We start from the raw sequence: 104,202 nt of genomic DNA, 5'->3' as shown, positions 1-104,202 counted from the left end.
GGGGGAGGGGGGGGGATGGAGGATGAAAAATGATTTGCAATAAAGAAGTCGTCACCGGAGTGCGCTTTGGACATTTTTTATCGTGTTCTCTGTATTTCAAGAAGAAGAAGAAGAAAAAAAAGAGGAAGAGCGGTAACTGGGCCTCATTTTCAAGCTCTCGTCTGCAGCCCGGCGTTTCCGTGGAGATGTTCGACGTCGCTCCGTGTGTGTGCGTGCCCCCAAACCCCCACCCCCCACCCCCCCGCAGCTCCATCCCTGACATTGTGGTTCCTACGTTGCTTCTGTCGGGAGTTCACGTGCGTTGTGTGTGTGTGTGTGTGTTGCACCGATGGGATGATGATGGACACGGTCGAGACAGAAGCTTGTGAACCGTTTGACAGTGTTTTGGGTTTCTTCTATAGGGGTCCGGTTCTGATCTCTCCCCTCCCCTCCCCTCCACTGCTCCTCCCTTAAGATAACAACGCCTCTTTAGAAGGGCCGCTTCACAGAGTGTAAAACCTTGGATGAGAACATCCGCGTGTGCCGATATTAACGCAGTTTACTTTGTTGAAAAGGTGAGCGCTCCCCTAACGCTTGTCTTTTGGGGTTAAAGTCGATCCTGTCTAGTGACAAACCAAACAACACGCATGTCATTGCTGCTACACCTTATCAAACACACCATGCCTTGTCTATGTGCCACATGATGCACTCTCACGTGCACACACACACACACACACACACACACACACAAACACACACACCCTGCTGCTATTGTAGACAGCATTGTGATATCGCTAGGAGAAATGGATGCATTGGGAACACATTATCCAATCAGTAGTATTGACTTCCTGATAACAACCTCGAGATGGAAACAGAGCAGCATTTAACCGATTCAACATTTATCTGTGGGGTAATGTACTGGATTGACCCATACACTGTATTACACTCTCCAGACATACCCACGTGGGAACAGCTACTTGGAACAGCTGGTGTTTGTTAAACCACACACCAGGGGTCATGTCAGGTGGATATTCACAGAACTGTGTCCACTGTCTTTATAATGCAGTCATTCCTACTGTGACGTTTGAGTATTATAATTTGGTTGAGTTTTCTTAATTTCATGATGAAGAAGGAAACTTTGTACTGCAGAGGTTTATACACCCTTCCCCTGCACAGCGACCGTGGTTTGTATAAGAAGGAGTGTGAGGATTTAAATACGGTGATTAATTGACAGATCAGACAGACACTTACCCCGCGGCGAGTGCTCCATTGCCCTGGATAGCATCAGTTTAACCTCCTATCCTTTAAAGATATGGGACATAATCCCTGGACTGTTCGGGACAATGATGACTAATAACCACATACGGTCTAATTGGTTTATAGAAAGGAAATCTGTTTATCGCCACTACGAACACAAACATCGCTAGGGTTGAACCTTCAGTGCCAATGAAGTCCTCACCCTCTGTATATTGCCTCTCTGTTGATTCGTTTTTATTTGATACAATATGGTTACACAGTCAATAAATCACTACCCTTTCTCGACGCCATGGGTATCGCAAGCTAGGAAAAACAAAGTCAAGACTTCATCGTAGTCATGTATAGCTCCAACTTTTATGTATATATAAAAAAAGGCTTCCTCTTCCTTGTGAAGATGTCCACTGATAGGATGCCCCCTTCCCACAATGCATCACTGCGCCTCCATTAGTTTGACGACGTGTGTGTGTGTGTGCGTGTGCTTTTTTCTTAATGTTGTTTATTTTTATCGATGTATTAATGAGGAACACAGCACAGCACTCCACGGCGGGGTGTTGACGTTTCAAAATATGTTTTATATGCCATAAAAGATTTGTTAAAAGACACTCAATGTTTGTAAGATAAATGCAAGTTGGGTCTTACACGCTTCTAGTGTAAAAAAAAAAAAAAGAAGAAAATAATAAAAAACATACCAGTGTTTAATAATCTGTAGATTATAATGTTGTTTAAACCAGGTGCAATTGATTTTATTTGATCTCATTTTCATATTTTTGTATTCGTTTTTAAATTATTTTAAGATTTGCTGTTGGTATTAGAAGTGTTTGGGGATAAGCGACATTTTATTTTAATGCGTTTAATTTCAAGCGCTTTTTTGGGGGGACAAAATATATTTTAATACCAGAATCAAAGTGACAAAAATTAGTTTACCAGAACCCTCTGTTATCGCTTTTGTTATTGTTTACTTTATCCTAACGTCACTAGTTAAAAATGTTATGCAGAGTTTGAACAATGACATACAAAATCGATGGACAACGTGAAGGGGTTAATTTACGGAATTTAAAGCAAGAACTCAAATCAGTAAAAAAAACGACTTTTGAAAATGAAAACTTTCTTTTTCTAGCCAGTGTCCTGAGGGAAGTCATTCTGCTTTTGTAACTGAATAAAGGAATCAACTATTTACATTGGTTTGCTTTTTTTGTCACCCAAGAGGACGTCATACTTGCCTGCCTGGCCGATGGGAAATACTTTTAGAAATTTATCTAAAAAAATAGACTCTTAAGACAATTGCGTCCCTTGCTCTGAATGCTTCATGCTTCATTTGAGTAAATTATTCAGATTACTACGGAAGTAACCCAATTTCTTTCAGGGTCTCATAACACGCCACTGATATGGTAGTTCCCCAGCGCACACACACACACACACACACACACACACACACACACATATAAACACATAAATATAATATATACAATTTCTTCTCTGTTCATCAATACTGCATGGGGGAAGCATATCTGTGTCAGAGGAAAACATGTTTAATATCACGCAATGGCAGGGTGTCTGTGTCGCTCAGGGTTGTAGCGAGAGTGTGTATGGTGTGTGTGTGTGTGGGGGGGGGGGGGGGTATAATGCAGAGGCATAATGAAGGCCCACCATGATGTATTCAGTGCATCTCATCTGTTTGTCGTGGAAAGGTCACAGGATGTCACACACCTTATTGCACCCAGTGATTACTAGTGGAATCAGTGAGCTCACCACCACTGGTGAATATCTGTAAACAACGAGGCTTCATCTCAATCTCTGTCTCTCTCTTTCTTTTGCTTGAATCCTAAGTGCTGCTGGTTTCAGGCGGTGTTAATGATGTGTTTGCTATATGCTCACTAAAGCACAAGAAACGGCACCCAGTCATTGTTTGCGCAAAGGTACTTCAATGTTTTCAGCCACGCTTACCATCGTTTTTCTCGTTAATCAGGGCTTTTCGTCTTGATCCGTTTTTGACAGGAGCGGTTGTCTTGCAAAGTTTTTTATTCATTCCCTGTTTCTGTTTGCGTGTTTTCTTGCATTCGTGTTTGCGTAACGTGTGTGTGTGTGATTTTGCCATCACACTCCAGTTTCTCTCAGTGCACTGTGTCTCCACAGTGTATTTAGTGTAGAATACCATTGAATTAGTAATCTGCTTCATTCAGTATTAAACCTCATGGGAGGAATACAATGCCTCGCAAAAACAAATCTACCCAAACATAGGGAATGGAAAGTTTAGAAATACAAGAAATAAACATTTCCAGCCTGGAAATACAAAGTTAGGTGCTGATGTAGTGAAGGTTAGAATGTGCTGTTATTCCTAGTCTATAAAAATGGCTATAAAGTAAAGCTTATTATTTAATGTAACCTCCTTTTTATTGATTTCTAGATTTACGATCTGAATTATATTCTGTAGTTATATTCACTTCTAATAAAGTTACACCGATATAGGAAAAAATAGTGGTCTTCGTTGGAGTACTTAAGTCAAACCCTATATAGGCTACCCAAGATTGTACACAAAGAATGTGAGGGAGGAGAGCTATAAGAGGAGGTGTGGGCTTTGTTAATCAACACCGGTTAAAGGGACACAAGTGTTAATTTCCTGTTAAAACCGCTAATAACAACAGATAATAAACAGATCAGACCAACAGGCAGTTCCAGATCGTTAGTTTTATCAAAAAGATACAACTGCTTATCAGAATACAGTATTTATTTTTTGGGGAGATGGATATATATTAAAAACCTATTCTTAATAGATTGCAAATATTAAGATGAGATGGAATTAGCATACTGGTTGGAACTTAATAGTGGTTAAGCGCAAAGAAAACATTTTTTTTAAACATTTTTAATGTCGCGTTATTCTTGTTATCAGCTGAAATTATGTCACCTTAGAATAGACATGGACGGAAATAAACACGGTGATGATGACTGATGTCTTAATAATAACAGCTAGGTAATATCGCAGCACAGCCCAGAACTTGATAACACAAATGAGCCGTTATCTTAAATTGAAATTCTAGGGCCAAGCAATAACTCGAGGAGTTACTGTGGTCATCAAGTTGAGATGTGTATGAGTGTTTTTCTTAATTTGATCGATTATTCATTTGTTCATCTTTATCCAAATGGTATGTCTTTTGATCGCCTGCCTGTTTGTACGTCTCGTTATTAAAGTAATTAGCTAGGAGGCATGTGGCGGAGCTCACTGAGGAACCAGCAGAATGGTTTGTCAAAGAAGAACAAAGACGGAAAACACAGCGAGTGAAGAGAAGGGAAGAAAGCGAGAGCATCCTTGTGGTGAGCGCTCAGATGATTGAAAAGTGAGTCCTGGCTAATTGAGTCCAGGTGTGGCTCCTACCAGGGTCTGGGTGCTCGTTAGAGGAGAGCTGATGAGTAACAGCAAGTGGGCACTAATTAACGAACACACATACACATCTACACACACACACACAGACACACATTAATGCTTTCCCACACATACACATACAGGCACACAAGCATTTACACAAATATGCACATGCATAGACAAAAACAAATAGGCCTTGTGACCGTAAGTTAATGTAACAGGTGTTCATTAAGATACCGCCATGAACTAATGAATGAAGAGATATGGCAGAGAGAGAGAGAGACGAAGACAGAGATAGAATCAGCAGCAGAATCATCATCACATAGGAGGATTCCCTGTGGGTATCCCAAGATACCTACTGACATGTAACTGACTTCAATGTAAGCCTCTATGGATAAAACCATTGACAAAATAGAAATATAACGATGAGAATAGGTGACAAGCAATGTGATACTTTATATGTGAGCACGTTTGTTGCTAGGTTGTTGGAGCAGGTTTGTCTGTTGCTGAATATAATATTGGGATGTTGATTGTCTTTTCTTTTTGTCTTTTGTTTCTTGTATGGGAGGTGGGCACCCGTTGATTGGTGCATTGTTGAATTGTCAGTGCTTGTGATTGCACACACTGTACAATCGATCAGGGCAAAGCCAAGACGTCTCCAGGTAAGTTTGATGTTACTTATAATTAGCAGCATGTTTGTTCTATCAGGAAGAGTAGCCAACGTCTGTGTCGAGTATCGGGCGTCGAGATAGCAAAATTCGAAAATCAGTTTACACCAAGATGATTGGAATATAAGAACCACTAAATCAGGAACCAAGAGTGGGACTCCCTTTCATTGATTTTCCCTTGAGCTGTTCTTTTGTTTTATTTGTTTTAAAACTTCCATCCTAATCCCATTTTAGTGCAACTAATCCTCTGGTGCTTCTCGATTTCCCGTTGTTCCGAGGAGAGACAGACAGGTGTTTTACGCTGTCGGGAGACGTGCTTTTAAAACTGAGGATATAAAGGAAATCGATACAGAATGAGACACACCGCGGCCAGACGGAAATTGAGGGGACGGCACAAAGTCATGTAAGCGTTGAGAAGGAAATAGTTTGTCCTGCATCGAGAACCACTTGACTAAATTGCTTCATTGTTTTGAAGAAGGATGTAAGCATGCGCGCACTTACAGACACACACACAGACACATACCTATTGGTACATACACTCCCTCACTCTTTTTGTCTAATGTGTCTCTTATGAGTCAAATATCTCTCTCTCTCTCTCTCTCTCTCTCTCTCTCTCTCTCTCTCTCTCTCTCCCTCTCTCTCTCTCTCTCTCTCTCTCTCTCTCCCTCTCTCTCTTTCTCCCCCTCTCTCTCTCTCTCTCTCTCTCTCTCTCTCTCTCTCTCTCTCTCTCTCCCTCTCTCTCTTTATAGCTGTCTCTTCACTGTACACTGTACAGAAAAATCCTTCGATGGATTTTTGCCCCGACCGGCCCACCAAAATCTTTCAGGCCAGAATTGTCTTCTTCTCCAAACGTATGGAGGTTTTTGATTACTGAACTCGATTAATTTGACCTCCTCCATAGCGCACCTATCTAGGGAAGGAGGAGCGAGTTGAAATGACAGCTCTTTTAGAAAAGATAAACAGCAGCTGGCATTTAATTACTAATTCTGTGGTCACCCTATTCTCTTAAAAGTAAATAGCTAACCGAATATAATTTCCAAACCCAGAAATAAAGGTTCCGTCAGTCCAAGTAAGTAACACTGCCTTTTTCATCCTCGCATTTTCCCCGCTCCCTCCTTGTGTTCTGTCTCATCCATTTTTGCACTCCTTTTTGTGCTGTTAAGTGAAGGCAGTGAGCCAAAAGGGGGGTGAGATGACAATTGCTCATTGTCAAAGAACAAAAGGGAAGTTGGCTGAGCCGGAAAGTGCCCAGTCGGCGGGTCTGCTTTGGTTAGGAACGTTTTCATTCAAACATCATAGCCACCAGGCTATCCTGCTTCAATGGCTTGAGTGTGGGATTATTGTTTCAATACAACTCTTCAAACAACACACACACACACACACACACACCCACACACACACACACACACACACACACACACACACACACACACACACACACACACACACACACACACACACTAGCACTAGGTCAGGCCGCATAGCGCAGCCTCACATAATTTATTATATATATATATGTATATGTAATATATATTATTACACAATCATACTTACAGGCACACACACACACACACACACACACACAACCTCACACACATATGTAGACACACAAACATACCCATAGACTTCTATAGACATGCAAACACACCCACCCACACACACACATACCTACATAGATAAAGCCACACACCTATATAGACACACACAGACACACAGAGGGAATGGTGGTAATTAGGGCTATTGTGGTGGTCCTGCAGCCCCCCAAGGCCCAGGCTGTGGCACCAACCGCTGGACCCCTTTAGCACTTTAGCCCCCCAGATTCATCCCCTCTAATGTGGCTGCCCTGTTCTGTAAATTAAGCTCCATGAGTTTATGATGAGTTATTATACAGGGACTAGGGGCTTTATTGGCCCCTCCCACTGTTCTGTGATAGGCTGATAGGAGCGCAGCCAGGTTCTGCCGAAACAAAGCATTCAATCAAAGTATTAAGGGTGAGAGGGGAGAGGGGGAGGGAGAGAGAGAGAGAGCAACAGAGAGAGAGCAACAGAGAGAGAGCGAGAGAGAGAGAGAGAGAGAGAGAGAGAGAGAGAAAGAGAGAGAGAGAGAGAGACAGAGAGAGAGAGAGAGAGTGAGAGAGAGAGAGAGAGAGAGAGAGAGAGAGAGAGAGAGAGAGAGAGAGAGAGAGAGAGAGAGAGAGAGCGGTACCCAAAACACTAAACTCTTAACATTATCTATCACTGGTTGGGTGGAATTCCACTTCTGGAATTGGGTGGAATTCCACTTCCACTTGCTTGTCCTCTCCCTCCCTGCTCCGCTCATCTGTCTGTCTGGCTGGGTGAAGGGAGGGGAGTGCATGGGGGGTGGGGGGGAGATGGATGTAGGGGGGAGAACCAGGACTGAAGAGTTGGAATGCAAGCTTGGAAGGGAGAGGTGGGCTAGAGAGAGAGAGAGAGAGAGAGAGAGAGAGAGAGAGAGAGCGAGAGAGAGAGAGAAAGAGGGAGCGAGAGGGCAAGAAGGAGGGGTGGGCTAGAGGGAAAGACATAGTTGAAAAGAGGGGTGGTCGGAGAGAGAGAGAGAGAGAAAGGGGGGTGAGAGAGGAAGAGATAAATGGCGACACCCATTGCCTCAGACAGAATGACTGATGAGAGGATTATAGCGCAGGGCCGGTCACCATGGTAATCAATGTTAGGGTGGCCCGGGTGGCACTGCGCAGGTGACTCTCGGCCAATCGGGGCAGGTGAACAGGATGGCGACTCCCATAGACAGGAAATATGTGTGTGTGTGTCTGTGTTTCACCCAAACATTTCACTCAATGGGATGGGATAGCACGCCTGGGTTAGCTCCGCTGCTACCGGGAGATTGTTCAATTCACATTTTTTTCATTTGTTGCAGCGTGTGTGCGAGCAAGCACAGGCGCCCTGCCAGTTCACGCCAAGCCAGCAGCAGAAACCCAAGACAGATGCAGCAGAGTTTGAGCGCACCGCTTCTTCCCATTGTTCCTGTAATCCTTAATGTCAGCAGTTGAGGGAATAAGAAGTCCCCCATTACCACGGGGCCCGCCCTCTTCTGTCCACTGGCCTAATGAATATTTAGTATGCATACAAATCAAGCTGGCCAGGGAAGCGACATTAACTACAATACATTACTGCAGTAATATAGGGCGCTGCTTAAACCTTGTGAAGATGGCTGCGTAAATGTGGATGTCTGTGTGTGTGTGTGTGTGGCTACTGTCTGTGTGTGGGTGTTTTTGGGTGTTTTTGGGTGTGTTTGTGTGTGTGTTCGTGTGAGTGTGTGTGTGTGTGTGTGTGTGTGTTTATGTGTTTGTTTATGTTTGTGTGTTGATGATTTTGTTCATGTGCACTCGTATAGTCCCATGCATGAATTCCTCCATGCCTGGTGAACACATGATGTAAAGGCTGAAAAGTGCGGTGGTGACTAGTGATCACATGAAGTAAAGGCTGAATAGTGGGGTGGTGAACACATGAAGTAAAGGCTGAATAGTGCGGTGGTGAACACATGAAGTAAAGGCTGAATAGTGTGGTGGTGAACACATGAAATAAAGACTGAATAGTGCGCTGGTGACTGGTTAACACATGAAGTAAAGGCTGAATAGTGTGCTGGTGAACCCATGAAGTAAAGGCTGAATAGTGCGGTGGTGAACACATGAAGTAAAGGCTGAATAGTGTGCTGGTGAGCACATGAAGTAAAGGCTGAATCGTGCGGTGGTGAACACATGAAGTAAAGGCTGAATAGTGTGCTTGTGAACACATGAAGTAAAGGCTGAATAGTGCGGTGATGAACACATGAAGTAAAGGCTGAATAGTGTGCTGGTGAACACATGAAGTAAAGGTTAAATAGTGCGTTAGTGAACACATGAAGTAAAACCTGAATATTGTGCTGGTGAACACATGAAATAAAGGCTGAATAGTGTGCTGGGGAACCCATGAAGTTAAGGCTGAATAGTGTGCCAGTGAACACATGAAATAAAGGTTGAATAGTGCAATGGTGAACACATGAAATAAAGGCTGAATAGTGCGCTGGTGAAGACAGGAAGTAAAGGCTGAATAGTGCGGTAGTGAACACATGAAATAGAGGCTGAATAGTGCGCTGGTTTAGGCAGGAAGTAAAGGCTGAATAAGGGCCTGCTGAGATGAATCAGTGAACCCTGCGTTCCGCCCATTGAAGTTTAATAACATTCTGAATGTCAGGACGCATGACAGCGCCCAAACATAATCCCTCTCTCCCTGTAGAGCGGGATCTCTCTCCCCCCATCTCTTTACCTCTCTCTGTGGCGGCTGCTTTCCCTCTATCTGTCTCTGATTCATTCGTCAACATGGGTAATGCCTTTCAGATTAGCTGTTCCGATTCCAACAGTATGTTAAGTGAGATTAATTTAATACACTCCGTTTGAGAGTGGCGGTGAGACCGACAGAGCGCCACAGCTTTGCTGTAGCTTTCTCACTTAATGATCAGACGTTGTTGTATCATTGTACGATATTATACTACAGTTTTGGCTTGTTATGGCCTTTGGGCCATGGATCCAAAAGGACATAGAAAGCGACAACGGAAATATATGAAGATAGTAATATAGTGTAAGGGTATTTACTTAACCCTTTTGTCGCAAAAAAAAAAGCATGAGCATTTTTGATGTGACGTGTCCTCCGATACATACATCACTGGAAGTCGCTTTGTCTAAAAGTGTCTTCTAAAAGACAGAGAAGAAGAGTGAATAGTAAATATAGCTCTTGTTATATATTACAAAGGCCCTGTTGCCATGAAGAGCGTTGATATAAGACTGATATGAAGGCTGTGGATGACATCAGGTTCATTCCCAAGGTCTATCACAGACAGTGTAGTAGTGTAGACGTTGGAGGGGTAGAGATTGAAATGTATTGCCTTCTATTCCCATGATGCATTGCACCTTGAGCACATCAGATACAACACTACAGACACTTTACAACACTACAGACACTATACAACACTACAGACACTATACAACATACACTATACAACACTAGAGACACTATAAAATAGACACTAAACAACAATACAGATATGCAACAGACACTGAACAACACTAAAGACACTAAACAACACTACAGACACTGTCAGGGCTATTGCTGGCCAAACACAACAAACACATTGAGTAGAACATGCATGAAGAGCAGCATAAAGGGATAGTTCTTAAGTGGTGGTGCTTTACAGATCAGCATGGAACACATAAGCCGGCCTCTCTCCGTCTCTCTTTCTCTCTCTCCTGCTCTCTTTATCACTTTTCTTCCCCTGTACAAGCAAACCATATGCTCCCTCTCTCTCTCTCTCTCTCTCTCTCTCTCTCTCTCACTCTCTCTCTCTCTCTCTCTCTCTCTCTCTCTCTCTCTCTCTCTCTCTCTCTCTCTCTCCTTCCGTGGTATCCACAGCACTTCCACCCCCTCTACAGCTTCTCCTGCTTCCTGCCTCTCCTCCCTTTCTCCCTAGTCCTCTCTCTCTCTCTCTCTCTCTCTCTCTCTCTCTCTCTCTCTCTCTCTCTCTCTCTCTCTATCTCTCTCTTTCTCCTATATTTTTCCATTCCAATACAATGGCGAGACCACCACACTAGAATTTTAATTGACTCAGCGGCACAGGGGTGGAGAGAGGGAGGGAGAGAGAGATAGAGAGAGGGATGGAGAGGCCAGGAGGATTGAATGGAGGGATGGACAGAGGAAAAGAGTGACAGAAAGAGCAGCCTGTCCCCCATTATGTGTGTGTGTGTGTGTGTGTGTTTTTTAAAGACTTTTTTCTGATGATAATTCTAATCCCACCAAGGACCTCTCGGGCTGAACCGCCCGCTTTATCTTCCGTTTGCAGTCCGTCTCTCATTAAAACACAATCACAGGCCACCAACTCTAATTTACCTTGAACTCCAACCCATTTTAAAGAGAGAGAGGGGGGGAGAGAAAAATTCAAATTCTCTCTCTCTCTCTCTCTCTCTCTCTCTCTCTCTCTCTCTCTCTTTCTGTCTGTGACGGGAAATGGGGAACATCATTTTTTTCTCTAATCACTCTCAGAGCGAAGGGCTTTAAAAATCATTGGATTATTTTTTTTTTAACATAAATCCTTGATGAAAAAGGTCACTCTTCAGTAAAGGAGTATGGAGATTATGTTGGACCACACAAGCCCACCTTGATTGGTTGGAATTTCTGTTGAAGAAGCAGTGTCTTCCATTGTATGGTTTAATTAAAGGAATGTGTTGTAGAGGAGTATGTTCAAAGCCAATGACACTGATACTTGGAAATCGGGCCACCCCTTTTATTCAGAGTTCCAGTTTTTGTTTTGTATTTAATTAATCATGAGCTTTTGATTGTCCGCAACTCACAGTGACATCGGTTAGCCAGCCTCTGTATTTATGTGGAGTTATAATGACTATTCGACATGCCGGCCTTATTCGTCTCAGGATAATCAGAGTGGGAAACTTTCTGTTTTAAAGTTTAGAGTTGGGTGTGACATTTCTCAGTTAGGATTGGACTTGTACCGCGAAATAAGTGGTGTAAAAAGCATCATGCCTAGTGTTATGCTGACTCAGCTATTCCACCGGTCAACTAAAGTGGAAGTTTCCTTTTTCGTATACAACTGTAAGAGCTGATACCAGGGAAAAGAGCAAATTATTAAAACCCACTGGAGCGTGACAATGGAGAATTTACCTTGAAATTACAAAAATATAGATATTTGGTCTGTTTGTCAGATATTTCCAAGCTTCACTGGAACTGTTTTGTCACCCGTCCTTCATCCTCCTCCTCTTCCTCTCCTCTCACCCTGTGCCTGTCTGTATTGAAGTCTGACGTCAATAAAAGTCTGAGGTCCTATTCTTTTCAGCTTCCAAGCCAGCCTGTTACCGGGAGAAGGCCTTTGGTTTGACGACAAAAAGCAATGAAGGCACTTACCTGGGGACCAAAGATACAGCATGAATATGAATAAATACCGATATTTTGTATTAATGTATTCCTTCAATCATTTGAGGTCTGTTTTATATTGCATCCAAAAGAAGGCTGCACTGACACTAGGATAAAAGTCACATCATTTGTCACAGTTTGGATGCTTTAATCGCATGCCACCGACGCCATCAGTCTCATAAATCCTGTTCCCTTACCTGTCGCATCCTTACCTGATACATCCTTACCTGCTACATCCTTATCTGTGGTGTCCTTACATTGTTTCCTTGCTTGCTAAATCCTTACCTTGTTTCCTTACGTACTACATCCTTACATTGTTTCCTTGCCTGCTGCATCCTTACCTTGTTTCTTTACCAGCTACATCCTTACCTTGTTTCCTTACCAGCAACATCCTTGCCTTGCTTCCTTACCTTCTACAACCTTACCTTGTTTCCTTACCTGCTACATCCTTAACTTGTTTCCTCACCTGTGGTGTCCTCACCTTGTTTCCTTACCTCTTTTCCTTACCTGTGGTGTCATTACCTTGTTTCCTTACCTGCTACATCCTTACCTTGTTTCCAGGCAGCTACATATTTTTTTCCCTACCTGTTGCTTTTCCTTTACTTGTTTCCTTACAGTTGTCGTCGTCGTCCCCCTCCCTTCCAGAGAGGATAGAACCAGGGGGTCTAAGCTGCTGGGGCTCTGAGCTGCAGGGGGTCTGAGCTCCAGAGGGGGTCTATGTGGATTTGGATATTGTCTTCTACCCCCTCATGGCCTTGGATGTTTGCTGGAAGGCCCACGTGGGTCAGTAATGCAGCTGGTTAATGCGCTGTGCCCTTTTTACTGCCGGACCCACTGGGAGTAGTGTGCGGAGGAGGGGGGTAATAATATGTATGAGGAAGGCTGAGAGATATGCCAAAGTCAGAGCAGGCAGCTGTCATTAGACGTGATTCAGAGGTCCGTGAGCCTGCTCTTACTTTGTTCTTAAATTATTCATGCAATCTGTCAATGCTGCCATCGAAGCTTCTCTCCTCCGCATGGGCTCAATAATGACAGAAATCCCACTGCTCCCTTCTGCAAAATCCCTTACTACTCGCTATCACACAAACCCCAGTGTTGTCTGTTTGTGTGTGTGTGTGTGTGTGTGTGTGTGTGTGTGTGTGTGTGTGTGTGTGTGTGTGTGTGTGTGTGTGCGTGTGCATGCATGCATGCATGCATGATTTATGCTAACATGGACCTAATCCTATGCAGGGGTGCACAGTACCGGCATGCAGAACACGTTATGTGTACATCCAGAAGCATTCCAGGACGGGCTCCGTGCGGATGCTCTACTGGTGTTACGAACATCTTGTTTGCAGACTGGAACACCCCCTTCTTCTTCTTCGTCGCCTTTCTTGCTGAACTGTATTAAAATGTCAAAGTATACTGCTCTGACTCCTTAATCCGTAGTCCGACTCCGTAACTACGGAGACCCTTCACGCATTCAAAGTTCTCCGTCGGGATGTCGGATACACAATGCAATTCGCTGCTGAACGAAATGAACTTCCAAAGCTTTTCAAATCTTATTTGATGTTTTACTGGTCTTTAATGTGCAAAGTAAACAATTTACAAAGTAAACAAGGTGCAAAGTCAATTTGGAGGAGTGATTCCGGAAATGATTTTGTTAGAGGACCAATCACAGCGCTTTCCGTCTCCGTTGCGTCGACAAATAGTTTAAAAATATTGGATCCGCAGGTAAGCTACGGAGAGGGTCTCCGACAGGCTCTCCGGCTACAGCGAGGGCTCTCCGTGTCTACGCACAGCACTTTATGGAGGACTATAAACCGGCCTAACTTTCACCGTCAACACCGGCCCCCTTCTTCTTCGCACGGCTGTCAACATCCGGAACATTTGCTAGTCAGTTTTCTCAAACAGAAGTTTAAAAATAAGATCTAGTTGTAAGTACGGGTAGCATAGAACTAACGTTAGCCAAGGGAGGCTCCATGATTGCTGGATCTAATGAGAAAGGTAAAATTGCCATTAAGGAAGGAAAACATAGTATGCCTTGCGACTATGCTTCGCAGTATGCCTTACGAAAATCATTATGCCTTTCAAAACACTTCATGATTGGTCGATGAATCACTACCAGGAACGCCTAATTGGCATTCTTGTGTCATGACGGAAACGCCCAAGGCTGCAGCTGGACCCTTCTGGCCTCCACTGCTACCACCATCACCAACACCAGCTGCATCAGCACCAGCAACACCGCCTTCACCAGCACCACCCATCATCACCAACTCCACTACCACCACCACCCACCTCCACCTCCAACACAACCACTACCCCTACGCCCTCTTCTACCTTCAACACCACCTCGAATATAACCTCCTCCTCCATCACCACCGTTACCTCCACCACCTCTTCTACCTTCAACACCACCTCGAATATAACCTCCTCCTCCATCACCACCGTTACCTCCACCACCTCTTCTACCTTCAACACCACCTCGAATATAACCTCCTCCTCCATCACCACCGTTACCTCCACCACCTCTTCTACCTTCAACACCACCTCAAATATAACCTCCTCCTCCATCACCACCATTACCTCCACCACCTCTTCTACCTTCAACACCACCTCGAATATAACCTCCTCCTCCATCACCACCATTACCTCCACCACCTCTTCTACCCTCAACACCACCCCCTACTCCTCCACCAACACTACCCGCAATCCCCTCCGACAACCACAATCAGCACTACCTCAGTCACTCACTCACCCCGATAACCTCAACCATCACTATCTCCACCATCAGTGCAACCAACACCACCTCCTTTACCACCACCACAATTACCTCCTCCACCATCATCCCTATCAACAGCTCCACTAGCTCCACCTCCAGAACCTCCCCCTTCAATGCCACCACTATCACCAGCTCCACCAATACCACCAGCACCATTACCTCCACCCCAATCCCCCCCCCCACCTCCCACCCCACTGCTGCTGACAAATCTCTCGGATAGCAATTCCCCCAAACTACAAAGAGTAAACCTCCCAAAGATGTCTGAAGCGATGTATTATTCAGGATTTACCGTACACAGCCCTTCATGGTTTCCACATCTGCACGATAGAAAGCCAAACCGCTATCTTATGAAAGATTAAATTAGATAAAATAACCCTGTGATGAGTCGTTTCTACTCCAGTGAGTGCTGCTCCAAAGGCGGGTGATGTAGTGAATTTTTTTTCTTGCCTGACAACTTACATTTCCATTTCAACCATTTAGTTTTGATCCAGGCAACACTTTCAAATGATGCATATGTGAACAAATCTCAAAGTGAATACAGATCCTGGATCGTGCTATAAAGCATTTGATCGCTCATATCCACAGCCTCCCTGCGTAGGACCCCAGACCTGCTCCTAAATGATCAACACAAATAAATGCTGTGTCTTTGGATGAAGGTATCTGCTCAATGACGAAATAATAATTCATATATACAACATAATATGTGGTGTCCCACGAAGAAGCAGCCACGCAAATCTACATAGACGTACGCAATACTATAAACACATCCCGACTCGAAAATTAAACACACACACGCACATGCTCACACACGCACTCGTACACACACACACACACACACACACACACACACACACACACACAAACCTCCTCAGGAAGTTCTCTCTAAATAAACAAGAAGGCTGTATCCCACAGTGATATAATTAGGAAGCACCCGCCGAGCAGATTACCAACGCAACGGTAACCAGCGCTGACAGGTCCGTCTCTGTGACAGCACCGTAACGAGACCATATTTGAGGGGGAAAAAAACCCTCAGCTCTCACCCAGGAGACGAAGCGCTTAACCTGCTAACAGCCAGTCTCTCCCCCGACTCCCCGACGAAAGCCCTGCTCTGTCCCTCTCAGGTGGGGCTTACTAGCATGAGGCTGAAACTTTTGATTAACATTTGGGTTTTGTGTTGAGGGTCGTGGGTGTTGGTTTAGTTTTGGGCTCTATATGTATTCAGCGTGGCAATCTAACGTTTTTGTTGTGCTGTCTTCTTATCTCCCAGACACACTTTCTGCTTGAATCCCAATTTACACAGTAGTGGTGACACTGTCTTGTGTGGGCGTGTTTAGGAGCCATTATTATGGGGCTTCAAATTGGCCGCCCATTTGTTAATTGTGATTGTTTCTGTTATTCTTCTGAAACTGGTTGTTTATCTCATAACGTAGGCAGATTGAAATTTACATCATTCACAACAGTAACGTTAACTGTATTGTCTTTACAAAGACCACTCTTTTCAGAGATAAGTATAATGTTTCCGCCTTGTGATCTGCCTTGATTCCCTTCCAATATAAAAATCATACGTTGATATGTATACGCAAATACCTCATTGCACAAACAATGGATACAATAACTTCCGTTCATGTACACTATAACTTAATTTTCTGTTTGTGTTAGTGTCAATAATACAGCACAGACTTTAAATACATTCATTATTTTTAACCAAAATCTATATTCATAAGGTATTCATGAAATACAACTTTTTACTCTAATACATCAAATTTAAGGCTGGAACTGTCCACGTATGCTATACTTCCCCTTTCCCCTTCCGTTATGCCTGCCATTACTCAGAAGGTTATCACGACCTGTCTTTTTATTCAAATTTTGTCTCCCTCTACTTTTTGCAGAGTACAGCTAGTAAAGCTGAAACTTGACGGGTGACACACTCTGATCTGCAGTTGAGCTCTCGGGACCGTTCAAGGGCTCTCGTTAGCCGTGTTTCTCTCTCTCTCTCTCTCTCTCTCTCTCTCTCTCTTCTGTATCTCAAATGCAATGTGTGTTTAGCACCGTGACCTATCATTTTGGGCACATGCTGGTTACTTCCACTGCCACACACTCACAGTATGAAAACGTTCATAGAACCAGGTGTTGGTCCCAGCAAGGGATCACTCCAGAAATCCCCCCCCCCCCCCCCCCTTTTACCCCTGCCCTCCATCTCAAAAAGGGCTTCCAATTTGCTTCATTTGTTTATTATTCTCTTTCTGTGCCGACCAGGGGGTCGCATGGTTACGTGTGTGTGTGTTTTTCATTCTCCAGGTCCACATTGTCTGAGACACACTTCACCTGTTTTTTTTCTGCCATCACCGACTCACTTTTACTTCTTATCTTCAGGGACCAGGGATAAACCGTTTATCTGGTGCGACAGCTTCCACTGTCAAACATGCCAAATGAATATTTGTCTTTTCCCATGCCAGTTAATATTCAGACTCAGGATGATGGTGAGCTTTTAATTTGAAGACGTGTTTTCCTCTTGGCATTTATCAGAAAAGCTTACGAGGCCCGCCGGCTGGAGAGAGAGAAAGAGAGAGAGAGAGAGGGAGAGAGAGAATGAATGACAGAGAGACAGAGGGAGAGACATGAAAGAGAGGTGATGAATGAGAGAGAGAATACATTGGAGTCATTAACCGTGACACAGAACACCTTCCAGAGCCAGGGTTCATTATCTCAGCCACTCGCTGTGCTTTCGACTCCCTATCAGTGCTTCCTGGAAACCAGTATTTCTCGGTACGTTGAAGGGAAGCCAGGTAGCGGAGGGAAGGAGGGAAAGGTACTTAGGGGTTTACAATCACGCCAACACACTGAAGGGATTAGACAACAGCACACAAAAACACTAGCCAGCTTTATCTGCGCTAATGTCACAGGAATGAGCATTCACACAGCGCACACGCACACACTCTTCTCTCTCGCTCACAAACAGACGCACGCATGCACGCACAGATGCACACACATCATTTCTGAAAGAGAGAACAGTCTAATCCATTGCATTTTGAGTATCGTAGGAAAAACACAGATTTGACAATTCAAGCATATCTTGCCACTGACACCTCCTCCCCACCCACACAGCTTCGCCTGACTCCAATTCTCCACACTAATATCAACCCAAATGACTGTGTGTTGGTTTGAATGTGTGTTTGTCTTTCATGTTGTTTACGGTAATGGGTATCTTTAAAGACAAGTTTGCCAAGTTTCTAAATTTTCTAATGGACATCAGCAACTATTGGCATTGTGCTTTAGGCCAAGAACATCCTGTGCTCCTATATGCTGCTTGTTATCTTAAAGTCCTGTGATCCTATACGCTGCTTGTTATTTGAACATCCTAAGAAGAAAAAGCTGCGTCACGTTTTGACCTACACACCTTTCCCATCTAGTTTTGACTGTGTGTTTGGATTGTCGATGCCGTTAAAGTAGTAAACTATTATTAATGCCACTTTAACGGCACTGACAATCCAAAAACCCAGTCAAAACTAGATGGGAAAACTGTGTAGCTGTGATGGTAGAGGTTTACTTTAAGCTCAATTTATTTTTGATGTGCACGTGATGCAGCTTTTAATTATTCGCCAACCTCAGAGTTTGTTATGTACGATTATTCATAACCCAATGTTATTTCCCATAGACATTTGAACGAGGGAACCGGAGCCTCGGAGGTGGGACTTATTCTTCAGAGGTCTATACGGTGCTTGTCATTTTAACATCCTGTGCTCCTATACGCTGCTAGTTTTTTTTAACATCATGAGCTCCTAATTGCTTCTCATTATTTGAATAGTCCTGGTGCTCTTCAAATCGAAGTACTATCATTTTATGTTGGTTCTTCTAAAACTAATATTTTGCTGCGTGATATGTTCTGTTTTATGAATAAAGCAGAAGCTTGTGTTTTGCTGCTCTTCATAGTGAGGTCTCTCTTGAAAATTGGATTTTTAAATGGGACTAGCCTCAGTGGCCCTTTCAAATAAAGTTAACAAAACACAAAATACAACTTTTGAAAAACATCACCAAATGACTATTGGCACACTTTGGGTCTAAATGTGTTCCACCCTGTTAAACACAGTAAGATGTCGGATAAACAATCATGCAAAGATTCAAATATCCTTTCCAAATCAAGAAAGTAGGAAATGTATTGCAGCCTGTTTTGAATGATATGATGCAATACAACGTGATATAAACTGATGTGGCGTAGTTGATATCACAGTTTCAGGTCACACATGGGGCAATTTGTTCCTATGACAACGGTGTTGCACTCATCATCATGCTGTCTCTAGCTGAAATAAATTGTAGTTTATTTTTACCTCTTTGAGCTGATCTACCAAATCTTGTTATTAAGCATTAAAAGATGCATGCATGCAACCGTTCATGAATATTCAGTTAAATTTGTTGATTCATGTGAGCCTAGCCATAAGCCAATACTTGAAAACAAACGTAGCGTATGGTGAGCATTTGAAACACTCTGAAGACTGTAAAAGGGTGCTCATTACAATGACCGTCCCCTTATTCGGCATCCAGCAACCACATTTGCATGTGCAGGCCTGCTATGAGAGTGTCCATTAAGGACAAGAGAAAATAAACATAATATATCCAATATGTTATGCACCATGCACGCACAAGTACGCATACATCCACGACCGTGCATATGGATACAGAAAAACATGCATTCAGCCTACAGGCACAAGCACTCATGCATGCAGTTGCAGACACAAGCAAACACGTCAGACACACAAACACACATACACACACACACACACACACACACACACACACACACACACACACACACACACACACACACACACACACACAACACACCAAAACACCCCACACACATGAACACAATCACTCGCACACACACAGTGACAGCCGGTTCACCTTGTTTGATAACTCCTACAAAACGGCTGTCACCCTTAGTCAGTCATAGGCGAGCACGGACTCAGTGGAAGCTGATGGATCAATTTGCCACAGAAAGGCGGTGGCAGTCTTGAAATGTAATGGGCTTTGATGTAGACGCTGAGCTGCATTACACAGTCCAGCAGGAGCGACTGAAAACCCTTTCTGTCTGCCTGCTTCATATGCAGAGAACGTTGGCGGTGAAAAGCGTGGCCGTCGTGGTCCTGCCATGCACTCGGGCACGCGTGTGTGTGAGAGAGACACACATACATAAAAATATATGAATTTATACATTTTTACACATTGTATACATTTAGAGAGCGAGATGAAAGAGTTAACACTTACAGTTGTTTTCAATTGCTTGAACACTATAGACACATGCTTAGAGGCATGCAAAGTAACACAACTTGAAGTTTTTGTTACTATACCTTAAACACATGTAACCATTCCTTAAACAAAAGCGCTGCTTTGCACTTTAGTTGCTATTCTGCAACGCACTTGCTCCTTTCTGCAACACACTTGCTCCGGCACACTACACACTATTTCAAACATAAGACACTTAGTTCAAAAATGACATCTCAGTTTATCATTGGGAAATCACATCTATTCAAAATACTAAACACATTGGGTAATTGAAAATACTTAAATACACACCTCAATACACTTACTTACAAAACTGAACACCTAGCAGCCAGCTACAAAAAGGCCAAAGAGCAATTGTGCACGTCCCGAGGCAGCGCGGGGGAAATATATCATTGTGTGCCGCCATAAGCCTTCGAGGGTAACTGCACCATCATGCAAAAATAGGTCCCTACAATACCCAACATATCATCACACTTCTAGATGCACTTCATGATGCAGCTGAACAGGACAGATCAGAGAACCCCAGGTTTGATGTTGTCTGGAATAATGTTAATTTCCATCGGGCTGTTTTGGTCCGGAACTGGTACACCAACCATAAACAATTTGAAGTCGTATATTCACCATTTCTAAACCCTATAGAAGGTTTTTTTTCGGCTTCGGGATGTAGTTTATATGACCGCCAACCACATGCCATCATGCCTCTTCTGCAGGCAATGGAACAGGCCTACGGAGACATTAAGGTAAGGTCAATCCATGGATGGATTCGGTACACAAGGCACGGATCCATAAGCCCACCGACGCACAATTGCCATGTTTTTCTGTGTTTATGTACAGTACAGTTGTGTATTTTTGGTTAATTTTTGTTAAACTGAATTTACTGAACTGTAAAGTACTGTACTGCAATGTACAGTATTGAGTATTAAATTTTTTGGTTGTTGTGAAAACGTGCCTTCTGTGGAACAGAATAAAAACAGTGAATATGGAAGACTGCAGTGTTTTATATAAAGTAGACTAGTGTGTTTCTGCTGATCTGAAAATATATTCATATGATACAAGTGTGCATCATTTTGTCATCAGTGACATTTTGACAAAGGATTGTTAGGTTTCTATAGAAGAGTTTCAATTTGACATAGATGTGAATGGTATATGTCTTAGTGTTGTGTCTTATTTGCTTGTGTGTTGAGTTTTGACACAATGAGCCAAGTTTTGCAAAATGTGTTCAAGCAATTGAAAAAATTAAAATTAAAATTAAATTAAATATTTTCATTAAAATAAAATAATCCTTAGTAGCCGAATAATTCTTATCACATTCTGTAATATATATTATCATTGACCTGATATTTACATAGAGAAAAGTATTTACCACTTTTCCATTTTCTTCTGCATTTGGAGGACATACGATTAACACCAAGTCATCACATGGCTATGTGCTGACCCCTGGTGGCGGATGGCAAGTAGCATCTTCAGCGAACGTGAACCCGCGAGATCAGGATGGTCTCACGAGGCTATCCTGCATCCTCGAGCCGGACAGTACACCTTCCCACCTATTCCATGAGGCAGATGTATGTAGGCCTATCTGAAAACTACAGTCATGTACAATTACAGTCACATAACTATGCATCTTAATCTGTTAATATCCTACTTATTCTTTGTATTTGCTTTAGTTGTTTAATTTAAGGGCACACAACTAGGTGAACTTGACTATTTCTTCCTTCCTTTGGGCTCCCGAACTTCCCCTGTTGCTCGTGCTTCGTTGGTTTAGTCCAGTTAACCACCCAGCACGTTGCTTTATAGTCTGAAGTACTGTACTTGTATGTGTTTAAGAGGCTGGCATGAGGTCTTGCATTAATTGGAATGTCCTTCAAGACAGCGACAGGGATTCTCACAGGAGAAATGTCAAGGGCATGACGTGACGAGAAATTAACAACCTAAGTGTTGAACCATAGACCCATGGACCACATTTCAACACTCCCTCTCTGTACATCTTAAAGCCTTGGTGAGAATTTCTTTACCCCCTAGCTAGCGAGAGCGGAGTCCCTGTTCAGATTAAAAAGGGTCCTTGTTGGGATGTTTCCAAGCTGCTTTCTGATTTGAGGGGACCCATCTTCCAGGTCCAGTTGGCCTCTTACTCTGAAGTTCAGCCCGAGAAAGGCTTGCATCTTGAGGGTTGGAGTATACAAGAGTATTCAGAAGATCCTGCCCTTGGAAGACCTACCACCCCACCACTGGGTGGTCTTTCTGAACAGATAACCTTCTCCATGCTAAGGAGCAGTCACTCGGCGCTGTGCTGACCACTGTTGGCCAGGTTGGTAATATAATGCAATACCTTGCAGAGGTCAGTTATCTTACCTAATTATTTGAACTGTTAAGGAGGGTTGTGTGAGTGCTTCCAGCTAAGTTATAGTGAGCACTTTGAACGTCTCGTATAATATATTTATATCAATGGTATATCTTTGACAACCATATTATAGTGCACTTTTGCAGTAAGATACAATAACTAGAAAATGCATTTCCTGCAGAAAATGCGTTAGTGCAAAGTCAGGTTGAAAATATGTTTAAGAAAAGCCACATAGTTTAAGACGTAAAGAAATGTTAAATGTCCTAAATTTAAGGGATTGAACAGAGTCCAAATGGAGTAAACAATGTAAGCATGCACACCATTTAAAAAATGTTAAATGTCGAGAAACAAAGTGAAGAATTAAACAAATAGCTAATGTGATCAAGTTTGAATACATTTGAGATAAAAATATAGAATAGCTATACATCTACCCCATAAACATTTACCCTCGCATTACCAGTCTGAAATATAACACATAACAGCAAGAAAACACACAACAGCCACTATGGTCATCATTCTATACAGTTTTGTCGTTAATTTCTGACAGGACACCAACACCAAGCCTTGGGAGAAGGCTCAGGCCCTTTGTCTGCCTGGCTGCCTCCGACAACAGACAGGCCTACCAGCAGCTACCGCCCGGCCGGAAGAGGAGGAGGAGGAGGAGAAACCTTTGGATGACCCTTCAATGCGCAAACCCTTTGAACGCATGATGGCCTGGGCAGAACCCAAGGCCCTCATCGCGATCGACGCCCCCCTGAACATGATGACCAAACAAGCTTATCATCGAGGCTTGGGCTGGGCGATTAATCGAATTTCGATCTTGATTTCGATTTTAACGTCATTTAACGTGATCACAAAACTCATATTTTTCGATTTTCTAAGAGTTTTCAATTTTCTTTTTTTTTTTTGTATTTTTGTATTTTTTTTTATGTTTTATAGAAAATGCAGAACAGCTGGATACATATCTGTAAATTATTTTAGATTTGAACATTTTCTTTTTGACCATTTTGTGTACTTTTTTAAGCCGAAATTTCAAAGTTCTCAGTTACTAAGTGTTTTTGGGAGAGACATGCTGAATAAATGCATCATGTTTTCAAACTCAAAAATAATCGTTTGAATAATCGTGATTTCAATATTGACCAAAATAACCGTGATTGGGATTTTTTCCATAATCGAGCAGCCCTAATCGAGGCTAAACCTTCCTCAGGGGAAGGTTCGCCAAGTGGCTGAACGTTAGGGGGAAGGGGCGCCTTTCCAGAGTGGCTGCCCTGTTCCGGTGCGGGTCGGATGTACAGTTAAAAAAACTAAAAATAACCCAAAAAATAATAATTCAAAAAAACTAAAAGCTAAATAAATTGTATATGGCACCCATGTACAGACAAAGTATGTAGCCTACGTCAACCATCTGATGGGACCCAACCAATTCCACATCGATTTGACATCACGCAAGAGTGAAACCTCAGCTTTGTCCGAGCCCAGGTGAATTTAAACAAAGTAGTCAAGCATCTGATGGGACCCAAATAAGTCCTCATCGATGTGACTTCACCCTAAGTGAGTATGTGTGCAATGCTTTGTTTAAATTCACCTGCGCTGGGAGCAAGCTGGGGTTTCACACCAGTTTAATGTCACATCGATGTTTGACGGGCATACTTTGTTGCAATTCACCTGGGCCCAAATCGCAATTCATGGCAATCCAAAAATAAAAATAAAATCTGCTTAACTCATATTTTAACTACTGTGTGGTGACAGGGTTAGATACATGTTAGGGATAGTTACATATTTATATCATAAAACATGTTTTATCTTTATTAAATGTATACAAAATATTAGAGTAAGCATTGTTGATTTTATTCTAATAGACAATATGTAAGTAACATTTAGGGGATGGGGATAGGGGATTTTTTTTAATTGAACATACAATATCTCATTATTCCTATGCAAAATAAATCAACTCTAAAATGTTGACCTATAAGAGGCTAGTCAATAGTCCAAAGGGAAAGCCATTTTCTTTATATGTTTGTTGAATAGTTCATATTTCACATGAAATGTGCCCTTGTTCCTATTGACCAAGCTTGAACTATCCTGTTGACTTACCTTTTTTAAATAAAGCTTTGCTCATCTCTTTAGAACCAAATACTTTGGTGACTTGTTAAAGCTAAATACTCTGTCTACACCCATCAGAAGCTGGTGTCCCTGGAAATAAAATAATGAAAGCATTTCAAGCGATCAGCCTTTGTTTTATTTGATGATCAAGTGCAGTACAACTCACTCGTAAAATAAATGTTGCAAGTATGCAATGTCTTTATACGCATTTCTCAAAATGCATTGGATATCCACTGTCACACGCAATGACAATCTTTTTGGCAAAACTGGGGGGCAAAACCCGGTACTGGCAATTTGGCTGTCTGGGTCGGTTCTCTGGAAGACCACGGTAGTTGAGTTTACAGTCGACAAAAGTGAATGGGTTGTTACTAGTGGTTAAACCCCAAGCACCTGTACAGACTGCAAGGATTTGGTTGAGAGTAGTAGTGATGAAGGTGTTGGTCCATTTACAGAGACCGGTATACGTCTCTGAGATATTTCTGAGACGTATGACAGAATCACAGTCAGAAGCTCTCATCCCCGGGTTGTGATGTTGGTTTTTGAACTTGTTGTACCTCATCGATTGGCCAGGATTGAGCGCTGTGGTCGAGTAGACTATCAGCAGGAGAATACCCACATGAAGGCTCTTCATCATTCTTTGGTTGTGGAAGCTTAAGAACAAATTTGTGATCACATTTTTAAAACAGACAATTGTTTTTTTAAAACAGACAACAGTTTCCAGATTAAAAAATAAAAATAGTGTTAACAGATTAATAAATTCTGGTTTAAATAATATTCAGTTGCTGTTATCAGTGGTTATACCGCCTCTCTGTAAACTGCATGCACTTTTACAATGCAGACAAAAAAACAGCCAAAAAAAAAAAGGGATGGGGGGACAGGATAAATACCTTTTTGTTAAATGCTAAATAATCCTCTTGAGAAACCCACTGCTGAAAATGAAAGTTAGATAAAAACATTTAGTTTACATAAGACATTTATTTAGTTGTATTCATTGGAGGAATGTAATTACCTGTTCTGTGTGCAGTGCTGAGGAGAAACTAAAGATTGGCACTGTATCATCTTTATATTGAAGCTGTGAGTCAGAACTTTGATACCTTTTGAACTTTGATACCTACGTTTGTCTGGTAAACACGATGGGGAAAGGGAAAATGGCTGGTTGGCTAAGGGGGAAACCAGGAATTGTTGGAATACATTGATGATATCATGATTTGGACTGTTCTACTTGCGTCGAATTAACAGGATATGTATGTGAAGATTTATTTTAAGAAACACACATGGCAACAGACACAAATCAAGGGGAGGCAACATATTAGTTATGATCTCACAAAATATTTGTTTGTTTTATTTCTGCCACCAGGATTCCTGTAAATCATGCAAGTTTGTTTTTACTTACTTTAAGGTCCAGGTCACATTTCAAATCAAAGATTAACTACTTTATCAATATACATGGTGAATTGAATTGCCTATCATTTGTAAATTGCATTAACTGGTTTTACCAGACACTAGCAACAATGCAAGAAAGGACTATTGGTAATGAAACTATTGTTTTTAAAAAAATATTAAATATGTATTATGTTTGAACATAGATTTCTAATGATATTATGGCAAATATTTTCTTTGCATGAATAACAAAATGTTATATTCAGTTCTGGTGCTTATGTCACATTCAGCCATGACAAGAACTAAAAAAGGTATAAAAAAGAAAGTCAAACAACCAACAAAAAATATATACCAAATGATAGAACAAACACAACTACTCCTAAGATCAATACACAATTCACGTTATCTTCGCCATGCCCTTCCTACATACAAATCTGCCATAATTGATGTATGCTATGCTTTAATATCATATAATATCTTATTACATTATAAGCATATATTATAAGTGTACTGTTGAAACCAGTTTCAACAGCACACTCGATATATACTTTTAAATTGTGTCAAAGCATACTAATCTGTATAGCCAGGTTAATGGGGTTATAGGATTTAGGTTATTTGATGCAAACACTGATGCAAAAAGAATAATAGAAAACTCTAGCATGGGTACTTCCAGGGATTTGTTTCCCCGTCCTACAACAGATTACCAAACGTCTTAGAGTATCCAAATGACATGACATGGTCTGAAATCTTCATCATCTTGTGTTGGTTTATAGATGTATATGCATATCATCGTGTGCACACATAAACAACAGCAGATGGTGGAAGAAGTTCCAAAAATCCATACTAGGGTAAAAGTACAGATATCTTCCCAGAAAATAATCTGGCAATGCTGCTAGAACTTCCTCACACTAGCCTCACCACCGAATCTGGCAACACTGCTAGAATGTCCTCACACACACCAGCCTCAACGAGACCAACTGAAAAAATACGAAGCCGGTATGAAATAAAACTGTTAAACAGTGATTCTGAAAAAAATATATAAATGATATCGAAATTCTGTTCATATTATTGAAGATACAAGAGTTTTGATTGTTAAACGTTTGAACAAAGGTTTAACTTGGCCATTTTGAAATGGCCAAGTTACTAAGTCTGAAGTAGTTGAAATGTCAGAGAATGGGCGGACGGCTCCACTGTCCTCCCATTGACTTCCATTGTAAAAAATTATATTTTTAAAGTAGAATATCTTAAGTAAAAAAAAAAAAATCTGAAAGGATTCCAACCTAATCTGAACATTTTAAAGTTATGCAAACATTTTTGAAGGTGATAGGTCACAAATCTGTAGAGAATAATAAAGAAGAAAAAATAATACAACTTAAGAATAGTTGAGCGCTGCATGCAGCACTCAATTAATTACAATTCTAATTATAAAACATAAAAAATAAGATTCTCAATTATTATTATTTTTCTTTATTACATTCAAATTTTTGACATTGTACAGGGATAACAGATACAAAAAAAAGCAGCAACAAAATTAACAAATAAACAACTATTACAAATATCCACCTTATTTATCATTGTCATCTTAGGAAGGCTAAATATGACGAACATAGCTCAGTGGCTCAGAATGGCTCAGTCACACAGACTAATAAATGCAAGGGTTCCCCCTGTTGTGTCTGAATGACTTTGACTCCCTGTTCACTGACATGTGTTGGGAGTCCAACTTACTAAACCACAGCCAACAGACCGCCAGCACTTACACAAGAAATCCACCATGTGTTCCAATGCTGGACTCAATCTATTCTTCACTTTATTCCAAATACATTGATGTTTTTGCGTATCACCTTTGATTAGTCTCACATCCCTGACACCACACCAATTTGATGTTATTATATAATCTAGACGTTTGAAAGCTCAAAATTAGTAACACAAGTCGATATGGGTTCGCTTGGCTCACATTACACGGTAGGGATATGAGGGAAAATTATTTTAAGTAAGTATTTGGAAAGGTATTAAAAAGTTTAAATTTAAATAATGAACATAAATGTTTCTAGTAATATTTAGCATCAGCAAAACCCCTTACCATCTATGATTAAACTAGACACTGTTCAGTGGAAAAAACTCTTACTCTGTTTCACCTGCACACAGGACTGCAATTACTTTTTACCAAAAGTGATGTTTGCATTATTTGAAAGGGTTTGACTAAGAGAGTGACATATGGACAAGTCCATTTCAAAGCACAGAACAAGTACAAAAAGACAGTTACGTGAAAATTGCTTTTCACTGTGCAAAAATAGAGCTCTTCTGGAGAATGATTGAAGTCACCACAGCCATGAGAATATGTGCGTTTTATGGGCCCAAACTCCAAAGGCCTGTTCCCCGTCTTGAAGGGAGACCCCAAGTGAACCTGTGTTGACTATGTAAGAGCGTCAATCCCTTTTATGACTTGGGTTATATCCTTGCAATGGCAGCCAATGGTTACGTGACAAGTAATTCAAGCGGTTATATACGGTTGATAAAAGAGGGCTTTGGCTGTAATTGTTTAAAGTAAAAGATGCCTTCCATGGCTTCTCCATTGATCAATGAATAAAAGCAATACCATGTCCATCAGCCAACTCTGATGTTGGCTTTGAACTAAGACAATAGTGTGTTAGGTTTGCCAATGTTGAGTATTTACGATGCAGCTCCGACTACTATTTTGAATTGGAGCTGCGTGTACACACACACACACACACACACACACACACACACATATTTTGAACCAAACACTGTTACATGATAATGCTCATAAACAATATCATATAAATAGTTAGGTGAACATAAGGAATATATGGCACATATATTGTAAAAAAAAAAAGAAAAGGTTATCAAACACGAGTTGTTAGCCAGTCCCCACTGTTTTTCTTCAGACAGTGTCGGTTCACCACTCCATAATATAACCTAGCCAAAAGCTTGTCTAACACACTGCTTTAAGTAGCCGTACATAAGATAAATAATGAAAATAATCAAATAAGTAGCATGTCAATCTAAAGAAGCTCCCACCCATGTCTTTCAGCCGTCATTAGATTCAATTTGGTAGCCTAGATTTGGTTGACATAAAATATCAACCATAGTAAGCATATGCGTACACATTGGGTGTAAGTACATCATTCAGTGCCTTAAAATTCACAACATATAATAATGCATTTAGTCATCTCTTTGTCTTCAACCTGTTGCAGCACATGCACTGGTTTTACACGATTCACCTCGGATAGGCTGAAATATGTTTTAAAAAAACATTTCACCCAGTTCGCCATCAGGCATTTATATGAGATAGCATGAAAAGGGCTGAACTGGGACAAAAACAAAAACAAAAAAAAAAAAACAGCCCTGGCATCTGGCCTAGACCGGCCCAGCCCAAGGTAGACCGGTCCAGGCCAAATGCCAGGGCTGTTTTTTTCTTCCTCTGCACATGTTTTTTGATGCACCCGCAGAGCGTGCCTGGAGGATCCTGTCCCTGTTAAGTTCTTCAGCACTCGTGTCCCACTTTGCTGAAGTTTGCAGCAAACATATCAGTCAGTTTGGCAAATTTGGCAGCATCTGTCTGAAGAGCATGTCTTTTTTTGGCCAGCAATTACCCACACCCCTCTCACGTATGGTCTTATATCCAGGGCTGCCAGGAAACCTTGGAGTGAGCTTTAAGGGTAGTAGGGCAACCGTTGGGGTCGCAACAGAACGCTGAAGGAATTTATGTTTTCATTTCTGTACTTGAAGTAAAACATAATTATTTACAGCCGTTCCCAAGATTCTTAACCACTAATTCTTAACTCACCCCGACCATAAAAAAATGAACATAGAAATTAAGCAGTTTTTGGCCAACAGAGGGATGACCAACCTGGTGGATGATCAGCGCTCACCACTAGCCCTGGGACTTTTGGAGCTAGACCGAACCTGAACCGGCCACGGCCCCACAGAACAGTGTTGGCTTTGCAGTTGGTGATCCTTGATCAACTAAGATTTGAATCACTGCATGTGCTCTCGGACTCGGGAGATTCATGTTGATCGAAATAAAACACGATTTTACAAATGTTCTGGTTATGGATTCATCAATGAATCCATAAAAGTAGAATTTGACCAATATTTATTTCTTATATGTTTTTATCAGGCGGGGGGGGGGGGGGGGGCATAAATATCATAGCACTGTGCCCTTAATGACCTACTTACACCACAGTCAACCTGCCATGTCTTAAAATGAGGATGAAAAGCAACAGACCTGGTCCGCCTTATTTAGGCAGCGTCCAAAACGACTGTGGGCCGATGGGAGAACTAGGAGGGCTACGGCATGGCTGCGCTGTTACGTTGAGGCCGCTGCCGTGCTCCGTCTGCGTACGGCCATGGTAAAATCACAAAGCCTTCTCCAGCAAAGCCTGGCCCCGCTCGTTGTACGAAAAAAACAAAAAAAAAACATGATGTGACCCTTGGCCGGGTCGGCCTGTAATGGTGTTAAGGGGCCGTGTGGACAACAAAATATATTTAAAAAATGATACGTTTAAGTGCCCGGTATGCCCATTGGCCAGTCCAGCCCTGAGCGTGAATCATCATGAAATATAACACTTACAATTGTGCTTACTGTATTAAAAAAATATCAGGTTTTTGTTGTGCTCTTACTTTCCATCCACTCTTAATGATCGCAACAGGCACATTAGATCTACTTATTCATCCAGTTGTCATTGGGGGATGTGAAAGTTACTTATTTGATGACAAACTGTTAAAAGACAAAGAAGATGGGTAATAAAGGCAGTGTCCCTCATACTGCTCTGCACTTGGTCTGCATAAGAACTGTGTGATGGGGCGTAGTCTATTTGCCATCATATTATGGCTTTATGGAACAACGCCCCCTAGTGGCATTCCCAAACTATTGATTAAATGGAGCTAGTATCCATGAACATCCACTTTTTTACCATGAATGCCAGATGAAGCAAACATGTCTTTGGTCTATATATCAATATCTATTTGTTCAGGGCAACTACAATGGGCTGCTCTATTACAAAAAAAAAAGTGTGTCCTGTGCCAAAATTATAAATCAAACATTAAAATATATGTAGAATAGCGTTTTCTAAATATCTCAACTAAACAAAATGATCAAGCTAATCCTAAACCTTGACTCACCACATAAACAAACAAGTCCCTATATCCATGTTATTTTGCGTGTGAAAGTCCACAAATAAAAGTATCTGTAGCCCAGCATTGCACTGTGGTGCATCTAGCTAGCAAAATGCATCGGTGTGAGAATGTCCAAAAGAGTAATACTTCAAAAAATAAATGAGGAAATTAGCATATTTAACCTGGCATCTTATAGCTCTCCGACCATGTGGCGGCGGGCCCTGCTAGCTCTGGGAGAAGTACTCGAGTGCGCGGCGCAGATGTCCTAGGCGGTCTTTGAGGGCGGGGAGGGACAGGATGGTTGTCTGGTAGGCAGAGTCCAGCTGGAGCACCGACAGAACCCACCAGCACCAGGCCGGCCCGTCTGAAGACGTCTGGGTGGTAGGAGAGGAAAAGCAGACCTTTACATTTTTTGTCTTTCTCATTTATTTTGTGATCCTGTACTTTCTGCTGTGAGTCTGTTACCCCCTTTCCGCCTTGGATTAATTAACAACAAGTGAATAGTGGGGAAAAGCCCCCGAGACCGAAAGTCAAGGAGGCTATTCCTCACTATTCACGGAGCCTGAGGTGAATAATTGTTTTAGTATATACTACACTCCAAAAATAAACAAGATAACCCATTTTCCGGGATTTTTTATTTTTTTATTAGAGCAAAAGCGTGACATTTCATCAATGAAAAGAATATCTAGAGTTTGAGATCTCAATCATGGGATATTGCCCATTATCCCGAGATAGCGAACCAATCATATTGCGCCATCTTAGGAGGTTCACGTGTAGCATATACTAATCAAGTATATATCACCTTACCTTATCGTCTTTTTTCATAAATCGAAGGACGTTTGAACGGCATCCGAGTCACAATTACAACTGTACAACAATAATTTGTTTGTTTGCTATCCAGAGAGTTTTGGTATGTCCAAGACTTTAAGGGTTCTGATAAGTTTACACTTTTGATGGCATGAAAAAAATTCCGGTCCAGCAGTAAATTAATGTGGCTCTGTACTAAAATTATACAATTTGAAAAATGATATCAGTCAAAAGTTCCACATTTTGACTTCTTTACAACACTGCATAACCACACTATAAAAGGCTTTAATAAGCTCTCATTCCTTCCGGTGGAAGTACTCACTGACGTCTTATGGTACTTGTAATGTACTGATACTAGAAATAGTGAATTCTAAACACATATCGTCTGTATGACCGTCCTTAGGGACCGCTGTAAGGTCCTGACAGGTTAGTAAAAACATAAGGCTACACTGGCTCCCTCACCTGGATGTTGTCCTCCTTCTCGGGCATGGCCCCGTACTGCGCGTTGATGCGCTCCCGGATGTGTTCGCCGATGCCCTGGTACCACTTCAGGGCCTCCTGGTAAACGTCGTCATGGAGACCCTGCAGCAGATCCAGCTCGGGCCCTTCCACCTGGAGGTCAGGTGCCGACAGCAGGAGCAAAGGGGAAGGGAAGGGGGAGAAGGTTAGTACGACAGTACGGGTTAGCCTCGTCGCAACTTTAGTCCCGCCATTGTGTGGCTTTGTGATGCAGACATGCAGCCGGCACCAAACAGAAAGAGGGGGTTATGGATAGAGATCAAGAAAGTTAGAAGAGTGTACTTGGTCATGCAACGATCTTACATAACATTTGTTGCCCGATTAGGGATTGTATGCTTCGATTGTTCTCAGTCTTGCCTTTAAGTTCTTTGAATTAAAGCATCTGATAAATGACCAGCTTGTGAATTCAAAAATCATTTGGGTTTGCACACACACAAGGATAGCCAGCGAGTCTTGTATGACTCAATGCTCTCTTCAACAAGACATCTGCGCGCGACACTGTGTGTGTGTGTGTGTGTGTGTGTGTGTGTGTGTGTGTGTGTGTGTGTGTGTGTGTGTGTGTGTGTGTGTGTGTGTGTGTGTGTGTGTGTGTGTGTGTGTGTGTGCGTGCGTGTGTTTCCCAAAGTGAAGGCTGCAGCCTTGCTAGAACACTTCCTTGCTAGTCGCGTCCTATGGAGATGAGGCTAGGGTGCTGCCTAGTGTTTGTGTTAAATATTTTAATATTTTAATTGTTGAAATTGTTATTGGCGACAGTAGTTTGTTTTAACACCACCTACTTACATATTAAAACAAATCAATCAATCCAAAATATAGCCTATCATTACTTTTCAAAAACCTTTGAAAGGAATCGCACAGGTTATTTTTTTGCATTTACATGATCAATCTATAAAAAGCAATACGGCACAAAATATTTCTGAAGACGTTCAAATAGCTTCACTTGTGTAAAGCAATGTGTATTACTTTCTAAAAGCAATATTTAAATATCCCAAGCAGCGTGTGAACGCAAAGGATTGTGGCTATTTTGGCTTGTTGAGGATCCATCGATGCATCCTTGAAAAATCTCGGAATTCTCAAAAATAAAGGACGTGAAAATGGCGCGAATTTCCAAGTGTTCTCAACATTGGAACAGTGCTTGTCGGTGATATATGACGTAGCGTCCTTAAAAGGGCAGCTGTTCAGCATGCTCCCTTCACGTGTTACCTAATTACCAGCCGGTTATTATTAAGTGCGTAGAGATTTTTGATATAGGAGTGGCTGGAGTGCAAAGAGATGTCAAGGCACTGGCAGTAGAAATTTTGTTCTATCATTTCTCTCAAGTCAGTTCCTCTTTTCAAATTAATACACACAGATCAAAGGCAGCGAAAAAAGGAGTGTGACCAATTTGGTAGGGTGCCACCAAATGAAGAATGAAGTTAGTTAGTGTGTGTGTGTGTGTGTGTGTGTGTGTGTGTGTGTGTGTGTGTGTGTGTGTGTGTGTGTGTGTGTGTGTGTGTGTGTGTGTGTGTGTGTGTGTGTGTGTGTGTGTGTGTGTGTGTGTGTGTCTGTGTGTGTGTGTGTGTGTGTGTTTGTGTGTGTGTGTGTGTGTGTGTGGAGCCCGCGTAGTGTGTGGCTTGAGAGAGCTAGAGGGAGTGTGAGTGTGTCTCTGACCTTGACGTCCTCCAGGTACTCTATGTCGGCCGTCTGGTAGCCATCTCTCTGGCCCCTCTTCAGCACCGTGAAGCGGCTCACGCCCAGCGCGTCCACGAAAGAGCGGCCGTCAGGGAGCAGCTTCAGGGCATGGATCTCCAGGATGCAGCCGTGGTCCGCGAACCTGCAGCCGACACAGCACATGTTTGTACCTCAAAGACACAGTGCATGTCCTCCACCAACAACCTGATGGCAGTCAGTCAATGAGGCTGAAAATGTTTTCCATCTACACACACATTTCACTGTGTTCATTACACGTCAACACTCCCCTCCTTTGCATGTAACAGACAAATGTGACCTGCCAATCTAAGCACACCAATGCGAAAAACAAATATAATATAATCCACCAATATCTATAATCTATCTCTAAACTGATAACTGAAGGATAATATCCTTGACGGCTGTATATTTGTGAAGATTGTTATCTGCTATCTACATAATCTATCTATTAATTAAGGTATTATAAAAAGTGTGTAGAGATGTAGAGAGAGAGAGAGAGAGAGATGTAGAGAGAGAGAGAGAGAGACAGAGAAAGAGAAAGAGAAAGAGAAAGAGAAAGAGAGAGAGAGAATTACCCCTTGCTGTGGTCATAGCTGCACATGCCAAACTTCTTGGTGCCCGTCTCCATGCAGCGGCGCATCATCAGCCGGTAGCGCGGCTCGAAGATGTGCAGCGGGCAGCGCACGCCGGGGTAGGCCACCGTGCACACGAAGATGGGGATGTCCTTGGTGAGACTGGAGCGCACGAGAGAGATGGAGAGGAGGAGGGGGACAAAGGAGAAGGAGGAGAACAGAGTTATAAAACAGGAGGCAATGCAATATTGAATATTAATTTGTAGTTGTAATTTGATTCTTTGACCTTTTTGGTTGCATCGTCATTGTTGAATACGTTTGCTGTGAGTCACTTTGAATTAAGTGTCTGCTAAATAAATGTAATGTAATGTCGTATTGAATACGTCAATACATTTCTATCACTATTGAATACACCTTTTATACAGAAGCAAATTACCTTTGAGACCAATGATTATTTTATTGTATACTATAAAATCATGGGTGGATAAAATGCCCAATTTCAACTCATGCACAAATTAAAACAAATTGCCAAATGGAAATTGTCCTCCGAACAAAGTTATATTCACAGCTACCGGGAAAGCACGAGTTTAGGGTGAGCATTGTAGTTGATGGTGCGATGTTGTCTAATGAACATTTAACATTTACGAAACCACAACATTGCCACCTCACTTTTACCTGTGAGAGCAAACCCTCAATGTGTTCTGGTGGGGATATGACATGTGTTTGTATCAAAGGTCGGGGTGGGGTCCTACTTGGAAAGTTCAGCCAGTTCTGCGTCGTCGATGCGTTTCCTCTCAGCCAGCTGGGAGGGGAAGAGGTGCGTCATGATGTCCTGGAGCAGCACCGTGCTGCTGAACTTCCTCTCCTCAAAATACTGCAAACATTGGGAACGCACAGACGAGGTATGAGCTCTTCTAATGGAGACTGGGATCTGAATAATAAGTGAAGTATTGATAGAATGATTGAAATGTTGTATATAATATGATATGAGAATGGTGGGCCCCTCAAGAGGGACTTTTATGAAGTTATTAATATATAGTAGCCCTTTACATAAAAGGTGTGTGAAATCAATGTTTCACTGTCTTGAGCTTCATCTTAATTTTTAGGAGGTCCTCACTCACACCCCTTTTACATTTTGTACTAATCTCATAATATACTGTATTGATTATACTTAGCCAGTGTTGGGAACGTTACTTTAAAAAAGTAATTAGTTATAGTTGCTCACTACTTGTTCCAAAAAGTAACTGAGTTACTAACAGAATTACTCTATAATAAAAGTAACTAGTTACGAGGGAAAGTAACTATTTGCGTGTGTTAAATGTGTTAAATGGTTGAACTGCCCATTCAAGGCCCTAATATGCTTCCAACTGAGGCCCCGTCCACACTAACCCTAACGCCGTTATTTTAAACGGTGTTATTACCAACACTGTACTTAGCTGGGACTTGAAACACCTGCATATGATATAGGAGGATGAAAAAGAAGAACCAACAAGAGCATGAGGAGGGGTCACCTCTTGCAGGGGCTGCTTGCAGAGAGGACAGCGGAGGTTGTGGTCCAGACTCCTCTTCACACAGTTCTTGCAGAAGGTGTGGCCGCAGGGGGTAGTGACTGGCTCGTGGAACAGCCTGAAGACCACATCGAGTTAACCATGGCACAGACACAATCAGCAAAATGTATGGACTGCTGAATAAGGAATAATGTACAGCGAGCCAGTCGGTATTAGGGTTAGGAAAAAAGCCCTGACAGGTTGATGCAGAAAAAATATATTTTGTTGATTTAAAAAATGATTTTATGCTTCCACAACCAACAAAAGAAATCGGTTCGATTCTACAGTTGGAACTGCGTCCATAGCAACGCTCTGTTATTCCTAGAAGAAGACTGATGTTCAGAAATAACAGACAGTAGAGTTACATAATTGACCAATCAGAAAAAAGTATTAACAAAAGCCACTTCTAACCACGCGAGTGTGATCTAGTGTGACCTCTGGTGAACCGACCTGATGCAGAGAGGACACTCAAAGTCGCTCACGGAGAGCACAGAAAAGCTCTTCTCTCGCCCTTTACCACGACAACCTGCACGGACACAACCACAACACTGAGTTTGAATACACACAACACAACCCAAAAAATACAATAACATAATAATGGAAATATTTCGTAATAGAAATTAAGCATGATATTTTAGTTTAAGTATAGGATTTGTACTTACTTAATATAGTTAAGTAAATACAAATTCAATTTGCAAATATATTATATATACACTTAACATACGTATACTGTCTGCATTTATAGTGCAGTGTTATTAAGGCTAGATTTATTTGAGCCCAATAGTTATAGTGTGAGTCAATGTCACAATTGCTGAAATGCATTGTGATAACATAAGATGCCCATAACAAAGCAAAACATCATGTATGTAACTGATGATGATTATTCATAACTTTATTAAACTTTATTTGTGATCTCTGTTGTATTTGTCCGTTCTGCACGTTTGTCTTCCTTATGGCTGGTTCAGACTACACGACTCAGATATTCCTCCCCGATTTAACATGTCACACTATGCGATCACAAAGCCAGGAAAACCGGGCCTTGTCTCGTCAGAAGACTGGCCATACTACAAGATTTGAGGGTGCGATGCTCTAGAACAGAGGTCTTCAACAGGGGGTCCGCGACCCCTAGGGGGTCCGCAGAGGTACTGCAGGGGGGTCGCGAAAGTTTTGGTTGATTCAACATTTTTTTTATATTCCCCACACATTATTTTCGACTAATTGAAATGTCTATAATTACACATTAACATGAATCCAACACACTAGCCACGTTTACATGGACACTTTTGATCCGATTTCTAATCGGAATAGATCTATTACAATCATGCGATCCGAATGTACTATATATATGGCATTTACAAAAGTGTTAAGCGTACGTTCGTCTCTCGCGCACACTTGACACATCTGGACTGGCTGCGACATTTTTATGTATTTGATTTTAATGAAACCCCAGCAGGAGAGAGCTTTTCTCTGCCTGCTCCTTCAATTAAGAAGGACAGCACAGAGACGTCAGTTTCTCGTCCGGTCTTTATATCTACCCCCTCCTCCGCCGCAAACAATATGTATTTGGATGAGAGTGCGCAGCCAAGACTGTTGGGAGAGAGAGAGTGCTGATATGTAACGGATAATGTACAGAACACCGGCCATTATCGGGAAAATAAGCGATCAGCAGAGAAATAGTCCACCAAAGACGGTGACGTCGGTCAGCACCCGGACACGCTGGGGTTGATAAGTTACCGGACTACTTGCGGAGTGATAAGAAAGATACTAACAAACATCACAAATTTTCGTTTCCACATTTATGTTTTAAAAATGTCTATTTGAATAGCTTTTATGCATGTTTACATGCAATTGACAGACATTGTTGATCTTGGCAGGTATCAGTTTATTATGTTATGTTATGTTTATGAATGGCAGTGGCATGGCCACCCTACTCACTGTACCTTGCACATGTCTAAAATAAAAACATGAATATATGAACCTGTGTATTATTTGAATATCTTAGTATTGAATGCAAAATAACAAGGTTCATTTATGCATGGCACTATATCCAGTAGAACATAAAACACAATTTTATACAATATATAACTAGGGAGTCCCCCCTCCATCTCTCCATCAGTTTGGGGGTCCTTGGCCTGGAAAACGTTGAAGACCTCTGCTCTAGAATCTTTAGGCCCTGTCCACACTAACCCGGGTAAATATAAAAAACGAACATTCGCAATGAAAACAATCTCAGTCCACACTATCGTTTTCGTAATGTTTTGCATCCACGTTCCACACTGAAATGATTTTGATAAACAGTTGTAGTCATGGTTATTTGACTCCCATCATGCCTCTCTGTTTGCATCACAGGCGCGCGATCAGCTGTGATAGTTGCAGTTTATCAGCTGGCTAATCATTTTCACTGTTCACGATACACGCAGCATCAACGCAACAACAAAGTGTAAATAACAATGGATCCCGAGTTTCTATACTAGGCATTATGATGGCGGTCCTCTGCGAAGTGCAGTGAAGTCTAGCTAGTAGAGATGCGCGGATGAGCTGTAATGTCATCCCGATTTTGAGATGTGTGTTCCGCGTCCCGACCGGCTCGCTAAAATGTCCAACCACTATGAAATGTCCCCTGTTGTCAGCGAACATAGCCAACGTGGTCATTAACTAAAAGCCACATAGAAAGAATAAAGCATCCAGCATGATTTCAACAATGTGTGAGGGCATATGCAGCAGGGATGATCGCACAGTGGAATGCTTATGGAAAACCAGCGGACGAGTGCGGGGCGGAGATTTCAGAAGCAGGGAGATTATAGAAAAATATTATAATTTGTCAGTTTTCCATTTGTCTAGTCAATATGTTCACCTACTTATTATTTTTTATTTCAACCGCGACACGGCCGCAATTCCTCCAAGTATTACTTTTTTCCACGCAATCCACCCAACCCATAGATTCTCCACAGTGTCTGCGGGTATGACCGCCAACCATGCATCTCTACTAGTCTTTACTTTACTAGTTAGTTCTCTACTAGTTAGTAAACACTGCCTGTGAGCTTCAGCTGTTTGCGGGACTCCCTCCATGTCAACAATGCATACGTCATGCGATTCCTCCAAATTTCTGGCATGCCAAACTTTTGTAAAAATCGCAGATCGCAAGCTTGTCACATGACAAGACCTCGTCTCGTCCCCGACTTTTCAAAATCGTGTACGACTCGGAAATTTGTCTGCGATGAACGAATCGGGGCAAAATCGGGCTGAAATCATGTAGTCTGAACCAGCCAATTAGGATGAGGCATTGGAAGTGATTCAGGGATTTTCCTGGCGTATGTTGGCATTTTCAGTTTGAATGTTTCTACCTCTCCCCAGAGCATCGTCCTTCCTCATCATCATCATGGTGTCATCATCTTCATCAGGCGTTGGCAGGAAAGAGACAGCTTGGCAGAGACTAAGACAGCACTCTGTACCGCTGTCGGCCATCACCCTGGAACCCTGAGAACACACAAGGAGAAGCATTTCTTGAATAGGTTAAACCTTCACTAACATCATCTCCTTTCACTGTGGTCATCACTCATGTTCTAAAGCTGATTCTTTATATCCACAGACTTTGGAAAAATAGGATCCTACTTTTCGGTTTTGCTTATTTTCACTACAAAGTGTTTTTGTACTAGGTAGATGACCTTTGCCTTGTCATAAGAAGTTCACTGTACAGAATGAGCCATTAAATTGCACAATAAAACTTAAGGAAAATAACAACATTCACATTTCCCCTTTGACTTCCCTGTGCCGTTGGAGCCGTGTCTGGACTTGATTGATCAATAAAAAGTTATTCTTTGAGATTCAGAAAAACTTTTCGACAGAAGAAATGCCGTGTTCAGGACACACTGGTCGTACCACTAAGACCCTGGGGTGTATGTATCATATAAGCGCCACAACCCTCCTCATGCACCGTACCCGTGCCGTGGATCTCCTGTCGGTGCGCTGCCCGCGGCCCCCCGGCCCCCCATCCAAGTTCAGGGCCCCCTGGGAGCCTCCGGCTTCTTTCAGATACTCGGACAGAAAGGGCAGAATATGCTGCTGCTCTCCCGGCACCGTCACCCCCTCTGCTGTCAGTATCTGGGGGCGGAATGACATCATATAATTAATGACCACTGCAAATAATCCATCCTGAAGGATCTGTCCTGTTGTTTGTCACCCAGCCTTGAGGAAACATCCTGTGCAGGATGAATGTGACAACCCAATCCAAGCATAGCCATGTGAATGTTAAAATTGTAGGATGGTCTAAAATCAGGTGTCATGCTGTGAGTTGAGATAAGATACGTATATTTCTGAAAACAAGGACGTTTTCAGAAATATGCCATGTGAACCAGAGATGGATTTTTCCAGCACTATGTGGACATAGTCTTTGTTTGTGGATCTTATTGCAAAATAATTGTGCTACTCACTTTGTGGTTAATTGTGTTAAACCCGACATTCAACGATAGCGTTGTTTTAATCGTGTCAAGATGCAACGTCTAGACCTCAAGGATTGAATAACAAGTACGTTTGCCTAACACTATGGAACTCTTTTGGTGCCAAATGGAACTGGTGCCAGATGGAACTCCTTCCACCTCAGATGACCCGGCAATGAGCCTGTCAGTGCATAGTTATGTAACATTACTTGTTTTCTCACTCTGATACTGGTCACAGATGACACCCGCACCCACAGGGACAGACACACACACACACACACACACACACACACACACACACACACACACAGTGGGAAATGCACTCTTACAAATAGAACACACATTTGCAAGAGTCTTTCCATTTTGAAGGGACCATGTGGTGAGCTGGTGATCTCGGTTGGTTTGCTATATGGGTTCTCACCTTTCTAATCTGGCTCTTGGCGGGGCTAAAGTCAGCCCGGATCGTGAGGCAGTGGTGAAACTGGGCCAGAGCTTCAGTGGGATGGCCCATCTCCTGCAGTGTATTCCCTTTGAGAAAGAAGGCCTGGAGTATGTGGAAGAAAGCAGCATGAGACATAACAATTGATTTTGGAAATGAGTAATACATTCAATAAGAACCAAAATGAGTTCATATCTGTGTCGGTTAATGTTAAAACATAAATTCTAATCGTTTTTTTAGTTGTAGTCGCTAGTTCCACTGACCTGAGGTTAGCACATAAGTATTTTGTATGACTTTAGCAAAACAAACAATTATAAAGCTAGATCAAAGGCCGCGATACACACATAAAACAGGTTTGGATCAATTTATGCAACTGTGCGTCTCAGCTGGCAAATCATTAAGAGCAAATATTGAAGCATAACACTTTATTAAAAACAGTTTACCACATTATAAAAAGCATGCTAGGGAAGCTCAGATTCACACAGTCAGTACAATTCAGTACATGCACACATTTACATTGCCGCCATCATGATCAGTGTATTCAACAGAAGTTAGGTCAGTCAAAGAAATGACCAGTTTTATACTTATGATTTGATTTGCACCATTTAGAAAACTGGGGACAGACTTAATGCATACAAAGCAATGCCATGATGTGGTAAAAGTCTCTCACCTCAATCCAATTAGGGTGGAGGGAGCAGAGATCACTCAGGTCACTGAGAGCATCCGAGTAGCGTTTCAGCCCTGAATGTGCTTCTGCTCTGTACAGCTTGAAAGACAGATCTTCTGGAGCTAAAGTATTAGCTCCAGAGGGTGCATGCATAAGTTGCATGCACAGAGGAGACAAAGTTCATGTGAGCAGAGTGATTTTCAATGGTGTTTTGTAGGACACCCAACAATACGGTCACTGTGATAGCATGCCCTACAACTAAACCTAAGTTACCTAACCTAGGTTTGTGAGCAATCTTAAATGGTCTTTATTGTTTACTGGCTGAATTACTTATTGTTCTGTTGTTTGCCAAAGTTTTATATAACTTTACCTTTTCTATTGCAAGAGCTCAATTCTATGTTATCAAGACAGAGAGGGAGAAGTGTAGAGGAAAATATGAATGTTAGAAAGAAAACAACTGTTTGATCGCACACCTGATTCACTGTACATTGCTGCATCATCAGCAGGTCTATCTGTGCAATGTGCAATGTTTCCATTGCACAACAAAGAACCCCCCCATTGAACAATTGTGTTGACATTTCGTTCTGTTTATTTTTCCTAAAATATATATTCATGCTTGCTCATAAGGAGAGGCTATCACAGGCACGAGTTAATCATCAACAAAATCCAATTGCAATATTCAGCATCAGGAATTGGGTCTGCGTTACGTCTCCTCCCATTTGTCAACACCTGTCAATTATAGTTCATCCTGGGTTCTCCACGAGAGATCGCTGCCGTTGCTGTATCAGTAGTAGATTTTTTCAAATCCCAAGTGAAATTTCAACGTGTCTGCATTTGAAGAACCCAAGCAGTTGTATGTGGTACCACAAGTGGTATGCAGTATTTGCGGTTGCATTACGTGATTAGAGCAAGAACAGCGCGTTACACATTAATTGAGCCATCATCCCGTGTGTTACACAACATTTACCTGGATGTGCTTCCTTACCTAAATGCATAGCCTCGCCTGCGATCCTCAAAACCTCCGTGAATTCGTTGGCTCTAAGCTTCTCCTGGATGCAGCTCTTCATCCTCGTCTCTTGGGGGTAGCACTTTTCAACTACGCCGATCAACAACACGTTGTTTTTGGTGTTTTGTGTATCTCTTTGCTTAAGTCTGTCCTTGCATAAAGGGCATTTGGACGGGAGGTACCCGACGCATCTGCGACAAAGCGAGTGGCCGCAGGACAGGGTCGCAGGTTCACACAGGATCAGCTCACACACCGGGCAGTCCAGCAGGTCCATGGCTGTTTTAGATCACTCAACAAAAGCTCCGCCGCTTATATGAACTAATGCGTCAATGTGGGTTATAAGAAGGCAATGATTATTACAATGTAGTAGTCGACTTCGACATTGCACCGAGTCAAAACAAGTTATTTAACATAACACAGATGCAACTCATTATTAATATATATCCCATTGTCTGCCTAGCCTTCCGTTTGAGATACGCAGCTTTTTTGTTTACTAACCTCCACTCTTAGGTCCTGGCGCCCGAAAACTGGCCTTTGCCTTTTAGTCTAACTTTGGCTTTACTTGCAGATAAATGCATCGACGATATCCATTCCTGATCACACGGTGAGTCTCTGGTTATGTATGCGTTACAGCTGCCTCCACTGAGCAGAGTATAAAAACCCGAGCTCTCCTCCCCCCCACCTCGTTGTTCCGATCCACATGCACTCCACAAAGCACAAATGACAAAATACAGCTTAAGATTTGCTCTGTTAAATGGAAAGTCTGTTTGTTTATAGTACGCTAGAAATCTACCGACAACCCCAGGACTAGGTTAGATACTCTGTAACCATTACGTTACGTAAATAAAGGTCATGTGACACTAGAGTAGACGCTCTGATTGGACGAGTGCTCGGCGTACCACCCTGTTGTGAAACCAAAGACGGCAAGTTTCATAACTTCTTGTCTGGCCCTTATATATGCTGCATATACTGGCAAATGTAGAATAATGTGTGAATTAATAGCTGATTATATTGAAGATTAATATTATTTTTAAATTATCTAAAATTACTAAGTAGTCCTGCTGTCTTAGACATCCTAAAAAAAGGGATGTAAAAAAACTCACCAAATACAAATATTTAAATGGTGATCAGTGTCCTGGACGCTGGGAAAAATAACTCGAGTGTAATATTTTTTACAATTGTAGGTCACTAATATCAAAAACTGCTATGGGTTGTAATAATTGTGTTAACCTTTGTACCTGGTGTGTTAAAGTTTCTCTAAATAAACAGTTATTAAAGGGAATACATTTGTATATTTCAGCAATTTGTCTTGTTTAAATTGACAGGTCATGACTGCAGACCATGTCTCATTGTTTCAAGTCATTTGTCAAAGCATCATGTAATATGCCCTGCAATCCGAAAAAACAACTAAGCTGAACTGAGCCCTCTGGCCCCAAGCAAAATTCTCAAAACGCCTGCAGCTGACAATGAGAAAGCAAAAGGTTTGATAGGCAATATCTGGGAAAACACATAATGTGTAGGTCTTACATTGCACTTTATGACACAGGATTTAGAGCAGGCCAACCTTTGCAAACCATCATTAAGGATTCAATTAGATATTACATTGTTTCATTCCATGCTATTGTAGTCCGATAGGTGCATTAGATCAAGTTGTATTGAAGTTTTATGTTACAGAACAAAACTATGTTTTGAACCCCAAGGGGTATGAAGTGCAGCCCAACTAGTATAAACATTTTACTATGTGGCTGGTTTGCTTGTTATTCCGTATTGGAGGAAGAAAATCCTCCCAGTAGACCTATGACGGGACAATGCGTACAGTCGCCAATGTAAATGAAATGACACTGGTATACAACCACCCGCATTAGCTGGTTATATTTTAGGAGCTCTTTTATATTATCTGAAGGAGCTTGAACAGGAATGCCATCAATAAAAATCTGTTTAGCGTAAGTGTTCATTTACAAATGTACTTTTATTGGAGAGTTGCTGCCGGGACCTGGAACCACTTCACAGCCATAAAGAAATCTACTGAAATATCTCAAAATATTACAGTATGTTTTGGATGATAACTGGGTAACCGCTAATGTTATAAAAAGGAAAACACAGGAATAAAAACGGACAGGAAACAAATAATCCAAAGACTTAAATTCTATATACAGACGCCAACAAACAAAGGAAACAGCATTGCTCACACACAGCCAATCAACACAAGATTCAAGCAATCTCATCTATGATACTGCACATAGCAGCGTCTTTGTCCCACACTTTGTCCACCCTACAGCCTGTCGTTCTCTTGTCAAGCTGACTAGCTGCCATAGAACTCGCCCCGGCCTCTTCTACGTCCATAGGTTCTGATGCAAGTCTGGGCGCCTGGCCCGAGCCACTGACTATGACGGCTCCAGACCCGTTCTTTGCTCTCTCACCTACCCCGTTTGGGCCCTCAATTTGGGGCAAGTCATCGGGTAGAGATGCCAGGCAACCCTGGATCATCTCCACCACCCTCTCGAGGTGTTTCTGGAACCGCTCGGCCGTCTCCAGCCGCTGCCTCTTCTGCACCTCCATCATCACTCTCAGAGTCTCCCTGGCCTGGTGTGGTCGGTACTCGTTGATGAGGTGGTGCATGTGAACAAACAGCAGCTTAATGTCCTCCAGCTTCTCCTCCCGCTTCAAGCTGCCGGGACTCTTGATGAGGATGTCAAGCAGGTCCAGGAAGTTCACCAGTATGGACATGTTGAGCTTCTTCAACTCCCGCTTGTGGTCGAACTGCATGGGGTGGAGCCGCTCGATGCCTTGGCTCTCCAAGGGCCGGATGATGAGGTCATCGCATTGGAACTGGTTGCCGAACATCATATAGCTGTCCCTGATGGGCGGAGGGGGTTTGGGGGCCAGACCTTTGCGAATGTTTTCATCCGTGTACTCCTTTATATACTGCACCGGTGGTGGAGGCAGGGCACTCACCTGCTGTGGTTCACCCATGATGGTGACCTAAAATAACAATGTTGAAGATGTAACAGCAGTTTTTGGTTTGGTATTTTTATATTTATATTCCACTTAGTATTTTGTCCAAATCAAGACATAGGCTTAGCAAGGGGTAGTTCCTTACTGCAACTTCATTTCATCATCGTTTGGGTCCTATTCAAAATATTATACTCGTTCTCTTGTATAAATTACTTAAGTTATAACGCAGTCATATTTCAAAACGTAAAACATGTTATTGACTGAGGTCCAGACGACATACTTAATTTGCGACCTTCTAGCCTAACGTTAACTCTACCTTATAGAAAGAGCTTTAATGTGTTGCATAGCCGCCGGTTAGCATTAACCGACTACAGTACTACATTTTTATAACACAAACCGTTTACCTACAATGGCAACATATTTAAAAATAAAAAGTAGTAAGATTAAGGTTACTTGGATAACATTAAAATAAAATAATAGGAATTTACGTGTTTAATTAGCATTGGCTAGGTAGCCCCAATGTATCATTAGCCAGTAAACCTTAGCTTACCTGGGGCTAAAGTTGAACCAATGAGCCACTTCTTAGATATACGCAATCGTTCTTCAGCGTATCAACACAATATTAAACGAAAGTTCAACTCACCAATGAAACGAACCTCTAACCCTTAATTATAGGTTTAATTAACAGTATCCACGATTATGATCAAGCATTAGCAAGCTAACGCTGATTGAACAACATATGTCTGACGGATCATCTTCTTCGTTAGTTCATTGAGGGATTGCAAACCAACGTCCAAGGGGCATAGCGCCACCTACTAAACAAGTGTGTAACACCGGATCTTTATAACTACGTATTCATGTATTTAATTTATGTTTATATTATCTATATCTATATCTATATATATATATATAGATATATATATACACGGCTATTAAACGTCAAATATATATAATATCCTATTTACTGTACCTCATTTATTGATAAAATGACATATTGATCCTCCATCCTCTCCTCACTCGTCAAATCTCCCTGACCATATTTCTAAATATTTAACCCTAACCCTCTTAATAAACAGGTTCTATGTTTTATGCTACATTACACTGTGTACACCTACCATTATCCCTATTCCAAGCCAAGGATAAAGAACCAAACTAAACTTGTAGGATCAACCCTTAATCTAGTTGTTTTAAATTATTATCCCGCCTACTTTTACCTTTACTATTTAAAGGTATTTTTTTTTTTTTTTTTACTAATTTAAACTGATCTTTGGATGCAATATAAACTCCTTCCTTTTCTATCTCTATGCCGTCTACTATGCCATATCTCTAACCCTTTCCTTTTAACTATATCCATTCTCCTCTGCCATATGTTACCGAAAGGCTAACCATTTCCTTATTAAAACAATTCTGGAATCCATTCAGGAATATGTATTCCAATTCCCACATTGTTGTTTTCCTCTTTGGAACCATCTGTATAAACACCCATATAGATATACAAATTGGTCTTCATATATAAACTTGAGAAGCACATCTCATTTGTTTCCCAGTCGTTGTTCTTCTATAAGTATTCATGTCTCAATGCTAAAAGGGGGAGATTGTGCAAAATTAATATAATTTAATCCATATCCTTCCACGAGTTTTTCAATCATACATACTCCAAACAATAATTTATTCTTGACTTGGGCCTCCCATCCCCACATTCTCACAGACAATTGATTTCCTCTCAGATCTTAGGGGGTTTCCCCTGTCCTTGCCCCTATCCATAGCCTTAAAGCTCTCCTTCAGTCTTAGTAAAGTTGTTGAGAAGCTGCTCCATAAACAGTTCCATTCCATAGTCCATATCACCTTCCCCCATCGATTTTTGTTTTCTTTCTACTTGAAATTTCAATGTCAAATATTCTTCAAACTATGTTCCCAGATATTTACGTACTTCTACTCTCCATAAACGATCCATGTAACTTTAATTTAAGATTACCTATACAATTTAATTCTTTGTAAAAAATCATATAGCATTACCTGCTACCAGAACATTTAAACCCCCAATCCTAGGACCATTGCTTCTCCTCTGAATAGTCTTTTGAATATTATCAATTACATATGTGTTATTCTGACCTCAAGGCCAAATCGCCCCATCATCTACATACAAGATGACCTTATATACTGTATCTGACCAAGTCCATAAATGTCGTTATTCATTATGTAAAATAGGATTGCACTTCCCTTTGGAATACCGTTCTGTATCCTAGCCTCATCGGACATTTCACCTTCGACCTTTACCTTCAACTAATCTGTTTGAAAATCTATGAACTAGTAATTTATCCTTACACTAATTCCTATAATTTACTGACTAATCAAGTAATTATTACTATTAATTGAACATTGTCTGTTGCCTGTAATACTGTCCCCTTATTGTTACAAAACGTTTCATCGCATTCATTGCCTTTCTATGAAGGTAAATATAACTTCTTATAAAGACGGTATGTGTGTGTGTGTGTGTGTGTGCATGTGTGTGTGTGTGTGTGTGTGTGCACGTGTGTGACGCGTGTGTGTGTGTGTGTGTGTGTGTGTGTGTGTGTGTGTGTGTGTGTGTGTTTGTGTGTGTGTGTTTATGAGTGAGAATGTATGCGTGATAACCCGTGCAAGTGGGGTTGAGTGTTTACTGCATCTCCAGGATGTGGTTTTGAGAATGTATGCCGGAAACACAGCATTTATCATTGATATCACTGTTGTTGCTTTCTCCTTCTCATACCCTGTTTCTAACCTGCCCTCATTTATGTGTTCTCTTTTCCTTTTCGTTAGTAAAATACCACTTTACAATGGATGCCACGCTTATTTTAAAAGGGACCATGATCAAAAAGTCCCAGCAAAGGAGAAGGACATCTCCATGCAACTATAAGGAGAGATTGTTTATCTTAGACACTCGGTCCTTGAGCTATTTGGAACGGCGTCCTGGGGTATGTATAAATTCATACATTTTGTTTTACATTTGATCTCTGTTCAAACTGGATCTCATTGGATCTCTGCTTCAAAAAGAGCATGCCTGTGATAAAAGTTACTCTTTATTGTTTTAGAAAAAGCCTATTCTGAAAGGTTGTATTCAGCTGTCGAATATAAGGTGTGCAGAGATTGTATGCAGCAGTATTCCTATACCATGCAGCAATAAGTATCCCTTTCAGGTAAGTTAGCCCCATTATAATTTCTCAGAATACCACAAAATCGGTGTTTATGCAACACGCAAACAAAAAAAAACATGATGGGGTTGTGATCCTTACATGCCTCCACAGGTCTTCCATGACAACCTATACCTCTACATTTTTGCTCCAGACAACTACTGTCGCCAGAGATGGGTCAGGGCCCTCAAAGAGGGTAAGCAACGTTTGAGCTTCAGGGATAAGATCGAAGCTAGACATGCTCAAACAATGACATATCATGCTGCTCTACTGTGCCGTGGCACTCCACTCAACTGGAATTCTGTGTTCCCTGATGTAGAGATAAAACTTAATAACTTGGTTGTAAAATACCATCCAAATTTCTGGATGTACGGAAGATGGCAATGCTGCCATCAGACAGAGAAACTGGCCGCAGGGTGCAAGGAGTACAGTCCAGAGCCTAATGGTTTGTAATTAGAATTGTACTCATTTTTTTACAGTTTTTTTACCAGCTCTAGCTTTGATGAAGACAGTACTTTGAAATCAATAATATGTTAAATGCTATTCTCTATTGTCTATTAAGTGCTATTTATTTTGCTGTTGCCATAATAAATTGTCCACTTAAACCCTGGTGCTCAATATTACAAGGATATTAAACCAACAAAGTCTGATTCGGTCTCATGTCACTCTACAGGTACAAAGCTGCTTCCTGAGATACCGGAGTCCAATAATACAGATCGTCTGGTACACACTGTAGTTCTAAACCAATTTCCATCTAAAATGTGCTTTTCCTTTGTTATGAAATGTACTTAAAATACATTTTCTTTCCTTTCTTTCTTTCCTTTTCCTCCCTTCCTCCCTCCTTCTCTTTCTGTTCCCATCCCTCCCTTGAAGGGGTCTCCTGATAATGAAGGACAGGGGCTCGTCGTGGCGCTCCAGGACTACAATCCCCAAGGACAGAGTGACTTGCCTCTTAAGGCAGACCAGGAGTACACCGTGATCGACAGCTCGCACCCCGAATGGTGGATCATACAAGATAACATGGGGTAACCACTGAAAAAACGAAATCCCCATGTCCCTCCATTCGAAGCCCATCTTAACTGAGTGTGTTGTTTTCCCTGTCTCTGATAAGGCATAAAGGCTTTGTTCCCTGCATCTACATTGCTGAAAAGTCTGGCAGAAACTTTGACAGATTTGAGTGAGTTGAAGGACTTTCATTTCATTCATCTCTCAAACTAAATGGGAGAAATGAACAGCTTTACTTTAACCTGAGCATTTTTCTCCTAGCTGGTACAACAAAGACGTGACCCGACTGCAAGCAGAGGAGCTCCTGATGACCGAGGTAAAATAATTGTTAAATTGCAGGTTAGCCCACTGGTCCAAATAAACTGTGCCACATACATTGTGAAGTGAGAAAGACGTAAGTTGTCACCTGCTATGCAAGTGTGGCCTCTTTTGCACAATGTATCCAAGAAACTTGTCAAAAGACGCAAAAGAACCACCATGTTGGCAATGTCAAACTTCCTGCCATAAGATCTTTTGTTCTATGGCATTTCAAATTCCAATATCAGTTGGTAATGTACGCAATTCCCTTCTTCATTTTTTCTTTCTTCTTCAGTAAGTTGATTGCCAATCGATCAGTCAATGACCATGTACAATAATAACTGTTGCTTGCTGCTGCAGTTGTGTTTTGAATTAAAACTCACGCCTCATGAATGTGTTGTTAAGGGGAGAGAAGGTGGGTTCATGGTGCGGGACTCAAGACACGCAGGCTTCTACACCGTTTCAGTGTTCACCAAAGCAGCCGGGTAATCACACATTACTGCCAATCAGGCTTTTAATGATCTATGCTCTATGAAATTGTGTTTTAAATAATGTGCATACTTATCTAACCAAGGTATACATGCTTTCTCTGGCCTTTTGAAAGACACAATGTACTTTATTAACCCCATATGTGGGTGTTACTGCAGAAGAACAGGGAAGTTATTATAAATGAACAATATTTTTTGGATTAGTAGATTCAAATTCAAAGTATACAATTTTGTATCCAGCCTGTAATTATTGTAAAATGTCATGTGTACTTCACGTTTAGATTGAATACAAATTACTTACTATAATTTGTTATTGCACTTATTCTCGAACAAATAGTACAACAAAAGTGTGTTTTTCTAATTGTTGTTCTTATGTTGGCCTTCAGGTCTAATGGATTGAAGAATCCCAGAGTGAAACACTATCAGATTAAAGTGATTGTGGCAGGAGGAGAGCAAAGTTTCTACTTGGCAGAGAAGCACCTATTCAACAACATTCCCCAGCTCATCACTTACCACAAACTAAACGCTGCAGGTACCACCGTTTAGTTAAACTACTACTTCTATTAAGAATCTTTATTGAATACTTTAAAATTAATTTCCTGTTCTAATGGTGATAAACAAGTGTTTCCTGTGTAGTATTGATAAGGTACCTCTCTGCAAAGCAATAACTGTATCAATGTGAATTTTCTCTTATTCTGACATAGTCAGTTTACAATAGTCATATTTCTTAACTAAATTCTAAATAAATTGTGTGATTTTATAACTTTGGTATTGTAAATACCGAAGTGTTTGTGGCTTTATTCTGAATATATATTGTGTGTGTGTGTGTGTGTGTGTGTGTGTGTGTGTGTGTGTGTGCATGTATTTGTATGGGTGCATATGTTTACGCTGTACGATGGAAATACGTGACTTTTGGAACATCACAGGTCTCATCACACGTCTAAGAAGGCCAATCACCCACAACAGTATATCAACCAACAGCCCTTTCAATCACAACGAAGGTCAGAGATTTTTCTAAGAAATGCTAACCAACCCTTTTTTATTATATAACATTGCATCTTACTTCAGTGTACTTACAAGTCATTTCAATCATGACCAAGTTAATTGTAACATACAATCATTTAAAATGTTCGAAAATAACAGCTTCGAAAATAATGGTTATTCTTCCATGTAGTTTGGATTGCACAATCCCCTAAAGGATAGCAACGGAGCAGACAGTCGCATCCTATTTGGATATGATCCGAACCAAGTGTTTCGAAACAACTGCACGGGACAAAGATCTGCTGCAGAAAGCATCTAGACGTATAATTAAGAAAGAGAGGGAGTGAGAATGATAAAGGCATCTACCTTACAGCTTTAGTTTAGTTTTATCAGTAGGTGATGTAACCAAAAACAATGTATAACCATGAACTATAACTTATGCAACAACAACAATAAAAAAAAAAAACAACCACTAAAAACTGATCCTGACAACGACTGACAATCTGAACCCAGTCGGACTCATTGATTCATTGAGCGCCCGATCCGGGAGTGCAGTCGCCCATACTTTCCCCCTGGCAATGCAGCCCAGTGGGAGGTGGACCCTGAGGAGCTGGTCCTGGGGGAGGAGCTGGGCAGCGGTCAGTTTGGCATGGTGCTGGAAGCCAGGTGGAGAGAGAAGAGGGTGGCAGTGAAGATGGTGAAGGAGGAAGCCATGTCGGAAGACGAGTTCATCGAGGAAGCCCAGGTTTTGACGTAAGAAGGCCGCGCGATCGTAGTTCTTATTGGTTCACTTTAGCACTGCAGCCTGTGGGTGTGTGTGAGTTAACTTCAATCTCACCGGTTATATTTTGTGTTCTTTAAACCTGGTCGTCCTTACAATGATGGTTGTTGCTTGAGTATTGAGTATATGTGTGCATTTGTGTGTGTGTGTGTTTCTGGATTTGTCTGTGTGTGTGTGTGTGTGTGTGTGTGTGTGTGTGTGTGCGTGCGCACGCGCAGGGGAGTATGTGTATGTTTGTGCATGTGTGTTTGTGTGTATGTGTCGGTGCATGTGTGTGTGTGTGTGTATGTATGTGTGTGCACACGCGGACAAGTGTGTGTATGCATGGGTATTTGTGTGTGTGTGTGTGTGTGTGTGTGTATGTGTGTGTGTGTGTGTGTGTGCGCGTACATCTTACATGCAGGTGTGTGTGTGTGTGTGTTAACAGGAAGCTGTCCCACTGTAAGCTGGTGAAGTTGTATGGGGTGTGCTCCCAGCGCAACCCGCCGTGTCTGGTGCTGGAGCTGATGGAGAACGGCTGCCTCTCAGACTACCTGAGGGCCAGGAAAGGTCAACTCTCCCCGGCAACCCTGCTGGTGATGTGTCTGGACGTCAGCGAGGCAATGGCCTATCTGGAGAGTTTAAAGATCATCCACAGAGATCTGGTAAACCAAAAGATAATTAAAAGGACCCCGCTTAACTACTAGGCAGGTGTGGTGTGGATGAGTCCTTTCAGCTCCTGTGGTGACATCCCACGTGGGAGTGTCCACCCACTAATGATGGATAGCTCAGCCCGCCAGTTGGAACAGTCCATCTATCTATCACACATCTTGGTGACAGTGTAGATTTGATTTTGGCTTTTGAAATGGCTTGTTATCTTACACCACACTTGTGGTAGTGTTGGTAAAGTAGAGGGGCTTTAACGATGTTATCAGTAAGATCTAAGAGCTACACTTTGAGCTTTTTTACAAATGCCATAGCCATCGACCTTCATTGAGTGAATAAAATGCTCTGTGCGAATATTTGTTTACAGTTGACCTGTGCCTGTCTGGGAATAGGATGATTTACATTATGGACATCAATCTCATTCACACACAATCACACAATCTTAGCGTTATCCTAGATCTAACTTACCCCAGCTTTGAGAACAATATAGCTGTCATGGTTGCCATGGTTGTCCGGGTTGTTGATTTGTAGTACGCCGTGTTCTTCTCCTCTGTAGGCTGCCAGGAACTGCCTGGTTTCAAAGAACAACGAGGTCAAGGTGTCCGACTTCGGCATGGCTAGGTGGGCTCCTAAAAGCAGACAGTCACCAACAATAGTGTGTTTCGTATGTGATATTCCTCAAAATGATCCTTCATTTATTTGTGTGTGTGTGTGTGTGTGTGTGTGTGTGTGTGTGTGTGTGTGTGTGTGTGTGTGTGTGTGTGTGTGTGTGTGTGTGTGTTTAAAAGGTATGTTCCGGATGACCTGTATACTTGCTCAATGGGCTCCAAGTTCCCCATTAAGTGGTCGGCACCGGAGGTCATCAAATACTCCAAGTTCAGCAGCAAGTCAGACATCTGGTCCTTTGGTACATCCGTCTATCTATCTTACATTGCATTTTCTAAAATGCTTTTTTAACTCTGCCTTTATTTTCTATATATCTTACAATTTTTTTGGCATATGTCTTATTTTATCTATTATTTTATTTTATTGTATGACAATTTTTACCGTGTGTGCTATATGCTATATAAATAAAGTTGCCTTGCCTATCTTATTATCTATCCATCTATCTATCCATCATCTATCTATCTGTTTGTCTGTCTGTCTGTCTGTGTGTCTGTCTGTCTGTCTGTCTGTCTGTCTGTCTGTCCGTCCGTCTGTCTGTCCTTCTGTCCGTCTGTTTATATATGTGTCAATATATTTGTCTATGTATCTGTTTATCTACTTAAAATGTGTGCCTGCATGCCTGTTTGTCCATCTATCTGTCTGTCTGTCTATCTGTCCGTCCATCTGTAATTCTGTCTGTGTGTCCGTCCGTCTATCTGTCTGTGCCTTCGTCCATCTGTCCGTGCATCCCGCCGCCGTACCAATCATCTGTCTGTCTGTGCATCCATGTATCTGTCTGTGTGTCTGTCCATCCACCTGGCTTTTCCTCCATCCATCTATCTGTCTGGCTGTCGGTCAGTCTATCCAATCAACCTGCCTGTGAATCGGTCCGTCCATCTGTCCGTGTTTCCGTCCCCGTAGGTGTGCTGATGTGGGAGGTGTTCAGCGAGGGCCGCATGCCGTATGAGCACAACACCAACACCGAGGTGGTGGAGGCCCTGGCCACGGGCCTGAGGTTACTGAAGCCCCGCCTGGCCCCTGCCACGCTCTACCTGCTGATGGACGGCTGCTGGAGGCAGGTAGGGAAGATGCAAGATGTTTGACCCATTTAGCACTGCATTTTTACATCCTTAGCCTCATAGCATAATTGCGCGTTTCATATTTTGGCCAAATATCTAACTTAACTCTACTCCCCTAGCCCTGCTGATTCACTGTGCCTCATTGGCTGTATCCTCAGTCAACCATAGTGTTTTTTTACATTCCATAATCACTATCTGCCAAAGTCACCTATTTGACTTAGGCATTTTTAACACTAAATACATTGGAGACATTGGACGTTGAACCCAGGAATTTTAGGCTGGGAATCACCCAAGCCGTTAGACTTGTCTGCCCTATGTAAAGCATCTATGCCATTGGGTGGGACACCTTTTCCAAAGTGCTTTAAAGTACTACAGATGCATGTAATCAGATGATCAAACCTCCAACCGTGGCAGTGTTCACACAAATTGAGCGAGACTGGACAACATTGAGCTAGACGGGACAATGTGAGAGAACACAAAGGTACCTGATAATAAAGATGAGTGATGTTCAGATATAGTAAATGGATTCTTGTGTGCCTTCTCATCTGCAGAAACCAGCAGATCGTCCATCCTTTGCTGTCCTGATGCATGAGTTGGCCTCTCTCTGAAACCTCAAAGAAATTATTTATGATGCATTTGTTATCATATAATGGACAAAAAATGTATGGTTCTTTATTTAAGTTATTTATTGATTTATTTACGTATTTTGTTGAATGCGATTTTAAACATGAACATATAATTATTTTGTAGTAGGGTTATGATATCTTGATGCTAAGCTATCAATATTCTGCCAATTGTATATTGTTTGACCACTAGAGGGCACGCACAAACACCTTCGAATGCTCAATTACTGCTCATCTTTGGAAGTAGTCTAAATACAGTGTCTCAAATTGCTGTCGCTTTCATTATTTTTTACCCATTGATGATAGTTCCACTACTATATGAATACAAATATGGATTCATTTTTATTTTCTTTATGAAATACACACTTAGGAACATACAGTTAATAAATTATGAATGAAAACGTTGATGGGTGTTTGTTAAAGAAGTAGGCTCCATCGCTAGTTGTTTTTTAACAACAATCTACGATTTGAAATAGCCCTCAAAAATAAGTAATACAACAATTAGAAATGTATTTGGCAAAAACGTTTAAGTGATTAAACGGAATACTCGAACAATGTATTTGATTGTTTATCAAATGCAAATGCACTCTGTTCACCCAATCACCCATAACAAATGCTCATTTATCCCCATATGTCCATTTTGATTTGCCTTTGATAGTCTAAGAAGAACTTCTAGATGAAACTAAACAGCTTTCATTATTAGGCAGTTAAAAGTGGTAAATCAACCGTTGTATAATAATAAAACATTATTATAATCCACCTGCACCATCCCCAGCATCACTAACTCAGTTATATACGGTGACTGTGTCTTTAAGAGAATGCACTTGCAGCCATTTTCTGCTCTTTGTGTGGGGTGGATTAGCTGATCTGCACCGCACGAAACCACAGCATCAATCGTACAAAAAAGGGCGAAAAGAAACCGTACTTAAACATTGGATCGCTGTGGTGAAGCACGACACTGTCCGCCTCATAGTTGGCTGGACGGACATGCATTAACAGGTAGGTTTACAATGAGCTGGATATGCCGTTTCCATCGTAATGATGTGCTTGGAGCGCTTGTCGACAGGGAGCGGAGATGTGAGCTGTATAGTGATGATGGCTGGGGACCAATCGTTCACTGCCGCTGTTTGCTCTAGTATTTTCCCTCTATCTCTGTCATCGCAGTGTATTATTATCGCATGCATTCTTCAATGGTGTTGATTATTTGGCTTTTCAACGCAAGTATCGCCGCAGGTTATTCATTGGGCCGATGTGCGTTTATTCTAGGGCATGTATGGGATCCCGTTAGGCTACATCTTGGTGGCTAAGGTATAGTAGCTCTACTCAGAGAGATGGGTGGGGTGTGGAGATGAGAGCGTTCGCTGGTTACTGGTGGGCTACTTCTCTACATTTACAGCTCTCCCAGATCAACGATTCCCTCGAAGCTGTGCTGGTTTTTTTTTTACATATCAAAATAACCTTTTAATTTCATAATGCATCCATTCAATATTTAAGGTGAAGGAAAAAAATACTATTTCTAGCTGCCGAATAGAACAAAATAATATCCTTACTTTACTCACATTAAAACTATTTATAATGAGGGTTAAACCATCACTATATATTAATTGAGTCGTTTCCAAATGATTATCATGGCAGACGATCTGCTGGGCCGCGACAGAGGCTCGCAAATGACAGGTTCACCTACTTCCGTCTCGTCTTCATTTACAGCATGTATGTCACCATTTGTAAGAACACGGCTGTTGGTTTCGGTGCTGTACAATATTAATTCAGGCATTCCTTAGGCACCATTCAATGGAAGACGCGACTGTGAAATGTTGTGCGCCTCTACGGAATGATGTAATGGAGGTTTCCATCGTTCTGCTGGCCCAGCACCTGCCAACAACGCTCTGTCGAGCCATTTTATACCCAATGCAAATGCTGAATTGCTTTTAATTTAATTCCAGCCGATTCAATTCGGTACAAAGTTTCAAGTGGGAATGCCATGGATTCGATCACATGATACAAGCTTTCATTCATATGATAGGTTATGCAGGATTGATGTATATTGTGTCCTTCTTTTAATATGAAGCCCACATTTTTTTCTTTACGAAAATTCCTAGAATGAAAGTTTTTTAGTTTTTTTGGTGTTAAAATGGGTTTATGATGAGATGACCTCATCTGGGATCGTGGGACAGCAGCAGTTTTATTGTGAGTGTGCCCGTTTTGTCATACATGGTCTGAATGACAACTATTCCCCAAGCACACATTCCTCGGCCACGGTCACACACACACACACACACACACACACACACACACACACACACACACACACACACACACACACACACACACACACACACACACACACACACACACACACTGTAGCTGGCAGCCCCACATAGATCACTTGGTCTGTGTGTCCGGACCCTCTCTGTATTGACCAATCAGAGTGGATATAAGTGAGATGATGATAGCCTATCGTAGAGATCGGCCTGCGGGGGATATCCCATTGAGTTGTGTGACCCAGACCTGACACACTTATTTGCCCTATAGTCTCTCTCTCTCTCTCTCTCTCTCTCTCTCTCTCTCTTTCTCTTTCTCTTTCTCTTTCTCTCTTTCGCTCTCTCTCTCTCACCCCTAAAGCCTCTAACCCTAACTTTACAGACGCACACACATTAAGACGCACCCACCCTTTTATTTAAAACTTATTGTTCAAGAATGAGCTCACATAGCAATGCTTTTTCCGTGTAACAAACGGTTGTATAGCCATGTCTGTTTACACATACAAGGATTTTATTCTGATATGTTGGGCACTCGTGTATGAACAGCAACTCACTGAGGCCAGCTTTCTGTGGCATCACGTAGCCTTTTTTTTAAACAATGTATACTTCCTCTTTCTCTCTGAGTTGGTGTGACTTTTTTGGGTCAGATACCAGATCAACTAAAGTAGTTGTTTTCTGTTTAGTCTAGTTGTGTGGGCTCAACACAGGCCTGTACAGAGAGTATAGGGACATGTCTTTGGTGCCTATATGCATGGAGGAATGATCCACAGAGAAAGGCAGTGTTGATAACCAACTGTGTCCGTCCCACTGTGGGAAAGTTTGCACAGAACACACAGCCCTGACTTCAGTCTCCTCTGTATTCCCAAAACACGGCCGCTGAGAGGAACGTTCAGTAGCACTGGGTGCAATTGTCCGCTCAACAAAACCCCCTTCTGTTGAAGCGTATCTCTAAAGCAAACTTCCTTGCTATGAGTACTGATGGCACCACCGAATTGAATACAAAAACAATCGTATTACAGAGAAGCTAAACATAATTATGACACAGTTAAGTAAATAGCATTTCTGGGTGGCCAATTTTTCAGTTACATACATTTTTTTTCTTGATGAATTTAGGCTTGGTTGCTTGGAAAACGTGGGACACTGAGTAAACTATGCTATGAATTAATGATAACTTCCCTCCTTCTTTTTCATTGTTCACAAATGAAAAATGTTTATGTCCTGTACATGTGAATTGATTGAACAGGAAACCCCCACCTAGGCTGTCTTTTCATACACCCAGACTCAGACATGGACACGCATGCACACATAGGGTTGAATTCAATTAGGATATTCTGTGTCCCACGTTGACACTGTTAGCTGGCTGTTAAAGTAATTTCTGGTTTAGCACACAACACCTGGGCTTAGTATCGTGTCTCATTTTATCTAACCATGTTATGTGCCCAAACGGGCACAGGTTGTTTTAAGCTGACTTCGGTCTGACTGACTCACCACTTTTTCCAAACAGAATCTTTCTCTCACTCACTCACTCACTCACTCACTCACTCACTCACTCACTCACTCACTCACTCACTCACTCACTCACTCACTCACTCAGCTGGTGCTAGCCCAATTTATCTTACTATATAGATATTAGGCTAACCAGTGTTTAATCAAAGGTGCAGTGCATTCTTCAATAGAGGCACATGATCCAGGAGGTTTTGGGTGGTATTCTCTCTTAATAGGAGCTCCTCCTCATTAACAACACTGTCTTTTGTGAAGACATTTAGCAGAAAGGGGGCATTGTTTGCCAAGGCCTCTGGGGACTGGATTGTCTTTATAAAGTTTACAGTCTGCAGATGCAGACGCAGCTGAAGATGAGCTCAGTAAAGAGGAAATGAATCAGAATACCACACAGACCAAAACAATGTGCTTCAACCGTTTGGGAGGTTATAACTGTTACACCCTTTTTGCTGAACTACATCATGTTGTGCATGATTTTTCGAAATTGATGGAAAAGATCATTAATGGTGTGTTACTCAAGTCTAAAGGACATTTTCTCAATATCTGAAGTCTGCAGTGCCTCACTATCTGATGCCCGCAGAATCTTTGGCTGTATAAAAAATGACCGCTTTAATCTGTTGCCATAGTAACGCCCATGGTCATGCTGTTCTGGCATCTCTCTTTCTCTACTATCTTTCTCTGTGTGTGACTTTTTCTCTCTTTCTCTTTTCCCCCTCCTCTCGCTCCCTCTCTCCCGTTCTCCCTGTGTCTGCCAGACGGGGGTGCAGTGTGAGTGACCCCTCGTTACCATGACGACCCACGTGACCTTGGAGGATGCCCTGTCCAACGTGGACCTGCTGGAGGAGCTGCCCCTCCCCGACCAGCAGCCATGCATCGAGCCCCCTCCCTCCTCCATCATGTACCAGGTACACACACACACACACACACACACCGCACACCACACACCACACACCACACACACACAAACATACGCACACTAACTTCTTCATTTGGTGGCACCCTAACAAATTGGTCACACTCCTTTTTTCGCTGCTTTTGATCTGTGTGTATTCATTTGAAAAGAGGAACTGACTTGAGATAAATGAGAAAACAAAATTTCTACTGCCATTGCCTTGACATCTCTTTGCACTCCACCCCCTCCTATATCAAAAATCTAATTAGGTAACACATTTCTGTATATTACCTAATAGTACATACTGCTATTTTTTTCTATTTCCTGTCGTCCATAATTGTGCGCGTGTGTGTGTGTGTGTGTGTGTGTGTGTGTGTGTGTGTGTGTGTGTGTGTGTCTTCAATAGCGCTAGTTCTGTGGTGCAATTTCATTGAAACTATGCACACCAATCCTCTTTTTTTAGTCATGCGTCTAAACTGGAACTTAATTGGGTCGTGCTTCCAATGAGAGTACTGAAACCAGCGCTGCATACAGCCATACTAAAACTTCCAGCACTGCTCAAAACCTTCATTACCGCCAATCATATTCCACACACACATACAGAAACACAAACACAAACTCACACTTGTGGCCATGCAGTCAGTAATTGTTATATCATGCACCTTGTTCCCTATTCTCTTGCAGGCCAATTTTGACACCAACTTTGAGGACAGGAATGCCTTTGTGACTGGCATTGCCCGCTACATAGAGCAAGCCACAGTCCACTCCAGCATGGTAAGACAAAGTACCCATTTTCATTCTGGAAAAGCCTCTTTCTCATTCTGGGTAAACAAACATTGGGTTAGCTCATACACTCAAATAAAGCTTTGGTATTCATGGTATTAGTTGTCATTTGGTCATTTTCATTTCTGGCAACACACACACACACACACACACACACGAACATTCGCCCATGCACACCATGGTGAATCAGAGGGGGTTGTGGACTGCTGGACAGCTCTTCCCTCTTTCAAGATGAGTGGAGGGTGTGATGTGACTACAGAGAGAAGAGAAGGAGAAGTGGGGGCTTTATTTCAGGAAGTCCCCAGCAGGTACATCTGAGGACCTTCTGTCTTTAGCCACCGATGACTGGGGAATTATCCTACTCTATATCTGACTGACGCACCACTTTTTCCAAACGGAACATTATATCTATCTCTCTCTCTCTCTCTCTCGATAGATAGATAGATAGATAGATAGATAGATAGATAGATAGATAGATAGATAGATAGATAGATAGATAGATGCATGACGTTTTCTTTAAAATGTGTTTTTAAATGTGGTTTGAAAGTGTTATGCAACCTTAAGATAAGAACTATGAACCTTTGCAACCCACTCAGCCAAGCCAATCCACAGCTATTTGGCCTCGAAAATGACTATTCGGCGTCTAGTGATTAAAGAATGACTAAATCACGATAGCAATACAACACTATTAACGTTCAGGAGGGATGACAGGCATGGTCCGATGCCCACACAAGCACAGTTCGAGACGGGTTAAAACACGCGAGGCCTACGGCAGAGAAAAAGAAGACGGCTGATTTTACAAAACATTGGTATTCCCAGCCATACAGTAATTCGAAAGAGTGATACCGTCTTTTTTGTGTACTTTTATTATCCTTTATGATACAAAAAGCAAGTAACAATGATGACTATTGATAACGTTATTGATTACGGCACCGAGTGAAGGTGGAGAAAGCGGAGAGAGAGAGAGTTGTTGGATCCCCCAGCCTCATCTGGGTCTAGGAACATTAGGTTTCTGCGTGGACAGTGGTTGATAAATCAGTGACTGTCCTCCACATGCGTTACGCTAGCAGGAGCACAGAAGACATTTCAGTAGTTTATGGCAATACCCTCCAAATGTAATAATGGCCAGCACAAGGACAGAGAAGCCAGCGGGAAATAAACCTATACAACGAGTAACTAACTTACTAACTTGCCTTTGAGACCTCAGCCAACGTTTTTCAAGCAACCAATCAGATCAAGACCAGGAAACACTTTTTGCTTTATTATTATTGTTGTATTGTTTAGGTGTGTTTATAGTATTTACTGACATATTATTTTATTTGATGTTAATTTTTCATAAAAAATATTGTAAAGGAAAGATATTAAAGGATACTATAACTAAAGTACCACAGATGCTTTTTCATGTTGGGGCGGACATTCATTTTAGGGCATTGACAAGGAACAGAGCTACCATGGTGAGCCGACCCTGGGCTTACCATGTTAATAACAAGCTTTTCTCAGGAATGTCAGGTTGTGGGAGAGGGTGTTGTTATGAGCCTAGCACTGCTCATTCACCTACATTCAGAGGTCCACATGCCCTGTAGGTTTGACAAGTAAATTATGGATCATCCTTTGAACATGCATCGCTGATCTACGTCTCCTGATGCTCACTGCAGCACTCTCCTCTCTGCTGCAATCTCTACACGCTTAGACCCTGATCCCCTGTCCACCGCAGGCTTCTTCTCAATGACCCGCCAAATTTCTGTGTGTGTGTGTGTGTGTGCGCGTGCGCGCATCTGTTTTGTGTGTGCATGCACATCATTCAGAATGAGATGCTGGAGGAGGGACATGAGTATGCCGTGATGCTCTACACCTGGAGAAGCTGTTCCAGAGCCATACCCCAGGTAACGCACACGCACTCACAAACACACATACTGAAAAAAATACCAGGAAGTATCGTTCTCACATAAACCACCTGATGCAACCTAAAACAGACCACTTCAGCCTTTTGAATGTCCCCACCGCCATCTGAAATTATATTCAAAGGTTAACACAACATGCAATAATAAGTAAGAGAGACGTAACAATCGGATGACAGACAAATGGTTATAAGCACATGCATAATCCATCGGCCTATATAAAGATAAATGTGTTGACGCATTAATAATGTATTGCCGATTACAAACAAGGTTTCTTACACTGACAGTGAATTAAATATATACTAAAACTCACCTATTAACTCATTAAAGCTCCCTTCACAAATGCAGGCTTACCCTGCAATGTTCCAGCAGATTTCCTGTATGGGGTAATGTGTGAATGGGGACAGGGATCAATATTTCAGGAAATCTGCACCGGCAATTTGCCTGCTCAAGGGGTAGCAACATTTCCAGAACGCTGCCTGTACGGCTATTTGGCGAATTAGGCAGTCACATGCTGATGGGGGTACGTAAAGGGTTATTTCGTCTGACGTAATACTCTTAAACGTCGAGCGAGCAAACCAATCACAAGACTCCGCTAAGGACATACATAAAATCGGTGGCTGTTTTTTTTAATGAGCCATTAGGGGTTTCATTACTGATTTAATTAATGCCCTCTGCTGGACTTTCTTGGCCTATATTCCCGCGATGCTTATGCCATGTGTGGGTGCAAGCATGTTCCTGAGCATAGCTGCATGTCAGAATACGGTGCCTGCAATTATATCCCAGTTTATCTATCGGGAACTATGTGTGAAAGTGCTTAACAAAATGCATATTTTACCTATGTTAATGTCCAGCTGCTTAATGGTGACCTCTTGTGGTCCTTAGGTGAAATGCAACGAGCAGCCGAACCGAGTGGAGATCTATGAGAAGACGGTGGAGGTGCTGGAGCCAGAAGTGACCAAGCTCATGAAGTTCATGTACTTCCAGGTAACAACTTTGCAACTAGATCATGTGTGCCTCGTTATAGAGTTTAATAATTGATGTACTAATTCATATCTTGACTGGACTTCATAGTGTTATGACATAAAAACATTGAGTTAGTAAACTCAGGCGTACAGACTGTGCACGCATCTTATACAACAAATGTTAAAGATGAATGAATCTTGACCAACCTGACCGTCCGCAGCGGAAGGCCATCGAGCGTTTCTGCAGCGAGGTGAAGCGCCTGTGCCACGCAGAGCGCAGGAAGGACTTTGTTTCTGAGGCATACCTGCTGACGCTGGGCAAGTTCATCAACATGTTCGCCGTCCTGGACGAGCTAAAGAACATGAAGTGCAGCGTCAAGAACGACCACTCCGCCTACAAAAGGTAGGGTTCAGGCCCGACCGTCTGATCAGCGGTAGTTTTTACGGGGTCAAATCTGGGAACAACCCATCGTTTCTAGGCAGTCTACCTACAGGGATCCTAAGGCAAGATGCCTAAGCCCGACCTGCCATTGAATGATGTCTTTATTTATTTGACTATTTAGTAGACATTTTTATCCAGAGTGTCATGCAGTAAACACTATGAAATATGACAGAATATAATTCTCTATGCTAAATAAAATGAAGGACTTCTATTCTGAAAAATAGCTAAAACTTAATTAAAAGAATAGTCTTCTTACAAATAGCTAAAAACAAACATTGTTTCTCTATTCTTTTTCCCTCCCTCTGTCATGTTCAGAGCAGCCCAGTTCCTGAGGAAGATGGCCGACCCTCAGTCCATCCAGGAGTCTCAGAACCTCTCCATGTTTCTGGCCAACCACAACCGCATTACTCAGGTGTGTTTAAGGTTTAGTGTGTAGAAGTTAGTGGCATCTCGTGGAACAGACTTGGCAGTAATGGAGAAAATAATTCAAAAGTATGATTAGTGTCTAATGCAATGAAAATAATAATCATTGTGTCGGAGAAGGGGCCGGGGGCAATCTGCAAGGTGCCACTCAATTCTGCACTAGTCCTATTAAGAATAACCAGGGATACAAGACAAAAATAATATAGGCTTCCATTTTATTGTAGGCTGTACTGATTTGTTACAATAACTCTTTGAATTATTTAAAGTAGTCTTACAAACAGAGGTACTTTATGCAAAGAAATCAATCTGAAATTCCCTACAGTTATAGTTTTATCTGCAACCTTTCTATCTGCATATGCATTTGTTTGGAAACAGTATTTCAATGTGAACCTGAGGTTTCTTGTATGTTTCCGCACAGTGCCTGCACCAACAGCTGGAGGTGATTCCTGGCTACGAGGAGTTGTTGGCGGACATTGTCAACATCAGTGTGGATTATTATGAGAACAAGATGTACCTCACCCCCAGCGAGAAGCACATGCTGCTCAAGGTAAGCTCAACCCACACCCCACACCAAAGCAAGGGACAAAATACAAGCTTTTTTAGCTGTGTGCTAATTCAGCTTATTTTTTTTTTTGTGTGTGTGTGTGTGTGTGTGTGTGTGTGTGTGTGTGTGTGTGTGTGTGTGTGTGTGTGTGTGTGTGTGTCAGGTGATGGGCTTTGGTCTCTATTTGATGGACGGAAATGTGAGCAACATCTACAAACTCGACGCCAAAAAGAGGATCAACCTGAGCAAGATCGACAAGTTCTTTAAGGTGAGGTCGCTCGAAGACTCTTTCTCTCTATGCCCCTGCCAGGAGGGATGCTTTTGTGGGAACCGTTCCCCCCCTGATTTCCCCTCTTCTTCCAAGCTCCAGGTGGTGCCGCTGTTTGGAGACATGCAGATAGAGCTGTCTCGTTACATTGAGACCAGTGCCCACTACGAGGAGAACAAGTCAAAGTAAGATCTCAAACATGCCCCGACACACCTTACTACCGCAGTCCTCGTATTGAGGTGTTCAAGATGAGGTGAACTGGGAACAATTTACAATAAGGGTGCATTCATTAACCAGTTGATTAACATTATTGAATTCATTTTTACCGTTATTATATAGCATTAGAATTGGGGTCAGGGTTAGGGGAATGGTTGTTCGGTTGAGAGTGAGAGTGGAGTTCGGTTGAGAGTGAGAGTCAGGCTTATTGGGTTAGGGTTAGTAATTAAGGCATAAAATAGCTCCTTAATTAACGTGAACCTCATTAGTAAACAGAAAAGAACATTGATAAATGAAGACTAGACACATTAGTTAACTGTATTATTATGGTTGGTTAATGCTTATTACTGAATTAACTCAGGACGTTAACGTAAAGTTATGGTTTATTACTCTACTTTTTACTGTAAGTGTGACTGATTTAATTATGTTAGTCCTAGGATTGAATTTCTGGTGTTTAATCAGCATAACTCCCACTCTACTGAACTGCATACCCACCTCCCCACCCATCAGGTGGACCTGCACCCAGAGCAGCGTCTCCCCACAGTACAACCTGTGCGAGCAGATGGTGCAGATCCGAGAGGACCACATCCGCTTCATCTCGGAGCTGGCCCGCTACAGCAACAGCGAGGTGGTGACGGGCTCGGGCCTGGACAGCCAGAAGTCAGACGAGGAGTACCGGGAGCTGTTCGACCTTGCCCTCAGGGGCCTTCAGCTGCTCTCTAAGTGGAGCACGCACGTCATGGAAGTGGTGGGTGGAGCCCCGGAGCCGTGAGGGGTGGGGCATTGCAAGGTTGACACCACCGTCGGTGTGTTTATGTGTGCATGAATGGGTGAATGTTATATTATATTTAAGCACTTTATGAGTGGCCGCTGGTTAGAAAAGTGCTATATAAGTGCAGTCCATTTACTTTAAGCTGTGTGTGTGTGTTGTGTTCGAGGGACATGGCGTGTTATGAGATGCTATTTTGATTTGAAGCCTCAGACTTGTGTTGGTAACTCCAAATGCCATTAGAACGTGACAACAACTGACCTCATTGGCTGCAGTCTTTCAGCTAGCTTTTATAGTGTCAGTCATTCATTCATGAGTTTGTCCGGTTCCAACGCCTCATTGTGGTGTACTGGTGTTACATATGTCAGCCTGAAGGAACAAAGGTTGTGGTAGTTAACTCGCGGTTACTGTTTTGTGGTCTCTTGTGTGGTCTCTACAAATGTATATACTTTTGAATGCATTCATCTGGAAATCACTCTGCTCGATATGGTCCTTAGTTTAGGACAGAGAGAAACCGCACAGCAGGTTGGAAATGGGATGCCCCACCTCAGGCTGGTGTTTAACTGAAAGTTAGGAACACATCCCTGAAGCTCTTTTCATTCTTCACCATTGCCCTCTTGTTTCTGTCGATCCTTTAACATGTTCTCCCCTCGCCCCCGCCCCCTAGTACTCGTGGAAGCTGGTCCACCCGACGGATAAGTTCTGCAACAAAGACTGTCCCGGCACGGCGGAGGAGTATGAGCGAGCCACGCGCTACAACTACACCAGCGAGGAGAAGTTCGCCCTGGTGGAGGTCATCGCCATGATCAAGGGCCTGCAGGTAACACAGGGAAACCAAGCTATCTCTTGATGTTGATGGAGGAAACAACGATTTTGGTGTGTTCTCAACTCTAGATACGGTCATTCTCTCTGTGTCCAAAAAGTGATTAAATTCAGATTGATCAGGGTGCCTAAACCGTACTTGCTCCTTAATGACCTGTACCTGAATTCACTGTAAGTCGCTTGCATTAAAAGTGTCTGCTGAACGACTAAATGGTGAATGTGATCGATTTTAAAGCAATATTTCACCCACTTGGCATCTTTGCATTAATATGAACTTGGCCATCATCGTATCGTACAAAGAGGGGCTTGGTGAGAGCCTCTTTTGAGTACTTCCTGACCTCCCCTTCCGGCGGTTGTGTTCAGGTTCTGATGGGCCGCATGGAGTCTGTGTTCAACCAGGCCATCAGGAACACCATCTATGCCGCGCTGCAGGACTTCGCTCAGATGACCCTAAGGGAGCCCCTTCGCCAGGCTGTGCGCAAGAAGAAGAACGTCCTCATCAGGTAAATCAGATCACCCTGGGGAGGTGAACACGGCCAAAAATCTGTAATACTTCTGAATTCTTATTGCTGTACTGTATTTTCTGCTGTGACACCCATTTGTATTGTCTGGGATTGATGAAGTACGTCTTATCTAATCTACCTTTGCTCTATGGCAAGCCACGGGGACAAAAACACTCTCTATCCCTTGGAAAGACGTAGAAGGCAAGAAAGTCTAGTGGTCAGGGTGTTTGATTTCCAGCTGAAATATTCTGTATTTGATCCCTGTGTGTGCGGTTTACCTATTGGCATCCCTGAGCTAGATGCACATACCTCTACCCGCTCCCTAATGACATGAGTCTCAAATATCATGTGTTGGAAAAGATCTGAAGTAAAGTAGCACTAGTAGTTGGTGGCTATCATCCTCCCTTACACCCACTATCAGCCGGCCTCGGGCCCAAGCCAGACACCCTAACCAGGGACATCCACGGGTGGATCAGTGTGTGAATTGTGTTAAGTCACCGCAATCGTGCACAACAAGCTGATGCGTTATATTCCTGTGTGGGCGACAGCGTTCTGCAGGCCATCCGCAAGACCATCTGCGACTGGGAGGGGGCACGGGAGCCCCCCAACGACCCCTGTCTGAGGGGCGAGAAGGACCCCAAAGGAGGGTTCGACATCAAGGTCCCCCGCAGGGCCGTGGGACCCTCTAGCACCCAGGTATGACCCCCCCCCCCCTCTTTAACCCCCTTAGATGAGGCACAATGTCCATCGCAAATATTTGAGTATGTGGAACCATTGGCTCTATTTCAATGTTTGGTATGCTCTATAGTAGGGCTAGGAAATTGTAGTGGCTAGAGTGAATGACTCTCAGCCAAAGGTTCTGGGTTCGATTCCACATGTCCATAGCCTACCCGTATGCCTCCTTTAGCAATATGCCTAATAATCCAGGCCTGCTCATCAACGTCTCCTGTTCCAAAGCAATGATTAAATATTCATATTAACTCAAACAAAACGGAAATCTTTGAGATTACTGAGAGTGTCGATTGCAGCCTTGTCTTTTATACACATACCCTGTCCATCTCCCAAGCTGTACATGGTGCGCACAATGCTGGAGTCCCTCATAGCGGACAAGAGCGGCTCCAAGAAGACCCTGCGCAGCAGTCTGGACGGGCCCATCGTGCTCGCCATCGAAGACTTCCACAAGCACTCCTTCTTCTTCACCCACCTGCTCAACTTCAGCGGTGAGCAGACCACTGCAGGCACAGAACACCGACTCAAACACACACACCCCCCATAGCGCGTACAAATCAGGCAAGACACAATCGCTTCGAAGCTTCGGCTCTCGATGGAGAATTCTGTCGTCTCACCAACACTGGCACTCATAACAAATGATGACATCATTCTTTGTACATTGATGGTTTTCAATGAACAATGTCACTCACAATGGCGCGCATTATCACGACGCGGACGGGACGCCATGTCGCATGTCCAGCGGCTCCCTTACTGGACCCCTGCAGTGAGCGCTAGTAAACAGAATGGCGGTGGTGGTGGAGCCCCGGCCATGACCCCTGGTGCTCTGCGGTCTCCCTCCCCAGAGGCCCTGCAGCAGTGCTGCGACCTGTCCCAGCTGTGGTTCCGGGAGTTCTTCCTGGAGCTGACCATGGGCCGCAGGATCCAGTTCCCCATCGAGATGTCCATGCCCTGGATCCTCACCGACCACATCCTGGAGACCAAGGAGCCCTCCATGATGGAGTAAGGTGTCCCCCCCGCGCTGACGGCCATGGGTTTATTGTGTCGTGGTGAAAGCATTTGTGAAGCTTTATTTAAGTCTACGATTATAAATCTTCTATAAGTTATTGTAAGTCTTATTTTGAAGAGCAACCTTGCCAGCACAAACGCGTTAAAAAAAAAGTGTTGTCTGTGTTGTGATGAAAACACTTGTGAAGCTTTATTTAAATCTTGTTAAGGTTATAAATATCTTGTTTTCAAGAGCATCCTGGCCAACACAAATGCATAAAAATATATATATACATCAAGGTTACAAACAATGACAGCATGAAAATGTCAATAAACATTCAGTCAGTTGAAATTCAATTGTGGTTATGTCTGGACAAAAGTGCTTCTGTACCTGCACATATACTCATTGCTACTGTATTGTATACCCTGTTAACCAGAGCTGTTGTGTCTGCTGCAGATACGTGCTGTATCCTCTCGACCTGTACAACGACAGCGGTTATTACGCTCTGACAAAGTTCAAGAAGCAGTTCCTTTACGATGAAATCGAGGCTGAGGTAAAACTGGTGTCATCTTAATTTAATTTATGATTATGTATGCTAGGATGTTAAAACAAATGTAATTCCGACGGACCTTTGTGTTTACCTTTGCCATCCTCAAACGTTTTTGCCCTTGTTTTCAGGTCAACCTTTGTTTCGATCAGTTTGTCTACAAGTTAGCAGATCAGATTTTCGCCTATTACAAAGCGATGGCAGGCAGGTGAGAGGACTACGTGTGCTACGTTTGATCAAAACACCGCCGTGATTCCATACGCCATATCTATAAAATCAACCCTCCAAACACTTTTCATTCTTTCGCTTCCTTAGCGTTCTGCTAGACAAGCGTTTCCGAGCCGAGTGTAAAAACTACGGCGTGATCATCCCCTACCCGCCGTCCAACCGCTACGAGACGCTGCTCAAGCAGAGACACGTGCAGGTACTGAGGGAACAAGTCCATCTTTCCATAGCTTTTCTCATTACAAGTATTGATCTGTTATCTATATTGACCTGTTCAGGCTACACAGAGTGTAGAGTGTACAGAATAGCAGTTTTGTGATCAGGTTGTCGATTCCAAGCCGAAAGGAACTGGGTTCGATCCCCAATATCCGTAGTCTAACCTGTAGCTGTCCTTGGGATTGATTCCCTAACCCCTACCTGCTCCACACTGTACTGTACTGCACGTTAAATAATTAAATAACTATTATAATAGAGATATTGCATTAAATTCTTATGGGTATCTGACTACGTTATTGTTTTTGCTGGGCTAATAACTAGTTTAAGCCTTGAAATTTTGACAAACTTAAAATAAATATTATAGTTTAAATATCAAATCACGAAAATATGACTAGGAATATGAAATGGAGCTTGGCAGAGCTTCTCCTTCAGTGTTTAGTTCATCACTTTGACATCCTCGCTCTACTGTGTTACAGCTGCTGGGTCGCTCCATCGACTTGAACCGCCTGATCACCCAGAGGATCTCCGCGGCAATGTACAAGTCCCTGGACCAGGCCATCAGCCGCTTCGAGAGCGAGGACCTCACCTCCATCGTGGTGAGGAAGCTCTGCGGGGAACAACATGCACCGTGTCTCCGTGGTCATGCCAGCACCGCACACAAAAAAACCCTCAACCAAACCACCAACCCAAGGGTTCCTTTGGAAAAACATCTATAAATCCTGAATGTTGTTTCCTTGTGGTCTAAAGTAGCCACTGGTGAACTCCTTACTGCCACCTAGCAGTACACATGGGGGAATGCAATATGTAGGTTAAACCAGCTTCTTGAAGAAGGTGTATACTATGGCCGGGTTTGATAAAACAATGGTAATTTTGTTTAAAGAGTCTTATAATAAAAGGTGTTTGACTCCCAGCTAATAGGCACTTGGTTAAATCCCATCTATCCACCTGTATCTATGCTCACAAACCACATTAATTGAAACATACATACATTCATTCAATGTCCAAAGTGACCTGAGATAAAAGTGTCTCCTAAAAAACAAAATCATAATGAAATGAGTTATTATAATTTCTAAACGGTTGATGAATTCCCGTGGGTGTCCAGGAGTTGGAGTGGCTGCTGGAGATCAACCGGCTGACCCACCGGCTGCTGTCCAAGCACCTGACGCTGGACAGCTTCGACGCCATGTTCCGCGAGGCCAACCACAACGTGTCGGCGCCGTACGGCCGCATCACTCTCCACGTCTTCTGGGAGCTCAACTTCGACTTCCTGCCCAACTACTGCTACAACGGCTCTACCAACCGGTGAGTCCGTTTGTGTTTTCCAAAGCATGTGATGTTTTTTAAACGGGGAACGTTTTTCTGCATGTTTAAATATTGCGCTGATCTTTTTATACCTTTCTGTTTTTACCCAGCTTTGTGCGCACAGCGATACCTTTCACCCAGGAGCCACAGAGAGACAAACCAGCCAATGTGCAGCCTTACTACCTGTATGGATCTAAGGTAAGGGCAAGAATTCAGCAGTTCAGTTCTGCTGTCACTCAAACCACGCTAGGGGGATAGCTTAGTGCTATCCGCACTAAATGATAAAACGTGTTAAGCAATGTCTTTTTTTTTTATTCTGATATTAATTACTTTTTCTTCTCTCCCCCCGCCCAGCCCCTGAACATTGCCTACTCCCACATATACAGCTCTTACAGGAACTTTGTCGGCCCCCCTCACTTCAAGACCATCTGCCGTCTCCTTGGTTACCAAGGCATTGCCGTGGTGATGGAAGAGCTGCTGAAGATTGTCAAGAGCCTGGTACATTTGGCTCTGTCATTTTTTATTGGTCATTCAATGTTCTGATTGGACATTCTCCTCACTATTTATTGTTCTGATTCGTCATTGTCCTTCCTGTTTGGCAGCTGCAAGGCACCATCTTGCAGTACGTGAAGACACTGATAGAAGTCATGCCCAAGATATGCCGTCTGCCTCGCCACGAGTATGGCTCCCCAGGTGAGCATGGAATGACCCCACAAACCGACCCCAGTGGCCAAACGTTTTTTTTTTATGTCTGGAAGATTGGTATTTGAAGTACCTATTTATTTGACTGCCTTTTGTGTGGCAAGGTATGGATCAACAGATCTTAAGATCTTAGATTCTAGATCAGGTTTAACCCGGACAGGAGTCCTTGTTGTTGGAACACAACACTATAAACACATCTTAAACAAAAAGCTTGACGGCTTGGCCACACCAAATCGTGTCACCTATTTGACAACGTGTGGAAAGCCCCGCCCCCTTTCCATCGGCTGCTTGTGGGAGTTAACCACTTTCTCGATGGAAAAGCTTAAAACCAGGAAATTAATTCCACCACAAGTCAGCATGGTCCCCCAGCACTCACTGAACGTCGATTATCCAATCGAAAGGCTGAAAGTGCGCTGCAAGACACGCTCATTTGCATAAAGTGAATTTAAATTTGACTTGTGTCCCGCCCCTTTAACGCGGTGCGATCCCCCGTCCACCCGCACGCTAGCCTTTCCACAATCCCTTGCCCTGCATAAGCACGCATCCAATACAAAGTGAATGGGAGGTGAATTTAATTAGAAATCGAATACTCTAATCTACTTCCTAGAAGCGCACGCCTCATTCTGTCTGTGAGGTATTATCCTCTACTTGCCTCTGTGGTCCAGTCGGTCGTTCTGCGGATTAGAAGCCAGTCAGGTTAGGTAATGTGTAGATTACCTGTGTGTTATTTACACTATGTGCTCTACCTTCTTTAGTGTGATCTGTGACCCTGTATCCTGGAATTCCCTGAATCATAGTCAGAGTGTGGGTCAGGGCCTCTGAATGGACACTAATATAGGAGACGTGTTTTATATGCATATACGTATATACATATACGTGTGTTGTATTTTTGCTGTACGTGCTCTGACACCCTAAAGCATAATCGTGATGTGTGATGTGTTTTGCTTTGGGCATTCAGCTGCAGTTAAGTCAAATCCAAAGTCAAGCAAAAAACACTTTGCTGGCTTACGTCACAAAATGTATTTGTTTTATTAGCAACAGGTTGGTTTAACTCGAGAAAACTCCCACAAGCATTCTTACGAGAATATTGTATTTCCATTTTTGCCAAGGATTGTTAAAAAATTTGATACCTATGCATGCTGTTAAACTCCCAACACGTTTTTCAAAAACAAAAAAACACATATGAAGACAATATTTGAACAACCTCAAACAGATTAAGGTCATCCCAGTACTTGCGTAAGGGATTATGTATAGCCGAAGGCTGAACCAAGACAGAGTTCATTTCACAATAATGACCTGGCTACTTAAGAATTAATTTGACACAAAATATAACTATACAAAAATGATTTTATTGCATCCGCTTTAAAAGAAAAGTCGGAAATAGTGTCCAAGCAACGGTCTGTTATTCATGGCAGCGTTCTGGAGGTCAGATGTCGGGTGAAAGCCCCAATTGGCCAATCAGAAACGAGTATTCAACAAAGTTGTGTGATAGACAGCGATTCAAGCCAGGTTGTTATATCACAAAACAAAATCTATAAATAAATCAATAGATTCAGTGCAGTCCCAAATCACAACTCTGGTTCCTTCCTCGCTGTTCAGGAATCCTGGAGTTCTTCCACCACCAGCTCAAAGACATCATCGAGTACGCTGAGCTCAAGACGGATGTCTTCCAGAGCCTGAGGGAAGTGGGGAACGCCATCCTCTTCTGCCTGCTCATCGAACAAGCTCTGGTCAGCCACGCGTCCATCTGTCGCTCCATCAATCCCTCTATTTCTATCATCTGTTCATCTCTTTTTATTTATAGCTATAATCTGTCTATCAGTATTCTATCTAGTGTCTGTCTCTTTTTCTATCATCTGTTCATCTTTTTATTTATAGCTATAATCTGTCTATCTCTCTATTTGTATCATCTGTTCATCAGTATTCTATCTAGTGTCTGTCTCTATCTCTATCATCTGACCTCTGTTTATCTCTTTTTATTTATAGCTCTCATCTGTCTATTTCTCTATTTCTTTCATCTGTTTATCGATATCCTATCTAGTGTCCGTCTCTCTATTTCTATCAGTCATCCATCTATTTCTCTTATCACCCTGTCTCTCTTTATTCTATCTATCATCTGTCTATCTATTTATCTTTTTTTCTGTCTGTCATCTGTATCTCTTTATATATAGCATTCTTTTTCTTATTTTTTTACTTTATCGTACATTTCTGCCTCTATTTCATTGAAAAAGTTAAACTTACTGTATAGCATTTTATGTTGCTTTATATTGATTGGGCTAATCATAGGAGAGGCTGCCATTGGGCAGCTTTCTGATTATTTATGATTGGCAGGTTAAAACCTGAGTGCATAGACAAGGCCTTTGTGATGAATAATATTTCTAAAATGGCCGATTATTGTTTCTTACGGAAGCCCAGATTGGGTTGGCCTGGTACCTGTATATTAAATGTATTTTATTCTGAAATGCAACTCTATTTTTCATTACATGCTGGCAACTACCGCAGGTGGTAAGAATTTAGGTTTTGTCGTCTGTAACAAAATAACACAACTTCTTCGTTTTTCATTTATATCTTGTGGTTTTGTTTGCTGTTTTCTCAGTTTTGACTTCCTTTTTTTACTTTGGCACAAAATGTTCACTTTCAAACCACCATGGAAGCAAAAGGACTAAACAAGTACATGCATTAATGAGAAACAAGATATGCACCTAATATACAATATTATCAAATATTCAACATAAACAAAGTAAGGTTAAGTTAAGATTAAGTACGAGACCCATCATTCTTAGGCTTCCATGGCAAAAAGCAATGGTAAAGGAATGATTGGTTTATTGATTCTTACCTTGCTTAACTTATCATATTGTACTTCCATTCTGGGTGCCTGTATTGCCTGCTCCACTTAAAAAACTAATCAAACATCACTTTCTCTATCACTTCTGGTGAATGCATCCACAATGCATGCATGAAGGTGTGTGTGTGTGTGTGTGTGTGTGTGCATGTGTTTTCAGTCATCATTGCATGGTCTTCAACATTTAACCATAGTTATGTTCTCGTAGTTTAAATCCAGTATTTGGGTTTATCTACAAATTGTTCCTTCTCTAATGTGCATTCATAACTAACCCCCACATGACCTCATACGAGCGTAGATGATAACAAACACATTGATTCACGCGCTACAGAGAACTAGCATTAGTTCTGAGTTAAGCTCACCTCTTGACCCAGCGCATCACGCGATTAACAAGAAGTAACTTGTTCACATTGTCACACACCATGATTAATAACGGCATATCAAATAGTATATGAAAACCACCCATACTGCTGAGCGACCCATTATGGACACTGTTAAACCCCTCAGTGCTGTCAAGTGAGTGACAAACTGGAGTTGTAACATGACCAACGCTGCCTTGTGATAGGCTCACAGACACATCATTCATTCACCTATTTACTCCACTTCCATTAAAAGCTAGACATGGGGTGGAGTGGGCGTTTCCCTTTTGAAACCATCCATTTAGAATGGACATGTTTTTGAACACAGCTCTTTCTGTTGGAATGATTGTTTGATTAGTGAACGAAGATACAGCATGAGACTTTTTCCCCCTCCCACTACCATGCATGCTCCGTCCGTCCGCACTGGTCGAACTCAATGGTTAAAAATGACCCACTCTGTGTGTGTGTGTGTGTGTGTGTGTGTGTGTGTGTTTATGTGTGTGTGTGCATGTGTGTGTTCTTGCCCTGTTTTTATTTGATCCCAAGTCCCAGGAGGAAGTGTGTGATCTGCTTCACGCTGCCCCCTTCCAGAACATTCTGCCCAGGGTCTACATCAAAGGTATTTAAAGGTTTCGCAAAAAAAGACCAATTAAAGGATGAAACTAGGGATTAACTAGTTCCTGGAAATGCTGTCATGGAAGTTATTTGCGAGGAGTGCATCTGAAGAGCTGAGGCTAATGGCTAGTGTGTGTGTGTGTGTGTGTGTGTGTGTGTGTGTGTGTGTGTGTGTGTGTGTGTGTGTGTGTGTGTGTGTGTGTGTGTGTGTGTGTGTGTGTGTGTGTGTGTGTGCGCTTCATGCAGAGGGCGAGCGCCTGGAAGTGAGGATGAAGAGGTTGGAAGCCAAGTACGCTCCTCTTCATCTTGTTCCTCTAATTGAGAGGTTGGGAACCCCACAGGTAAGCTTCCGCAACCCCGCACTCTTCTGCAACCCTTTTCTCTGTTCAGAGAAAGGCTTGTTTTTTTTTCGGCGGCGTAACCGCAGCGCCAGCAGCAGTTGGACATGATTAAATTCTTCAAAGGGCTCAACTGTTTTAGCTATTCTTTCAAGTTCAAGGGAAAGTTCAACATGAGTAAATACTTGTAGAAGTTTTTATTATTATTACTTTTTATTATTATACTTGTATTATATTAAAGGTGCTGTACGTAAAAAAAGCTAAATAAAAAATAAAAGATAAAAAGCTATAATTTGAGTGTAATTTGTAAGAAATGGCATTGTCATCCATCAACTATTAGTGAGTGAAATGCACTGTGAGAATATCGGTTTTAAATTTGCTGCGCCTTCCTCTGTATGAGCCAATTCAAATATTTTGCAGCTCCCTGCTTATTTCTGACCTATCGTTGGTTAGTCAGTGGGTTCTTTTCACCCATTCTAACCCGTGGTGAGGCTGTTTGTTTGCTCATAGTGTAGTTTTTCCTCATCCACAGCAAATTGCCATTGCTCGCGAGGGTGACCTGCTGACCAAAGAGCGCCTGTGCTGCGGCCTGTCCATGTTCGAGGTCATCCTGACACGCATCCGCAGCTTCCTGCAAGACGCCGTGTGGCGCGGCCCGCCGCCCACCAACGGGGTGATGCACGTGGACGAGTGCATGGAGTTCCACCGCCTGTGGAGCGCCATGCAGTTCGTCTACTGCATCCCCGTGGGCACGCATGAGTTCACGGCAGAGTAAGTGTGTGTGTGTGTGTGTGTGTGTGTGTGTGTGTGTGTGTGTGTGTGTGTGTGGTGTGTGTAGGGGTGAGTGCGGAAAGGGGTATGTGTGAGTGGATGTGTCTGAGGATGTGTGTGACGTTCATGTGTCTGTGTGATCATGCGTGTGGTTTGTGTGTGTGCATGCATTACAATGTTGGATCAATATTTTTTTACCTTGTTAATGCAGGGCACCAATATAGCGCAAAGTTCCAGTCTCCTCCCTGCCTTCCATTGTTTCTGTTTCTTTTGCCTTTGTTAATTCCTTCTCTCTCCTCTCTACCCTCTTCCCTGTGACCTTCTAGGCAGTGCTTCGGGGACGGGCTGAACTGGGCCGGATGCTCCATCATCGTGCTGCTGGGACAGCAGCGTCGCTTCGACCTCTTTGACTTCTGCTACCACCTGCTTAAGGTTCAGAGGCAGGACGGCAAGGACGAGATCATCAAAAACGTGGTGAGTGTTATACTGTATTCATTGTCACCCACAAACACACACACACAGACACTCACACATACACAAACCCTGACACTTTGCATTTGCATTTCACCTGCCATTTTTTTGATGAGCGTCTCGGTCTCGAGCGCAAGCTTGTGGCAGTGTCATGGCAGTGTCATGGCAACCGAACGCCATCGTTTCTGAAAGCCTCCGTCTTCCCTGTCCACACTACAATGCGAACCCAGCATTTTCACATGTTTTGCTACCAAATAAACTTTAAAGTCTATTATGTCTATTATTCATTGAATCTCTCATCTGCCATAATTTACTTGAATTCAATTATTTTGAAATACTTTCTCGGAAAAATGTAAGTATGCAATTAATTTAGATTAATTAATCACAGAGCCTGTAATTAATTCGATTTTTTTTTTTTTAATCGCTTGACAGCCCTAATTTTTTTGTAGAGAACACAGAACCGCATGATTACATTTTCTTTGTAAAACAATTTTGTCAATGCCTATCTGTAGTTGTGACCTAAACGGTGCCTTGCTTCCTCGCTTGGTTCATAGCCGCTGAAGAAGATGGCGGACCGCATCAGGAAGTACCAGATCCTCAACAATGAGATCTTCGCCATCCTCAACAAGTACATGAAGGCCGTGGAGACGGACAGCTCCACCGTCGAACACGTCCGCTGTTTTCAGCCGCCTATACACCAGTCTCTGGCCACGACCTGCTGAAAGACCCCCTGAGCCCCCCCCCCCCCCCCCCCCCGCCGTTGCTAAGTAACACACCCACACATAACTCCCCACAGCTGGGACAGAGATTCTGCCTCTCCTTGGTTCCTCGACTAGAGCTGTTATAGATTCACCACCCAAGAGCACTCATGTACATTTCTCCCAACATACCAATTTCAAGTTCTCTAGATGCCTGTATTTGTCTTTTCAGAGATCATTTCCGGAGAATTGACGCATCTCTGACTTCTTCCATCAGGCATTGCGTGTCTGTGGCTCTGCCTGATGGGCATAGACTGGATTACTACACAGGTGCAAAGTGTAATGCTCTCATCTTTTTTTTTTTTCGTTTTTACTTTTATATCCATGTGGCTAATTCACACTCATGCATGCCTTCTTCTATTTCTTTAGCCTTTACTTTTACTGGGGATTGGATCGATGGCATAAAAATGCAAAGAGTGGTTACATTTTGGAAACAGGTGTGGGTTGTTTTGTTTCCGCTTAGCTGCGGTCACGAGTATCCCCACTGTCAAATCCAGTGGGAAGGTTTTGGTTTACAGTCAAGCCTCAAGTAAGTGAATGAAAACATATTTTTTTTTATAGCTTACAACAAGGGCGTAGGAACCGGGGGGGACGGAGGGGACGTGTCCCCTCCAATATCGGAGACAGGCGCATTTGTCCCACCTAAAAATTATACCGGATCTGTGAGGTTTCCGATATGTGTCCCCCCCCAATGTTAAACTCATTCCTACGCCCCTGGCTTACAATACAACAAATAACATTAACATTCCAACATGGTGCTCTGATGTGTTATAGCTCGGCTGCTATGAGTACTTTTACAGGGCACCACATTGTTTATTGTGACTAAATCTGGATTAATTCCAACAATGGAGGATCATGAGGCTACATGGTCATTTCAGTGGGCCATCTTCATGATGCATTGTTCATAATTATAAATATTTAAAGCTCTTCTAATAGCAGACCTCCCCTCCTGGTTTCAGCTGGCTTTTTATTTATTTTACGTTTTGATTGTCTGGCCTCCTGGTATATTTTAGTCAATACCACTTACACTGTAAATGTCACTGTTGAACCATTGGTTATTGAGCTAAGTGGAGTGTTGTAACTGTCCTTGTTTTTTAATTAATAATAATAATTTAATCAACATCCTTTTGCATACTTGTCTCTACTGACTGGAAACCTCAATTTTAGTTGTTCTCTTTATTTTGTTATTTGTTCAGAAAAGGTTGTTTTATATTATGTACATGGATACATTGATATTGTTTAACCATTTTGAAGAAAAAAAAGTGGAATCTGGACAGATGTATTTTCCAGATTAACGGAAGAAAAATAATAATAAAAAAAGTAAACAAATGAAGCAAACGTTAGACCATGCCTCTACGTTGTGTAAGACAATGCTGTACTAGGTTAATCAATTGTGAGTGTGAATGGATGTGGTGGCCTAACACAAAGAATTAAAAAAATAATCCCAACTGTCAATTTAAAAAAATTGAAAATGCAGTTGAGATTGAAGGGACATTTTCCTAAATATATTCAGTATTTACTATTGTTGGAATTTGCTTTAGGTTAAGCAGTGTTAAAATATGCAATATGCAAAATGTTCCATGTCCCTTTTATTTTTTCATTTGAAAAAAGTAAAGAAATTCGAATAAGAATCCTCATTCAAAATCAGCCCTGTGGTTTTCCTTATTTTCTGCTCCATTTGAATGGAGGCTTTTGTCAAATCACTGGTACTTTATTGTATTTATCCACACGTCATACATTTATTCCTAATTTAAGGGTTGATCTAATGTGGGGGGAAAATGGAGGTTCGTCATCAAATTCTAGCATGGCAAGTGTAAGTTATTGTCATCAATTGCACCATTTGTGACATAATATTTTGTTTATGATATTGTTGTACAAGTGAACATGTTTTGAAATACAAAAAGGAGAAAATATATGATGTACAACAAATGTCCTACATAGGATTTAAAATGATGTTGTATTTACATGAAATAAAAATATCTAACTGAACAGTCGTTTTATTTTACTGTCAACGTGTGTGTGTGTGTGTGTGTTCGTGCGTGCGTGTGTGTGTGTGTGTGCGGTAGAGCCCGAGCTTTCTATTTTGCACACGTGCGTACCCGTACATTTGAACACATAACACTTATGTCTACATAGCCCGATTGATTTCCCTTCACCCTTCCATATTTAAAAGTTACGATGTGCAGCTGATATTGTTACCAGGTAACTGGGCTTATGTAGCACAGTATTATACTTCTCTATTGAATTTGTAAATAATACAATATACTGTTAAATCTTTCCAAATCATTGTGGGTGATGAGATCGTTATGTTGTGAATGGTACAAGTTTATTAGCATTGACAAACAGGAAGTCAGTGAATTATGTTTATTTAGGACAGGTCTCTGGTGCCACGGCTCGGTCTCATTGGTCAGTATATGTATCATTTATAACCTGTGTGTGACGTGGAAGAAGCCCATTGGCTAAACGTGCATGTGACGTATTTTTGAATTTTCAGCGGAGAAGCGTTTCTTGTCATCGAGTGATCAGTTTACCGTTTGCTGGAAGTCACGGAGATTTGCCACAGAGAACTCTTTTTAAACTACTAAGTACTTGAATAATGTCATTTTCAAGAGCACCTTTGAAACGGTTTAATGAAAACATCGGTGAGTATAACGACACAGTTGCGAACAATGCTGCAAATGCGTAGCTAACTGCAATTAGCTTCCCTAATGTTGTTTACCAAGTTTGCATGTTTGGATTATATTTGCTGATTTCGTTATCTGTCGGGGATTTTCTTCCTTGTAAATATGCTATTATGTTCACCTACGTGAAGGTTGTGCCCCAGCACCTGGCACATACAATCCGAAGGACGAGGGACACAAGGGACCTGCTTCCTTTCAAAAGTCGCAGCGGTTCACGACTGTGAAGCCGGGTGGGTTCCTGTCATTGGTACCAAAACAATCCACAAGGAATTACCTAGGAAAGATATTGAAACAATATTTTTTTTTTCAGTATGGACATCTCAGATTCCTCCCCCATGTCCGGACGTCCCAATGTCCCCCGTGCGTCGCACTATGTCTGTGGACGGCCTTGTAAGATCTCACTACATGTTTACTTGAGTCAAATAACGGTGCTCATTAGAGTGCTTTATTAAACGTCTACCATTGCACAATCACAATCCTGTAACTGGTTCCTCGTCGCCTAGGTTGGATCAAGTGTGAAGAAGGAGAAACCTGGCATTTCCTTGGAGCTGAAGCGGCAGAAGCTCTTGGAGAAGGAGGTATTTCAGTCATCCAATCCAAATTAATGTATTTGATAACGAAATGGGGAGCGGGAGGTGTCGTTGCTAGTGAACCTCCAACGGCAACAGCTTAGATCCTTGAGCAAGATTCCCAAACCTTATATCCTCTTATGTATCTGAATTCATTTTTAATTGCTTTGGCTAGAAGCATCTGCTGCTTTTAATATTTTAAGATGCATAAGGAGCAAGTAGGGGTTGGGCATGATCTTGTAGTAATATTCACCCTATCCAGTACCAATCTGGCATCACATGCCACCCTCAATATTAAAGTCCAAGATTCTGTTTATACATGCATAGCTGTCTTGTGTTTCAAAATGAATTTGTCATGAAGTCTTTTGCTGTTTTCATATTTTTACCTGTATTTTATACAGAAACAATTTCTAATCTGAATCCGTCCTGGTTCCCAGATCCGCTCTCTGGTGACGCAGCGCGGTGAGCAGGACAAGCGTCTCCTGGCCCTGGAGGAAGAGCTAAAGAGGCTGGAGGCCAAGCTTCTGTCGGCTGTCCGGGAGAGGACTGGCCTGACAGCCAGTGGCACAACCCTGGAGCGCCAGCTCGCCGAGCTCAAGAAGGCCAACGAGTTCCTGAAGAACAAGGTCTCTATCTTTCTCTTGTTCTTTGTGCAAAGTTATTTAGCCAGGTGCTTTTTATGCAGAGCGACTTGCAGTGAATGAGCAGGCATATTGTGGACATTGTCTCTTAAGTCTTTTCTTTCTCCTCGATGAGACTTGTATGATTTGGTCAGAAGAGCTGTTTGTTTTCTTATGTTAGGTTTCTGCTGACACCACGAAGAAGAGAATTAACTCGCTCACCATGGAACTGATTGACGCCAGGAATAATTTGGATCTTAAAAACAAGGTTCAAACTTTTACAATGAAAATTATGAAAAGCTATATTATAACATTACATGCTCCCAATTGCACAGTTGTGTTAATTTATTAAAATGAAAAATTTATTTTTATGTTTTGAAGGAGATAAGCATGCTGCAAGTTAACACTGCTAGTCAGGTGAAAGTTCTGGAAACGGATTTACAAGCTGCAAAGGCTATGGTTAAGACCCTCAGAGAAAGGAACCAAGACCTTGGTAAGACATCAAAGAGCAGAAGAAACACCAGTGATTTACATCTATTTGTTTTGTACATGAATTGGACCTATATGCTTGATAGGAGAGCATGAAACATGATTCAGAAACTTCAACATGTAAATTCACTTTGTACACTACAGAGGACCTCCAGCAGGAAACTAAAACACAGAATGAGGAGCTTTCAACAGAGACTGAGAAACTACATGGTGAGTTGTTTTTGAGTATGTGTGAGTGACTTATCTGTCCGGTTTAATCTATTGAAGTTTCCACCATTATAGGATAGTACATAATGTTCTATCTTAAAACTGTTGTTTCTAGCTGTGATTCAAGAGCTGAAGGAAGAAATCAAGGTTTTGCAGACATACCTGGATACAGCCAATGACCAAGTCCAGGTAAAACACATAAGTGTCGTATACAAAAAACATTATTTGAGTCTTATAGTGTTGGCAATTTATTTTTGGAAAAGTGCTTTTCCTCAACATTTTAACATGACAAAAAATAATGATGTTATACTTTTTTTTATGGCATTTTCTAACCGTTAGCTATTCAACGTTTGTTTGCTCTTTATGTGATAGGACTTACTGTTTTAACGTCTGCTTCTGGCAAATATGTGAATGTTTTGTGTGTGTGTGTGGGATTTGAGGGTACCTGACTAATGCCAAGTTAAAATGAAGGTAATCACATGAACCGGTTGTAGTTTCAGGAAGCTCAGGTCATCGTTTGAGTACTCCATGGTGTTTCCTAGCCGGGTCCTACCAGACTCTCGTACTTCATTTCATTTGTACAGAGAGTCTGGACCTACTCAATTGACAAACGTTAAAGGAGAAATCCGGTGTAAAATGGATCTGGGATACGTTTAGTACGATAATGAGTTGGAATGTTCGTTTGGTAGCAAAAAAGCGCATGTAGACGCATTCTTAAGTTGTCTTTTTGTGCAGATTCTACCAAAACGCTATAAACTTGGAACGATGGGGGCATGTGTTATGGTAAAAACTAAATCGCTGTTTTAAACCACTTACAAGGCTAGAAGTAGCTCGACACTTCTTTTGAAGTACAATAAGGGTCTGAACATATAAAATGAGGCATTGATCACTTTGTAAGTGTACAGATTGTTTATTAAAAAGGACATTTTATACACACAATAACATCAGTAGTTCACCCGTCGACGACGATTGACGAACACAGTGCTTGTGACATCCGTGAACAACACGCAAGCTCTGTGTTCGCCAATCTACTTATCGAGTCTTAAAGACAAGATGGCGTCAACGGGTGAACTACTGATGGTATTGTGTGTATAAAATGTCCTTTTTAATAAACAATCTGTACACTTACAAAGTCATCAATGCCTCGTTTTATATGTTAAGACCCTTATTATTCTATCAAAGAAGTGTCGGGCTACTTGTAGCCTTTTAAGTGGTTTAAAATAGCGATTTAGTTTAAACACATGCCCCCATCGTTCCAAGTTTATAGCGTTTTGGTAGAATTGGCTAAAAACAGCCAACTTAAGAATGCATCTACATGCGCTTTTTTGCTCCCAAACGAACATCCCAACTCGTTATCATATTAAACATATCCAAGATCCATTTTACACCGGATTGTTCCTTTAACTCACTTGAAGGCGGGTGTCTGTTGAAGTCTAAAACTATTGGATCTGGCCAGTGCCACTCTGGATCTGCCTTAACCAATCACTAACGTTTGGCCGGGAATCACGTTGCGCGCAGGCTGTAAACAACCCAAACACCGTGTGTGAAGATGTCTGTCAACGAGAGCTGACTTTAACGTCATTGTTCTCAGCCACTCCCTCTGTTCGCTGATTGGACGCAGAAAATTTAGACGGAGAAAACCCACTAACATACCGCAGACCCAGACCTAGTACTGAAGGGAAATTCAAATTGAGCAGGACTCTGCCCGACTATTCAAACTTAGTCGGGCAGAGCCAGGCTAGGTGTTCCCTAGTTGATGTAACCTTTACATTCCTTTTTTTTATTATTCCTAAAAACCTTTTTTTTTTTAAAAAAATCATAGGATCTGCGCCTGAAGATTTGTGAGAAGACGGCGCTGGAGCACACTGCCTCTGATTCCCAGAGGAACTCTGCAGGGTAGGCACAGAGAAGTCTTGATAACCCGTGTCTCAGCACACCCAACAAGGATGACACTGATTTTTGGAAACGGTTCTCCTCAGGCAACTGGAACAAGACCTGAAAATCTCCCAGGAGGCCTTGAAGCAAAGGGAGGAGGAGTCCAAAAATTACCAGGAAGAGCTTCTGGCGTCCCTGCAGTCCTTGCAGCAGGCGGAGCAGAGGTTGGAGAGCCGCGGGGCGGAGCTGAGCGTCTCTCGGGCGGAGCTGAGGGACATTGAGCGGCAGATGGAGCGAGCCAACGAGGAGGCGGAGGAGTGCCGGGGCCTGGTGCATCAGCAGGAGGCGGAGCTAGCCAGGCTGCGCGAGGTGCTGAGGAGCACCGAGAAGGAGCTGGATGAGCGGATGGAGCACCTGGCGGGGAGGTGTCTGTCCTACGAGGAGGAGAGGGGTAGGTCCTCCTCTGCCTTGCTTATCGTGTGTGTGTGTTGATTAATGATATTTTTGATTAACTTAGGAAAAGTAATTGTGTGTACTATTTGTACAAAGGCCCAGAACAAGCAAACAAAAGCAAGTGTACTTATTGGGACAATATGGGCCTTGATGGAAGTATAGTATAAGAAATGCATCATAGCACTGAAAATACAAAAGCAATGGTGGATAAAAAGATACGATTGCTAAAAGATTGGCAATGACTAAAAGAAGGCAACCAAATAATAATTTGTCAATGACTAAATGGGAAACGTTGTATAAATAACCTATCCACTCCATTCAGTAGAAAGTGTTTTACCTGTAATCAAAATGCCCGTTTAAACTGGGAAACTGCTTCATAAGGGAAAGCTCCACAAAGCTTCCACAACAGGATTCCACTGTAGAGGAATGGGCTCCAACACAGTCCAGTTGCCCTTAGGAACAAACCATTTCCCGCACTAGCCCTTGTTGTGTGATCCTGTTGGACAGTTTGTAATGTAATGTGTTTCATTGTCCTGCACCCTGTCCAGTTGCATTATTTAGCTGCCCTTCATTTTGATTGTATGGTTTGCCTGTTCTTGGCCTCACTTGTCGTTTTATATAAAAGCGTCTGCTCATTTAAAATGCCACGTTACATGTCTTGGTTTTTTTGTTTTTGTATGAAGGGAAGATGCAGGAAGAGGGGATGAGGAAGGTGGAGCAACTGAAGGCCGAGCTGTCCTCCCTGCAGGAGGTCAAGAGAGAGGAGGAGAGGAAGGGGATTGCGCTCCAGCAGGCGCACACCACCCTCAGTGAGGAGCTCGAGAAGGAAAAGGTTAGGAACCAGGTCGTCGTCTCCTTTGTGACCTTTCACAGGCACTCCACGGAGGCCGAACCGAAGTGCATGCACATTGTCTCCACAATTTGCATTGTTGTGTGTCAATACAGATTGTGGGGAGGGCTGACCGTTAGTTGCAGTCAATTGCTTTTATTTTATGAGTTTTGTACATGCATTAATCTCCAAGTAGATTATTCCGTATCACGTTTTGTTTACAACATTAAGACTGGGTGAGTGTACAAAATAAAAAATAATAAAATTGTACCATTAAAACTGGTAATATGTATAGCTTTAAGGGACAGCTGAAAAGTAGTAAAGAGTTGCTTTCCTTGTCTTTTTATAAATGTGATGCAACTCCAGACATCCGGCTGTAAAGCCTGTTAAATCCAGCGTTGTTTCCACAGTCGCTGGTGGACTCCCTGTCCCTGCTGCTGGAGCATGAGAGGGAGGAGGCGGAGGTGCAGCGGGCGCAGATGAAGGAGGAGATGGAGGAGGTGCTGGGGGAGTTGGCTCTCATGGAGGAGCAGGAGTGTCGGAGGCAGGAGGAGATGGACCAGTCCCTCCAGCGCCTGCAGCAGAAGAACCATCACCTGGTGCAGCAGCTGAGCCAGGCCAGTGCATCGTTGGACAGGTGGGATGTGGAAGACTGCCTGTCTTGCATACATTTTGTAAATGTGATGCAACTCCCGACATCCGGCTGCAAACCCTGTAAAATCCAATCCAATCTAATTTCAGTGTGTATTGGATTTGTTGATTACTGCCCTAGTCTCGCTTCACCTGCGGTATTTTAATTCACCGTTTTTATAGTCAATGTTCAAACACTTTGTAAACAAATGAAATGTTTTATTAATATTATTTCTAGTTTAATAGTTGCTTTGGTTGTATCTGATATTGCATAGGGACTAACGCTTCCATTATGAAACTATAAAAATATTAGATTATTAGTTATGACTTTGGTAACTGACATTCTGGACAATGATTAAGATGGGCAGAAGGTTTAGTTTCCAGGTTCATGGACTAAAATAAGGTTTATTTGGGGCTTTCAGGAAGAGCACTGAGGCTGCGTTGCTGGAGGAGAGTCACCTGACAGCCATGGCCAGACTCCGAGAGGAGCAGACGGACTCTCTGAGCCACCTGGGTGGCATCGCTACAGAGCTGGAAAGGTAAACGGAAATGCCATTCAAAAGGTGAAAAGTGTCTGGTGAATAAAGTCTGGTGGTCTTTACTTAAACTATTTGCATGCAATGAGAGTGCACTTTTAAAGAGAACGCAATCGCCTTTGTACCGTGGTGATGTTGAGTGCAGGTCCGTTGCTATCGATTATTGAATTTATAATTTCGTCTGTGAAATGTCATAAATAATGGCATCACGCTGCGAGGTACCAGAAGCCCAAAGTGCCGTCAAAAATGTGCTTACTTTGTCTGAAAGGCGAGCAATAACAATTTAATTTTCCTTTTTCATTTTCTTCTTTTCTATTGAAACAGAAATGGTGTTTTTTTTAGTTTAACCAGGATGCTGTTTTTATTTACTTTATAAATGAAAGGATTATTGAATCAGCTTTTCTAACTATAATAATCCTATCGAACTCTTGTTTCATTCCAGCACAAAACAAGCCCTGAGCGGAGTGGAAGACAGAGTGAGGCAGCTGGAGGCTGAGGAGGAACGAGTGGCTCAGCATCTCAAAGAGGAGCTGAAGCGAGTCGTTCAGCTGAAAGAGGAGGAGATGGAGACAGTCATGAGGACTGTGGAAGAGCAGAGGGAGAGACTCCTCGCTGCCCAGAAGGCTGAGGAGAAGACTAGGGAAGAGCATGTACAGTAGGTTTCTTTAAAATGATTGTTTCATACATTTAATCCTTCAAAACAGGACAGAAAATAAGGTTAATGTTATTAAACCCGCATGGAAAACTAAGGCTAAATAGTATGCAAAACATGTTACAATAATACGATGGGAAAATCTATTATAATATGTAAGAAACACGTAGTAGAAATTTAATGATGCTCAGAACGCTCTCGTCTGCATTCCCAGAATGCTTTGCGAGGTGAAGACCCAACTTGCCCAGAAGGATGAGAAGATGAAGGAGATGGAGGGAAGCCATGTGGTGCTGCTTGCTCAGCTCCAGGAGGAGGTCTCTGTCCAGAGGCGGGAGAAGGTGCAGGCGCTGGTGCAGCTTGAGGAACAGGAAGGTCTCAAGAACTCCCAGCTGCAGCGGGAGAAGGAGGAGGCCCAGACACTACAGGCCAAGACCTGGCAGGAACGGGACGAGGCGGTGGAGGAACTCCAGCGGACAAGGGAGGAGAACGCGGCGATGCAGACGGCCCTACGGGAACTGCAAGTGCTCACGGAGGCGGAGAGGAACAAGGGCCTGCAGAGCAGGTCTGAGCAGCTCGGGCTTCACATCCGGCTGGAGAAACTGGAGGAGGAAAGGAGCCGCCTTCTCTCTCGCGTGGAAGATCTGGCAAGGGACGGCTCGGCCCTACGGGAAAAACTGACGAGCGCCGGGCAGGACGGTGAACAGCTGCGTGCGCGACTGGAGAGCAGCCATCGGGAGAGCGCGTCCCTGCAGAAAGCCGTGGAGAGCGGGGAGGAGGAGAAGGCAGCCCTGCGGAAGGAGCTGGAGGTAGAGCAGCGGGACGGGAGGGCACTGCAGGAGCAGGTGGAGCTCTTGGCTCAGGAGAAGGTCACGCTCCAGTGGGAGACGGCGGAGCAGAACCAGGAGCTCCAGAGACAACTCGCTGAGGCGCGGGAGAAGAGGTAAGGGAAAGAGGTTGGATCGTACTTGGTGAATTAATTGTGGAGGGGAGGGGGTTCTGGTTTGTCGAGTTCTTTATTCGTATTGGACTTAATGTGTTATTTCTTTGTGCTCAGTTCTTTGGGTTCAGAAGCCGAGCGCTGGAAGAAACAGTATGAGGACCTGTATTCGAACGTCAAGCCCTTCCGGGTAACTCCTAAAAACTAACATTTCCATGATAACAAATTAATCCATAGTTTGTTATTTTTTATCTTTGTTTCACATCTTAGGAAAGCATCTCGTTAATGACATTATCTCCCAACATCCAAGATTTGAAATAAAGCAACGGCGAAATGTCGCTGTGTAGGTCTGGCAGTGCATATTGATATTGGTGGAAACTGTGATCACTGTGTTGCATTTTTTGCTTCAGGAGCAACTGAACAGTTTTGCGGCACAGCGAGACGCACTGCTGAATGAGAACGGGGCGAACCAGGATGAGCTGAACCGACTGGCTGACGCTTACGCACAGCTCCTGGGTCACCAGAACCAGAAACAGAAGATCAAGCATGTGATCAAACTCAAGGAAGAAAACATTACCCTCAAACAGGTCCGTGGTCCAGGTTTTCAAAAGCTGAACCACTTCATTTATTACAATTGTTAGAACTTAAATGTATTATATTACTGATTCAACATCATTAAACTGATACAGTAATTTATTTGATTCAAGAGCATCTGCATAATTTTTTTATATATTATATATATATATAATACATTAATATATTATAGTGTGTAGAAAAAACTCAAACTTACATAAAAGCTGTGTATATTAATTGAGCCTATTAATTGTGCTTATTTTGGCTTTCCTAAATGTATGTCATCATTTAAGCCTATTGAGTCACTTAGCAGACGGCTTTTATCCCAAGCGACTCGCAGTGTAATGAGTTGCACGTCATTCATGCGCAGGCTTGAGGTCCGACGTAGGATGGCAACTGGCTAAGTGAACCCGCTTCCTTTTCTGGCCAGGAGTCACACAGAGTCCACTACGGCAAGTTTTCATGAACTAATTTGTGTGCGTAGGATGTGTCTAAGCTGCGCGCCACGCTGAGCCGTCAGAAGAGTGATTTGGATCACCTACGCTCGAAGCAGCCAGGAGCTAAGCAGCGCAGGTTTGATCCCAGCAAAGCCTTCCAGCATGACGGCAGCAAGGAGAACCTGCAGCCTGACACGCCTGCTCTGGGCCTCAGGGAGGGTGAGGACGGGGCACGCCTCCGCTCAATTTCTATTGATTCTTTAACAGGTTCGTTATTTCCTTAAACTGGAGAAAGTCCGAAATGGCTAACTGATGCTTTTTTTTTTTTTTTTTCAGGAAACTTTCATTTGTAGCTGGATTGGAGATGGGAATTTTTTCAAGACTATCCTGGCTTTATTTTTGGAGGAGCCTTGATTTTTAAGTCTAATTATTTTAAGTTTAACTCCTATTTTAGTCTAATTATTTTAGAGATGTTACAAGTGTAAATATTGAGTTTACCTGGAGTATTGTTTTCAATTTTCTGCGATGGCTTTCTATGCTTTATCATTTGTTCTTCGAGTAAGCCCCTCTCATGCTAATGTTAACATATTTAATATTCTCATGATCTCCCTGTGTGTTTCTGTGTGTGTATATGGTCTTTTGTAAATACAGATTTAAAAAAAATTAAACTGTTGAACAATCTTTTTTTTACTTTTCTATAAAGATTACTAACAATCTTTATAGAAAAACCAATTGATGAGGGAGTTTGTATTTAGAAACCTACTTTGTAATACGATTATTCTGTGAACCCTTCTTGACCATATCCCCTGGCAACCAGCAGAGAGCACTCTAGGACTAGATCCAGGGGTGACGCCACGGCCTCTAAATAGAAAACATTATTCCACCCCACCTAAAAATAAACCACAGACCGTCACATTGGACCAACTTTATTTGCCTTTCGTGTCCATTAGAAGTGACCTTGTGCCAGCCGTGTGCACATATTGACGTGAAGCCCTTTGCATTGACGCGTGATGACCGCTTGGTTCCAGTCAGTCGCAGTACCCCTCCAGGTGGTGGAAGCTGCAGGGTCTGTGGCAGCACTGCTCCACGATGCCTCTCTTCACCCTGGTCGTCGGGTGACCCCCAGACAGGCCCTTCACAGGCCCCTTCTCCAGCCACGCCCTTTCAATCAGGAAACCTTTTAATTTAGAACGGGTCAGACACACAGACGGATCCATTGAATAAAAAATAGCTCCAGTACGAAAATAGACATGGCTTTTAATGGATGTTATCTGATCTCCCCAATCCTTTTAGTAAGTCTCTGCTTCATGTGTGATGTAAGAAGGGGAATCTAGCTCAGCTGGGATTCAACCAAGGCATGCATTTATTTTATTTTTTCTCGTAAGAGAATGCAATCAGGAATCAAGATTTTCCCCAGTTTTAGAACAATGGCATGACTCACGAAGTGAGCGTTGGTAGCGGTGCCAAGGCAACTGCCCTACTGTGAACTTCAACAAGGCCGCAGGGAAAACATCACACCACTAATGATGGGCCGGGCATCTATTAAACTGTTAACTTTTAGCATGTTAACCCCCCACCCCCATAAACATTGTTACTCCGGTCAGCAACCAAATTGGACTTCTCATTATAAAAACAATCTTTGATCACAGTGGGTGAATACTGCTTCTGTGCACAGCCAGATAGATTTGGGGACCATGTCCCGCTTCAAAACCCTTCAAGGGGACAATTAGGACACAGTTCAGGCTGAAACTTTGGCTTCCTCTAGCCTCTTTGCTTGTTACTGCCCTGCTTGCATTGCTTGTGTAGCCTCCATCCCACCCACACCGTCCTCACCAAGCAGGGGCTGCAAATCCCGTTTTTGGATCGCTCGTCTTGGGTTGTAGAAAAAGCCCCTATCGCCACATACAAAGTAGAGGGCATCTACTAGGTGGGACCCACAAAGGTGTCTGGTGGAGATCGGGGCCACCCAGGGGTGGGTCAGGACCAGCAGTAGCAGCATAGCCCATGGTACCCTGGCCATGGAAGGGTCGGCTTCAGTTGGAGGCAAACAAACACAGACAGAATATGAATGGTGTCTCCAATGGTTATGAAAACCAAGGATTGTGTGCATCCTTAATGGCATCCCTCCCCACCCCATCCCTGTGACAGTGGAAATAAACAGGTTTCTCTTGTTTGTTCCCTAATTAAATGGGGCTTTTGTCAATTATGGCATTACTTTGGAGTTTGCAAAGAACAACCGATGTTTCCCCCAATGTTCTTCTGTATTGAGAAAGAAAACAGCTACAACAGGATCAATACGTAGCGATCAACCGTTTTAGAAGTGAAAAGGCACACTGAGGTGATTGAAGAATGTGGTGGAACCACAAGTCCAAATGGTCTTTGAAGAGAAAACAGAATAAAAATTCAGTGTTTCATTGAATTTCAAAGGGCCTGGATATGAAAAAATACCTTGCTGAAACAAAGTCTTTAGAAAAGCAATGTGACGTAATATTATTACATTCTCTTGACTTATAACAGAGTCAACCAGAGAGTGTGTCAAGTGTAAGATTAACTTATGGCTAATGAGAAATAAATGCTTTGATGGCCAAGATCTAACACCTAAGCGTTGATCAATAGGTGGACTGAGAGAAGCCATATCTTGTGGACGCACATTAACCCATAAACACACTTCTGCGCCCTTAAATAATGAAGTGCTGTTTTGAACCAAAGACCAATCTCACATGCATATTATAATAAAATCACAATTCATTCCAATTAAAAGGAAAAATTGGTTAAAAGACTTGAGGATTTTGTTGGATGTTTCATATATAACACTCCTAATGGCATTACCGATTCTATATAAATTCACCAACTTTGACATTCCTTTAAAGTAGGTTCGTTAATTCCTTTAAGAATGTCCAAAGTGGATAAATAAATGCTTGACCTGAAAACTAAATTAATAATAGTAATATTATTGCTTGACAGCAATGTGCGCTGTCAAGCCAGTAGCATCAACCGGTCAAACAATTTGAACAGTGATCTTCAGACAGGGCTGCTGGAGCATCTTGGATGAACACATAAGGTTTAACAGTTCAGATTAAGGGTAGACCACATGGTCTTGAACTTAAAGGAGGGTTAGGAGAGGAAGGTGCCAGTGTGGGTTTATAGGCCATCCCCAGGCTGAGCCCTATTGATGCCAATCAAATTCAAATCGGACTCGCAATACATGACGGTCAGAGAGCTCGCCGGCAGGAAAGTTAAGGTTTAGTCTAGCGACGCGTTCAGAGACTTACGTGTGAGTCTTTGGTAAATGTGACTGGCTTGAAGAGAACCCACATAAATATAAGAAAGGGAGGTGAGATACAATAAAGGGCGTGACTCGATCACTCTCTGCAAGGTGTTCGTACTCATTGTGTCACCAGTAAGGCAAAAAGGTGGAATTAATACAGGAAGAAGGTATCTACTTCCTCACCCTTTTTCCCTCAATAAGTCAAATGGCATGACATGTTTATCATTCCACTGTGTTGTGCTGTGTTTTTAATGTAAAATGTCATACCAAGTCCAAAAATGTAGGTGAGTGAGCATTGGACAGGGAGCTCAGGAGCCACACCCACTTTATTGAAAGGCAGCCGTACGAGCAATAAATTTCCGGTTATGCTGATGACCATTTGGAATTTGTAACTTTCTTCAAATGTCCCATTAGCGTATACAGGTATTTGTATTTTCCCGCGAATTTCGCAAGTGGACCGGAGATTAGGCTTTTCAAAAGTGCAACGTTGCCCTATTGGGGGGCGGTAGATTTTGTTCAAATATCTATATATATATATTTTTTTTTGCTTGGCATCATTGTCAATCACTGTGCAATGTTATAAACAATGCGAGCCAGGATAACATTCTGAACCGGATAAACTGGAGGACACTAACAATAATATGGTCCATTTAGGCATATAATATATAGTATAATATGATCTCAGAGCCTCATCTCTTTCACATAAAAAACTGATTTATATAAAATATTTCATCTTCACTGCATTTATTTCCGGTTAAATCGCTCGTTTGCAATTCCTTTGAGTCTTTCAAGTTTAGTTTACTTGCAATAGGCTACATCATTTGTAATATTATTTGTAGCCTACTTCCACTACTGCTGGTTTACTAAAGCGCAAAAGAAGGGGGGGGGGAAATGGTGGCTCTAGATTGGCAGCGTGTGATATCTCGCTCCTGGAGCCGTGCCAGGCTAGTCTTGGCACTGCGAGCGAGTTGCGCTACACGGAGAAACGCTGCGGAGGTGCACTCACCTCTTAATTGTCTCCTCCTGTAAATATCCTTCTTTTTTGTTGCATGGAGATTGAAAATGAATGGACAATCGACAGAGAAAGTGAGTCCTTACCTGTGTGTCGAGGCCTCGGGCAGCCGAGCTGGTTAACTTATCAGCCACACGTGAAAGGGTGTATAGGAGGACTAAAAGATACAAGACAGACAGACTATTGGCTGCATTTCACCTCCAAAGCAGCCTCCTGCTACCCCTTCACCACCTCCCTCTCCTCGGTCCACCTGCTCTTTGTCGTCCGCCGCAGCGGCAGTCAGCAGCCCTGATCTGTAAGTATGTTGATCTGGTCATTAAGTTAATTAAGTGGTTGACGGTGTCTGTGACTGTGCGCCCTAGGCCTTCAGTTTGGGCAAAGGTAAACATGGCAGCCGCCCAGTGATGTGCCATATCAGGCTGAGGGACAGACACCATATGCCACCTGCTGACTCACATGTGCTGTCATGACCCATGGTTACCACTAGCGGCCGCTATGTAGAGCCATTTATAGTGGCCTGCAGTATAATTATTGGGTTTCTTGCCTCTATTTGTTTGTTTGATAATATATTGTCTGGCTCTCTTTTTGTTTAGATTTCATCTCAAAACTCTACAAGGAATTGCATGCTCTTAACACTGGCTTTTAATTGTTAAACATTTAATCTGGTTATTCTCATTATGATCATATAACTAACCAGCAGTAATCCCACACACACACACACACACACACACACACACATATATATATATATAGCACACTGTCCACACAGAGGCAGTAAAAATAAAATAAGACAATATATACAAATAGTGTACAAACACTTTTATTCAAACATATTTCCAAAATCATCATGGAGTTCCTCTCTCTAAAACTATCCCCATAACTATCCAAGATAATAAGCTTTCTCCAAGACAGCTCAGAATCCAATTCCCAACTCCTTCAAAGAAGAAGTTTTAGCTAAATGACAGTGGAAGGAGGTCAGAGCTTTTTTTTTTCCTTAACTAATGAAAGGCGGGTCTTTGGAGGGATGATAAAAGAGGTATCCATGGAGGAGCGCTACCCAGCAACCTCAGAACTGCGATTTCTGACGCTGTTAAATGTAAGAGCCAGGAAAGGGTCCAACCACGCCTGGCTTTGAAAGTCCCACCTCGAGGGGAGGGGGAGGGGGAGGGGGGAGGGGCGCGGGGGGGGGGGGGGGGGGGGGGTGGGCGGGCGCAGGCAAGGCAGCAAGAACTACAACAACAGGCACATCCTTCACTCAGCTGCGTGGCTGGTACACGCACACACACACACACACACTCACTGAAAGACACACATCAAATAGCGGAGGGCTCACCAGACACCCCAGACAGGCGGAGACAGACAGAAGTCGGGAGGAAAGTCGGCCCGGTCCCGGGGTAGAGGTTGCGTAACTTGTCTTCTGTTCTGCGGCGCTTTTGAGGAGATAAAAGGGGAGCGAGTGAGCTGAGGAGTTCAGCTGCGATGTCGTTAATCTGCTCTGATAGTCCGTTTCTTTCGGCCCGTAATTATCTCTCAATGTCTTAGGGAAAATGCTGGAAAGACTTACGGGGCTTGTAAAAAAAGAAGGCTTTTATAAAATAAAAAAATCACTACAACAGCAAGGGTTTCGAACGTTGTGATTTAATCGAGTGTTTGAACTGCACCAAGACAGATAATGAGTCAGATATCCGTAAGTCAACTTTTTAGGATTTACGTGTCACACCAAAGGAGGGCTTATCTGTTCTAGATAAACCCAATTTTACTGCAATAGTTGTGAAATATTTTATGCCTTGGCATTAACAGTGCTCAAAATATATTGAAAGTCGATAAAAAAAAAGTGCTGTCTTAAAAAAATGAATGTATTTATGTAATCCTCGACGGGTGTAAGCATAATTTCTGGCAGCGTCTCCACCTTTTAACCTTTGGACACAGATACCCTGTCATAAAAAAATGACACATATATATATATATATATATAATCAGCAGCAGTAACGATAGCACCACAAAACTGCGCTACAGAGATGTATAAACCCAGTGACGCACGGGGGGGGGGGGGGCTGTAGCTTAGACAGTACAGACTGGACACGTCTGAGTGTCCTAAACATTGCCCTCCGTGTGTGTCAATGGCCTGCTTGCTCGCTAGATTGGTGAGTAGTTGCCCTGTTGTATTTGTGTGTGTGTGTGTGTGTGTGTGTGTGTGTGTGTGCCATTAGCACGGTCGTGTGTGTGAATGAGAGCGAGGGAGAATGCCCTGGTGTCTGCACTCCCGTGTCCTGGCAATGACAGTTGCTAATAGTGTCTAGCAACTGTCAGCGGTACTAGCCTCTGTCATGACCTACTTAGTGCAATGGTCGTCCCCTGTCTGGACGGATACAGCACACACACACACACACAAAACACACATGCGCTCGCACACACACCCACATATTTATATATATATATATATATGTATAGTCACACACACGCACACACACAGATGCACACACACAGACAAACACATATTTAATCTCAAAATAGCGATAATAGATGGTTATTATTTCAACGATTTTCATAGATTCCAATGATGCACTTGATCACAAAGATAATGCCTCTCTCTCTCTCTCTCTCTCTCTCTCTCTCTCACACACACACACACACAGATACACACAGACACACAGACACAGGTCTTTGGGTTGATTTGAATCGTTTGTCGACAGGTTGGGTCGGGTGACAGAGCTAGGTAAGCGATGGGTTGACAGCGAAGAAAATGACTACATGTTCTTGGTGTGACAAGCCCCCCCCCCCCTCCCTCAAGAGAGAAGGAGAGGGGGGCAGGCTGGACAGCATGATGGCTAGTTTGATTTCCAACCCAGTAAATGGGTTTTTATTTAAACACTTGCTCCACTGGTTTTCTTAGATAGGCACTTGGATATTCTGGAAATGTAGCGTTCTCCCCCATTATTAAAATTGCGGTAGTGCTTACTCTGTTATATTATATATATATTTATATATATATTAATATATATATGTCATATTTATCTCACAAATTGCCTGCTAATTTCTTTCGTGGACCCCTTTTATGTGGCAAACCTATCCAGCAAGGAATTATTACTAATCGGGACAAGCAGAAGAAAATAGGTTGTCGGTTTTGAAAAGTACTTAAATCCCTTGCATTTCTTGGCGAAATAGCGGTCAATGGCTTAGCACTGATACAGCCTTTGTCTTGTTGACAGCGTTATGTGTGTGTTTAATGCTTGTATCTGGCTGGCTAGTCTTGGTTTGACAGAAGGTGGATGGAGGGCTCTTTTGTGTTTTGCTGGGTGCATTTGTGTGCGGGGGATTTTTGCTTGTTAATAATCCAACACATTATCTTTAATGGCTGCATATCGACGAATGCGGGGAGAGAAGAAGGATGGGTGGAAAGGAGTTCGGGATTTATATGCAAATGTTGCACAGTGACCTGCTGGCACCTGGTTGTTTTATATGTGTGTGTGTGTGTGTGTGTGTGTGTGTGTGTGTGTGTGTGTGTGTGTGTGTGTGTGTGTGTGTGTGTGTGTGCGTGTGTGTGTGTGTGCGTGCGTGCGCGCGCGTGCGCGTGTGCGTGTGTGAATGTGGGGAGAGGAATTGCGGTTTGGTCAATCGATTACCACCCCAGCAGCTTCTATCGTGTGGGGGCTGCCTTCTTGGCTTTAGAACCAATCGTCATGTGCTTTTTTATGTGCTGCAACTTTTGTGTGTGTGTGGGTGTGTCTATGTGTTTTCATATGTGTGTGTCCGTGTCCATGTGTGTTTCTTGTTGCACAAATCGATACGGCCGGTATCAGCCCCCAGAGTCTCTTCCTCCTTCTCTCTCCGCCCGGAGATAAGGTGGTAGGAGCAGCCTTACAGAGATATATGAGTGGGATTAACCGCAGACAGTTATTTGGGGGCAGGGCGAAGGGGGTTGGTGGGGGTGGGCTGTGGAGGGCCGAGCCCGAGCCCAAGACGGAGGGATTTCAACACTTCTCATTATTTTGTGAAGAATGTGTACAACAGGTACTGTCAAGCAAAAGGTCAGAATAAATCAATCCAATGTTCTCTGACAGCCTTTCCTCAAATTGTATATTGACTCAGTGCAGCCGTCCTTGAGGCTGGCTGGATTTGATGCATGTTGATAGCGTTTTTCGGGTAAATCAGTATTTATTTGGCAAAATACCCAAATGGCTTGATTAGTTATAATAGTGTTGAACAGGGCCCTGTTATGCCTCCTGCATCTTGATGGCTTCCTGTGTTTGTGTGTGTGTGTATGTGTTAGTGTGGGTGTGTGTGGTTTGGATTTTGTAAACATAAACATGATGCAACCAGTAACCAGTAAATTTCTGCCCTGGTTTGATTGGTCAGTGTGATGTGTTGAGGAATTACACTGCATAATTGGTCGCAGGTGAGTGTTCAGATATAATCTGACAGGTTATTTCGCTCAGGTTGCAGTGCGTAGCGTTGATTCTTCACCTTTCCCCTAACCTGGTTTGTCCTTTCTAGGTTAGGTCCTTACCGTGGCATTTTGCCACGCTAGATTAATTGGATTAGTTAATTAGATTCAGGGTAGGTATGAACTAAAGGAAAGCTCAGGCTAGGCTAGTTCAGGTCAAGTTAGATTTGTCTTAACTCTTTAGCCCACATTATTCTAGAGTATGTTAGCTACTAGCTATTCTAGATTAGCAATGATGATGCTAGGTTATGTAATTTAGGCTAGGCTATGTTTGCAGTTATTTATAGTTGTTATGGTTATGCATATGTTTACATAGGCTAGGTTATTTTAGGTAATTATTATTTATTCAAGTGTTTGTTCAATCAGTTATTCAAAACTAGAGCAAAAACTGAAAGCGGCAGAGCTACATTGGTTCCTTATCAAAAAATCGATGACGCTTTCTCAAGGGGATTTGAATATGTGTATTTCTATGTTTGCCAGTCTACACTGTTGACTTGGGAATTTGGTTGAAATAATTATTAAGCGAAAGAAAGTGAAACACCCCGTTCAGCCAGATGGAGCAGACCTTAATCTGGCATTGCAAGAACAATTCGCAGATGGGTATTAGTCTGGAACCTCTCAGTTCATTTTTGATTTCCAAGGGACGTTACCAACCGGTGCGGACTTAAATGCCTTGGCGCAATTGGATAGGCCTACAACCAATCAAAGCAACGAAACATGACACATCAGTGGCCATTTTTGTTGTTTGAGAAAATACATAAACTGCGCTCCCATTGGGCGCTCCTCTTTATTGTCATCATATCAAACCCGCCCCCATTTTAGATGCACGGTTGTGAATGGCCCGACCTGGGCCAGGTCTGCTAGAAATCTGTCAGAACGGGAATGGGGCCAGAAATAAAACATGAGTTTGCAGATTCGTCTAGTTCCCAGGCTAATCCGACTTTAGATTATTAATCTAAAATCAGATTTCTGAGACTGGAGTAGGCATGGCCAGGTTGTAAAACGGGGTAGGCTCCAGAAATGGTTTGCTCCAGAGCATTGTTAAGATTCTTTAAGTGCCTTGTTCTTTCTTTTTTTCTTAATCCCCTTTCCACATGAGATGAGATGACCCCATGAAAACCTTTCATCTTGGCTTGCCGCAGGTAAAGATTGAATTATCTTTCTTTGTCGGTAAGAATGAAAGATTTCGTCTTCAGTGTTTGGGGAATGATGAAACCAACTGTTTGGTAATATCAGAATTTAATTCCTTTATAGCTCCCAGTTGTACCTGAAGAATTCAAGGTTAGTTTAAGACCATCAAAGTTTGAATTAGTTATTTGCACAGCCTTTGTCTCGTCGTAAATTATAGCGTTTTCTTTCCCCTTTCCTGAACTCAGTCGCAATAGAATTATTGCCTCATCAAGAACACATTTTTAAGACACCGAAATGGTTTATTTTAAATTAATTATCACCTTTTGCACAACTGTAAGGCATACATTGATACATTGCCTTTACAATGATAAGAACTATACCCTTGGAGACACCAAAGCTATTCTGGCAGTTGAAACAGAGCAAGGTGAAAAGACAGTAATCCAAACACCAAACTATGCTTACAAATTCCTCCTGGGTAGTCTTATTCCATAATTCAGATCCTCTCTCTGTTCCAAGCACACAGACCATCAAACACATTTGTGTGTGTGTTTGTGTACGTGTCTGGGATTCCATGTGTGTGTGGGTGTACGTGTGTTTTCTTTTCCCGTGCGTGCTTGTGTGTGTGCATGCTCGGAGGTGTTTTTTTGTGTGTGTCTGTGTGTGTGTGTGTGTGTGTGTGTGTGTGTGTGTGTGTGTGTGTTTCTGTGTGTGTGTGTGTGTGTGTGTGTTTGTATGTGCGTGCCCGCGCTTGCAGTATGTGTTTTTGTGTGTCTGAATGTCCTTTGCCCTGGCCCGGTAGGTATCTGTCAGTAGAAGTGAACGGTGCAGAACTCAGATTCCACAGCCTAGACTTTATTCAACCTGAGACTATAACAAGAATGGAGACATCAACGGAGCCGGACACTAATGTTATTGTTTGAAGAAGAAAGTCCCTGTACACTTTTACTTTAAAACCCATTTTGCCGTCTCTGCAGTGATTTAAACAATAGTTCTATAGCTGATTGTATGTTGTTAAAAAGAAAATCAATAAAAAAACGAACAATAATAATGATACACTATTCACATGATATGAATATTATATAGCTATAATTAAACCCTTTGAATATTGTATATATTATAGCTGCTGGCCTATATTTAGTTTCTTTCCTTTCGTTTCCCTATTTTATCGCCCTGCACTAGTGCTCTCTCCTCCTCTCTCTCTCTCCATCATCATCATTACAGTGTGATGTCTAAATATCTTTTTTGGCGACGTGAGCATTAAAACAAGGATGTAAAAAAAGACCATTGAAAGTAAGGCAATCTGCAAAGGCGATGTAGTTTGGCCAACCCCGACTTGTCAAGCCAGCCATCCTTCTCATTGAAACGCTGTGATGAACAGCCAACGCGCTCTACAATAGAGCTCTTAATGGGCTTAATCCATATTTTTATTTTATGTAACAGGATGAAAGGGGTCATGGTTGCCGTAAAACAGATTGATGGCATGTGTGGGGTAAAGAAGATGCTATAAAGCCCTTAAAAAGTCCATGCCATCTCCTGCCCATCTACTGTGTGTATCTGGGTGTGTGTGTGTGTGTGTGTGTGTGTGTGTGTGTGTGTGTGTGTGTGTGTGTGTGTGGGGGGGGGGGGGGGGGGGTCTAATAGGCATAACTCAGCCAGGTAATGTCCGATCACTGCGGACATGACGGATACCGCTTGGCGAAGTTTGGGGCCGTGGTGAGCAACGCGCGTTCGGTCGGGTTATTTATGTTGCGTAATGAAGAGCATAATGAAAAATTGGACTCAATTATAAATATAGGACGCGGAGGCGCGGCGTGGAGAGATAATCATCGGAGCAATTAAGGTGTCATACGCGCGCAGCGGGGGGCCGGCCTCGGCCTCGCCCCCCCAGCCCCGCCTGCCCCCCAGCCCGTAGCGTTTTTTAACTGGAAACCTCACATTTAATCAGACAGCGGGGGGGATATAAATGTGCTGATCCTGGCCCAAAAGGCCAGCCCTTTTTTGAATATGGTAAATGATTTCATTTAGTTAGTCTAATTTCTCCATCTAAACTGTGTGTGCATGGGTGGGCCTGTATGTGTGCATTTTTCCGCTTGAGTGTGTGTGTGTGTCTGTGTTTGTGAGTGTGTGTGTGTGTGTGTGTGTGTGTGTGTGTGTCTGTGTGTGTGTGTGTGTGTGTGTGTGTGCTTACATGCGTGTCTACAATTGGGGGATGCAATCGTTGTGAGCGAGTTTGGGGGAGAGAGTGTGTTTAAAAAAGAAAAGAGAGAGAGAGAGAGGGAGGTTGGCGGCCCGCACATCTATTTTACCACTGTCACTTCGAGGATGAGTGAGAGACAAGCAGGGTGGAGAGTGGACGGAGGGGGTGGAGACAGATGGGCGCTGTGGAAGATGGTGGATGGGTTGGGGGGGGGGGGATGTGAAGAAGCTGAAGTGACCCTGTGGACCAGCTGCTGATAAACTGCAATCACTGAGCACTCTGTCAGCCCAGACCCTCATCTGTCACTGTCATGGCGTCCCATTGCAGCCCCCTAGCTTGTGCTGCTGCCGCCCCTATCTCTTCCTCCTCCTCCTCCTCCTCCTCCTCCAACTCCTCCTCCTCCATGTCCTCCTCCTCTTCCTCCTCCTCCAACTCCTCCTCCTCCTCCTCCTCCATGTCCTCCTCCTCTTCCAACTCCTCCTCCTCCTCCTCCTCCTCCTCCTCCATGTCCTTCTCCTCTTCCAAAACCTCCTCCTCCTCCTCCTCCTCCATGTCCTCCTCCTCTTCCACCTCCTCCTCCTCCTCCTCCTCCTCCTCCTCCATGTCCTCCTCCTCCTCCTCCTCCTCCTCCACCCTTCTACCATCCATCCACGGCTCCTATTCGTCATCCTCCAGCTCATCTACTTTTAAGTTGTGACTGCCTCCTCCGCTGGCAGGGTCTGTATCCCTCTCTCTTAACCTTTCTGCTTCTCTCCTTCATACCTTCATTATTTCCGTCACGTTTAACACTTGTGTGATGTGAAAAGGGCTTCCCGTTTTCCCTCGTGCCAGGCCTAGATAGAAACCACCATATCCTCCTCCTCCGTCACCCTATCCCCTCCCACACCACCACTGTCTCCGCCATCTCCCACACCATCTCCACCACAAGCCAACCCCGTCACCAACACCAAGAAAACATCCACCCATAATATCCCCATCATCCATCAAAAGATATTAACTCAGATAATTCATGTATGCAGGTCAGTATTTATTTTAATTATCAGACAGTTTTAGTCAGTTATATTTTTTCCTGAACTTATTATTGATTGTATTTTAACATTTGGTTCATAATGTTCTCATGTTGTGCACTTTGAAAAACAAGCTCTTTCTTTTCCCATCTTTTGTTTCCGGCGAACCGTGCTGTTACAGCGAGAGGTTACATAATGAGCTTTGCATGGAGCTCCTGGGAAAGGCCTTAAAGCCCTATACTTTCCATCTCTCTCTCTCTCTCTCTCTCTCTCTCTCTCTCTCTCTCTCTCTCTCTCTCTCTCTCCCTCTCTTTCTCCCTCTCTCTCTCCCTATCTTTCTCCCTCTCTCTCCCTCTCTTTCTTTTTCAAGCAGTGTGGGATTACTGGGTCGTCATGAGTCACAATAAAAATAAATCCACACACTCACACACACACACAGACATAGACAAACACACGCACACAAAGACACACACACACACACACACACACACCTATCCACACAGAGATAGGTAGCAGGTGGAAGGAGAGGGCTGAGGGAGACTAAATGGGGTTAACGTATCTTTACTCGATGAGAACTCTGTGTGCTGGATGTATAGTCCTCTCCTTATTATCCTCTGACCTCTGATTTTCTTTCGGTAACCAGTGTGGATTGTTGTGCCTGAGGCTGGGCAGCTACTGTTATAGGTGTTGTAATGTGGAATGTTGTCTCGGATGGAATTTGTAACAGCAGATACAATATAGCGTCAGAAATGCCTTGCGGAAGAGAAAGAAAACCCCCCCAAACCACTTAATGGTTTATATAAGCAGATCTTGTGTTCCAACTTTTTTTATTCCCATTTCTTTATCCCAACTATTGAATAGGATACAATGGCCCGCCAAGTCATATACAACTATCTTCCACTTTTGACAGGGAATGTCAATAATGCCAACTATTAAAAAGTAAAGCATATAAGGTAGGTGAGACTT

General features: G+C 42.6%; 6 protein-coding genes across 10 annotated transcripts; 3 read left to right on the top strand and 3 right to left on the bottom strand.

Annotated features, from left to right (window-relative positions):
• Window positions 1–27,554: 27,554 nt before the first annotated feature.
• Window positions 27,555–43,638, bottom strand: lonrf4 (LON peptidase N-terminal domain and ring finger 4). 2 transcript variants are annotated; one of them, XM_079744656.1, is made up of 13 exons: window positions 43,370–43,638; window positions 42,851–43,189; window positions 41,869–41,987; window positions 41,181–41,303; window positions 40,263–40,424; window positions 39,668–39,800; window positions 36,774–36,849; window positions 36,288–36,402; window positions 35,529–35,650; window positions 34,780–34,938; window positions 34,166–34,328; window positions 32,462–32,611; window positions 27,555–31,566 (listed from the first exon to the last, which is right to left on the bottom strand). In XM_079744656.1, the coding sequence occupies exons 2-13, from the start codon at window positions 43,143–43,145 to the stop codon at window positions 31,417–31,419; spliced, it is 1,767 nt and encodes a 588-aa protein (XP_079600782.1). In that variant the 5' UTR covers window positions 43,146–43,189; window positions 43,370–43,638; the 3' UTR covers window positions 27,555–31,416. The 2 variants fall into 2 exon arrangements, with proteins under 2 accessions (XP_079600782.1, XP_079600781.1); XM_079744655.1 differs by having other exon boundaries at window positions 42,851–43,638.
• A 1,194-nt stretch (window positions 43,639–44,832) lies between these two features.
• med7 (mediator complex subunit 7) lies at window positions 44,833–46,583 on the bottom strand. Of its 2 annotated transcripts, none has more exons than XM_079744352.1 (2): window positions 46,470–46,583; window positions 44,833–45,853 (listed from the first exon to the last, which is right to left on the bottom strand). In XM_079744352.1, exon 2 carries the CDS (start codon window positions 45,842–45,844, stop codon window positions 45,083–45,085), a length of 762 nt encoding a protein of 253 aa, XP_079600478.1. In that variant the 5' UTR covers window positions 45,845–45,853; window positions 46,470–46,583; the 3' UTR covers window positions 44,833–45,082. The 2 variants fall into 2 exon arrangements, with proteins under 2 accessions (XP_079600478.1, XP_079600479.1); XM_079744353.1 differs by having other exon boundaries at window positions 46,377–46,512.
• A 1,988-nt stretch (window positions 46,584–48,571) lies between these two features.
• Window positions 48,572–55,934, top strand: itk (IL2 inducible T cell kinase). Its single transcript, XM_079744193.1, has 17 exons — window positions 48,572–48,780; window positions 48,898–49,002; window positions 49,111–49,192; window positions 49,316–49,441; window positions 49,670–49,719; window positions 49,870–50,021; window positions 50,108–50,173; window positions 50,263–50,317; window positions 50,704–50,783; window positions 51,173–51,318; window positions 51,713–51,787; window positions 52,352–52,520; window positions 52,976–53,192; window positions 53,750–53,814; window positions 53,982–54,100; window positions 54,760–54,917; window positions 55,469–55,934. The coding sequence occupies exons 1-17, from the start codon at window positions 48,643–48,645 to the stop codon at window positions 55,523–55,525; spliced, it is 1,860 nt and encodes a 619-aa protein (XP_079600319.1). The 5' UTR covers window positions 48,572–48,642; the 3' UTR covers window positions 55,526–55,934.
• Window positions 55,935–56,398: 464 nt separating this feature from the next.
• cyfip2 (cytoplasmic FMR1 interacting protein 2) lies at window positions 56,399–79,527 on the top strand. Of its 3 annotated transcripts, none has more exons than XM_079745500.1 (30): window positions 56,399–56,539; window positions 60,057–60,206; window positions 60,878–60,967; window positions 62,782–62,859; window positions 63,760–63,861; window positions 64,061–64,242; window positions 64,597–64,693; window positions 65,123–65,251; window positions 65,412–65,516; window positions 65,619–65,701; window positions 66,243–66,480; window positions 67,169–67,321; window positions 67,687–67,826; window positions 68,375–68,522; window positions 68,893–69,046; window positions 69,401–69,557; window positions 70,000–70,096; window positions 70,222–70,298; window positions 70,406–70,514; window positions 71,008–71,127; window positions 71,634–71,833; window positions 71,944–72,031; window positions 72,188–72,331; window positions 72,436–72,526; window positions 74,135–74,265; window positions 76,283–76,355; window positions 76,598–76,692; window positions 77,222–77,460; window positions 77,787–77,934; window positions 78,486–79,527. In XM_079745500.1, exons 2-30 carry the CDS (start codon window positions 60,090–60,092, stop codon window positions 78,651–78,653), a joined length of 3,753 nt encoding a protein of 1,250 aa, XP_079601626.1. In that variant the 5' UTR covers window positions 56,399–56,539; window positions 60,057–60,089; the 3' UTR covers window positions 78,654–79,527. The 3 variants fall into 3 exon arrangements, with proteins under 3 accessions (XP_079601626.1, XP_079601624.1, XP_079601625.1); XM_079745498.1 differs by having other exon boundaries at window positions 65,613–65,701; XM_079745499.1 differs by having other exon boundaries at window positions 56,405–56,539; window positions 60,069–60,206; window positions 65,613–65,701.
• A 1,672-nt stretch (window positions 79,528–81,199) lies between these two features.
• hmmr (hyaluronan-mediated motility receptor (RHAMM)) lies at window positions 81,200–90,803 on the top strand. The gene is made up of 20 exons (XM_079745371.1): window positions 81,200–81,331; window positions 81,502–81,600; window positions 81,681–81,760; window positions 81,874–81,948; window positions 82,377–82,565; window positions 82,741–82,827; window positions 82,941–83,052; window positions 83,193–83,258; window positions 83,371–83,444; window positions 85,078–85,151; window positions 85,235–85,581; window positions 86,267–86,415; window positions 86,823–87,049; window positions 87,465–87,581; window positions 88,021–88,233; window positions 88,445–89,170; window positions 89,285–89,357; window positions 89,578–89,754; window positions 90,225–90,396; window positions 90,514–90,803. The coding sequence occupies exons 1-20, from the start codon at window positions 81,286–81,288 to the stop codon at window positions 90,528–90,530; spliced, it is 3,120 nt and encodes a 1,039-aa protein (XP_079601497.1). The 5' UTR covers window positions 81,200–81,285; the 3' UTR covers window positions 90,531–90,803.
• Window positions 90,804–91,205: 402 nt separating this feature from the next.
• On the bottom strand, window positions 91,206–92,197 carry insb (preproinsulin b; the record flags this gene model as incomplete). The annotated part of the gene is made up of 2 exons (XM_079744905.1): window positions 91,206–91,354; window positions 92,011–92,197. The coding sequence occupies 2 exons, from the start codon at window positions 92,195–92,197 to the stop codon at window positions 91,206–91,208; spliced, it is 336 nt and encodes a 111-aa protein (XP_079601031.1).
• Between the last annotated feature and the right edge of the window lie 12,005 nt (window positions 92,198–104,202).

This window comes from Pollachius pollachius (genome assembly GCF_949987615.1).
Source record: "Pollachius pollachius genome assembly, chromosome: 10".
NCBI lineage: Eukaryota > Metazoa > Chordata > Actinopteri > Gadiformes > Gadidae > Pollachius > Pollachius pollachius.
The sequence above is the reverse complement of the archived record's forward strand: the minus strand, read 5'-3'. Positions and strand labels throughout refer to the sequence as shown.

Bases quoted from the DNA above. Each gene is read 5' to 3' on its own strand.
- itk (XM_079744193.1), top strand. From the start codon at position 48,643: ATGGATGCCACGCTTATTTTAAAAGGGACCATGATCAAAAAGTCCCAG. The intron at 49,720-49,869 runs GTACACACTGTA...CCTCCCTTGAAG, and splicing joins CCAATAATACAGATCGTCTG to GGGTCTCCTGATAATGAAGG. The intron at 50,022-50,107 runs GTAACCACTGAA...GTCTCTGATAAG, and splicing joins ATCATACAAGATAACATGGG to GCATAAAGGCTTTGTTCCCT.
- med7 (XM_079744352.1), bottom strand. From the start codon at position 45,844: ATGGGTGAACCACAGCAGGTGAGTGCCCTGCCTCCACCACCGGTGCAG.
- cyfip2 (XM_079745498.1), top strand. From the start codon at position 60,090: ATGACGACCCACGTGACCTTGGAGGATGCCCTGTCCAACGTGGACCTG. The intron at 65,252-65,411 runs GTAAGCTCAACC...TGTGTGTGTCAG, and splicing joins AGAAGCACATGCTGCTCAAG to GTGATGGGCTTTGGTCTCTA. The intron at 69,558-69,999 runs GTAAGGTGTCCC...TGTCTGCTGCAG, and splicing joins AAGGAGCCCTCCATGATGGA to ATACGTGCTGTATCCTCTCG.
- hmmr (XM_079745371.1), top strand. From the start codon at position 81,286: ATGTCATTTTCAAGAGCACCTTTGAAACGGTTTAATGAAAACATCG. The intron at 86,416-86,822 runs GTTAGGAACCAG...TTGTTTCCACAG, and splicing joins AGGAGCTCGAGAAGGAAAAG to TCGCTGGTGGACTCCCTGTC. The intron at 89,171-89,284 runs GTAAGGGAAAGA...CTTTGTGCTCAG, and splicing joins GCTGAGGCGCGGGAGAAGAG to TTCTTTGGGTTCAGAAGCCG.
- lonrf4 (XM_079744655.1), bottom strand. From the start codon at position 43,145: ATGGACCTGCTGGACTGCCCGGTGTGTGAGCTGATCCTGTGTGAACCT. The intron at 41,988-42,850 runs GTAAGGAAGCAC...CTAATACTTTAG, and splicing joins AGGCGAGGCTATGCATTTAG to CTCCAGAAGATCTGTCTTTC. The intron at 40,425-41,180 runs GTGAGAACCCAT...TTCCGCCCCCAG, and splicing joins CCAAGAGCCAGATTAGAAAG to ATACTGACAGCAGAGGGGGT.